Source organism: Onychomys torridus, chromosome 1, assembly GCF_903995425.1.
Source record: "Onychomys torridus chromosome 1, mOncTor1.1, whole genome shotgun sequence".
Classification (NCBI taxonomy): domain Eukaryota; kingdom Metazoa; phylum Chordata; class Mammalia; order Rodentia; family Cricetidae; genus Onychomys; species Onychomys torridus.
In genome coordinates this window covers 123,086,500-123,228,921 of record NC_050443.1, presented here as the reverse complement: position 1 = coordinate 123,228,921, position 142,422 = coordinate 123,086,500, and the positions used below count along the sequence as shown (strand labels likewise).

General features: G+C 50.2%; 3 protein-coding genes and 1 pseudogene across 5 annotated transcripts; 2 read left to right on the top strand and 2 right to left on the bottom strand.

Moving 5' to 3' along the window:
- Positions 1–30,871: 30,871 nt before the first annotated feature.
- On the top strand, positions 30,872–36,239 carry Gal (galanin and GMAP prepropeptide). The gene is made up of 6 exons (XM_036180713.1): positions 30,872–31,094; positions 31,297–31,377; positions 31,955–32,009; positions 34,528–34,617; positions 34,959–35,036; positions 35,997–36,239. The coding sequence occupies exons 2-6, from the start codon at positions 31,297–31,299 to the stop codon at positions 36,065–36,067; spliced, it is 375 nt and encodes a 124-aa protein (XP_036036606.1). The 5' UTR covers positions 30,872–31,094; the 3' UTR covers positions 36,068–36,239.
- Positions 36,240–38,432: 2,193 nt separating this feature from the next.
- Positions 38,433–53,651, bottom strand: Tesmin (testis expressed metallothionein like protein). Its single transcript, XM_036176463.1, has 9 exons — positions 53,180–53,651; positions 50,475–50,633; positions 48,782–48,902; positions 46,815–46,888; positions 45,752–45,843; positions 43,903–43,993; positions 42,388–42,525; positions 41,495–41,670; positions 38,433–38,956 (listed from the first exon to the last, which is right to left on the bottom strand). Exons 1-9 carry the CDS (start codon positions 53,561–53,563, stop codon positions 38,764–38,766), a joined length of 1,428 nt encoding a protein of 475 aa, XP_036032356.1. The 5' UTR covers positions 53,564–53,651; the 3' UTR covers positions 38,433–38,763.
- Positions 53,652–57,239: 3,588 nt separating this feature from the next.
- Positions 57,240–120,685, bottom strand: Cpt1a (carnitine palmitoyltransferase 1A). Of its 3 annotated transcripts, none has more exons than XM_036200669.1 (19): positions 120,584–120,685; positions 95,820–95,973; positions 92,270–92,409; positions 87,923–88,094; positions 86,167–86,268; positions 82,421–82,558; positions 79,775–79,852; positions 78,677–78,784; positions 78,053–78,140; positions 74,845–75,040; positions 72,727–72,915; positions 71,998–72,103; positions 67,936–68,052; positions 64,655–64,819; positions 63,499–63,633; positions 61,916–62,068; positions 60,091–60,204; positions 59,766–59,858; positions 57,240–59,269 (listed from the first exon to the last, which is right to left on the bottom strand). In XM_036200669.1, exons 2-19 carry the CDS (start codon positions 95,958–95,960, stop codon positions 59,183–59,185), a joined length of 2,322 nt encoding a protein of 773 aa, XP_036056562.1. In that variant the 5' UTR covers positions 95,961–95,973; positions 120,584–120,685; the 3' UTR covers positions 57,240–59,182. The 3 variants fall into 3 exon arrangements, with proteins under 3 accessions (XP_036056562.1, XP_036056571.1, XP_036056579.1); XM_036200678.1 differs by lacking the exon at positions 120,584–120,685 and adding an exon at positions 120,048–120,566; XM_036200686.1 differs by lacking the exon at positions 120,584–120,685 and adding an exon at positions 119,939–120,031.
- Positions 114,327–114,441, top strand: LOC118576917 (annotated as a pseudogene).
- Positions 120,686–142,422: the final 21,737 nt, after the last annotated feature.

Here is a 142,422-nt window from a genome sequence, read left to right as displayed (position 1 = left end):
TAATACCTGTGACAAGCAGGTAAGTCCTTCTGGAATCCCCCAGCTTCCACCAAGCCAAACGCTTAGAATGGCTGCCCCTCGCAGTGACCCACCCCAGCTTTGCTGGAAACCCACCAACTTGACGCGCACACTCCACGAGTTTACAAAGTGTGTTGACCTGTGACTTCCTTTGCTGCTGTCACAACTGTGGCCATGTTGGAACATGCTATTTGGGACAGCCTGGAGCTTGTCCCCAGGCATGGCTGCCTAGACAGGAGGGACAGTTATTCCCTGATCCTCAGGGCTCAGTCTGTCTGCTGTCTGTCTCTCCCTGCCTCCCTCTCCCTCTCTCCCCACCCCCATCCTGCTGTCCAAACAGAGTTCTCAGGTTTCCAGTGCTGGGTCCACCCACCGTCTTCTTCTCATTCAGAAAGTGTGCCCTTCCCTCCAGCGCACAGCTCTGGAGCTTTCCAGCCGGCCTCCCCAATTGTCCCTCTCAAAGGCTCCCGAGAGTTTCCCCGGCTTCCCCTCTAGAGAGTTTCCCCGGCTTCCCCTCTAAGTCTGTTTTACATCGTTCTCTGTGAGACTAAGGACCCTCAAAGGCAGCCCCTACGTCCCTTAGTGACATACTAGCTTTAAAAGTGACTGAGCTGTGAAGGCCTGGGACTTCAGAGCTGGTCACACTGCAGCTTGGCTTCTTCTGGAACCGGGCATGAATACAATGCCATCATAGAAGGAGTTGCTGGATGCCAGAGAGTTTTATGTAGCTTTTAAAGAGAATAATTGGAGTGTCTGCTTTGGGGGGCAGTCACACGTGTCCACCACCTCAACAGACAAGATAAACGCAGCCCATTAGACACTGTCTGGGGGAGCGAGCTGTAGGACAGACAAGGAGAAGGACATTTGGAACAGCCAGAACCTTCTGAGAGACAGAAGGAGGGCGGGGTCTCAGCAGAGGCAAAGGCAGCAACCCGGTTCTTGGTGCTGTCCAATCCTTAACAGAGTTACATGTGGGGAGGGGGGCGGGGAGAGGTGATCTGGGATGCTTATTAGCTTAGGAGATGATCCCCCAAAGGGAGGCTGACCCTTGCTTTGCTCATATCTACAGAGGAATGGAGACCAGGCCCTAACCTGGACCATCATGCCTCAAGCTTGCTGATTGCATCTCTAACATTCTCAAACTCCTCAGTGCAGACACAAAGTGTCAATATGGAAGATAGTTTAAACAGTGTCAAAGATTCAGGGTTGACATGAACCCTCCACCCCTTGCTTGGCATCGTGGCATACACCGGAAGACCCAGCACTTGGGAGGCAGAGGCAGGAGGATCCAGAATTCCAGGCCAGTCTGATGCTTATCCAGATCTTGTCACAAAAACAAAAACACAAAAAACAAAAACAAGCCAGTCGGGGAGGCACATGTTGGCAGGCAAATGACGAGGGGCAGAGACAGGGAAGCACAATTCTGAGGCCAGCTGGAGTCACACCTTCAGGCTGAGACTGTAGCTCAGTTTGCAGAAAGCTGACAGATCATGTACAAAGCTCTGGGTTCGAGTCTCAACAGGCAGAGGACCACCCTGGAAGACAGTCAGGACCTGACCTCCCTCCTTAAGGAGCTCTTGCAGACTGAAAAGGACAGAGATTATGGGGTGAGGGGTGGGGTGGGGTGGGGTGGGGTGGGGTGCAGTGTGGAGTATGCCTTTAATCCCAGAATTCTGGAGCAGGTGGATCTCTGAGTTCTAGGACAGCCAGGGTTGTTCACACAGAGAAACCCTATCTGAAAAAAAAAAACAAAACCAAGAACAGAGATCACCCAGCTTTGACTTCACATGGTCTATCCAGAAGCTGCTGCTGTCCCCAGGGTCCTCTGCTCTCAGATGGAGAAAGAGCCCCTTCCTCTAAGGAGGTGTCCACTATTATATTTTCAAAGATTTGCTTTATTGTTTTTTCGATAGAAATCATACAACCCAGGCTGGCCTCAAACTTACCATGTAACAGAGGACCTTGAATTTCTGATTCTCCTGCCTCCACCTCTTGGAGTGTGCCACATCCAGTTTATGCAGAGCTGGGGATTGAAGTTGGCGTTTCTTCCATACTGGGCGACATTCTCCCCACTGAACCATGGCTACAGCTTCCTCTTTTTACAAACATAATGTTTGCTTCTTCTGTCCTGTTCAAAACGTATAGCGAGTCAGGTGTGGGGACACCCTGTGATCCCAACACTCAGGGTCTGAGGCCAGCTGAGATAGAGAGACCTGCCTCAACAAAGGGGGCGGGGCATAGCTCAGGGATAGGACAGTTGCCCACCATATCCAAGGCCCTAGGTTCCACCCCCAGAATCAGGGGTAAAGCACACTGGGGAACTGGGGGACTGGAGATTTGACCCACTTTCTCCAGCGTGATGTTTCCCTGGGTGAATCTCTCCTCTGATGGGGTCAGGGCTGGATTGAGATAGGTCCTGACCTGGGCTAACGGCACAGGAGCCAATATTCCTGTCCCACAGTCTACTGGCTTGCTTAGTGTATGGGCAGTCTGTGAGGCTAACTGATTGCTAATCCATGTAGAGGGTTCCAGCCCACGGTAGGTGGGCCTTCGGCCTTATAAGAAAGGACATGTTAGCACACACCTTTAATCCCAGCAGAGGAGGCAGAGGCAGATGGATCTCTGTGACTTCTAAGCCAGGGCTGTATAGAGAGGCCCCTATCTCAAAATAAAGTTAAATTACATTAAATTAAAAATGCAGCTGAATATGAGCCTGGGAGCGTTTCTCCGGTGCGTCTGCTTCAGGTCTTGCCTTTAGGTCTCTGCCATGGCTTCCCTGGATCCTGGATGCTCCACTCTAACCCTGAGCCAAATAAACCCTTAACTCCCCAAGTCGCTTTTGGCCAGAGTTCTGTCACAGCCACAGAAAGCAGACGAGGGCACACAGGACATGGTCACCATTGTCAGCTCTGTGAAGAGACCCTGACTGCTGAGCCCCAGAGAAGAGTTCAGGGGGCCCTGTCCTGAGGGCCAGTAACCACAGCTGCAAACAGATGTGACACCCCTCCCCCAGGAAACCAAAGGAGCCTGGGGGCCTTCCAGGCTGTGACTAACCGCTAATGCTGCCGTTGTCAGTCAGCCTCATTAGCAGAGCAATTTGAACAGAGGATGGCATTACGCTAATTACTCAGCAGCTTGTTAGAGCCGAGCCCGAAAGGTTCCGCTATCCGGAAATTAATCAGGACCCTGGCGCATTGTTGGGACTCGTGAAAGCAGGCGGATACAAATTAAAGGTGAGCAAAGTTGCACAATAATTTCTGTTATTTTTCTTCTATTTTATCCCCTCTGCTGAAGAGGATGAGAGCTATTGTTCACCCTTTTTTTTTTCTCTTCTTCCTCAAAGCTGTGCGTGGGAAGCAAAATGACTGGCCTCGGAGCTCCGGTGACATTAAGCCCATTAAGAGGACCTCACAGATGCAGCTGCACTTTTCTTCAACACGCTCCAGGGAGGGGGTAGCCTCCAGTGACAGCCGGCCTGGAGTGACAGCCCTTCCCCCCTCCAAGCAAGGGTCCCTCCCGAGCCCCCTGCCATTCATGTTGCAGCCTGAGAGCCCTATGGGAGAGCTAGCTGCATGCCGCACTCTGGGCCCCTGTGACATCCTGGCTCTTGTCACACAGTTCCACACCTCTGAGCGCTCAGTTCAGTGCAGTGACCTGTGGGTGCCCAATGGCACCTCATACCTCCAACCCACCATAGACTCTCAGGGTCCTGTAAGACCTGGTTCCTGGCCTTGTCATCTAGATTCGGTTTTTGCTGGCAACTCTGCTCTTGGGGGTGGCTTCACTCCACACTCCAGGACAGGCCTGGTGGGTGCACCTTAAACCCACATCCATTCAAACTGCAGTTGGATCCTCTCCCTGCGTGGGAGGACCTCAGTGACCAGCCACAAAGTGGATGCTTCGTGGATGGAGGTGACATCCTCAACACACAAGGGGAAAAGGAAGAGTGTGATATTCTCTGTCTTCGGTCCTGGAACAGTAGCTGTCGGAGCGTGGTGGCACATACCTGCAATACCAGCCCTTGGGAGGTGGAGGCAAGTGGATTGGCAGTGTAAGGCCAGTCTGGCTACATAGTAAGCTCAAGACCAGTGTACTCCGGAAACCCTGTCACAAACAGGCAAACAAGCTGGAGCTGGAGCTGGGTTGATAGATCACCTGCCTCCCACATGCAAAGCCCTGGGTTCAGTCCTCAGCACCTTAGAATCCAGGGGTGGTGATGTGAGCTGTAAGCCTACCATTCTGGAAATGGAGGCAGGAGAATTAGTCGTCCTTGGCTACATAGGGAGTTCGTGAGATACCCTGGGGTTACAGGTGACAGTGTCACTTTCTCTATCTCTGTGATATTCCATTAGACGCCATTGTGGTGGAGACAGGTATTGAGTTGAGATGAAAAACATGTTTTCATCAAACAGACTTTCAGTACAGCAGCCTAATACCAGGGCCTGGGATTCACACCTTCACCAGGCCATCTTCTCCTGCGCCCTCCTGGGCTCCCCAGAACCCCAGGACAGCAGGGCACAGGGGCCAAATCATCCACATATGTCATGGCCACCCTTGTGGGCTACTCATGCTGCTGAGGGAGAGCATTCCAGAACATTAGGATGGGGACCCCAGCTCCTCCTGCCATTTGAGGTGGGCAATCCAGAGCCCTAGTCTGGCCAAATTCTGTTCCAAGAAATTCTGAAGAGCCATGGCTGCTGAAGCCAGTTCCAGAACCCACAGGGGCAAAGGGCAATTTAACATCAGTTTGGGGAACTAGGGGACGGAGGTGACAAGGAAAAACCTTGCACTTTGAGGACCCACTGCCCATGTTGCACCAGCTGCATGCCACCTCTGCCAGCCTGGGTCCCCCTGCCTTGCCAGGCCAAGGTACAAGTCACTCGGGACCTGCCTAGGCTGCCAGGAAGGAGGAAAAGAAGTCTCTCAGGGACAGGTGGGCTCTTCACTGAAACCACCTGGCAGTGGCATTCAGGTGCAGACACGTTTTATCAGGCTAGGGTCTCACAGTCCCCTGTCGCCTCTCCCTCTGGGGACAAGGAGTCCCTAGACAACATGCTTTGTTCTTGTAGCTTTTCTTGTCTGGTAAACAGGTCTCGGGGAAGCTGTTAAAAAAAAAAAAAAAAAAACAACAACAAAAAACAGACTCCTCCAAATCCAGGGGGAGGGGCTGTGTGGTGCCAGTGACTTCGCTGTGTCTCCATGACGAGGACTCTGCTAGACCAGGAGCTGAGAGAACAGCCAAGGATTCAGGAGTCTAGGTCCCCTCTCTACTGTGCACTCGGACCTGACCTAAGATGCATTTTCCCCAAAGCAGGGAATGGCAGCTGACTTCTCCAGGGGGACAGTCCCCAGGCTCTGAGGTGCTATGAGCCATGGATAGGAAGGGGAGCCACCGGTACCCTCTGGGACACCCTAGCTTTTGGTGATATGAGAGGTTGAGGCACAACTGTGTAGGAGACACCCTTAGCTCCATGTCAACTGTCCACAGTCAGGTCCTCACTACTTGGTCTAGAGTTAGATTCTGCACCTGGGGACATGCAGCAATTTGCCTGGTGACATTTTTGGGTGTCTTGTGTTGGCAACAGGGCACGCCACAGGTGAGGACCGTGGAGGCTGGGGAGTACTATAGTCACGTAGTGACAAGTCCCAAATGTCAGCCCAGAGATGCAGCTTCCAGTGGGAGGGAGCCACAGGGAACAAGACTGAGGACCAGAGACACCAGTGTTCAAAGTGCTTACAGTCCCACAGCAGCAGTCGCCTGACTGCCACAAACCTTCACCCTGCTTTCCACAGCATGCCCCTGGTCCCCTCTACTGTGGCAGCCAGCATGTGACTCTCATCCTTCAGACAGAACAGAAGGATACCACCACCTCCCTCTCACATGGCAAAGCCAATGGCCCAAACACTTCCAGGCCTGGTGACGCCGTGGGCAGTTTTAGGGGAAATTGCCCTGTTTTCCTCCCTTGAGGAAGGGAGCAGCTGTCAGGGGTCTGGCCCTGCACAGCGTTGCAGCTCATTCAGCCCCACTAGAAAAAAAGAGTGGTGGGTTTGGCAGGGTGGATACCACGTTGAGTGATGATGGGTGAGCAGGTGCCTGGGAAGAAAGCCTTTCTGATTCTGATAACACAGCTCAGGAGTAAAGTATTTGCCTAGCTGGTGTGAAACCCCACATTCAACCCCTAGACCAACAGAAGGGGGTGGGGCTAGCAGATGGTAAGGTGTCTGTGGCACAGTGCAAAGACCTCAGTTGGATCCCCAGAACCGGTGCTAAAAAAACAGGGAATGTAATCCCAGCACGGGGAGGCTTGGGAGGCAGGAGGATCCCTGGAGTCCATCGGCTGACATCCTAGGGAACTGCTAAAGTCAGGTCCAGTGAGAGACCCTGTGTGAAATAACCTCCAATGTCCAGTGTCAACCTCAGGGACATGAACACATACATGCATGTTCGTGCCCACACATGAACAGGTTCTCTCTCTCTCTCTCCCCACCCCACCTCTCTCCACCACCAAACAAAGAAAAGGAGAAGGAGGAGAGGGATTCTGATTCTGTGTGAGGCACACAGAATCCCTCACTAGCTGATCTTGGGAGACATGGATCTCACCCCATTTCTGCTGGGTGCTACAGGTAATCACGTCACACACAGCTTCTACCCTGTGGTGAGCCAGGGCATCAGTGTGATGGCCTGGACAGGGTCCTTTCTGCTTGGGGACAGCCAACTGGAAACCATACCCAGAAGTAACCTCAAACCTTATTCCAAGCCCCATGGTGTATGGGGGCTCAATGGCAGGCCCCCAAAGACAGGTTCAAGTACTATCATACTGTGGAACTGAATTCAGCAGATACCTGGACATGCATAGAGATTTGCCCCGGCCTCTCGGTGGGGCATAGCCCCTCACACCCCAGGTTCAGCAGAGTCTCTGTGCACCCACAGTGCCAACCTCTGCACCCACAGTGCTGACCTACTGATGTAGCAAGGTATGAAGAGGTTTAAGGTTTAAGATGGCTCTGCCATTCAAATTCTAACTTTGATCTCAGAAACCAGGATGGTGTTCACGGCTTCTCTCAGGACAAGCAGCTACAGAGGGAGACACTTACTTGGCTCATGGTTTGAGGGCACAGTCTGTCATGGAAGGGTCAGCACCACAGCAGAGCATGAGGCAGCCAGTCACATCACGGCCATGGTGAGAAGCAGAGAGGAATGCCGGGGCTCAGCTCATCTTCTGCTTTTATTCAGTCTGGAATCCTAACCTGTGGGATGCTGTCACCCATATCCAAGATGGGTCTTCACTCCTTAGTTAAAGCTTCTGGAATCGCACTCACAGATATGTGTAGTGGATAGGCATCCCAGCATTGGCCTGGAAGTTCCAACCCCCACTGAGGCTTCGGTAATGGTCACACCCACAAGGCGGGGCAGAGGAGGAAGAGAAGACGAAGGATCGGGAAGAACTCACTCTCTTGGTTCCGGGACGCCGGACGCGAGAGGTGGACCGAGCAGAGTTCTCCAGAGAACGCCGCCGCCGGACTACCCTCTACCTTGCCAGACTCTGCGACCTACCCCTTCATTTGTAAGTTACCCCACAAAATAAACTTCCCTTTTAACTACGTGGAGTGGCCTTAATAATTCAACCAATAGATATGCCCAGAGGTGTGTCTTCTAGGTGACTCCAAATCAAATTAAGTTGAAAATCAGAATTCACTATCTCAGGGCCCTGATACGGAAACAATGTCTTCATGGAGGGGGTTAGTCAAGTTGGGGTCCGCTTGGTTGGAGTGGTTAGGTTGTCCTAATATAATGACTGGTATTCTTCTCTGGAAGGAAGTCCCTTTGTGACGACACAGGGACAGTCACAGGAAGGACAGGCAGGGACTAGAAAGTAGCCAAAAGCAGCCGGTGGTGGTGCACGCCTTTAATTCCAGCACTCAGGAGGAGAGGCAGGAGGGTCTCTGAGTTCAAGGCCAGTCTGGTCTACAAAGTGAGATCCAGGCCAGGCCAGGCGTCCCCATGGAGGCTAGGAGAGGCAGGACAAGCCCCCTAGGCCAGCTTCAGCGGAGGCCACACCTGACACCTGGACATTTGGAACTTCTGAGAGAATAAGCGTCTGCTGTCCATGGTGTCACCACAGCAGCCACAGGAGATGAACCTATAAACCCAACTCCCTCACTCCTTGCCAGACCTGGCAAAGGACTGCAGGCTCCAGCGTGGCTGGTGGGAGCGGTGTAGCTGAAGTGCTCTGAGCTGACTCTGCATCTGGTCACACTGAAAACAGCTAAACTTGGCTCTGTTCACACATGGCGTGAACACACCTCCTTAAGACTCCCCAATTTGGGGGCTCAGCTTGGGCCCCCCTCCCACCTAGGACCCCTGCTTTTTTCCTCAGGCTTCATATTGGCCTAGCACCGAGGCCTGCAGGATCTAGAGCCAGCCAACTAAAGGATTGGGTTAGGCTGCGGGGAGGCAGCCACAGCTGGCCACATACAGCCATGGGCCCAGACACTATTTGCTAGAAGTCCCCAAAAGGCTGTTCTAACAGGCTGAGCATTTGAATCCCCTAGAGCCCATCAGGAGATCCAAACCCCACTGTGCCAGGAACAGTGAGTGTTGCCATGGAAACCCTCCCCAGAGGAAGGCTGGATCCCAGGAGTGGGCCAGAGGACCCTCAGTAGTCTGGAATTTGTGACTTTGGAATAAAGACTGGGCACCCCTACCAGCACCAACTGCTGACCCTGAGCAGGCACTGTGCCGTGGCTGCTGTGTGCGGGTGGGATGTTAATAGCAGAAGACATCTGGGTCCAGGTATGCAATGGGGTCGCACAGCCAGACCTCACTCCACCTCCACTGGCTGTCAGGTAAAGGTGACTCCAAACCACTTGTCTGGTCTCACCTCTACCCAGGAGGCACTCGGGAACATGTTATGGACAGGTCAGGGGAATCACATGGTCTTTATATAAAATTTGGACACAAGAGGCTGGAAGTAGAAAAGTCAGGAGCAAGAGGGTGTGAACATGTGGGTGAGTGAGGGTGTGAACAGGAATAGAGAGAAGAGCCGCCTAAGCAGGGAAGGAAAGGCAGGGGAGATAGCACAAGGGGAAACCAAGGCAGGGCCCAAGGGGATGCTGGGAGAAAGCTGAGGCCATCCTTTCTAGCAGCGAAGAGGCAGGGGAACCACGAGAGACAGGAACTCTGTTGTGAGCCAACTCAGGCCCACAGGCTGCCTTTCATCTATGAAGTCTTACTGGCACACAGCCTTACTTGTTCAAGCCTGTGCTGCCGGTGGCTGTGTGCACGCTAGTGGGACACAGAAGTCGTGACCGTGACGTCTTCATGGCTGGCAACATGCCGTTGTCCTTGGCGGAAAACATTTGCTGGCTTTGGAGTTAGAGGTATCCAAGGGTTGTTTCCCACTCTGCCCACCAGCAGACATGAGGAGAATCTCGAACCAAGTCAGGAGACGGTTATGCAAGGCTCAAGGGTGGGCCGAGCCGGTGGCCTGAGGCCCCACCACACCCTTCGCCCTTCGCCGGTGTGGAATAAACCAAGGCCTATGGCACTCCCCATGGCTGTCTGGCTGGCTCTCAGTAGGGTCACTTCTCTGGAACGTTCTCAGCTTGAGTTGATAATTCTGGAAAATGGTCTTGAAATGTGTTTTTAATAGTTTCAAGTGAGGCTCAAATCTTGTTAGGTGACGCCAATGTGAATTTAAATATAAATCTCCGCTTGCCTGGAACACTTTCAGTTATTAAAATTATCCACGGAGAGGTGAATAAAGTCATAGAAACGCAAATGAGCAAAGCCCTTCCCCGGGCACTGGGGTCCTGGCCTGACCTCTGCCAGGGTCCCACCTATCAGCATGACCCCCAGCAAAAAGAAGAGCCTGGGCTATGGCGGAGGAAGAGGCTCATGTCTCAGAGACAACATATAGGAAGAAACAAAAGCAAAATCCCAAATGCGACAGCGGCCACAGTGCCTGGTACGTCGTGGTCCTCAGTGCTCAGAAACCCAGTCAGCACTCAGTCTTAATGGCCCAAATTACCGATAATTTCAGCACAAATCAGACCATTACTCGCTACTGCGAGGACGTTTCTGTCCTTTGTTGAAGAGCGAGAGGTGAGACTGTTCTCTGCAGACAGAAGAGGTGTGGGGTGGCCGCGTGCCTGGCTTGTCCCTCATCCCCTTTTCCTGGAAGATCCGGGGCTGCCAATGGGCTCGCCACACTCATGATGAGGCTGTGAGCTCCAACCTGCCCTCTAGCAGGCCCACATGTGACCCCAGAGTGATTCCAGGAGACTGACACCCTGCATAGACCCACTGTGAATCACATTATAGTCACAGAGCTCAGGCTGTGAGGCAGGGGGACCAGAGCTGGGGGAAGTACGGGATGCATTGCCCTGAGCCTCCGTGCTGACATTAGTGGTGAGGCCTTGGGCTAGATGAGGCCATGAGGGCGGGGCCCTGGGTTGGTGGGATGAGTGCCCTTCCGAGAGGAGACAGCAAAACTGTCTCCCTGCCACCTCTCTTGGTTTCTCTGTCTCCCTGCTCCTCAACTCCCACAGACAAGAGGCCAGGTCAGCGAGCATGCAGACACTGCTCACAGGCCGGGAGAACAGACCTCGAAATAAAGGCAAGTCTCAGTCTTCAGTCTTCGGGCTCCAGGGGCGTGAGAAAGATGAAATTTCTGTTGCTTAAGCTGTTTGGTTTCTGGCATTTTGTTGCAGACTAAACTGACCCTAAACTGGGGTCACCAGGCTGAAGGCTGGCCTCCGGAAGGGCATCACAGAGAGGAAACAGGATGCTCAGAGGCCTAGGATAGGGCCAGAAGGACATTTTCGTGGGGCTTCAGAAGGCCCTGAAGGCTGGAACAGAGGGCTCTGATTACCTCACACTCCTTGGCTGTGGGGAGTCACAGTTTTTAGAAGAAAAATACAGAGCAAGCATCAGAGACTACAATGAGGCCTGTCTGTGGTCACTCCTCTAGATCCAGCATGCCCAGGCCCCTGCAGGAGGCTCTTGGCCACTGATTGACAAGTGCAGCTGAGGTTTTTGGGGGGGGGTGGTGGGGAGGCAGTGATCTGCACACTGATGAATGGCCTACCCTCCTTCAGTAAAGCTGTGACAACCAATAGGCTTCCGGCATGGCTGCAGGCCTGGGACGCCACACTGGGCGGGCCCTCTACCTGTAGGGTGAGGAGCAAGCACGCTGATAGTATTCTGAGATCTCTGGTGGTTTTTTCAAGGTTGCCAGGGTTCACCCCAATTCGGCACTGAAACTCAGAAGAACAAAGAACATGGCCCTGAAACTCAGGGACTAGCCTGGGCTGGGGGCTGCCCCTTAAGTCACATTGCAGCAGCTTCTGTTGCTGTGCCCCCCACCTTGTTTATCAAGACAGGGTTTCTCTGTGTATCCCTGGCTCTCCTGGCTCTCACTTGGTAGCCCAGGCTGGCCTTGAACTCACAGAGATCCATCTGCCTCTGCCTCCCCAGTGCTGGGATTAAAGGCGTGTGCCACCACTGCCCAGCTGCTGTTGCTTTTTATGAGCAGAGAATTCCTTAAGTTTTTTTCTTCCACAAAGTAGCAGGATTAGCTGGAGGGAGTCTTGCTCTGATTGCTCTGACCTGTCCAACCCCATTCCAGTGCAGCCCAGACCTCTCCTCACTCCTGTCCTCTCAGCCCAGCCTTCGTGCCATCGTTCCTTTCCCTGACGCTCCTTTTCTCTCTAAACTGGACAGTCTGTCTCTTCCTGCCCCACTTGCTCTTTTCCACTGCAGACCAGCACAAGAGGGATCACTAGTACCCCACGGTAGTGTCACTATCCGGTCACAAGAGGGATCACTAGTACCGCACGGTAGCGTCACTATCTGGTCACAAGAGGGATCACTAGTACCGCACGGTAGCGTCACTATCTGGTCACAAGAGGGATCACTAATACCACACGGTAGCGTCACTACCATCAGGCTGTCTTGAGCCCTTCTCTGACAAGGAAATTAATCCAATTTCTTTCCAATTTAGCCTCGGGCAGATTCTTAGGAGAAGGGCAGAAGCTAGACCCATTCTTGGCCAAAATGTCACAGGTATGGGCCCTAGCTCAGTTGCTGTTCTTAACACTGTTCCCCTCTGGCACCGCTTGAGCTGGGCCTCCTGTCCACACTGCTCAAAGCATTCCTGTCTCCCAAGTTCCCACGAGGGTGGTCCACTAAGCCCCACTTACAACATTCAACCGCTTCCCTAGTCTCAAATCTCCCAGTTTCCACATTCCTCCAAACAACGTCCTGGTCAGGCCTGTCACAGCAACAGCCCACCCCACATACCGGCTCTTCTGTTCTAGCTCCCTTCCCTTTTTTTTTTTTTTTTTGAGACAGGGTTTCTCTGTGTAGTTTTGGTGCCTGACCTGGATCTATAGCCCAGGCTGGCCTCAAAGTCACAAAGATCCACCTGCCTCTGCCTCCCGAGTGCCGGGATTAAAGGCATGTGCCACCAGCGCCCGGCCCTAGCTCCCTCTCTAATGCTGTGACAAAGCAATTTACAAAAGATGGCCTCACAGTCTCTGAGGTTAGCGTCCATGACAGCAGAAGGACGGCTGAGCTCTCACGTCTGGATCCACAGTGGAAAGCAGAGCTCACCTGGGAATGGCTTAAGTCTTTTGAAACCTCAAAGCCAGCACCAGTGGCACATTTACTCCAACAAGGCCACACCTCTTAATCTTTTCCTAAACGACCCACCAACTGGGGACAAAGTATTCAAACATATGAACCTAATGGGAGCTGTTTGAATATGGCGGCGTGAATAAAAATGGCCTCCTAGGCTCATAGACTCGACCGCTTAGGCACCAGGGAGCAGAACTATTTGAAAGGATTAGAAGGATGTGGAGGTGTGGCCTTGTTGGAGGAAGTGTGTCACTGGGGGTGGGATTTGAGGTTTCAAAAGCTCCTGTGAGGCCCAGGTGCTCACACTCTCTGCTTGCAGATTAGAATGTATCTCTCAGCTACTTCTCCAGCATCACACCTGCCTCCTTGCCATGCTCCCTGGGGGATGATAATGGACTAACCTTTTAAAACTGCAAGCAAGCCCCAGTTAAATGCTTTTTTTTGCTATGGCCATGGCATCTCTTCACCGCAGTAGAACTGTGACTAAGACAGTGGCCGTTCTTATTCAAGCCACCACAACCCCTTTCTTGTGCTATGTTGATGGGGCGAGGCTCTGCAAGCCACCTCAGAGCCTAGAGGACCCCCCATCCCGAGTGGCTCTCTTCCCAGTGCCACTGGATCTCTGCAGGCTGTTCGCAGACCCTCAGTATCCCCATCCATTAGAACCCACCCCGGCAACTGACCCTGAGGACTGGCAGGCTCAGGAACTCGGTGCTCAGCTCTCCAGAGACCCAGCTCTCTGACAGGGGAATGGGAACTGCCCAGAGGAGCCAGGGCCCCGGGGGCCACGGCTCTTCTTTGTTGTGTTCTGAGCCCAAGGGACCTACCTCGTTTCGCCATGCGCGACCAAGTGAGCAGCCTGCACCAAGAGAAGCAGCATGGCCTGTGGGTGGGGCAGCATTCTCTGGTGAGCAGGAGCAGGCCTAGGCTCTGGAGGCCACACTGTCACCTCCCTGGGGGCTGTGGGGCTTTTACTTTAAGAAAAGTTCATTTCTGGTGGGTCATTCAATCAAGAAGGCTGCCAGGCACGGTGATGTTCTCTGTAAAGGGCAGAAATAACCTAATAAATCAAATCTGATTTGCAGGCAGTGTCTGTACAGCGGCTGGGGTCACCCGGCTGCCAGTGTGACTGAAATGGGAGAGGAGGATGGGGCATGGATGGAGTCTGAGTCAAGGGCCAGGACACTGCAAGGTGGCGAGTGCCCAGGGCCACAGATGGGACAGTGAGCAGAGTGCCACCACCAGGAGAAACAGAGAGGACAGCCACTCTTAACCCGAGTGACAACACCCAGGCCCACATCGGGCGTCCTCCCAGGGCTCTGTCTTCCCTTGGTGGAGTCCTTATTGCCTCTGAAAGGCTGGCGGGGGTCAGGGGGAGTGACTTGAGGGGAGGGTGTTAGAGCCACCCAGGCAGGTGCCCACAGCCACACTGCGTGCAGTGACGTTACAGGAGCACCCACAGACTACCACTTTACACACAGAACCACTCGCTCAGGCACGCACACACACACCAGCCAAGACCATATCCAAATGCCACTGCTGTCCTGCGGCCTGTCTCTGATGGCGCAAGGGACCTTCCTGTTGAGTTGTACAGCTTTCTCCCTGTGAGCCAATTTTGCCTTATTTCCCTTTCATTTTAATTTTATACTTTGAGACAAGGTCTCATGTAACCAAGGCCGTGGATTCACTCTGCTGCTGAGGCTGGCTTTGGATCCCCCCTTCTGCCTCTGCTTCCTCACTGTTAAGATTACCAGAGTGAGCCAGCACGTGTGTGTGTGTGTGTGTGTGTGTGTGTGTGTGTGTGTGTGTCTGTGTGTCTGTGTGTCCTGCTCTGTCTCTCTCCACCTTCTTCCTTTGAGTCAGGGTCTCTCACTGAACTTGGCTGGCAGCCAGCAAGCCCCAGCAACCCTCCTGTCTCCAATCCCCATGCCACTGGGGTTAAAGGCTTGTACATAGCTGGGTCCAGCTTTTTTCCTTTTTAATGTGCATGGATGTTTTGACTGCATGTATATAATATGTGTACATGCATGCCTGGTGTCCCTGGAGGTCAGTCCTTGGACTGGAGCTAGAGATGGCTGTCAGCCACCTTGTGGGTTCTGGGAATTGAACCCAGGTCCTCTGCAAGAACAAGTGTTCTTACCCACTGAGCCATCTCTCCAGCTCCTATGCCCGGCTCTCTCTGTGACTGTTGAGGATTTGAACTTAGACCCTCATGATGGCACAGCAAACCCTCTTACCCTCTGAGACATCTCTTTCCAACCTCCATTCCTGACACAGAGGCTCCATATGTAGCTTAGGCTGGCCTTGAACTGGCAAGCCTCCTAAGTGTCAGGGTTACAGGCATGTACTACCATACATAATTCAACATTTTTATTTTGCTTAATTAAGTTTGAGACGAGGAGGGACTGGAGTGATGGCTCAGTGGGTAAGAACATCGGCTGCTCTTCCAGAGGTCCTGAGTTCAAGTCCCAGCACCCACATGGCAGCTCACAATTGTCTGTAATTCCAGTTCCAGGAGATCTGTTGCGCTTTGGGCTTCCAAGGGCATCAGTCATGCACATGGTGCACATACATGCATGTGAAAAGCCAATACACATAAAATAAAATGAATCTTGAAAAAAAGCTTGAGATGGCATCTCTCTATATAGCCTAGGCTGGCTTTGAACTCACAAAATTCTTGCCTCCCCTTCCCAAGCACTGGGCAGAGAGGCCTGTGGTGGCACCCCAGGTTGTGTACACAGCTTTAGAGAGACTGTGGAGAGAAATCTGGCTTGAAGGGGAGCCTGAGTCCTAAGACATTGGCAGTCAGGAAATTATCTTTATTTAAAATCTCCTGAGGCTTGGTTAGCAGTAAATACCACAAAATCAAACCATGCTTCCTTATTAGCTCAAATTCGGTTTCCAGAGCAATCAGTAGGTGAGCACTGCTGTCCTCAGCTTGGGTTCTGCTATAGGGTTGAGCACCCCATGACTCCCCAGTGTCTAGTCCCCACTCAGTTTTGTCATCATCACCGGGGGTCTACCAAGGACTCTTAGATTTTAGATTATTTTATTTTCATTTTGTGTGTGTGTGTGTGTGTGTGTGTGTGTGTGTGTGTGTGTGTGTGTTTGGTGTGTGTGTATGTGTGTTTGGTGTGTGTGTGTATGTGTTTGGTGTGTGTGTATATGTGTGTTTGGTGTGTGTGTGTATATGTGTGTTTGGTGTGTGTGTATGTGTGTGTTTGGTGTGTGTGTGTGTGCTCTTGCATGTGTGTTTGGGTGTTCTCAGAGGTCAGAGGAGGCTGTTGGATGCCCTAGGGCTGGAGTCCAGTCCTCTGCAAGCAGAACTCAGGTAAACTCACCTCCGGAGCTGCAGCCCTCACCTCTTGCCATTTTCTTCCTGGTGTGAGACCAAGACAGGAACAATAAACGTTGCAGGTTAAGGTTTCTGTTTGTAGTTAAAGAATAAGTTCCTGTTTGTCCTGTCTTAAGTCCTCATAAGTTAAGGTTTCTATTTGTAATTAAGAATAAGTTCCTTTTTCTTAGATCTGAGGTAAACTGCAAAACAAGTTTCTCAACCTACACTAAACTTGTGCCCCCATTCACATGATGTCTATCCTTGGCCTTTGTTCCTTTCCTTTTGTTTATCTTTCTAACAGTCTATAACAGCTAACTCCCTAGCCCCTGTAAACACTTTATCTCTCTGTAAAAAGGACTTCAAGGGGCTGTCAGAGGCTGCTCTCTCAAATCCTGACTTAGGGAGAGTCTACTGGCTGGCCAGTCCCGGGCGTACCCCAAAATACAACTTGCTTTAATTGGACAATCGTGGATTTGGTTATTTCTTCCTGCGATTCTTAGAGTTAACATCTTTCTCTCCTTTCAATACAAATTTGAATATATTTTTATTTATTTACTGAAAGACCCCCTACAATAGCTTTAGCTTGACTGCTGTAACGCCATTTTGCAAGGCTTAAACATAAAGAACAGGATATCTGCGGTTCAGGGGAAGAAGGCCAAACAGGAGTTCATAACTATGGTCGGCCACCCGGCCTTGGGAGAGAAACCATTGAGTCAAAACAGGATATCTATGGTGGGCCACCTGGCCTTGGGGAATAGACAGTTGGGCTAGGAAAACACCACTGTGCCCTAGACAAGGCCAGGTCAGCCATACACATCCAAATTCCGAGATGTCCCCAAGTTCACCCTGGCCTTATTTGAATCAACCAATGGGAACCCTGTAACTATGCTTCTCGCTTCTGTAACCGTGCTTCTGCCCCTGGGATCCTATAAAAAGTCTCCCTTCCCCTAGGAAGGCGCGCAAGTCCTCCGAGAGACTTGTCGCCCCAGGTACCTGTGTATTCAAATAAACCCTCTTGCTGTTTGCATCTGATCCGTGGTTTCGGCGTGTTCCTTGGGTTCGGGGTCTCTCCTGAGGGAAGATCTCCACTGGGGGTCTTTCATTACTTGGAGGGAATGCAGGCACACGCCATGGCATGTGTGGGAGTGGTTCTCTTCTTCCACCAGGTGGGTTATGGGATTGAACTCAGGTCATCAGGCTTGGTGGTTGGTGTTGTCGGAGGGACCACTGTTTGAAACAAAACACCATGGGGGCAGAGGGAATGGTCGGTGAGAAGAAAAGAAAGACTTGCTTTGTTGGAGGAACCGAATTTGTTCAGTTAAAAAAAAAGATGACTTACGCCGGGCGGTGGTGGCGCACGCCTTTAATCCCAGCACTCGGGAGGCAGAGGCAGGCGGATCTCTGTAAATTCCAGGAAAGGCACAAAGAAACCCTGTCTCAAAAAAACAAAACCAAACCAAAACAAAACAAAACAAAAAACCCAAAAACCCCACAAATGACTTATACTTAGAAACTTATTGCTATTAAGTATTTCTCAAGTCCCTGGGCTGTGAGGGCCAGCCATTCTTAGCTACAGAGCAAGCTGGAGGCCAGCCTGAGCTACAGAGCAAGCTGGAGGCCAGCCTGAGCTACAGGAAACTCTGACAAGAGAGTTAGTGGGGGATATTCATCCTCAAAATACCGGTTCTTCATAAATCCCTCCAAAGTAGTTTGACCAAAAAAAAAAAAAAAAAAATCCTTTTACAAATTTCAAAGTTCAGTTTCCAAAATCTCTGTGATGCTGACAGGGCTGGTGAGGCTCTGTAAGGCGCCAGAGTTATTCACAGTGGCCAGCGAGGGCAGCTGCGTCACTTAATATCGAAAATGGGCTTTGATGGTTAATACGTCTGTGGCTGTCAGGAGAAGCAGGAGGACGCTGCGACCCTCTGATGGCACTCTCCAGCTCCTCAGAGGCGCGTCTATTTCTAGTCACTGTGACGGCTGGGCGTTCAGATGACAGCCGTGGTGCAGATGTGAGGATCGTGGCTAATGCTGCCAGCTCAGCTCCTGTCAGGACAGGTCAGGCTGCCTGGTCGCTCACAGGCCCTGGTGTGGGGTTGCTCTGTCTCTCTCTTACCTGCTATGGGCTGTCCTGGGTACCCGCAGAGCCGAGGTGTGGGGGCATTCTCTGCTTCCTTATGGTGGTGCATCCTAAGAGTCTCAGTGGGTGAGAACAGTTGCACCGAGGGTGATGACTTGACTTTAGTCCCCAGAACCCACATGTGGTGAGGAGAACTGACCCCCACAAGTTGTCTCTTCACTTCAGCATGTCCTTGGCAGCACAGGCATGCACAAATTGGTAAATAGTCTAGAGAGGCAACTGAGTGGTCAAGAGCACTGGCAGCTCTTCCAAAGAACCCGAGTTCAATTCACACTGCTGCCCATAACCATCTGTAACTCCAGTTCTGGGGGAACTGAAACCCTCTGCCGACTCCATGCAGTGCACAGATACACACACGCAGGCAGAACACCCCTACACATAACAGAAAATAAATAAACACAAAACAAACTAAAAGTTAAAAAATCTTTAAAATAAGAAAATAAATATAATTTAAAAAATTAAAAACAATGGAGGGAGGGAGGGAGGGAGGGAGGGAGAGAGAGAGAGAGAGAGAGAGAGAGAGAGAGAGAGAGAGAGAGAACACCGGTTCACCTGCTGGTGTCACGCAAAGTCAATTCCCAAGCCACCTCCAACTACGGCAGGCATTTAGCCCGGATGACCTGGCCACACACATGACTGCAGTTCCCCTAATTCTCATCCCCATTTCTAAGAGCAGAACCAGAGACCAGAGAAAAATGAGCCTTCCCTTCTGTCCAGGGGACCCCAGACCTGCAGCGTCCTCCAGCCTGCAGCTCCACACACGTGGCTCTGCTGTCTCTCATCAGAGCTGTCCTTAATTTCCTCGTAAGTAAGTCCAGTTAGGGTAGAGCATACATGAGCTGGGCCCAGGAGGGTGGGCAGGGTGAGAGCAGGCCCTGCCTCAGATGGGCATCAGCAGCCAGTGAGGGTTCAGGGACCATGCAGCATGGCACCCCGCATCCCTATGGAACTGTGGTCTCCTAACTAGCAACTCTGATGTTACTAGGCCAAATGACCAAGTGCCTATGCTTGCATGTGTGTAGTATAAAGAGGGTGCACATGCAGGTGTGTGTCTGCTGGTACTGAGTGTGCATAAACACATAACATGTGTGTGAAAGAGTAATGACATGGGTAGACATATGTGTGTACTGTGTATGTGTGTGCACATGCCATGGAACATGTGTGGAGGTCAGAGCTGAGTCTCTCCTTCCACCATGTGGTCCTGGGGGATCAAACTCGGGTCGTCAGGCTTGGTACCAGGCACCTTTACCCCACTCAGACATCTCTCCTGCTCTGGAAGCTTTGTAGATACACTTCCTTAGACGACTCCATCTTTCCTCCCAGAGACAGACTGGCCTCTGCCACCGCATCTGTTAACAGACTGTAGGCTTTGGGGCCAGCACTGCCCACCGGGTCCGGCTGACTCAGTTACAGCTCTGCCTGTGAGCAACTGTTGCTTGTCCCTGAGCAGGCAGAGCCCACCTGCCCTGGGGCTCTATGGACTTGACCTCCTGTGCTCTTCTTGGGCACCTACTATGAGTGGGTGGGCCACACTGTGCCCTTTGGCAGTCTGCTCTTCACCAGTGGCCAAGGTGGCTTCGGGGCTTCTCCACTTCAGCCAGCCCAGCCTGTGGGACGTCATGGCCTGTGGGAGTGAACCTCCAGGGTTCCCACAGCCCACAGGGCTCCACAGCTGGTACCTGTCTCTCATCCTTCTGCTTCGCTGGGGCATCCCACTCTATTTTTAAAGAACACTGTGTCTTGGGAAAGGAGATTTCTGAAGGTAATTCGAAATCTCTTCTTGGTTAATAGGACAAAAATGCCAGCAGCCGCCGTCTTCACTGCTGAACTCTTAGAGATGGGTGCTAAATGCTACTTAATTCTCTCCTTGTCACAGTCAAGGGTTTAAGTGTAGATCTGCATTCTGCAGGTTGTCTTGTGATGGGCTGAGATGGGGTGTGGCCACTCATCAGGTGACAGACAGTTTCTCAGCTCCAGGGGACATCAAGCTCACCCATTTGGAAGACAATGAGTCCAAAGGAACAAAAGATACTGTTTTTTTTTGTTGTTGTTGTTGTTGTTTTGGGGGGGGGAGGATGGCGGGAGGGGGGGGGATGGCGGGAGGGGGGGGGATGGCGGGAGGGGCTGCAGAGATGAAGAACACGGCCGCTCTTGTAGGGGAATCCCTGCACCAACATGGTGGCTCCCACCCATCTGTAATACAGTCCCAGGAGATCTGATGTCCTCTTCTGGCCTCCATGGGCACCAGGCACACAGACATGAGAGATGTTCTTAATGTCCCTATCTCAGGGGACTTCACTCAGGGTAGACTTGGATCTGTGATTTTGGGGACCTGACTTAGAGCCAGTTTCTCTGTCGGCCGGGATGGTGGCGCCCCCACTCCTGGGCAGGGGCGGTATAAACACTTCTGAAGTTGGCAAGGGGATGGAATCTTAGTAATTATCACTGCAGGGAGACTATGACAACATGCCTGGCGGAAACACCTTGAGGGAAGAAGGGCTTATTTGGCTCAGGGCTCCATGGGTTCCGGCGGTGGGCAGCAGGCTGTGTGTGGACTGTTCACAGCTCAGTGGACCACAGAGCAGAAATCAAAGCCCGAAGCAGGGCCAGGTGTTTCCCTAAAAGCCTGGCCCTGCTGACCTAGTTCCTCCCAGCTGGGACCCACCTCTCAGAGTTTCTAGAACCTTCTAAAGTAGCACTAGCAGCCAAGGAACAAGCGCCCAGTGTACAAGTCTGTGAGGACATTCCAGACTGAAGCCATGGCATCCCCACACTGGGGTTTGTGTGTGTTGAGGGCTTCGGCCCGCAGACTGCTCTCTCCCATGGAGAACAACAGGAGGGCCTAGGGGGTTGTCCTCCCAAGACACACACACACCTCTAACCTGTGGGTAGCATCTTTTAGATTGTCTGCATTCACTCAGCTAAACTAGCCCATGTCTGGTTCCCACCTGGGATCAAGCCTGTCTTCTGTACAGAAACCAGGCAAGCTCATTGTCCCTTCTGAAAATGCCAATCAACCCCTAGCCCCTCCCCTCCCAGTGCAGCTTCCTTTGATCTACACTACCAGGGTGAGGATGGGTCAGGGAGGGACCTCAGCCCGGCCCAGGCCTTCCTCTTGTCCATGGGTCTCAAGTTAACTTTTCCCCAGTAGGGCCAAGCCTTCTCCTTGTCCAGGGTGTGGCTTTGGGATGGCTGGTACCTCCATGAGTCCCACTTTCTAGTCTGAAACTAGGATGAGGAGAAAGGCAGGTTGGGTGACCCATAGAGTGTGTTACAGGGGGTATAAAGGCCCCTAGGCCCCTAGGAGTGTCCTGGCTAGTACACGATCTTTCCTCCTGAGGCCCCATGAACCACAAAGGCCAGTTAAGGGCAGTTGCCTGATCTGGAAGGTTCCAAAGAACCAGGCAGCATGCGGTGAGGAAAGACATTAGAGTCACCCAAGGGTGAGTGAGAAGCATCTGTAATCCCTCCTCCAAAGATGCTCAGAAGGGACAGAGGCCATGCCTGACAGCCAGAGCCTCCCAGGGCTCTGTGGACTGAGCCTGTATAGACAACCAGTCAGCCACTTAGGCCCATTGTGAGCAGCTCCCCAGATTAAAGAGGACATGACATGAAAGCCACTCTCCTGGAGTCTGGCAGGCTGGACAGCCCAGGCTGGCCTTTCATCTTTGGAGAAACGCCTCATTAGAGCTCAGAGCACCACTGAGGCTCCTGCCTTGCTCTGGCTGTCAGGCCCTGAAACATGCACCCTGGTTCTCTGAGCCAGACTAGATGTGGCTTACCTTCATGTACCCTGTGAGCACTGGTGATGCTAGCACCAGCCAGCCTGTCTCTGAGGGCCACTGGGGACCCAGGTTTGTGCTACCACATCTACAGGCTCCTCTTGCTGTTCTACAGATTCACAGAGCATGGAGCCAAAGGCTCTGGTCCCCCAGCCCATCTCTCCACTCACCTCCACTTCCCTCCTAGACACTGTAGTCTGGGGCACGCAGCTTCCTTCCAGAAACATACCATTGTGGCATGGATGGGACTGACCCAGACTGACCCTAGTGCTGAGCCTAGCCATCAATATATACCATTTTCTTGGTCAGGTGACTAGTTTAAAGAAAAGCAATTCGAATCAATATGGTACCATTAGTTCCATTCCCAGTGGCGAGAAAGACAGATGTTTCTAGAATAAGAGCAAGTATACCATTGGCATCTCAGGGGTGCAGACCAAAGGCTGAGGAGTGAGAAGTTCAAAGCATCCAGTGATGTAGGAAGATGGGTTCAAGTCAGACCTGGGGAGCCTTGGATGCTGGAAGATGTTTGAACTTGATCAGTGTGGATCACAGCTCCTGAGGTCTCCAGGCAAAATAAGGGTGGGGTCAGATATGTGTTTCAGAAGTTTAAAGGGACCTGAGTGTTGCTGTGAGAAGGGCTAGTCCTCACCACACAGGCCCCTACATCCAGGCTGAGCCTATGGCTGCTTTCCCAGTACAACAGAAGAGAGGTGATTCCTAATCAGGCCTGGCCTGTGGAGGGCCGTCTTGCACTTCCTCTGACTTGGCACCCAGCTGCCATCTGTGGGGAAGCCCAAACAACAACCACAAGGAGGAAGATCAAAAAGCTGGCCCTGAAGATACAACCACTGTCCCCTGCTGGTGTTCCAGCACCAAGTCACACCAACCATTTGAGTCCAAAAGCTAAAGGGACCCCCCCCCCCCCGGCGTGGTGCTGCATTGGGTGGTGGGCACGGGCTCCTGGCACTTGTCCCACAGTTTGGGGACAATCTTTTATACAAAACATGGGAGTCTGGGAAGGAGAACGTGGCCTGGTTCATTCATGGGCGCTGAGCAGGGACCAGAGCCGTGGCCCAGGGTATCTGGGCAGGTCTGACAGCTGTCCCTGAGTGTCATTTCCAAGAAAAGTCCCTGCAGCCTCTTCCCCACTCATGCCCATATCCAGCAAAGTGAGTTTCCCTGGAGGTGGCATGGGCCAAGGCCAGCTGTCGGGCACGGAGTGCCATCCGGGCAGCTTGCAGGACATTGGCCTCCCCGGAAAAGCTGTCCCTGGAGACAGTAATTGGCCATGTCCTTTCCTTTTGAGTTCAGTCCGACTCTTCAAATAGAATAACCAAGTTTGGGAATCTAATTCCCCCCACCCAGGTCACAATGCATGCTGTTGTTTGTGTATCACAGGGAGATGTCCCTAGGCACCAAGGGTCCATCTACTGGACTTCCTCTTAATTAATGCTTATGTCCATTTTTTTTTTCTGCCAGGTTTATGTTAAAAAAAAAAAATACCCCAATAGGACACATCATTTTCTATGGCTCCTACTAACCCATGAACATGGCTTAGTTGGTCACGTTCATTAGTTGGTTGGTTTGCTTTTTCTTACGGGTCTCACTAAGCAGCCCTGACTGGACTCAAACATGCCATGTAAATCAGACTGGCCTTAAGTGCACAGAGCTCTGTCTACTTCCTCCTCTTGGAAAGTGTCGAAGATGTTAGGCAGTGGTGGTGCACGCCTTTAATCCCAGCTCTTAATAGGCAGAGACGGGCAGATCTCTGTGAGTTTGAGGCCAGGTGTACAGAGTGAGTTCCAGGACAGTCACAGAGAAACCCTGTCTTGAAAAACAAAGAAACAAACAAAAAGGAATTAAAGGTGTGTACCATCATGGCTGGGCCATCATACCTGGCTTGAAAGCTCAGGGATTTTTTTGTTTTTAATAAACTAATTTATTTGTTTGCATGTATGGGTATTTTGTCTGCACTTAATCTGTGCACCACATGCATACAGGGCCCACAGAGGCCAGAAGAGAGCTTTGAATTCCCTGGAGCTGGAGTCGCAGACAGTTGTAAGCTGCCATGTAGATGCTGGGAATCAATCCTGGGTCCTCTGCAAAAGCAGCCAGTGTTCTTAACCTCTGAGCCGTCTCCCCAGCCCTGGAGTTCAGGTTTTGGACACCCACCTTCCACTTGTTCTGACACCTGGGGACAGGCAGAATGTGCGGCATCCAGTTACATTTAGACTTCAGACCATTAGAACCAACTCTTTTGGATGATATGTCCTGAGTATTGCATGGAGCGCATGCTCAAAAACACTCTTTGTTGAGCTGCTGAGATGGCTCGGCAGGGAGAGGCACCTGTGGCTAAGTCTGGTGACCCGAGTTCAATTCCTGGGTAGAAGGAGAGAACCAACTCTTGAAAATTGTCCTCTGACCTTTTTTACACAGGTGTTTTGTGAACTTAAAGAAGTGTAAGGAGATTTTTTAGGGGCTGGAGACAGGGCTGCTCTTCTGGAGGACCTGGATTCAATTCCCATTACCCACGTGGTGGCTCACAACTGTTTGTAATTCCAGTTCCAGGGGATCCTGTGCCCTTTTTTGGCCTCCATGGACACTGCAAACATGTGATGTATATACATACACTCAAGCACAACACCTTGCACATAAAAAGAAAATAAATAAATCTTTTAAAAAAATAAGAAAAAGATTAAAATTGTCTATCTGAATTTCCAGTTTAGCTACACCTTTTACATTTATATGTGCCTGACCAGGCCTGGGCCATGCAGGGATCAGCAACGTGAGCAGTGTTACAGGAAAGACTCAGAGAAAGAGAGGCTTGGGGTGCCCAGGACGGGAGCAGTGGGGTGCGGAGGGAGAGTCAAAACACAGATGAACCCTGTGGGGAGACTTGGGCAAGGCAGATTTCCCAAGCTGAGGGGAGGAGTGGCTGGTGTAGACGTGGAGGGTGAAGGGTACCCACTAGAGTCTTGGATTGCCTTGGATTTGACACTGGAAACTCTGTGTCCCATAACCCCCTCTACCCTAGGAAATTGGCATGATTGCTTATGGAACAGGAAGGATTGTAGACAGGACGAGGGTAAGAGCATGGAGCTGTGAGGGTGTGTCTGCTGCCTGGAGACGGTGTGAGCAGATGGGGGTCCCCTGAGGGGGACTGGATAGATGAGCATGGGGACTGCTCAGTAGGGCTCTCTTATCCCAGTCACACAAACCCACAGTGGCCCCTGTGACGCTAGTGAGCATGTCTGTTCACAAAGCTCAGCTGGGAGGAGGCTGGCAGATGCTGCTGTCCCCAGAGAAAGCTGCTACTCGGCCCTTGAAGTTCTGGACATGCAGGGACATGAAGAGACGAGGTGGAAAGCCCAGAATCCATTGGGAGAAAATAAAGTAGGTGCTGAGAAGAAAAGCAGCCAGTGGGGGGCTTTAGAAGCTGCCCTGAACACTGGCACCTCTGGGCAGCAGTGGCAGAAGAGATGGGTGCTTGAGGAAATGGGTGTCACGCTCTGAATGAGGGCTGGTGACACGGGCTTTTGAAGTCCTTTGAAGTGGGTCCCTTAGAAGGATACAGAAGCAAGACTGTGATGATTCTTTTGCAAAGCTCAGGCAGAGGTGGAATGCCCTCCACAGCCAATTGGTCCTCCCGAGATTCCACATCCTGAAAGCCAGATGGGCCCCGTCTGGTCTGGACAGTGCTCTGCGTCTGTCTGAGTCAGGGCCAGGAAACAGGTGCAGCTGGCCAGGGCTGGTTCTGAGTCACAGGCTCCCTCAGCCCTCACCGTGGGCTGCTCAGCAGCAGCTCTTTCCTCCGGGCTGAGCTGGGTGAGTCACCTCAGGGTACAGGTGGAATCTCAGCCTGCCAGGAGTGTGCCTGACCATCTCTACTCTTCCCAGGGAGGGCAGGGCAGCTCAACCCTCCCCATGCAGGGAGGCCAGTGGACAAAGTTACGGTGTGAGGTAACCATGCTGGGCGGGGTTTCACAAGAAATTCGAGTTGCCCTGGCCCAAGAAACATACCTGGAAACCCCACCTGAAGCAGACCACAGTGCTCACCAGGTCCTTCTGTGTCCTATGTCTCTGTCCTCTCAACTTCAGAGCCATGTGGCCATCCAGCACCTCACAGGCCACACAAAGGACATCACCACTTGTCCCTGCCGTGACTGGGTGCCCCTAGGCCTTTAAAATTTAAAAGTGGGCATGCCATCTTCCAGAAGCTTCTTAAGGACAGAATTCTCTAATGGGAGGCAAATACAATCAAGATACATTACATGCACATATGAACATATCATAATGAAACCCATTATTATGTATAATTAATGTATGCTAATAGGGCCTGGAGAGAGAATGCAGTCAGTAAAGCGGTTGCCATGTGACCTGCACTCCATCCCCAACAGCTGTGTGAAAACCCTGGGTATAAGTGATGCACACTTGTAGTCCATTGCTGGGGAGGCAGTCGGGCGAATCCCTGGGGCTCATTTGCAAGCTCCAGACACCACTGAGGGACCAAGTCTCAAGACAAAATAAAATTAAGCAACGGTGGACAGCTCCTAGGGAGCACCACAGGCCCCCCCCCCACTCACCTGTACACATAAGCACTTGTACACACACACACACACACACACACACACACACACACACACACACACCATTAATGGTAAATTAAATAAAAATTAAATGAACACTCCAGAATTAAGATAGATAACAACTTGGGGCTGGAGAGATGTTCAGCAGTGAAGAGCACAGTCTGTCCCCGGGTTTGATTCCCAGCATCCCTGTGGCTGCTCACTATCACCCGTAAACCCCGTTCCAGGGGATCTGACTTCACCTTCTGGCCTCTGTAGGTACTGCATGCACCTGGCGCCCATATACTCAGGCAAAAAAACCTTATACACATAAAAATATAAACACTTTAGAAAACATAGAACTTGTTAACTGAACATCCTCAAATGTTCCCAAGCTTCCCTCCTCCTCAACTTGCATGCTGGCCCTCCAGCCCTCCTAACCCGAGGAAAGTGCCCACTGTTTATATGAAGGATGTTAAACTTTCACGTGTGTTTTGAAACCCTGTCACAGAGTTAGGACAGCTGAATACAGGGGCTCATTCACAGGATGACACACTTCTGTCTGTTGACATGTCACTTTATTTAAATCTTTCCCAAGGTGATGTTTTGTTTTAATGTTTTATTCATGTGGCTTATGAGTGCCTGATGGGGACTCTACCACTGATCCGCACTCCCAGGCCCTCACTGGAAGATTCTAAATGTGTGGTCTGCTCCTGAACCACAACCCTAGCCCCACCCACTGTTTTTCCCCCAGAGCATTAAGTCTGAGGATTTTTTTCCCCAATGACCATAATGTTACCAGGTCAGGTGGAAGGAATGGGGCCAGTAGAAACCACAGGAAGAGAGTCGAGGGCAAAGGCATCTTCAGGGTGAAGGTCAGCCAGTGTTAGTTGCTTTTCCAGTCACACTGAGATCACAGTGGGGTGTGAGGGTGCTTCTCAGTCTGGCGGCTCTTCCCAGACTCTCCTTTCATGAATGCATTTCCCAGCACGGCCAGAAACGACGACGATGGTGACGACTTGCCCTTCCATTTGTCTGTGTGCTCATTTATCCATCAGACTTCTGGTGAGTGTTTTGTGGGGGATGCTGATACAGGAGCTCCAAATGCACCCACTGCCAAACTCCAAATGACATAGGCCTGAGTAAAAGGTGGACTTGGTTCTGAAACATGCCTGCAGGTGGGCAGCGCGGGACCCAGTTTCCGGTACCCACAACCACAGCTCCCTCAGCCTGGCTGAGATCCATCCCTTGGGCTCCAGAATGGTTTCTTCCCTCCAGCCCTCACGCTCATGTTCCAGGCAGAAGGAAGAAAAGGAAGACTGAAAAGAGGTGTACCCACGTGCTGTCCTCCACTTGGAATGTGCGGTGCCCTGGTTCTTCAGCCAGCCAGACCTGCCTGCCAGTTAGATCTGAATTCACAGACCTTCTCATGAACATTTAGGTCTGCACCGGATTGGAATCCCCCTGGAGGCAGGCCCCTCTGTGGATGGTTTCAGGGGCACAGCTGTAGTACCAGGGTACTGTTGACACATTCCCATGGGGGAGCACTGTCCTTGAGCCCTCAGCTCTCTTTGGTGTTCAGGTTTGGGTGGCTTTTCTTGGTGGCAGTGACAAGCAGAGCTTCTGAGAAAGTCTGGACTTCCAGGAGGGTAAATGGACTTTGTATTTCGTGTCCATTACTCTAATGGTGATCCATTTTGCTACCCACACGCTGGGCCGCCTTGAAGATGACAAGTTGACAATGACTCCATTGGGTCATCGCTGAGTGAAGAGCCCATTAGAATATGGCCGTGGGTTCCAGCACAGCGTGTACCAGGAAGCAGGGACCTGTTACCCTGCACCCTGTGCTCATGTATAGGAGCAAGTCTGTCAGTGATGTGGGAAGCCACAGCCCTGTCCTGTTCCCACCTCCCAGTGTTTCCCCCGAAGGCGCCAGCCACATTCTACGAGTTGGACAGAAACCCTGTCACCCCACCAAAATGGGGACAGTGACTGCAGGGGCCACCCCAGTGTTGGAAGCACCCTGGAGGAGTGGTGTTGAAGGGTGAGCTTTGAGTCCGGCCCAAGTTTTCCACATAGTGTCCGTCCTTCCTCCCTCCCTCCCTCCCTCCCTCCCTCCCTTCCTTTCCTCTGTTTTTTGTTTGTTTGTTTGTTTGTTTTTGACATGGCCTAATTTATTCCAAGCCTCGAGCTCACTGTATAGTGGAGAATGACCTTCAAACGCCTGCCTCTCGGCCTTCCCAATGCTGAGGTCACAGGTGCATACCACTGCACCCAGCTCGCTGTAACCTCCTCAAATGAGTTCATAACACTCAAGTATTTGTTTAGGGCCATGTGGTTTCCCTGTAAGACACACAGGGGAGATGGTCAGCGGGTTGTCTTGGCTGCTCTTGGTCCCCCCCCCCCCCCCCGCTTTTTTTTTTGAGATAGGATCTGACCCCATTGCTCAGGCTGCCCTTGAACTTCTAGGCTTGAGACACCATCCTGTCTTAGCCCAGGCAGCTGATTTGCAGGCTGATGCTACTGTGCCTGGCTTCTGATGCTACTGTGCCTGGCTTCTGGTCTTTTAAGATGTTCTCATTGGTTTGGGGGCAGACACTCGCTTGGTCTGCTCCTCCTCTCCCTTGGCTGCTTCTGATCAGGGGGACACACTGGGGCTCTATCTTCTGTTCAGCTGGCAGAGATCTCAGCCAGAAGCCAACATGAGAGGCACATCTCTCTCTCTTTGTTGAGACTTCAGCAGGGCCTGACGGCTAGGTGTTCAGACCCTAGCCTGCCTGAGGTTGCATTTTCCTGGAGACCTTGGGAGATGTGGGCAGAGGGGTGTAGTGGGTAGCTGTTCCAGCTTTGATCGGGAAGTACCACCCCCATTGAGGCTTTGGTAACTGTCACGCCTACAAGGCAGAGCCGAGGGAGGACCCCTGAAGACCCAAGATCCAGATGGGATGGCTCCCTTGGTTCCTGGACCCTGGGAGGTAGACGGAGCAGAGCAGAGTTCTCTAAAGACCACCACTGGATTGTGCTACACTTTTCCCAGACTCTGTAACCTATCCCTTCAGTTGTAAATTACACCACAAAATAAACCTCCCTTTTAACTACATGGAGTGGCCTTAATATTTTAACCAATAAAGGGGTGTTGTTTACCTGTTGGTTTTGAACATTTGCAAGACAAGGGGTGACTGAAGACAAAAGTATCATTTTGTTAAAAGGAGAGCCAGCAAGGCGGCTTAGTGGGTAAAGGCACTTAGCATAAACCTGGAGATCCAGAACCATGTAAATATGAGAGAACTAACTTTACAAACTTGTCCCTTGACTCCCACATGTGTGCCATGCCACACACACCCAGGCATACTGATCCAGAGTGTTCCAGCACTTTACAGCCTTGTCCATGTGAGTCAGTGGACACCTTCAGGGGTGGCCCAAGTCTGCACAGCTTTCTTAGTGTGGCCACACCTGGAATGTGGAATTGACAAACACCATTTGCCCCATAGTCCGCTCAGTACAGGGTCCCAGGTGGGGTTATAGGGAGAGGGGAATTCTTCTGCCCAGGGTCAGGCCAGGGTTCACCAGGACAGGCCTCACATCTGGGTTATCTCGAGTGACCCTGTTTCATGTGAACACTCTGCTGGTTGCTCCAGCAAAGGATCCCTGTTTAGCAGACAGCAGAACTCTTCTCTTGAGCTTACAGGTGTCTCAGGAATGGCAATACCAGTGGGGTCCACTGCTGAGCCAGATGACCTCAAGGGCACTGCCATTCATCATGGGGCTGCACCTGCTTGAAATACCTTACACTTGGGGAGTCCAGAGTTGCTACCCCTCTGTCTGTCCTGAGATTGCAGGGTGTGTGGCCAGGCCCCTGTGCTTCTCAGCGCAGGTGGCTGAACTCCCGGGGTGAGGGCAGCTCTGCCCCCTGCCTGCCTTTTGGCAAGAACGTGGTCCTGGGCTCTGCAGGACTCAACTGCAGCTCCAACAGAGTCCACTCACAGGGTGCTCAGGATAGGGGCTCCAAGGAGCGTGCTGGGGTGCAGTAGGAAGAGTGCGCATGGGCCAGCCACCCTCCACTCTGCCCGCAGCCCTGAATGGCCTCCTGCTTCAGCAACACAGGAGTGGAGGTCGCTGGGCCCAGGGTGGTGAAGCTGCAGTCCCTGACTGTGACTGGCCTCCCTTGGGCTGTGTGTGCTCCTTCCAGTGCCAGCCCCGCGAGAGAGTGAGACTCCTCACCCGCCTCAGGATGGGGGTGGCAGAGCCACTCTTGTTTGAGCACCGGGGTGGAACAGTGGGGAGGGGCTCTTTGATGCAGGGATGGCCCGGGTGACGGTCTGGGTTGGGGGTGGTCCTGTCCTGCTCCCTGGGAGCGGATTCCGGTCACTGCGGCCCTTGGGACTCGTGGGAGGCGGCGCTGAGCGGGTGACGCGGCAGCTCCCGCGGGGCATAAATAGCGGTGGCAGCGCCGCTCCTGCTGCGGACACGTCGAGGGATCCTCGCGCGCTTCCTCACGCCGCTGCGCTGCGCCATGCGGTGAGCGACCCGCCCATCCGCCACGCCACGCCCGGACCCGAGACACCCCCGATCTGCGCCGACCAGCCACGCCCGGTTCCCACCGCTGCTCAAGGTACCCGCGCCCCACGGAGGTGCGCCAGACCCGAGTCCTCGGGTGGCTGCCGCCCCGTCCCTGCCCCACTCACAGCTCTGTCCCTGTCTCCCCGCTTCTCCTCTCACCCCGACGACATTCCTGTCCGCAGCCCGAGTGGCCCCCAGACATGTGCGTGTGCGGGGCTGCTCAGATGGTGTCAACTCGTCCTCTTCTCTTCCAGATGGCCAGAGGCAGCATCCTCCTGCTAGCTTGGCTCCTGTTGGCTGTGACCCTGTCAGCCACTCTGGGGCTTGGGATGCCAGTAAGTGCTGAGGACGACCACCACCAAAGAGGACTGAGGGGGTCAGCTGCTGGAGGGTGGGGAGGGTCCCAGGAGAAGGGGTGAAGACCAACTGGACACTGACAGGCTCAAAATGGCTCCATTCTTAGCTAGGTGTAGGGCCCAGGCTTGTAATCCCAGCACTCAGGAGGGAGGTACAGAGGCAGGAGGATCAAAAGTTCAAGGCCGGCCTCCCCCTACATAGCGAATTTTAGGACAACCTGGGCTACACACGGTGCTTTCAACAAGACAGCAAGGAAAAGGCTCCCATTTGTTGGCCAGCCTGAGGTAAATAGACTAACCTCTCCTGGAGACTGGGAGTGCTGGAGGCACAGCCCTCAGCCCTGAGGCTGCTCCGGAGTACGTCTGTCACCTGATACTAGGTGTTATCAGCTGAGCCCTGCTCTGGTTTGAACATTAGTGGACCCCAAATTAGTGCACGCAACAGTGTGTTCAGGTCAAATGCTGTCACTCTGGGCAGCCTGGATGCCCAGGCACAAGCTGCTCTGCTCCTCAGCCCAGGGACCTAGGCTGTCTGACTTGTGCCATTCTATTTTAGGTAAAGGAGAAGAGAGGCTGGACCCTGAACAGCGCTGGCTACCTTCTGGGCCCACGTGAGTGATGTAGGGCTGGGTGCAGAGCTGCGTGTGGGTCCTGATGTGACTATGGGAGCCAGGCACTGTTCTCATAGCCAATTTACACTCAGATGAAAAGCAGGGGGCATTCTCATGTGGCTGTGGGAACTGTGGGTTTCCATTAGCCTAACCCGCTGAGACTTAAAACACCTGCTGTGTCGCGGAGGGAGGGCGCTCCCATTTCCAGAAAGGCCTTACTCTTCCAGGCTTCCACTCTTAGTCACAGCAGATGAGCTCATTCCTGGGGTCTCCTGATAGCATCCACACCAGCCTCCTGGGAACCTCAGTGCCTAGCCTCCTTGCTTCATCTGGGCAGAGCCTCTGAGCCTGCTCTGGACTGAACCTCCTCTCCCTTCCACTTCTGAAAGCCACCCTGGCCACTCAGCCCTCCCCAGCACCTGGGCAAACCCGGGGCCGTCCATCACTACTGCTCTGCACGGTTAACCCCGGCACCTGTTCCTCCTAATAGTTTCTTCTGACTTGCCCCTCCATGGGGCTTTGTTCAGACTTTCTGGGCGCGTCTTCCAGGTCTCCTTGGAGTTCTGACTGGGCCTCTCCCCGAGTCCCTGGGTCTCACTCTTCCACTTCCTGGCATCCTGAAGCTTCCCTCTGAGCTCCAGTAGGGGACTCTGACAAAATAAGGTAGCCGGATAGCCCACCTCGAGACCCACCTGAGCTGGTTTCTTTCTTGCTCAAACCTGTCCCCCAGCCCCAGCCGCACTGGCACCCCCACCTGACAGTAACGCTCGCCTTGTCCCTTCCACACAGGTCCCACAGGTCACTAGTACTTTCTCTGCATTCATGGCTGGGAGGGTTCGAATCTGAGGACTTTGCACAGAGTGGGGTGGGGCAGATCACCCAAGTTGTGTCGATGGCACATCAATCACATCTCAATGACGTGACTGACGATTGGCCTTCTTTGAGTTCATGGTTCTGTGTGGTGTGAATGCTTTGTTACCTGTGACCACCCGAGACAGGGATTTTGATTGGGGCTGCAGAGTCACCAGGGGCAAAGACAGTTCTGTAGTGACAGGCAACCACAGAGGGGAAAGGCTTCCAGACAGCGGTGTCTTGTGTCTGTCCCCACTCCGACGACGGCCATCCGGGCCCATGGTCTGTGTCCTGGATGTCTGTAACTTGCATTTATGCCTTCAGAGGTGAATTATCCCAAAGGAGGGGACTGGGCTGGACACCGGCTCCCTCCTGAGTGCTGCCTGGTTAGTTGCTTGGCTGTTGGGGCTTCCAAACTTATATTCACAGCTGGCTCTGAGATGCCTGTCCATCTTACCCATTCACTGTTCCCTGACACATGGGTAGAGGCAAAATACCCTCCATCTACCCCCATTCTCAGTCCACCAGACTGGAAGGGACAGTGGAGTGAGGCAGGCACTTCTCAGCCTGAGTCTGCCTGAGGCCATGTGTTCACAGTGCAGATTTGTGTGCTCATCCTTTGAGAAACAAGGCACAGGGTTGACCAAACCTGCCTGGGCCCTGTGCAGGGTCCATGTAGTCACCAGATTCCTGGCAAGCTCTCCTAGCTCAGGTCTGTGGAGTGGCCTGCAGACTGGTACCCAGGGCCCTTGAAGGTATGAGTCTGGCACTGACCCTTGTTGCTTTAGATTATTGAAAATGTTATCAGGAAGACTTTGAGTCAGAGTAGAAAACTTGTTCCCACTGCCAAGTTCATGCAGCCATCCAGGTGGGTCATCAGGTGCACTGTGGACTAGCCAGGTGTCAGGTATTTTTGATGTCACTGAGGTGTGGCAAATTTGACGGCCAGAGCTGCTGGGATGTCAACGCTTCAGGCAGGAGCTCCGAGATGAGGCGACTTACTCCACGAACTTAGCTCTGTTGAAATGAACTCACTGGCCTTTTTGTCAAGCTTGGCAAGTGGGTTAAGTGGCCAGAAGCCCCGAGCCTCACCCGCATCACCGTTTTTGTCTCCTAAGTTGCCCCTCCAGCCTCTGCTCCATTTCTCAACACTAATCAGCTGGCATTCCTTTCCTGGATTCTGACCTTCTCTCTTAGGGATCTCTGTCACAGCCACAGTCAGCTCTCTGCACCCCCACTCCTCACTCCCGCCTTACCTAGCTCTAATCCTCCTGCATGGGAGTGGTCCTTGGCCTGTTTTAGACATCTCCAGTGTCCCTAGTCTCCAGGGATGCAGAGACCCAGATTCTGTTATCTTTGTTGGGGGTATTGTCCTGGGAGCCAGCTCCTGTCTCTGGGGCCAGCCAGCTCCTCTGGTGTTCCCAGCTGCACCCGGCAGATGTTTGGAGACCCCTGCCTCCGTGTCCACCCCTCCCTTTCCCCACTGGAGTCCCAGTTCCCCGTGATCACCACCCTCACCCAGGGACCCTCGAGACAATGCTTCCCTCCTCTGGGGCTTCCACGTTGGCTTTATGCTGGTGGTCCAGCTGTGTGTGGTCCTCCCCTGGGGGTGGAAATGGGATAAGACACACTGACAGCAGGCTCTCCCTCTCTGGTCTGCAAACAGATGCCATTGACAACCACAGATCATTTAGCGACAAGCATGGCCTCACAGGCAAGCGGGAGCTACAACTGGAAGCAGAGGAAGGGAGACCAGGTAAGGCCCAAGTCCCTGATGTACATCCCATCATTCCTGGAACTCTTAGGTGCATGTAGGGGATAGTGACCTGAGACTGTCCTGGCTAGGCAGGACCTGAGAACCTGTGGCCTCACATACCTCTCAAGTGCCAGGACCGGGGAACAAAGTCATGGAGCAGCTACAAGGGTGCTGGCCATGAGGTCCCGGAAGAGCTGGCCCAGGGCCCCCCCACTTCTCTAGAGAGGCCCTGGATGGCCTAGGATGCCCCCAGGCTCTCAGCCAGCTGCTCTGGCCTCTGATGGGTGATAGAAGGGTGATGAGAAGACAGGCCATGAACACTGTTCTTTTCCAATGTCTAGGAAGCATTGATGGGACCCTGCCTGAGAGCAACATTGTGCACACCATAATGGAGTTCCTGAGTTTCCTGCACCTTAAAGGTATGGGAGTATTTTCCACCTAAAATGGCATCTTGGCTGCAGGGCATCCCCAGCACTGGCAGGAAAGAGTGAAAATGGGTTTCATGGAATGCCACAGGGAGACATCCATCACCCTACTCTGCCCTGTGTTAGGACTGAGGCACAGCACACTCAAACGTCCTGTGCTGGGGCTGACAATGTCAACAGGCTGATGTCACTACTAAGAAGGGAGAGGAGCTTTGGGGGTCCTATATTGTTGGCATAGTGCTTTTTAGGACATGGTATGCCTCAAGCCAGGTTCTGAGGGGCCATGAGAAGTCATATTCTGTTAGCACAGGACCTGACAGGTTGACTCTGGGAGCTGTTTCCTCACTCAGCTTTCTGCCACACCACTGCCCTTCCAAGAGGAGCTGAAGGGCAGGGGATTAAAACCTATAGGGGTACAGTGGCGGCGGCGGGGGGGGGGGGTGTGTGACACCTAGAGACACAGCCAGTACTTGAGAGCATTTGCTGCTCTTCCAAAGGACCCAGTTCAGTTCCAAGAACCTCTGTCAGGTGGCTCACAACCACTTGTAACTCCAGCTTCAGAAGATCTGAACACACACACAGCCTTTAAAAAAGTAAAACCAACCATCTGAGCAGGGAGAGCTGATAGTGTTAGCACCTAGACCCCAGATCCCCAGGCCTCTAGGGAGCTTCTAGGGCTTTCTGCAGATCTCTGTGTGATTGCTGCAGAGGGTGCATTTGCTCTGCCAGGGGGTTCCATTTGGTTTTGATCTTGAGACACAGTAAATATTCTTAGACACTAGCTTCACAACTCTAATGGCCTACTCTCTTTGAAGAGCGGACAGTCCTTCAGGTTAGACACACCGATGCTGTCTCCAATTCAGGGTCCCCACAGTGAGAACTCGCCCCTCACATGGTAGTGCCATGTGACTTTCTCTGAAGCTAACTACCCGACTGCTATTCTTCCTTATTCAGAGGCCGGGGCCCTCGACAGCCTGCCTGGCCTCCCTTTGGCCCCCTCCTCAGAAGACCTAGAGCAGTCCTGAGACCATGCCCACAGGCCGCCTGTGTCGCGTGCTGTAACTGAAAGTCACCCTGGGAAGAATCTTCTGCCGACTCCTCAAGTAAACCTCTGTTCTCCCCTTGGATCCTGTTATAATAAAGATGTTTGCATTGGAGCAATTATTTTGTGTGACACAATAAAGATTAGCAAGTATCTGGGACTGTCTGCTTCTTCTAGGCTGCAGCCCATCACCTCCAGTGTGGTTACTTATCCTGTGTATTTGTGTGCACATGCTCACGTGCACCTTGGGGACTGAACTCAGATCATCAGGTCAACAGGCTTGGCAGTAGGTCTTTACCTGCTGCTAAGCCATCTCTCTGGCTCCCCACCAGTGTCTTTTGAAGGGTAATGGTAGACATCCACCCACGCCTTAGGTGAAATTTAAACCTGAATTCCGCATGGACTGAAGAACACCCGTCAGCAAGTGCTGTGCCCAGAACAGTTATCTCTCAGCTCAGTCTAGCGTGCTGCTGGCATGAACAAAGGCACAAATGGGTACCTGGCCACGCTGGAGCAGCGGCTGTGGACACAGATGAGAACTGGCTCTAAGCCGAAAGCAGACAATAGCAGGTCAGAGATGAACATGGGTGACAGAGAGCCAGGTACCCCTGTGCTGGACTGAGCTGACCCTGACCTTCTGCCTCTCCCTGGCTGTAGGACAGGCTGTCAGCCAGGTCTCACCCAACAGGGGTGCTAGGACCCAAACTCATGTCCTCTGGAAGAGCAGCCCGTGTTCTTAAGCACCGAGCCATCTCTCCAGCCCCTCTTCCTCTTCACTCTTAGCCGACTTGAGCAGGCATCTGGACCTGAGACTTACAGCAGACAGACCACCAGGCCCTGCCCAGTGTCAGGGGCTCTGTGGCCACATTGTGCTGCCGAAGAGTCCCTGGAAGGCTGATGCCAGGGCTGGTCCTCAGCGTCCCAGCCTGAAGCCTGCCCTTGTGGCATCCGTCTAGCCTTGCTCCCTCCTGTCCAGGGCCATGACATCACGTGCCCCACCCCCAATTCCAGGCCAGCAGCTGCGGCTATGCCAGCCTCGCCTCACTTCAGCCCTCCCACCTCAGCCTTCCCACATCAGCCCTCCCACATCCCTCCTAGTGCCTGGCAACCTTGGCACATGGTCCAGGAGTCTGGCAGGGCCATCTTGTCACACAGCAGCCTTCTTTTCTGGCTCCAGTGGTGGGGGCACCCTAATAAAAAGCTGTTGCTCTAGTTGTGAGGAGCTGAGCAGCTCATCAGAGCCTCCTGAGCTCTGTTCCTGCAGGGCCATTGGTACCAGGCCTCTAGGAGTGTTCCTGTAGCCCTGGCTGCCCAGCGTCTGGGTCAGCAGTGCACAGTTGTCTACGCCCTCCTGCTCCCCACACATCTTCTGACTTCTCTAGATCTTTCCTTCATGGTGTTTGTGCATATATGTCTGTACAAGGACATATGCATATGGGCATCAATCCCCAGGAGCTGCCTTTTTAGCTAGGGTCTCTTCTGCCCGGAATTTGCCAATTAGGCCATGCTGGCTGACCAGTGAGCCCCAGGGAGCTCCTGTCTCTGCTTCCCCAGTGCTGGGATTATAAGTCTGTGCATGTTTTTGTTGTTGTTGTTTTTTATATGGTGGGGGGATGTGTGTTTGTTTGGTTTTTTTTTTGTTTGTTTGTTTTTTGTTTTTCAAGACAGGGTTTCTCTGTAGCTTTGGAGCCTGTCCTGGACTAGCTCTGTAGACCAGGCTGGCCTGGAACTCAGAGATCCACCTGCCTCTGCCTCCCAAGTGCTGGGATTACAGGTGTGTGCCACCAACGCCTGGCTGGGATGTTTGTTTTTAACCCGGATTCTGGGATTTGAACTCGGGTCCTCATGCTTGTTTAGCAAGCACTTTACTGGCTGAGCCTTCTCCAGTCCTTTCCTTCCTGTCAGTGAACTCCTGGCTTCCCCCAGCCAGCCTCCTGCCACTCCCCTGTCTGTGCCCGGGTTTCCTAACACTCTCAAAGTGATGAGTACAGTGCTGCTAAGGAACACAGACTCATGAGAAGACAAGGTCTCACTGGAGTCCAGAGTGGCTATTGAGACAAATGTATTTTCAGCTACTAACCTAGGTCCAACTGGGAACCTAGAAGGTTCACTCTCACAACAGAAGGCAAATCATGGGCACAATAAGCTCCCTCACTTGCTAGTGTCGGCAAGCTGGTTACTGGACTGTTTTGCAGGCCATAGTGTAACAGTAATTAAGGAGTGAGGCGTACAGGAGAACATTTTCTCAATTCAAGTAGAAATTCAGAAGAAACTAGCTCCCACCCGACTCCCTCCCGCACCCTGCTGTCATAGGCCTGGCCTGGAAGACCCCCCTGGCCACCTGACCTGCAGAGCCTTGTTCTCTGGAGACTTGAAGCGGGCTCATAACAACTTGAATGGGGAAACCACTAAGCGACTTGAAAAGTGAACACGCAGTAACAATCAGAAAGCCACCCGCGTCTTATGCAGGGCAGGGGGGCCCAGAGGGCCTCCCCAGGGACAGGAGGGCCAGTGTCCACCCCCAGGGCAGTTCTGCCTGCCTGCACGTCAGGGTGCCTTGAGCAGAGGGATGGCTCAGCCCTCATGGCTGGTCTGGCCGTGCTGCAGGGCTTCCTGCTTGTCCCTTGGCACCACCTTCCTAGGTGCAGACTCCCCAAAGCTGCACATAGATCTTGCACTCTACTCAATTTTCAGCCCTTTGGACTTGAACTCGATGTGGAGAATCTGTGACAGGCACCTTCCGAATTCCTCCAGGACCATCTGCTCGGCCAAACTTGGAGAGCAGCGCTCCTGCTCTGCCTCCTCGCCCTGCGCCAGCAGGCAGGCACATGTGGCCTCCACTACTTCCCAGGAGATACAGGAGAAGGTTTGCCTGATGAGAGACACAGCCACTCAGTGCCTTCCCCATTCAGCAGGGCAGTGCCCGATCACTCTAGTTCAAGGATCAATGGCCTCTAGAAGGGACACCTATATCACCTCCCCTTCAAGGCCCAGGAAACATCTCAGAAGATCCTGCATAGGACTGGGCCTCACAATATCCTAGCATGGGTGGGGGAGGGGCTCATGAGGCCCCAGCCCTCTCTGAGGAGTGATTGGCAGTTAGTAGCTGGTGGAGGAAAAGGGATGTTTTCTTCTGGGATGTAGCCACTGGTAAATAGTCCATGTCCCAGTAAATAACCACACCCCCTTCACAGGTGAGAAGCCCTAATTAAACACAAAAAGTAAGTCATACACACACATACATACACATACACACACACACACACACACACACACACACACACACACGTACATACATACACATACACACACATATACATACGTACACACACACATACACACATACACATATATACACATATACAAACATACATACACACACACATACACATACACACACACACATACACACACACACACACATACACACTCACACAGGAAGAGGACTAGTTTGGAAGAAGGGGGTCAGCAGGGATGGGGTTTGGGAAAAGGGAGCAAGAGGGGACTATCATAACACAGTCTACACATACATGAAATCCCCAAAGCACAATTTTTAAAAAGGAACATGTCCTTTTCTGCTAATAAAAGGCCTTTGTTTGTGCCAAGCCCACTGGCCCAGGCCTGTGTCCCAGCTTGGGCTAGAGGGAGAGATGCCGTCTTCACACACCAGAAATAAATAACTAAACAGAAGAAGGTGTGAAGGCCGGCCTTGGGAGAGCAGCACAGGGACCCTGCTCAGTGTCACAGCTACTGACAGACATAGAGGCTCATGTGCTTCAGTGGCAAAGCCCCAGGACACACAGGGCTCGGCCATGTAGACTTCCAGACAGTATGCAGCTGCTCTTGGCTCCCCACATAAGTCAGCAGAGGAGAGCTGGCAGTGTGGCAGCCAGCCTGGGGGTCTGCATGACCTACCTTCTTGCAGTGCATTAAGAGCTGCAAAGTGCTGTGTGGCTGAGACTCCACTGTCACACCTGTGGGCATACCATGAGGTCACCTCACCCTGGACACCCTGAAGAGTCCCTGGCCTGGTCTGTTGTTTAGGGTTGGCCATTTCTTCTCTGAGCTCTGGAGCAGGGAGACTTACCCAGGCACCTATGAGTGGGGCTCACAGTGACACCCTCGGACAACCTCAGAGGAGGCTGGCCCCAGGATGAGGAGAGCGTCACAGAGGATGCAGGCTTGGTGAGAGTACATCTTCATCTTTAACCAAATAAGCCTGAGTTTGGCTTTGCAGAATGAACAGCTCATTTGTGACACCTGGGTGTGACTAACTGCATGGCATTTAAAGGAATGTTCTTCCTTTGGTTGGTTAGGTTTTGTGGTATGTGTGCATGTGTGCACATGTGTGGTGTATGGTGCATGTGTATGAATGTGTGTAACTTCATGCACATGTGGAGGCCAGAGGTTGACACTGGGTGTCTTCCTTGATCTTTCTTACATTTTATACTTTGAGACAAACATACATCATTGAGTCAGGAGCCCCTGTCCTTGCCTCCCACACATTGGGATTATAGGCACCTGCCACAGCTACCCAGACTTCACAGTTAGCACAGCAAGGCTTGACCACTGAGTGGCCCCCAGAAGGTCCACCCTATTTTTCAGGATAGTCTCTCTCATTGGTTGACCTAGAGCTCACTGACTGGCTTGCCTGGCTAGCCAATGAGCCCCAGGGATCTTGTCTCCACCCCCAGTACTGGGATTACCAGCACAGGCCATCAAGTCTGACTTTTTATATGGGAGCTGGGATTTGAACTCATGTTCTCATGATTGCATAGCAGCACTTTACCTATAGAGCCACCTTTCCCAACCCCTGGAAAGAATATTTTTAAAGAGGTAAATCAAGTCTAATATATGATCAATGATATCTCGACCTCTGGGAGACTAAGATTAGTGTGGCTTCAGAACTACTCCATGGAAGACATCCAACCACAGTCCCTTCAGCTAAGAGTTCCACATCTGTGCTGCTGTCCACAGTAAAGAAAGGCGTGAGAAAGTGCTTGCCTAGCAAGAGGGAGGTCCTGGGTTCCATCCTTAGCTTAGAAAATGGGCAGGGAAGAGGAAAGAGAAGAAGAGGAAGGGAGGGAAGCTGGAAGGGAGGGGTAGGACCCAGCATCTGTTGCCAGATCAAGCAAGACTCTGACCTCATTCAGAGACATCAGAATACACCAGTCCTGCTAACAGTGCGGCCAGAGCCTGTAAGTACAAACAGGGACACACACAGACAGGGCAAAGTGAAAGAAAGAGCAAGCTAAGAAGGTGTGTGTGTGTGTGTGTGTGTGTGTGTGTGTGTGTGTGTGTGTGTGTATGTGCATGCCCAGCAAAGTGGGCTTCCATCTTCCTGCCATGCACACTCCAGCTAACACACCTCCTTCAGAATCACCCCAGTCTAATTGTTCAGAGCACCTACCTAGTTTTTCTCAGTTTTGGAGGTCCTGAGAACATGGCTGGGGACAGATGGTGGTTGCCCTCAAAGTCGCCAGCCTCCATATAGTGGGGTGTGTTCATCAGCATTTTTCGCTCTGGGCTTTCTTCATAGTTTTTGCAAGCAATGCATTTGCAAATCGAAGAACACATGATTTTGGCCTGATGATAGAAAAAATCTTTGTTGAAATCAGGGTTCCCCCACAAGCCACCCAGCACTCACATCTGCCTTTGCCCATCTGCTTGACCAGATTGGTCAGATGAATCCTAGAGGCTTCACCAGGGAGAGCATCAGGCATGGCAGTATTAGTGAGTGCTCTAGAGGTGGAAGCTCTAGGATCAGAAAGTCAAGGTTACCATCCTTGGTCTGGATTGTGTTCCAGGCCAGCCTGAACTATATGAGACCTGCCCATAAAAACCGAATAGTGTCTTAGTTTTGTTTCCTGTTGCTGTGATAAAAATACCCTGAACAAAAGCAACCAGAAGGAGAAAGGGCTTCCTTTCTCCAGCATGGACGGTTGGTCAAGACGACAGGAGCTGGTCAGATGGGATCCACAATCAGGAAGCAAAGAGTGATGAATGCTGCCGCCACTGCTGCTCAGCTCCCTCTCTCCACCTACACAATCCAGGACCCGAGCCAGGGAGTGGTGCCACCCACAGTAGGCAGGTCTTTCCTCCCACCTCAAGATAATCAAGATAATCCCCACAGGCACACTCAGAGGCCTGTTTCCCAGGTGACTCTAGACTCTGTCAAATTGACAGCACCTGCCATCACACTCGGAAGGAAGGTCAGGGATTGCGAATCTCTTTACATCACAGTAAACATCTAACCGCAAAGCTATTTGGATGTCTCCACTGTTCCGGGGAGCTGCCACTTGCCTCGTAGCACTCACAGTAGTTCTTCAGGCAGCCCGAGCGCTTACAGTTGCACCCTTTGCTGTGTCTCAGCTTCGAAACACCCAGCCGGCCTTTCCCCATTTTTGGTTGGAAAGCCTCAGGATTTCTATCAAGACATGCCTAAGAGAGAATATGGGAACATCAGGAAATGCGTGGGAGCCAGAAGCAAGGCTCCATGCAAGAGAAGGCCACACAGGTAGCTGGGGCCTCAGGACACGCTGGAGGCCTCAAGGCTTCTGTGATAAAGCACTGAGCCCTTTCTCTGCATTTGATAGCTAGGCATATGAACTGTAGAAAACCAGGGAACTCTCCCAGCATGCCTCGCATCTTTGCTTGAGGCAGGTGAGGCCATGGCGTAGAACAGCTCACACCAACAGCCGGCCATGTTTCTCTGTGCTGCATGTCGTCTCTCATTTCATCCTGTTGGCAAACTTGGGAGCTTAAAGCTGTAGGGTCATCAGGCAGACGGTGTGTACACAGCTCAGAACAAGGGTGAGGCCAACATGACTCCTTCACTGGAGGGAACCACTGGTTTTTCCCTCTGATGAGTGGCATTCTGTTCGCCCACTGGCAGTTGCTCTATCCCTCCACTGATGGGCTGTGGGCTTATGGCAGGTTTTGTCTATTATGAATGAAGCTGCTAGGAACTTGCTTGGCAAGTCTCTGTGAGTGTTTCCTCCTGCTGTTTGTTAGGGTTGGGTGACATCTAGGCAAACATGCAGCCGTTAGAGAGTCTGCTAATCATTTCTCAGAGCAGCTGTATCAAGCCATGTTTCCATTTCTGGCACATGAGAACCCTAAACTCACAGTAACAGATTACACTCACTGCTAAATAAAAAGTGACCATCAACTGCCATAAAGTTGGGGGCATGAAGCTGGGGGATTGGCCATTTTCTTTCTCCTCTGGGTCTGGCCATATCAGAATTGCTAATAGTTCTAAATGATGTACCTGCAACTCAAGAGGAGGAATGTAGTTGTTCTGGGGAAAACCAAACCAGACAGATTCAAGGCTCAGGGTCATTTTGTTCCATTGAACAGAATACCCTTGGGACTCAGCTGATGGCCCCTGATTCCCCTGGAAGTATTTCCCTGGAGAAGTTGCCAGGCCCAGCCTAGCGACCCCTCCCATTTCCTGGTCCTTGGCCCCACAGGAAGGCATATATGCAGCAGGATCTTGCAGTCAGCTTGCAGCTTCACTGACCCTTGAGAAAGCCTACATCCCCTTGCACCTGAAGCTAAGGGAATGACAGTTTAACCAAGTGCTTCCCACCCACAGGTGAGACACTGTGCCTCCCTGCACAGCGCTACCCAGAGTTATGAACCCCGAGCCAAGACAGACTCTGTGCTCTTGAGTCAGAGCCTCCCAGACTCGGCTGCAGCACTGAAGCGCCCCTGGCTGCTGGGTATCACTGTAGCCCGGGTCACTGCATCTGTCTGTGCTTCTGCCTGAATCGGACTCTGGAGACCGTTTGCTGGTAAAGCTGTCAAGTGCATTACCTTAATGGCTTTGAAGCGCTCGAGCTCATGGCGGAGGTTGGTGCAGCTGCAGCTGGTGCAGAAGTCTCCGCTGGTGAAGCAGTCGCAGTATCTGTGAAGGAAAGGCTCACTGAGTCCTCAGGCACAGGCAGCCTGAGGTAAGAACAGGCACACAGGGACAGGTGACCCAGTTTAGGGGCTTCCTCCAGACTTTTCATATGAAAATCAGAATTGGAGGTGGGGGTGTGATGTCTTATGACTAACACAGGAGAAAGACAAACTGGTAAAGCCATTGGTTATAACACAGCAGTCTGCAAATCAGCACCATTTCCTGGAAGACATGCTGTCTGTCATCTCACTGCCTGCCCTCTGCTCTCCTCCAATCTCCCTGGCACAGCAGTGAGGGGACGACCAAGCTGCCACCCCTTCTTCCCAGAGTGTGGCTTCTCCTTTTGGGCAGCACTGCTCCCCTTTGCCACCAGCCCTGACCTGTCACGTCACGTCAAGTTGGCATAGCACCATCAGTGGCAGCAAGGAGAAGCTGGGCATGGCGCTCTCCCTGGTCTCAGGTTCCTACATCACGATCATCTAGGGATTCTTGTACAAGGGACTGGTATCATCTGCCATCAGTCTACTCCCATTGTTACCTGGGAAATCCCATGGAAGCCACCACTTGAATGTGGTGTCCCTTTGTGTCAGTGAAGCCCCTGCTATCTCTGGTACATGCCAGCAGCCACTCTATATCTACATTGCTCCAGGGTGGCTGAGGGCAATGCTCTCTGGGTCACCCTGCTCTGGTGCTTATGAAGAGGTAAAAGAGTGTTCAAGGACATGCCAGGATGTCCTGTTCCATGTTCCCTCTATAGGCAGAAGACCCTGGATCTGGAGAGTACAATTTGGGAGCCACAGTTCCGGGGAGAAGTAAAGACACTCTCTGGGGAACCTCATTCACACCAAACTGCAAAGAATTCCTTCACCTAAACTCCCCACTGATGGAATCCACAGGAAAAAGCAGCCACAGAACACAAGGTGACCAGGTGAGCAGAAACTCAAGAAAGCAAGGGACTCAGATAAGTTGGCACCTCAGATACCAGTGCTGTGAGCTCCAGTCTCCAAATGACCCAGTGTCCTAACATGGGAAAGAAGAGGAGTACAGGCCTGTCACCCCAACTCTCAGGAGAGGGAGGCAGGAGGATCAGGAGTTCAAGGCCAGTCTTTGCTTCATAGCAAGTTTGAAGTCAGTTTGAGCTGCATGAGACCAGGCCCGTCACTCCAAGCACTTGGAGGCAGAAGCAGGTGGATCTCTGTGAGTTCCAGGCCAGCATAATCTACATAGTAAGTTCCAGCACAGCCAGGGATATAGAGAGACCCTGTCTCAAAACAAAGAAACTCCCTAAAACAAACAAACAAAAAAAACCCTGCTCTGTAAACTATATACACTCATTTACAAACCAGCCTCCATTTCAGAGTGTGCCCCAAAGAAGAAGAGGCCCTCAGCCCAGTGAGAGGCCCCTTCTTGCTCTGTAAAATGATGGGGCAAAGATCATCCACATAAGCAGCTGCCCCTATGAGACCTGTATCAATGACTGCCAAGAAGAAACAGTGAGGCACTACCCGAGTACAGGAAAAACCATGCCAGAGCTACAAGCAGCCAGGGGACCCTGGAACATGCACGGGACAGCAGAGAGTAGAGGAGAAGCCAGGGGCCATCATTGATATACCCATAGGAAGGTCAGTGGTCTTGCTAGGGAGGGAGATGACTACTGATCTTCCAGCAAAGCTAATTCTACAGTGCAGCAGGAAGTGCATCTTATACACAGCATCTTGGGTCCTTGCATTAAAGGCAGTGGCTTCCAATTTTAATCCTTACCCAGCCAGAGCTATTTTGGGTGGTCCTTGCATAGCGGGTCCTGAGGGGAAGGCAGCTCCATTAACAGTTGATGGAAGAGCTCCATTATCAACCTGCATGGAGGCAAAAGCAACAATGGTCTCTTCAGAGTGTGTGTAAAGGCCAGCAGCAGCAGCCCCTACGGTGGAGGGAGGTCACAGTCCCACAGCCAGGTCTCATAAGCACAGCAAGCTCACCAACTTTGAGCCTATAGGCTGGGACCATCTTACAGCTTTTTCCAGGCCCAGCCCCGAGTTCGAAGTCTCTGACCGTGGGGCTGATGAGAACAGTCAGGGTCGGGTGGGGCCCAGGGTCAAGGACAAGATAGGGAGCGGTGTGGACAGCTGTCACTTGGAGGCTGCTGACACTGTCACTGGAGCACTTTGTGTCCACAAACAAGTAGTTGAAAACACAATTAGTTACAAATGTCCACAGACTAGAAGTGTTCCCAAAGTTTTAGGTTCTCAGAATAACAAAGAGACCCGAAGTCTCAGTTGGCACACACTGTTTATTCAGACTTTGTAGCAGGACTCCATCCCTATACCTTGCCTACCTGACCAAAAACATCCCTGGCTGTCAACACTCAGATGGCACCCTCTATCCCTCCCCACACCTTTGCTAGCACATCGCTCCGATCTTGCATTTGTTCAGGTGGAGGGCCAGCCACGGGAACCTAAGGGACTCCTGGCTAATGCTGTGACTATTGCCCTTTTCCACGGTCTCCAGACCCTCACGGCCCTGTTGCTGGTCTTCTGTCTGGGGTCTGACACAGGTGTGAAGGGACAAATGCATAGTAACTATTTCACTATTGATTTTGATGTTGTTTTTTAAGACAAGGTTCTATGTAACCCTGGCTGGTCTTGAACTTGCTAGATAGATGAGGATGACCTTGAACTCTTGATCCTCACATCTCCACTCCCCAGCTTCTGAGATTCCAGGCACGTGTCATGAGGCCTGGCTCTCACTAACCTGTAGAACCTGAGAAGTACATGCAGCAACCACACTGTCAGGAGACGACATCAGCGTTTGGAACTAAGTGACTCACCTGTGTGATGAGATTTAATTTTGCTGGCACTGGCAGAAGTCTTCCCACTAAAGTTGTCACTGGCTTAGGGAGGTCTGCAGGAAAACAACTGACGTGAGCTGACAGCAAGCGTGCTATTTAACTTACCCTGATTTAGTCAGTGTGTTTAACTTTTTATTTATGCATCTGTGGGTATGTGTGAGTACATGTTGTGTGTGTGCGTGCGCAGATGTCCACGAAGGTCAGAAGAGGGTATCCGATCCCTGAGTGCAGGGTTACAGGCAGTTTGTGAGCCACGTGAAGTGGGTGTGAGCTGGGGCCTCTTGATGAGCAGCAAGTACTCTTGACTGCTAAGCCATCTCTCCTACCCCTTGCTTTCAGACAGGGTCTCAGAGAGCTGTACTCAACTCACCATGTGTGTGGTCCTTGAGCTCCTGGTCCTCCTGTTTCCACCTTCCAGTGCTGGATCACCCCTGGGTTTGTGACTTTTCTATAGACCCTTTGGGGTCATTTTTTTTTTTTTTTTTTTTTTGTTTTTGTTGTTGTTGTTTTTTGGTTTTTGGTTTTTGGTTTTTTTCGAGACAGGGTTTCTCTGTGTAGTTTTGTGCCTGTCCTGGAACTCACTCTGTAGACCAGGCTGGCCTCAAACTCACAGAGATCCGCCTGTCTCTGCCTCCCAAGTGCTGGGATTAAAGATGTGTGCCACCACCGCCGCCGCCACCGCTGGCACCACTACCCAGCTGGGCTATTTAAATTTTTAAACTTTTACAGACTTAGCTGTTTTTTTGTTTGTTTGTTTGTTTTTAATCATAAAGCTGCTGGCCTGAGCATTGCAGAGGTCTACTATACTGAAAAAATGTTAACACCCAGCTTATAACACCATGTGCCAAGGTGCCCTTAATGACACAGTGAATTTACTGGGCACCTTGAGTCATTTTACACTTTCAATGGAAGCCTAGTGATCTGGATCCATTTTGGATCCAAACTGTTGGATTCATGACTTTCAACTGATGCATCTCCTTTTCTTTGCACTATCCTAACTTGTTAGGATATCAGGGCTTTCCAAGCTCTCTGGATGAAACCACTTGTACTTTGGTCCAAAGGCTCCATGGGTACAGCCCCACAGAGCTAGTGTATCCTCCTCCCCCTCCCTGCAGCCCTCCAGCCTACATCTATTTCCGGCCCTGGGCCTCTGTATCCTTCCAGTGAGAGAGACTGGAGGCTGCAGGTGTGCTACAAGCAGCAGGGGAGGGCCTTTGGGGTCATTTGTTGATTATGGTGTCATGGGAGGAGTTGCTGGGTGACTCTCAGGTCACTCCTGGTGATGAAAGCAGAGGGATTAGCCTTACTGATCACACGCTGTTTCCATTAAAGCACCAGTAATTTAGAGCACATGTGAGCCGCCCGGCCTCCAGTCATCAGGTAGGCTGATGTTTCAGGTAAGCCACCTCTGCCCTGACGGAGGAATGAGCAGGACCATCCTGATGAGAGCTGTCACTTGCCAGAAGGCAGTGGAAGAAGCCAGACAAGAAGTCTGCTCACTGTGACCTGGACAGACTAGGCTGTGGTGGTTGATTTTGTTCCATTCTCAGACTGCTACTGTCCAGGTTTGTCCAAGCACCCATTTAATACACTAATGGCCTGTTTTACTCTGTGTGTGTGTGTGTGTGTGTGTGTGTGTGTGTGTGTGTGTGTGTGTGTGTGTGTGTGTCTGTGGGGCTATGGTACAAGTGTGTGCACTTGTATGTGGAGGCTAGAGGACAACCTCAGATGCCGTTCTTCAGTAACCATCCACCATTTTTTCTTTCTTTGAGGCAGGTCTCTCACTGGGCTGGGACTCTTGGTGAGTAGCCTAGGTTGGCCTGCCAGCTACTGACAACCTCCTCCCAGCCCCTCACATTCTTTGACACAAAGCCTAACAGATTCCTTTGCTGCCTGATCCCTCACCACCTCCAGTGTGAGCCAGGGCAGCGTTTATGCTGTGGTACCTGACTGTGGGAAACTGTTCTGGTCATCATACTGAGGAAGCAGATGGAGCGCTTTGAGCTCCCGTGTGCCACAGTTGTCTATGCAGAGCATCTGGGCACCTCCTTTCAGCTGACAGATCACCTGAAATGACAAGGTGAAGAGGGTAAGTGACTCCAGTTTGGTGCAGGAACAGAGGAAATCTGAGGACTTTCCCCCTGGGGTTTAAGTGGGAGGAGGGAGAAGGTAGGTGTGTTCTCTGTCTTCCTCTACAATAACTGCTGTCCCTAACCCCCACCCCATGCATTCCTGTGATGTTTCCACACACTCAAGTTGCTCCTGGATCCTCTGGAGGACTACGTGCCTGTGGACAGGGATTCCCTCCTGATGGCCTTCAATCCACAGCCTTGTGAACAGGGATTGGGCTGTTTCCTGAACCCCAATTTCCCACCTCTGAGACCTTTGGGGGCTGAGCACATCTGTAGAATTAGCTTTAATCTACTGTGTGTTCTCCTACCACGGAGCCAGGCTGCTAACTGGTGGTTTTATGCCCATTGACTTTATTTCCCATCAATCCAGTTAGAAAGGTAAAGTCAGTTGACTGGAAACTCCTGAGAAACCGTGCTGAGCTTATGGGGTCTGACAAATGCTGCCAGACCCCATCTGGGTTCTGACTGCCGAACTTCAGCAAGCCACGGACAGCTGCACATCAGGACCGCCAATCCAGATGCTGGGGGATGGAGCGCCCTGCACACCCAGCTGCTCTAGGGTGTGGTGAGGATACTAGGGCAGGAGTACTCTGGCACAAAGGACCCAGGTCATCTGAACAGTGCCCATTAACCTGCTAGAAGAAGGAAATCAGGTTCCAGGGCAAACGCTCATGTCACCCTGACACTGGAGAGGCCAGCACCCTGCACAGCTGTATTCAGAGGGCGATGCAGCTATGTCCCAGCACTCAGCTGGGAAAGGCTCCACACCCCAGGAAGAAATTTCAAGTGCCACCCTACAGTGTAGAGGGAGTCAGAGTCCTTTGTCCTATGGCTTCTCAAGGTCGTGGGAAAGCTCTGCCACCAGAACCTGGGGTTTCAAATAAGTCTTGGACACAGGGTATCAGTGTTTGCACCCCAAAGACAGGTTTCACAAGGACATTATCTCCAGTATTTCTGGCCTCATCTGGAGCTGCTGAAGGCTCTGAGGGCGCACCGCGTGGGTGACGCAAGCTCGGCTGAATCACTGGTGACTCCCTGACATCCCTGAGCAGTTCTAGAAGCACACCACACAACACCTAGGGCTCAGACAGGCAGAGAAGGGCTGCCTGCAGAGCTGGGGGAGAAGGAGATGGCATCGCACAGGTACACTCCCGTACCCTACACACTAGTGTCTCGCTGGTAACCTGAAGGCAGCTCGGGCCCACCAACACTGCAAAGCCAGGCTGTCCCTAGTCTCCACCTCAGTTCCCAACTCTGGACTCTGCATGGACAGTGTGACTTACGGCGACTCCCCATGGGACAGAGCAGTGTCCCGATCATTGTTTGATTTTCTGAGGTGGGGTGGAGATGAGAATCTCGGGGGTGAAAGGTGAAAGGTGGAGGGCTCACGTTTACTCTCCCCCTTTCTAGACGGACAAGCAAAGAACGCTGACTTAGCAGGTGAGTGACAGTGGACAGGGGTCTTTGACAGGCTGAATGATGTCTTCCCCCCCCCCCCCACAGTTACCATGGGGCTGGAGTCTCTCTTCCGGGGGCAGCTGGAAGCTTCCTCTGCCTCTTGGGATGACGGGAACTTGCAGCAGGATTCCTGAGCCAGAGGGGTCTGGAAGGCTGCATCTTCGGGGCTGCTGCCTGGCACACTGCCACCTGCTTCCTTGATTTCAACCTGGAAAAGCAGTGGCCGTGACAGAGTGCACAGGGCCGTGTGCTGCAGTGTTAGCACACAGAACACTCAAGTCAGAGCAAAGTGCTGGCCCTCTACCGCAATCATTTTTCCCCTGTGAGAAAGAAAGGGAATACGCCATCTGAGCAGCCCCAGGACAGAGCCCTCTGAGGACAGGCATCAGTCCCAGGGTGTGGAGAGGACTAGAGTTAGGAACATACTGAGAGCCTGCATCAGAAATAAATAAATAGGACCAGTAAGATGGCTTAGTACAGAAGAGTAGCCTCACAACTTGATTTTGATCCCCAGGACACACGTGGTAGAGAAAATCAATTCCTGTAAATTGCCCTTTCACTACCTCATGTGTGCTGTGGCACTTGCAGCCACACACAGATGAATAAATCTAATTATAAAATCAACAAGACAAAATTACATTTACTAAGAAACAATGGGATTTAAGAGCGGAAAGGTCCCAACGATCACAAAATTCACGTTGAACTTGAGTGGTCCCAACCTTAGAAGATGAAGTGCAGATTTTGAGTGACAGCCTTACCCAGACATCTCAAATTTTATGGAAATGCAGAAACCTTGCTTTGTTGTGTGTACTTGCTGCCTTGGGAACTTGCCAGAATTATTTCACTGGAGTCTCACTGACATGACTTCCCCGGACCCACAAACACACAATTGCTGGCCTCTCCATCAGCACCAAATATCAGAACCATTTGTCCCACTTTCCTGTGAGACTGTATGGACTTGTAGGGGAGGGGTTCCCACAGACAGCCAAGTGGGCTGACCTACACCTGGAATCCTAGCCCCTTTGAGCTGGAGGTACGGAGGAGCAGGAGTCTAAGATCATACACAGAGCTCAGGGCCAGTCTGGGCTGCATGAAACTCTGCCTCAAAAAGCCAAAGCAAACAAAAGGTCTACGAAAGAGATGACTCTTGTCATCACAGTACTCTCTGAGTGGTTACTAGAGACAGAACGATCCCACCTGTTTAAAGGATAAATGCACCTCCCATGTCTTTTTTTCTTTTAAATAATGAGTTAGGACATAGTCTCCAACAGTTCAAAGAAAGGCCTGAGAGATGGCTCATTGGTTAAGAGTACTTGTTGCTCTTGATTTTTTTTTCTTTTCTTGGAGCTGGGGATCGAACCCAGGGCCTTGCGCTTGCTAGGCAACTGCTCTACCACTGAGCCAAATCCCCAACCCCATACTTGTTGCTCTTGTAGAGGACCTGCATTCAGTTCCTGGCACCCACATGGCGGCTCACAACTGTGGTAACTCCACTTTCAGGGCACGTGGCACCATCTTCTGGCCTCCATGGGCACTGCATGCACACAGTGTGCCTACACGTAGACAAACACATAGTTTTAAAAATATTTGAAAATTTTCAAAAAGCTGAGTGTCTGTTTTGTCTTCACTGAAAGAGGACTTGTCTCCCATGCTGGCTCACTGCCTTCCTCTTCCACTCTTAGAGGAGGGAGCAGGGCTCAGGACCATCAGACACAAGGTGCCAGTGAGCTTCCACTAACGGTAAATGGTGCTGCTGGCATCTGGAACCACTGGACACTCAGGGGCAGGCCTCTGCCTCAGGGTAAGGCTGGGCTAAAGTTCCTGTGGGGAACTTTAAGCAGGGAACAGGATTTTTGGACCCTGAGCTCAGGCAGCTGTGACTTACACTCAAAGCCAGGCTCCTGTCATCTCCACAGCGATTCAAAAACAATCCTGTGAGATCTTACTCTGGACCTGACATACATCCCATTTTCTTTTCCAAGCTGGATTTTATTGGGAGTTAACACATGTGCTGGGCTTCCTTTAAAGAGCTGATCCCTTCATTTTGGCAAGAAAGCAGAAGGGCTGGGGATGTGGCTCAGTTGGGAGTGCTTGACTAGCATGAACTGGGTCCTGGGTTTGAATCTCAGCACTGTATAAATGTGGGTGTAAGCCCAGCACTCAGGAGGTAGAGGCAGGAGAATCAGAGGTTCAAGGTCATTCTCAGCTACATAGCAATTTCAAGGAATAGTATAGCTGACTGAGAAGTAGCATCCATTCAGACTCCATTACAGAGGTTTGAAGAACCGTCCTTATTTTACAGAGGAGGAAAAAAAAAATCAATTAATCAACTCCTCAATAAATTACCGTCTTTGGTGTGAACAAGTATGTATGAATAAACCCAAACCTACAGGACTAGGCTGAAGACAATCTGCAGAGTACACAAAAGGGCCCTGGGCTCCATCCCTCGCACCGCCCGGGCGGGGTGGGAACACCCAAGTCCAACAGACCAGAAATGAATGATTCCCTGGCTATGTGATGCTAAGCCGGTGTCCCATACAAACACCTCCTGTGCTGGCAACAGTTATAAACTCTTCTAGTGGGGCACAGTCACCTGCAGGGGAAAAGGCCGGACAGGGAGGCTGCGGGGGTGCTCGAGACGCACCCTCGCGGGCGGTGCATCGCCCGGACTCGCTGTGAGCACGCGGGCTGGGACAAGACCCCGGGGTTTGCACGCGGAGACACGGCGCGACGGCGCCCCCTGCCGGCGCTTACTGGGATCACGCGCACGCCTGCGCTCAGCGGCAGCAGCGCGGGCCCGCGCGCACCGGGGAGTAACGAGGACAGCACGTGCACGCTGTAGGCGGACGGCGGCGCGGCGTCGTCCGGGTTGCGGAGCTCAGGCAGCCCAGGGAAGTCGCCGAGCAGGGCGGCCGGTACCTCGGCGCCCGGCGAGGGGCTGAGCGCGCGCAGCAGCTGTTCCCCCGGCTCGGTGGCGCCCAGGTAGGCGTCGGCCAGCACAGGCAGCTCATCCCGCTCGGCCGCACCCGTCGCGGGGCTCAGCGCCAGCCCGTCGGCAAACCCGCGCTCAGGCCCGAACAGCTCGGCGCCCAGCTCGTCTTCGGGGCCCGTCATGGCTCCGAGCAGAGCGTCCTCCATGGTCGTGGGGACCCGAGAACAGCGACCCGACTCGGTCGCCCGGCTGGCCCCGACCCTGAGAGGTTGTGCGGACCGTTGACCGTTAGGGACGGGGCGGGGCCAGGCCTGTGGTGGGTGGGGCCTCGGCCAAGCTGACGGCAGCCTGGGTCGTGGTAGGTGGGGCCTGTGGTGGGCGGGGCCTTGCCGTGGAGGGTGGGCGGGCTCTGGACCGTGGTGGGCGGGGCCTGAGCATGATGGGCGAGGCCTAGGCTGTGGCTGGTGGGCAGGGCCCGCAGTGCCGCCTTTCTGTGTGCTTGGATGGAGGCTGGAGAGACCCACTCTCCAGGGACCAACCACTACTCCTGCCCCCAGTGGGGAAACTGAGGCTCCCAAGGTGGTGGTTCTTTTCTTTTCTTTTTTTTTAACTCTTGAAAATTTCATAAGTGAGTACTGGATTTACATCATTTCCATCGGCTTTTGTTTAAAGTCAGGATCTCACTAGGTAGCGCAGGCTGCCTGGAACTCACAGAGATTCACCTGACTCTGCCTCCCAAGAATTGAGGTTAAAAGAGTAACTGATTCCAAGGGATTTGAAGCAGTGCTAAGTGGGCCTCCTAGCTTGGCATCTGATCTCTGTCTCTCCAAGATTATTTTTAGTGTGTGTGTATGTGTGTGTAATGCCTGAGGAACCCAGAAAGGGGTGTTTGATCCCCTGGAACTGGAGTTATAGGTGGTTGTAAGCCACCATATACGTGCTGGATAGTGAGTTTGGTTCTCTGCAAGAACAGCAAGTGCTCTTAACCTCGGAGTCATCTTCCAGCCTATTTATCTAATTATTATCTATTTATGTATGTAGTATGGGAGACTGAATTTAGGGTCTCCTGCATGCTAGGCAAACACTCTACCTTTGAACTTGTTACTTGTCTCAGCCTCCACAGCAATTGGGATTAAAGTCCTGCACCATGAGTCTTTGCTTTCAGGTTTTTTGTTTATTTACAGTTATTGTGTATGTGTGTGCACACGTGTAGACACATCATGGCATGAGTCTGAAGGAGAGGACAACTTTCCAGAGTAGAGAGTTGATTCTCACCTTCCACTGTGGATTCTGGGATTGTATTGGCTGGGTTTGTTTGTTTTGTTTTGGTTTTTTGTTGTTGTTGTTGTTGTTGTTTTGTTTTTGTTTTTTGAGACAGAGTTTCTCTATGTAGTTTTGGTGCCTGTCCTAGATCTCACTCTGTAGACCAGGCTGTTCTGGGACTCATAGAGATCTGCTTGGCTCTGCCTCCTGAGTGCTGGGATTAAAGGCGTGCGCCACCACCACCCGGCCTTGGCTGGTTTTGTGTGTCAACTTGACACCAGGTAGAGTCATCAGAGGAAGGAGCCTCAGCTGAGGAAATGCCTTGATGAGATCCAGCGGTAAGGCATTTTCTCAATTAGTGATCAATGGGGGAGGGCCCAGCCCAGGTGGATGGTGTCATTCCTAGGTCCTGGGTTCTATAAGAAGGTAGGCTGAGCAAGCTATGGGAAGCCAGCCAGTAAGCAGCACTCCTCCACGGCCTCTGCACCGGCTCCTGCTTCCAGGATCCTGCCCTCTTTGAGTTCCTGTCCTGACTTCCTTCAGTGATGAGTACCAATGCTGACGTGTGAGCCTAATAAACTCTTTTCTCTGCTTTTTTGGTCATGGTGTTTCATCGTAGCAATAGAAACCCTAAGACAGGGATCAAACTCAGGTTGTCAGGCTTGGCAGCAAGCACCTTTACCCACCGAGCGGTCTCATCAGCCATTTTAATTTTACCGAGACAGGGTCTTGTGTGGCTCTGGTTGGCCTGCTACTATTTAGTCCAGGTTGCTTTCCAACTTGAAGTAGTCCTCCTGCCTCAGCCTTCCTGAGTGCTGGGATTACAACTGTACACTACTGATCTCAATTAAATTCTTTCTTTCTTCTTCCTTCCTTTCCTTCCTTCCTTCCCAGGCTTGAACTTACTATGTAGTCCAAGTTTGATCTTGAACTTATTTTCCTACCTTCACCTACTGAGTGTTAGGATCATAGGTGTGCACCCCCAGCTTATTTGGTATGGGAATTGAACTCAGGACTTCTTGCATGCTAGGCAAGTACTCTGTAGACTGAGCCATATCCTCATTTTAGCAGCAAGAATTTCTTTGCAACTTCTCCATTCCCACATCCATGGGAAGCACTCTACACAATGTTGTGGCAGCTTCCTTCAGTTAAAATGAGGAGAGCCCCCTACTCAGTTGCATACTACACAAGATGTTTGAATGGGAGACAAGGCTGACATCCTCTTGTGCACTAGACTGTCCTGTCATGATGCTTCATATCTCCAACCTTCTCCTACTGTCTATGTACACATGTTCCACAGCTGGAATAAGCACAGCACATTGAGGGACAGGCCAGGGAATCTTGCTGCATTAAGCTAAAAACCACCTGGAGAGCATGGTAAGGAGTCTTAGACACCTACCCACCAGATACACACAGAGGCTGGTGTGTCACCAAGCTGGTCAGACCACGCCGGGTATTTCTGTGCCTGATGCTGTCTCTAGTGGGTTGGTCAAAGCTGGCTCTGTCTTGTTATTCTTGTTGGTCTCAGCTCCAATCCACTCCCAGCTGGGTACTTCCTTGTACCAGCTTCCACTCTCCACAATTGCCTCTTGGAGCTCTTATTTTTTTTAAAATAATATTCTAAGATTTAATTTAATTTCTTATGTGCATGAGTGTTTTGCCAGCATGTATATCTGTGTATTATGTGCATGCCTTGTGCTGGTGGAGGTCAGAAGAGGCTATCAGATCCCCTGGAACTGGAGCTATGGGTGGTTGTATGTTACCATGTGAGTGCTGAGCATTGACCCAGGTCCCCTGCAAGAGCAGCAAGTGCTCTTAACTGCTGATCCATGTCCAGCTCCATGTTGTTTAATTTTATGAGACCAGGCTAGTCTGGAACTCACTATGTAGCCTAGGTTGGCCTCAAATCCATGATCTTCCTGCCCTTCCCCTTCCTAGTCCTGGGATTCAAGGTCCGTGCCATCATACCCAGCCTTCACTCGAGTTAAGATACTTAACATCCTTCAGTTGGCTGTCTTGGACTGGAGCGGGGACATCCAGAACTGGAGGTGGTGAGTCGGGTCTGCATTTTCAGTACCTACAGCAGATGTTCAGGAAGGCCTGCTGAAGAAACTCAGTGCTGGACTGAGAGATGGCTCAGGAGGCAAGACACAGACAACATGAAGACCAGGTGTGCTGGCCTGTAACCCCATCACTGAGGCGGGGCAGAGTCAGGACTGCTGGGGCTTTGCTGGATGCTAGCATAGCCAAGAACTGCAAGCCCGGGTTCCCTGTCTCAACGGAAGGAGGCAGAGAGTGATGGAGGAGGACGCCTTTGGCCTCTGAATTGCCTACACAGCTGTACACACATGAGCATATGCCACACAGGCACACAATTACACGTTCCAAGAAAAGGAAACAAATCCATCATTCATTAAATGTGCATTGACTAAGCACCTGCTGTGCCAGGCGCTCCCAAAGGAGTTGTAGGAGAATGTGACAGCAGGTGGGCTCCACTGCACGCTGCTCCTCAGTCAAGTACATGGACAGTGCTGTCCCCCACGCTGCCAGCTCAGAAGCCAGGACTTGTCATATAACCCCCAATGATTAGTATGACAAAGGAGACAGGGACAAACGCTGTAGTAGATGGGATTAATGTTTTATTAATGGTCAGCTACTTTCATTCACACATGCATTTCTAAGATTTGTATCCAGACAGCATGTGGTATTTACAGGCAATGGACAGATTAGGATACCGAATTCAAACCAGCTACAGTAAGACTACGTTTTGTTCAACATTAAATTAAATACAGAATAGTCTTACCTCCTCCTTTCGACACACACAGTGAAAGCCCACCCTTCCGCCTTGTAAGGAATATGGAATTGCATTGGTAACTGCTCAGGAGCAGCAAGGACACTGGAAACCCGAGGGAGGAATGTGACGCTTGGGCACTAGCAGGGCTCCTCGGGGGTAACCCAGGTTGGTCAGTGGTCATGAACAGCGACCCTTAGGTGGCTCTGACTTCGGTTTGTTTCTGCTCTTGCGTTTATGGTGCCTTTTGTTTTCTTGTTTTTAAGAGGAAAAAAAATCTTTGGCCCTTTTAGGTGTGATTATTTTAGCTTACAAAATTTATACATGTATATTCATAAGACATGCGTAAGCTGCTCAGCCAGCACCTCTGGACACTCTGGTCATCCTGCCCTCACTCTTGTGCTAGTGTGAGCACAGGGGCAGGGACTGAGCCAGGCCAGAGGGCACACTGAAGTGGTCAGAAAAATAAATACATGATTGAAAACACCGATAGCTAAGCCTGCCGGGACAGGATGGCGACGTGGGGAGGGATCCATTATGCTTAAGTTTACATAATTCCACACGGACTTGGTGTGGGATTGCCTTGCGGTCAGTCCATCAGGCGCTTTCAAGAAAGGCACTCCCATTGAGGGATGGCATTTAGGTACAAAGCACCCATCACTTGAGACCCCTGAGTCTGTCACCAAAATGACCTCGTCTTCTATGGAACTGGGAGCAGGTCTCCTCTGGGACTGGGTGGGATTAGACAGTAACTCCGTTGATGTCCAGGGTGTTTGTATCCTGCTGCCTGTGAGGCTGTCTGTCTCAGTTATGTCCCAACTCAGTGACCAGGGTCCTACCCCGCTTGCCACCAGCTGCCAAGTATAGCAAGCCACACTCTCCAGCTAATCTCCAGCTACGGAGCCTTTGACTACCAAGTCCCTCCCCTCTGCTGACACATGCCTGTTTTGTTGCTTAATGGAACTGGCAAGGAGACTCCAGCATCATTGCCTTCACCAGGGACCTGGCCTCCTGGGGGACGGGGAAGTGCTTACTTCCCTATGTAGGGGCGTCCCTATGTAGGAAACCGCGAGGGGAAGCAACATCCTCACATATCCACCCGAAGACTTGACAGAGAAGTCTTCCTAATGCCCCTCTTCCCAAGGGGCTTCCGTCTTTAAGGCACTGGGTTCTGGAGACCTATGAGGATGGTGACACACAGGAGGTGGAGCTCTGCTTCCTGGAAATGTGGAGATTCAAATGCGGACTCCCAAAGGAATGACTCCTGGCACCCACAGCAAAACCTTAATCCCTAGCCCAGGCATTCCATTAGTGCATTATGTGTGTTAGCTACAGCTGTTAACTCCGCTGGCTCCGAAAGACACTCTTTGCACAAGGTGATGTTTGCACTGCCTGGGTGGAGTCAGGCACCCTCCAGTCCCAGGTACTTATAGGTTACCCCAAGGAAGTCTTGTCACCTCCAACACGTGTGAAGCTACAACCCCAATAATCCAGGAATTCACCAGCATTCATCCAGTAGGAGCTGATTCAAAAGACTTCAGGGGACTGTGCCTAATATTCCCAGAGCCAGGGCATCTCTGGATGTTGCAGGGTCGCACTTCACACGATGGAGCCTACTGTTGTTCTAGGGAGACAGACGGTAAACCCTCTGGAAGGAAAACTGAGTTTGAGAAGAGCAATTTTCTGCCTGCCCTATAATCAGGAGCGACGCCTATTCTTCATTTGGTTTGTATCACAAGAGTCCGTTTTCCTTCCACGTGCCTCAGCAGGGTTACTTTTTAGAATTGATGGAGAGGCCAAACAAGGTGATAATGTCCATCATGGCTTGTTTCAGATGCTTCCCAAAGCGGTGTGAGTCCTGAAAGAAAGAGCAGAACACCACCACATCAGCAGCTGGGCAAATCCCAGCAACTGAGAGGATGAGGCAGGAGCATGGACTGCATCAAGTTCAAGCCCATCCTGGGATATATAGCAAGACGATCTTCAAAAGCCAAATGAAAGGAGCTGGCGAGATGGTTCCATGGACAAAATGCTTGTGCAAACCTGAGGACGTGAGTTTGAATCCCCAGCATCTACATAAAAACCAGGCATGGCCTTACCTACCTCTAACCCAGCTGGGGATGGGGGCAAAGGCAGCAAGATTTCCGAAAATCTGCTAATCAAAAAGCCCAGGCCCAAACTGAGTTCCAAGTCCAGAGGGACCCTGTCTCCAGGGAATAAAGAGACTGATAGGTAGATACTCAGTGCTAAATACCTAAGCCAATAAACCTGAATTAATGTTTCTGTTAAAGATGTGCTCCCTCCACAAAGGAAATTACCCCATTTCTGGAAAAAGGAGTTCCCAATATACTCACTGTCTGAGGGCTAGAGAACTTGGAAGAAATGTGGAAGTGGATGAAATTCTCTCCCACAATAATGTATGAAACACCATAGCCATCATCAGCAACCTGCAGAGAGAGCAGTCATTTTCATCACTAGGAAATGAGGTCATGTGTATGAGGACTTCCTGTTCTCAATATAAAACTGGGCAGCAGTGGGGCCTCACCACTGGAATCCCAGCACTGGAAGGGCTGAAACAGTGGGATCAAGGCAAGCCTGGACTATGTAGTGAGGGGTTCAAGGCCAGCCTGAGGACAATGGGATGGGCTTGAAGTTAGCAGGGGGCCTGGCTGTACTTACTGGGCCAAAGCCACCTCCACAGGACACGTAGTCAGGGTGTTTCTCAAAGTCAAACAGCTCCACCTGCTGCTGAGGAGTCTGGCTTGTGGATAACCTCCATGGTTCAGACAAAACCTGTGACAAAGCAAGAAATGTCCAATCGATACTTTCCAACCCCCTTCTTCCAGTGAGCACTGCCTATCAACTTGATAGGCAGCCGAGAATCACCTGGCTGGGGTGTGGGGAGGGGCACCGCACATAAAATATTCTCAACTGAGTAATTGTGTCAGCTTGGCTTGTGAACATGTCTGTGGAAGATTGTCCTAATTGATGCAGGAAGGTCCAGCTCACCGAAGGTGGCTCTGTTCCCTGGACAGGGTATCCTGTATAAGGAAGCTAGCTGGATAGAGCTGGAGAGATGGCTCAGTGGTTAAGAGCACTTGTTCCTGCAGAGGACCCAGGTTTGATTGCTAGCACCCACATGGTGGTTTACAACCATCTATTACTCCAGACATCCCTCTGGGCACTGCACACACGTGATGCACATACATGTATACATATAGGCAAAACACTAATACATGTATAACAAAATATTTTTAAAGAAAGTTAACCAAGCCAGGTGATGGTGGCACACGCCTTTAATCCCAGCACTCGGGAGGCAGAGGCAGGCGGATCTTTGTGAGTTCGAGGCCAGTCTGGTCTCCAAAGTGAGTTCCAGGAAAGGCGCAAAGCTACACAGAGAAACCCTGCCTTGAAAAACCAAAAAAATAAAAAATAAAAAAATAAAAATAAAAATAATAAAGTTAACCAAGTGTGAGCCTGTGCACAGCCAGCAAGGAGCATTCTTCCATGGTTTCTGCTTTGAGTTCCTGCCCAGACTTCCCTCAGTGATGCTGTGACCTGCAAGTGTAAGCCAGGTAACTCCATCCCTCTCCAAGTGGCAAGTGGTCTGAGTATTTTGTGACAGCAGCCTGAGGACCCCTAACAGGGAGACAAGGAAAAGACCCCAAAAGCCGAATAAAGATTAATGTGTGTGAGCAGGGGGCTCCTCCCCTTGACCAAACCACTTAGGAGGAGGAGGACAGTCAGTGGTATCTGGGACGGTCTCTAAGAGCCCCCTCTAGATTTTCATGGATTTTTAAAAGCTGGTTACTGTATTTGGCCACCGTTAAAAGCCAGTATGGTGATGTGTAACTATATTCCCAGCATTCAGAGGCAGAGGCAAGAAGATTGCTAGTTAAGGCCTAGACTACAAAGTGAGATCCTGTCTCAAGGAAACAGGAAAGCCAGGCTGAACACGTTGGAGGTGGAGGCAGGCTGCAGCTCAAGGCTACCTTGGCTACATATGTGTTTGAGGCCATAGAGAGCACCCACGGGAGAAACAGCAACAAAATGGGGCAGTACCAATGCCAGCAACCCCAGTGCTGGGTGTGGGTGGAAACAGTACTATAGGGCATTGCTGACTGCCAGTCTTGCCAAAAAATTGGTGAGCTGACCCTGGAGGTTCAGTTCTCGGGACTAAGGTGGAGGGTGACAACAGAAGATATCTGATGTCCTCTTGTGGCTTCCACATGTGTGCATATACTTGCTCACGGGAGTGCACACAGGTTCACATACACGGAGAACAAAGGTGACAGATACTCGGTGCTCATCTCTTCCTAATTCTTTCCCATATTGTACTGGCACGACAGCCTTTCCGAGCCGCTGAGGAAGCATGGTACCAAAGCTGCCGCTCGCACCCCCCCAGGCCTACTGCCTTCTCACCCATGCTGCTGTGCAAGGCTGGAGCGCTAAGGTGTGTTCCCGACAAGCAGGCTGAGTGTGCAGCCTGGGGCAGGCGGCTTACCTCCTTCAGGAAAGGGGAGTCAACTGCGAGATACTTGGACACCACATAGAGGCAGAAGAGGTGGCGGTCGATGCCGGCGCCTGTCATGGCGAGGCGGTATAGGTGCTGGTGCTTCTCACAAGCTGTCTTGAACAGCTTGAGCCTCTGCTCCGCCTAAGGGTCAACAGGACAAGGGCATGCTTTGCACGGTTCTGTTGTGCACCGGGCCACTTTCTCTTCAGTGGTCTGCAAAAGGCTGTGGGGATGTGCCAGGGTTTCGTGACCATGATGTCTTAACAGAGCCCCACCGGCCCACTATCCCTTCCCAGATTCTTGCCTCAGAAGGGGCTGCTGGGGCAGGCTGGTTGTTGGAGAGGCATCCTGTGTGGGGGTGTCTGCTGTGAACATACCCCGTGAACTAGCCAAATGTGGACCTCTCAAGCTGTGAGAGTTCTTGTCAAACCTGAAGCTCTACCCCAGCTGTCCCTCAGTTGATTTTGTCACAGAAGATGAGTACTAACCCTCCTTGGCAATTCTGCTAAAGCAGTACTGTGAGGGCTTCAGTGTGACCCGAATGGAATGCTTCGGGAACTTGCTGTACAGAAGCATGAGGACCCAAGCTCATCCCTCGGGGCTTGCTAACGGGTCGGTTTAGCCAAAAGAGCAAGTTCCAGATTCAGTGAGAGACCTTTTCTCAAAATACAAGGTGCAGAATAAGGAGGAAGACACCAACATTGACTTCTGGCCTCCATTCACACTCCTATATACACACCACACACACACATATACACATGCATGCACTCACACCCACACCCACACACCACAAACACATACACACAGGCTGCTATGGGTTCTTCTGGACATTAGAACATCATCTGAGCACCAGGTGCCCTTTATATGGAGATATGTTGAGGCACTGACCCTCCTATGACAGACCCAGCCTCGCAAGAGCATATTGAGGATTCTAGGGACAGATCGAGTCACTTGCCATTTTTTTTTCCTTAGAGGAAAGAGAGCCCTAGTCAGGACTCTCTTGCAGCCTATTGTCTGTTGGTGGTAAGCACCTATCCAGGGGCTTGGGGACCTGGGCACAGATCTGAATGTGGCCGTGTGCAAGCTGGGGCCAACAGTGAACTGAATTCACCTGAGCCTACTTCTTCACCTTCATAAGGTACTACAGGGCTCCTACGAGGCAGAGCACAGGAAGTCCCTGCTTTGTCTGGTAGAGCGAGCAACAGGCTCAGAAGACCCCAGGGCCAAAGTCCACTGACACCAGTGATGGTGTCCTGCTTCTTGTTCCTACGCTATACCCACCCTCATGTGAACGTTCTCAGTAGACATAATCTCATTCCCAAAAGCTCACTGGACAACACGCTCTTTGTATGTGTCCCTCCTGAACTTCTTCATGCTTTCTCTTCCTTTGCAAAGGAAAAAGCATGAGGAGCAGGGGAGAGGAGCAGGGGGAGGAGGTGTGAGTGGAGGGCTAGAGGGAGGAGGGATGGAAGGGTTGGGGGAGGAAGGTGCATATGGAAGGGCTAGAGAGCCTCAGGACCAGCGTTCTAGGGTCTTCCAGGAAAGCATGCTCCGTGCCACCACGGCCTTACCGTTTTCATGGGGTCCATCATGGCCAGCACAAAGTTGCAGGACTCTGTAGTGCAGGAGCGCACGGTCTCTGTTCTACCCTCTCGGAAGAGCCGAGTCATGGAGGCTTCATACGTGAGGCAGAACTTTCCCATGTCCTGGGAAGGAAGGAAACATAGTTCAAGGCTGACAGGCTGGAGTGACCATCTACATCTACAGGGAGAAGTGGCCTGGAATGGGGCTGGAGGGAGCTGGGAGTCTGCCCCCCTTTATTTAAAATTTAACTCTATGCATATGGGTGTTTTGCCTGCATGTACATTCGAGCAACATGTATGTACCTGGCGTCCAGAGGCCAGAAAAGAACATTAGATCCCTGAGGACTGGCATTACAGATGATAGTGAGTGCTAGAAATTGAACCCAAGTCCTCTGGAAGGGCAGCTAGTGCTCTAAACTGCTGAGCCATCTCTCCAGCCCTGGATGGGTCCTGGTTTCGGTTCCTAGACATGACTAAGGCCATCCACGCCCCGACGAAAGCCCTCCAAGCTGATGTGAATACTTATGAATACACTTAGGAAGGGCAAGGCACACAGCAAGGTCATGGCCACAAGAAGGTCTGAGAGACACAGGGGAGGATGGGCAGGAGGGCAGGACCAGGGGGATGAAGAGGAGTTCAATCAGTGTGGCCATGGACGAGACGGTAGCCCTGGGAGCTGGCAGATGCAGAAAGAAGTCCCTAAGAGAAGAGCCTGTTTTCAGGATGGGACAGAAGGGCCACCTGGGGCCACCTGTGGAAGGCGGGATGGGAAGTACCAACAGCTATTGAAGCAACAGGAGTCTGCATGCAGGGCTGCCAACAACTGAATAGATCCTCTGCAAAGGCTGGCCCATCTCTCCAGCCCCCATTTGAACAGGTTTAACTGTTCATTTGTGTATGTCTCAAACTCTCTCTTGTCTACGATAGAAGCTACTACCTGAGAGGGATGTAAACCAAGGGTGATCTTCAGTACCTCAGAGACCTACTGGGCTGATGTTTGGTATCAGCTGCCCTCCATGCTAGGCTTTATACCCTCTCTGCCCACTAGGGAAACAGCTCAGATGTGTGTGTGTGTGTGTGTGTGTGTGTGTGTGTGTAGGACCCCAAAGTGCCTACGGTGAGGTGAGCCCAGCTCCCCTCTTACCTTGTAATGTGCCAGCTGCAGCGCCAGCTGGATGAAGGCGTCGGGGCTCGTCCGGCACTTCTTGATCAAGCCTTTGCCAAAGGTGTCAAATGGGAAGGAATGCAGGTCCACATCATTTGCCAGGAGACTGGCACTGCTCAGGGAGGCCTCTATGACCTCCTGACACTGTGGAGAAGGAAGGAGGCTCTGCTCAGCGGGGAAGCATGACAGAACCAAGTTTGGAGATGTGCATTTCACCTTCTCTGGGATTTTTTTGGAAAGGCGACCTGGAAGGCCCAGTGAGGCAAAAGCATGGCATCTCTACCTCACCCGTGAGGAGACCCAGTCAGGAACTCCAACTCCTGCTGCCCTTGAGACTGTCCTAGAGTGCAGCAGAACAGTCCTTCAAACGTGACAGGCAACAGCATCACAGCAGCTAGGATTATGAGGAAGAAACTTCTAAGGCAGCCAGCCCCTCTCCACGCCCAGGTCCTAGTTTGGAGGGTCTAGAGAGGGTAGCTACTCCATGCCTCTGATGGGAGGGTGGCCCTGCTCTATAAGGAGAAGGTTTTCTTTGATGAGGTGGGCAGCTCCAGGAGGGACTAACAAGGTAATGAAGGAAGGGGACCCCTGCCTCGCCAGCCAGGTCAGGTGAATTAACGCTGGAGATCACTTGGGTGACAAATGTCATAGCCAGTGTGCCCTCACATTTCTTGTAGCCATTTGTATGCGATTATTCTGCCCCAACCATAAGTGGCCTTTGTCACTTTGGAAGATGCTAGACTATGTGGGTGACGGAAGGGTACCAGAAAGTAGAACTCCATCTATGGGGCAATGGGGGAGCCATCATCCACGTTAGTCAGACCTTCTGGCACAGCTGCTCTTGGGGCACATGTTCCTGGAAGCAACCTTCACCCAGGCTCCATGAGCAAGCCCAATAAACTCCCACTTCGGTGGAACCATACTTTGATTTGCCATTGGGGTCTTTGAGGGGTGGACTCTGTGTCTCTCCAGGGACAGACTTCTCACAACAGACACTCAAGGTACCTCCTGCTGTGGGTCTGTTGCACAAAGCAAGCTCATTTTGAGGAAGATATTCCATAAAAGGGGGACATGAAAGCATCTTCTGGACTCGACAGGACTGCTATGCTCGTGAACTCACAGCAGCTGTGGCTGCCTGCACACAAGCAAGCCAGTTGACACTCTAGCATGGACGGGGAGGGGCTCATAAGACCCCACCTCGAGCTGAGGACTTCTTGGCTGCTGGGAGTGGAGCTGTCCTTTTTCTTTAGGGGTGAGGCCAACGGGAGGTTCCCTGCTCTGGTGGCCAGCCCATACCCATGAGTACATGGGGAGCGCTTGTGGACTCAGTGGGCTGTTGTTATTTTATAGAGAATCTGGAGAGGTGGCTCAGCAGTTAGAGAGTGTGTACTGCTCTTGCAGAGGACCCGAGTTCAGTTCCCAGCATCCATATCAGGTGACTCACAGCTACTTGTAACTCCAGCTCCTGAGGATCTGACTCTTCTGGCTTCCAAGGGCACCTCACACACACACACATACCCACAAGAGCAGAGATCCATAGAATTAAAAGTAAAATTTTAAAAGAGGTCATGAAGTTAGGAGGAAGATGTGTCAGGGAGGACCCGGGGGGAGTTGGAGGGAGGAGGGAGGATTGGATATAATCAAAATATACTGTTTACATGCGTGAAATTCTAGAAGCATAAATAATATTACTTTTTAAAGGGATCAGTGTTTGCTAGGGGCCAGGAGGGGGTGTCGTCAGGGGGAGGCCACGGGGTGTTTAAAGCAGTGACCGCTGTCTGGTGTTGTGACAGCAGACACAAGGCACACATGACTGTCCACGCCTACACAACCTATGCCACCCAGATGACCCGATGTGAACAGGAATCTGGTGATTAGCCAGGCCGATTCACAGGCAGACCACTCTGCTAGGGATGCTGAGCAGGGCAGGCTGTGTGGCACCCAGGAAATACCCGTGTCACCCTCTCAGTTCTGCCGAGAACCCAACACTGCTGTAACGTAAGGTGTGTTGGGGAGACCCAGTGATTGGTCAGCCCCGGCCCCAAGGTCAGGTTTCTCCATGGACCCCATACTGCCCTGGGACCTGAGAACACTGAGTCTAGAACTTTACCACATGAGAAAGTACTTCTCAGGCTCCAGAAATTCCTACAGGCTGGGATGTTCCGACCCTAACGCCCCTTCTTCCCATCCTATAAAAATTCTCTTTATTGTCCTTTAAAAATAATATTATTTATGCTTCCAAAATCTCACACATGTAAGTTGCAGTTCCAAATCTTCTGTTGCTTTTTGAGACAAGGTGATAGTGGCTCTCCTGCCTCAGCCACAGGGGCTGGGATGACAGAAGCAAGCCATCCTAACATAGCCCCAAAATATCTATGGGGAGCAAATAATGTTTTAAGGGTTTTTTTGTTTTTGTTTGTTTTATTGGTTTTTCGAGATAGGGTTTCTCTGTGTAGCTTTGCACCTTTCCTGGAACTCGCTTTGGAGACCAGGCTGGCCTCGAACTCACAGAGATCCGCCTGCCTCTGCCTCCCAAGTGCTGGGATTAAAGGCATGTGCCACCACCGCCCGGCTTAAGTTTTAAATATTATAAATTACCAATCTGGGAGCTGGAGGATGTAGCTCATTAGGGAGAGAACTTGCCTAGCTTGCATGAAGCCCTGGGTGCCATCACCAGAACCAGAAAACCCAGGGTGTGGTGAATACCTGTCATCCCAGTAGAGGATCAAGGCTGCCCTCAGGTACAGAGCAAGCTACAGTCTAGCCTGGGCTACATGAGATTCTGTTTCAAAAAAGTAAAAATTTAAAAAAACACTTAGATTTCAAGTCAACATGACTTAGGCTTTTTTGTTTGTTTTTAAACAGGGTTTCTCTGTGTAACTCTGGCTGTCCTGGAACTCGATTACTAGACCAGGCTGCCCTCGAACTCTCGGAGATCTACATGCCTCTGCCTCTGCCTCCTGAGTGCCAGGATTAAAGGTGTACACCACCACTACCCAGCTATGATTTATGTTTTTATCCTCATTTGCAGGGAATTTACAGAAGCTCAGTGATTTCACAGCTAAAATCTCAACCGAGATCTGAAAACTGAAGCCCCATTTCCCTCAGCAGCCCAGGCCCCTTCTCCAGCTCTGGGCAAACAGCTTTCCCTCTGTTTGGAAGAGCGCTTGCCTGTCAACAGAGCTCAGGACCACTTCAGGAACACCATGGGAAAACAGCCTTCCAACCCAGGTGAGGATGCTCTGGATCAGCAGGCTTACCTCTCCTGGAATATCCCATTGGAGCCTGGTGGGTTTGGGAATACTGGAATTGGTGTCTCCTCGGCAATGTCCATCCTCTGTGTAGCCCAGCTGGAAGACGTCGGTGGCCATGACGTACTGAGGAGAAAGAAGCAGAGAATGGAAACTCTAGAGAGCACAGTGTCTCCTCCGTGCTCAGCACAAGAGCACACCTGGGACCAGTTTTGGGAGTGAGGGCAGCACCTTCCCCAGTGCCCACCAGCTGGGTGGTGGGTGCCATTTCAGTTCAACACACACACACACACACACACACACACACACACACACACACACAGAGAGAGAGAGAGAGAGAGAGAGAGAGAGAGAGAGAGAGAGAGAGAGAGAAACACACACACACAAAAGGGCAGAGACTGGGAAGCTCTCTCATAGCTGATGTGTGGTTTCTAGAGGTCAGGGAGGCTAAAACGGCTCCAACCTCACTGCAGGTCACGTCCCCTGCATCTCCAGTGTCCACCTGCACAGCCTTTCTGTGTCCTCTGTAATACCAGAGAAGTACAGGCTTTTCCCAGGATGCTACCTCAGCTGTGTCTGCCTCTACCAGGCTTCGCATCTCAGAATCAGCCCCGTGGCATCGTAGCACGGAGCCTCCGGGATGCAAGCCAGGTCCCCAACACTCTCCCAGGCACCTGGGCTCCATTTGAGAGGCCCCATCATTCCATCCGGTGGACAGAAAACTAAACACTGATTCTACTTGTATCCTTGGCCTAAGGCTTTACCTCCTTAACCTTATCTTGATCAGACTTACTTTAAAATATTAGCCGAGGGGCTGGAGATGACTCAGGGGTAAGAGTGCCCGCTGCTCTGACAGGAGTTTGGGGACTGGTTCCCAGCTCCAAGGGATCTGCCCTTTTGATTGCTGCATGTACCCTACTCATATGCACACAATAAACCTTAGACTCAGCCAGCCTGGGTGGATATCTTAACTGACTTCTCTTTCTTCTTTTTCCATGCTTTTGGATTTTTGTGTTGTCTGTGTTACTATGTGGCCCTGATTACCCAAGCTTTCAGTCATCCTCCTGTCTCAGCCTCGTAGGCGCTGGAATTACAGGCACGTGCCTCCATTTGTCCTCCTCTGTTTACCGATAACTGTGCTCTGGGTGCTGCAAGCTGCCTGGGCCCCACAGACCTTTGACACCAGCGACAGCTCTGTGCAAGTGTTAGCTGCAAAGTCCCTGGGATGTCCTGGCCTGTACTGTTGGGCTGTGCAGAGCTTCCCAGGGGTATGTGTGTGAGCGGCAGTGTCTGGGGGCTAATGGAAGTGAGGCATCTGTACAGCTGTACATCTGGGCTGACGGAGTCCACACTTCTGCTGGCATCAGCTCAGGGCCTGGCAGGGACATAAGCCCTTGCATGTCGCCATTTGGAGTCTCTGTGTTAGAAGTTCACTGGTGTCTTAAAGCTCCCAGTGCCTGATTCTCCCTGTCCAGGCTTTTCCATGTGGGAAACCTTCCTTTGCTGAGTCAGCAGCAGCTGGGACTTTGCCAAGACTCCAAGCAGAGGTCAGAGCACCTGAGAGATGAGAAGGTGAGGCAGGGGCCGCTAACCTCGTGGGGGGGGGGGTAATGCTTTGGGGGAGTAGGGGAAAGGGAGTAGGGTCAGCTAGACCTAAAGAAGGCCTCCCCCCTCCAGCAAGAGGGCAGAGCTTGTGCACGAGCAGGAAAACACAGCATGTACTCTGCTGTTGACTCTGCACCACAAGAAAAGAAATCCCAGGCGCAGCACTTTTGGGAGTGGCAGCGTACAACTGTGATCCCAGGAGCACTCTGGAGGCTGAGGCAGGAGGATTGCCATGAATTAGAATTTGACCTGGGTTAAATGGTGAGACTCTGGAGAGAGGAAGGAAGAGAGCATCCTGAGTCTGAAATCTAAAATCTTCCAAAACTTTAAACTTTGTTGAGAGTTGTGTCAGCATTTAAAGTGTTTCCGATTTCTGGAGCACCGAGCCTGACGGAGAAGCAGAAATACCAGCTCTGCGTCTTGGTCTCAAGGACGTTCTCCTTTGTTTTCTCTTTGCCTCTCTGTTTTGCAAAGGATTTTGTTTTGTAGTTCAAGCTGTCCTCAAGCTCCTGGTCCTCCTGCCTCAGCCTCCTGGGTACTAGGGTGACAGTCACATGTCACCACACTCAACTCTATTTCTGAAAGCTGGGTTGGGAGAAAGGAGGGGCAGAGATCTGGTGGTCTTTAAGTAACCTTAAAGTAATTTTAGGTTATTTTAGTAATTAAATGTTTTCAGTTGGGGCTGGAGGGATGGCTCAAAGGTTAAGAGCTCTGGCTGCATGGGTTCAATTCCTAGCAACCACATGCAGCTCACAATTGCCTGTAACTCTCGTTCCGGGAGACCTGGTACCCTCACACAGACAAAACACATTTAGGCAAAACACCAATGAACATAAAATAACCATAAATAAATCATTAAAAAGTGTTTTAAAAGGCTGGCACATACTTTTTCCCCCCTTGAGACAGGATTTCTTTGTGTAGCCTTGGCTGTCCTGGAACTCACTCTGTAGATCAGGCTGGCTTCAAACTCACAGAGATCCACCTGAAGGTCCAAGCCATATTTTCCCTCTTTCATTTTTTTTTTAAGATTTTTAAAAATTATGTATAAAGTGTTCCACCTGCATCCATGCAGGCCAGAAGAAGAGGGCACCATTATAGATGGTTGTGAGCCACCATGTGGTTGCTGGGAATTGAACTCATGACCCCTGGAAGAGGAGCCAGTGCTCTTAACCTCTGAGCCATCTCTCCAGCTCAGTGCACACTTTTAATCCCAGCACTTGGGAGGCAGAAGCAGGAGGATCTCTGTGAGTTTGAGGCCAGCCTGGGCTACACAGTGAGTTCCAGGACAGTTAGGACTGTTGATATACATAGAAACCCCGTCTAACCCTGCCCCCCGACACACACATACACACACACACACACACACACACACACACACACACGTTTTTCAGTAAGTTACATCACCTTAAAGTTTTTAACTTAACTATTAATCTTATTATTCTGATGTGTGTGAGTGCACACACGAGTGACCCCCCTTCTACCTTCATGTGGCTTCGGGGATTGAACTCAGATCATCAGGCCCTTCATGGCACGTGCTTTGCCCCGCTAGCATCTCTCTGGTCACTGGTACACCACCATTTTACAAGCTAAGACTTTAAGCCAGACCTGGTGGTAATGCCTATAATCTCTGATACTGAACAGGTTGAGGCAGGAGGATTCCAGGTCTGAGGCCAACCTGGCAACAGAGTGAGTTCAAGTCTAACATGTTTAATTTAGTGAGACCTGGTCTCTAAAATAATGGCTGGGATTATTGCCTTGGTGTGGAGTGCACCTGCCCAGCATGTGTGAGGTCCTGGGTTTGATCCCGGGCAACCCCCCCCCCCACACACACACTCACACAGTCAGATTTTAATATGCATCTGTTTGCCCTCAAACTAGGGTAAGTGGGAAAATCAGGAAGTCTAGCTGTAAGTTTATTATTTCAGATCAAGCTGCGTGAGCTGAGAACCACTGTGTGACTTCAGCTGCATCAAGAGACATCACATGTGCTGATACTCAAGGAACGTAAGTTACAGGAAACCAAGGCTCAAATGCCTTTAACTCCCTGTGTGGTACCAGCCCCAGTGAAGAACACCGTGCTGTGGTCTGAATGTGAGAAGTCCCCCTCAGGCTCTTGTGTTTTCACACCTGGTTCCCAGCTGGGGGTGCTATTTTGGGTGTTAGGATCTTCTGTAGGAGGACTGCGTCACTGGGAGCAGGCCTTGAGGTCTACAGCCAAGGCCCTGCTTCCTGTCAGCTCTCTGCTTCCTGGTGCACTGGGAAGTGAGCAAGCAGCCCCCACACACCACTGCCACACCAGCTATGCCCTCTCAAAGCCTAGGCTAAAAGAAATCTCTCCTTCCTTCCTATCAGGTATTTGGTCATGGACCAGAGGATTAGACAAATACATCCAAGTTCAAGTGGGTCTGGGTGGGTTTCCCAAAGCACCTTCTGCATCCAGCAATAGGTAAGAATGGTGTGGCTCACCTCCCACAGATGGCCCACAATGGGCGCGTCTGCCCAGGAGTGCTCTGCGTTCATTCCTATCTTGCTGTTTTTGAAGACAACAAATGTGAGGGACTTGTCAAACCACCTACAGAAGAAAACGTGAACATGGGCTTCCAGAGTTGCATCAACACCAAAACCCAAAACTGTGTGCTTCTTTCTGAATCGACCAATGGCTTCTCCCCACCCCTGACAGTTCTCCAGGTTTCTATACCCAGCAAGGCGATAATAAAGGTACACACAGAGCATGGAGTCATTCATATCTTCTTATACCAGAGATAAAACGCAACATGTGTGTCCTGGGACCAGAGCAGTGCAGACTACTGTAACACTGGGACTAGCACATGGCCTCTCTGGCCAGGCCTGGAGGCACCTCCTCACTTTACCACTCTGGAAAGGGGATCCAGGAGGGCAGGGCCACAGCAGCTCCTGGGACTGACCCCCTCTGCCCTGTGTGCCACCTTCTGTTGGGAGCCCAGTGACCCACAGTTAAGAAAGGTGTTGGACAGGCAAAGGAAGGCATCTCAAATCCATCGGGCCTGGGCTGTGTGTGGGAGTGTGGGGGGAGGGAAGCAGAGTTGTGATTTGATGCTCATCCCTTCACAGTACAACCCTTGGGGTGGGGTTAGACTCCAGGAGGCTTCTCCAAAGCACACCCAGGAACATCTCCCACAACCCCCATCAACCTTGGAGATTAAAGGGAGGAGGTACCTGTCAAAACATCTGCCGTGCAGCAGAGATTTGGCGTAGCTGTCTACAGATGCCTCCGGGTCCTCCTTCCTGTAACCCTGCTCCGATTCGTCCAAAGTCACAAAGAATGCTGCCTTTTCCACTGCATCCAGGGACTGCTTATTTTTCCCACGTGCAAAATAGGTCTGCCGACACTTTGCCCAGGGCACTCTGCAGCAAGAAGGAAATGCATCTAAAGACGGCTGCCCTGGGTGGGCAGATGGCCCAGTGGACAACAGCGCTTGCTTGTTGGCATGAGAACCTGAATTTCACCCCCGAGTCCTCATAAAAGAGCTAGGTGTGGTGGCACATGCTCCCAACCCCAGGTCTGAGGAGAAAGTCAGGCTCCTCAGGGCTCACTGGCTAGCCAGGCCACCCAAACTGGCATGCTCCATGCTGATGAGAGACCCTGTCTCCAAAATCAATGTGGACGGCTAGTGCCTGAGGAACAATGCCCTAATTGTGTGTGCGAGAGTACGTACACACACACACACACACACACACACACACACACACACACTGGGACTGGGCATGGGATTTGGATTAAATCAATAAATGCTCAGAATGCAGTCCAGCCTGTTTCTGCCGCTACCAGGGAGAGGCACCCTTCCCTGCCCCAGACACCCCCTAGCAGAAACCAAAACAAATGCCCAAGGACCTGGCCCTGGAACCAGGCCCTGCCCAGAGCCTCTCTCAAGCATGAATCCACTCATCTCTTCAGCACCTTAGACCCATCTTTCAGATGAGGAAAACAGAGGCACAGAGAACAGGCCACAACTACTTTGGAGCAGGAAGGAGTGAAACCTGGCCCCTGAACATAGGTCACATGATACTCCTAAGATGATCATCCTATGCCTATCACCCTGTTGAATTCGGTGTGAGGTCCATGGCTTCCTCCCATTGCTCCTGGGTCCCTCACTCAGTCCTCAGCCTCCAGGCCCTCTATGACACCTCCACTGCCCACCTCCACCCAACTCTCTGGCAACCTTTGGTGTCAACACCCACAAATGCCACAGGTCCCCAGAGCACCCAGCCCTCAAGAAAGGAGACAAACTGGTTTTCCTTCTCAGGCCCAGGCTCCAAATGTCAAACAGCACACAGCCTGTTTCTCCTGAGTGCCTGGAGCAACTGCTTCTTAAAGCATCTGGCCCCTGTGGGGCCTTGGCTCCTGTGGCAGTTTTGAGAGCAGCTCTGGGGAAGACGTCCTTTGTGAAATGTCGGTACTTTGGACCTCACAGAGCAAAATCTCCTCCCCACTCTCTTGTTCCACCTGCTCCTTACTCTGCTCGAGCAGGGCACAGGGCAGTTTCTCTTTCCCACAGTGAGTCAGGGACTCTTACCTGACCCCCTGCTCTCTTGGAGCTGGCCTTAGAGACAGGCTCACTAGGGGGTGGGGAGAGGGACTGCTCAGTGGTATGAGGCTCTGTGGCCATTCACCTAACACCTGAACTGAGGAGGTAGAGCCAAGAGGATCCCTAGAGTTCATTGGTTTGCCAGAATAGCCAATCAGTGAGCTCCAGGTTCTGGGCACAACCTTGTCTTCAAAAACAAAGACAAGACGCAGAGCAATAGATGAAGATACCCAGCATTGACATACATGCACGATACGCACGCGCGCGCGTACACACACACACACACACACACACACACACACACACACACACACACAAAGCAAGTCTCCCTGGCTGGGGGCTAGCTCAGTGGCAGAGCACTTGCCTCGGATAAAGAAATCAGGAAACAAGTTAGCTGGCTGTAGTGGTACAGGACTTTAGTCCAAGCATGTAGGAGGTGGAGGCAGGAGGACCCTGTGTTTAAGAACAGCCTCAGCCACACAGCAAGTCTGAGGCCATTACAAGTGTGTCCACAGCCACATGAAAAGGCTTAGACACGTGCCCTTGTGTGGCCTTCCCTGCCCACACACACCTGCTGCCATGTGCTGAATTCAGCTGCCCTTGTGACCCACTGTCTAGGAGCGAGACTTGACATCCTGAAGCAACGCCAGGTGCTACTGCTGGCATCGGTGGGGATGGACCTCAGGAGGAAGAGCTCCCCAGGGCACCATGAAGTCCAGACCCAGGAGGGGTTTGCAAGGCCACACACCTGTCTGCAGCAGTGAGGGCGGCCAGCTTGGTTTCCCCGGGCTGAGGCTCTGAGGGGTCATCCAGGATATGCTGCATCTGTTGCTCCAGCTCTCGGGGCCTCAGCAGCCTCCCATCATGGTAGAGCCAGACCTTGAAGTAGCGCCCCCTGTGGTACACAACAATGTGCCGGCTGTCCTTGATGTGCTGGATGGTGTCTGAGGTAGTGAGGACAGAATGGGGAGAGAAGTTAGAAGGCCTTGGTAGGAGCCTCAGGTCTGAGAGTTCATTTGGCTTTTTGAGAGAGAGGATCTCATGTAGCCCAGGCTGGACTCCAACTCCCTATAGAAAACCAAGGATGGCCTTGAACGATCCTCCGACCTCTACCTCCTGAGTGCTAGGATCACAGGTGTGTGGCCCTTCATTCTAGACTGAGTCACTCCTTTGGCTTAACCAGCCCTTCTAAGGCTCAGATTCCTCGTCTGTGAAACATGGTTGGCACACGTGATGGTCTGAATGATATGTCTCCCATAAGTCACGGGCATTTGAATACTTGGTCCCTATGGTGGCTACTGGGGAAGGATTAGGACTGTCCTTTGGGGTGGGCTTAAGGCCTTCTACCATCCCCAGTGCTCTTTCCTGCTTCCTGTGGGTGGATCAGGATGTGAGCTCTCAGCTGCTGCTCCAGCACCGTGCCTGCCTGCTGTCATGCTCCCCTGGTTGATGGGGATGAGCTCTATCCCTCAGGAACTGCCAGCCCCAGATAAACCCTTCCTTCTAGAAGTTGCTTTGGACAGGTGTTTTATCCCAACAGAAAATAAGATAGCATTCTTCTCATGACTGAACACCCAGTGCCCACAGAGCTTACGAGTTATAAGCACCCAAGCTACATAGTTACATAAGAGGGTACCCTGGAAAATGTTCTGATGAAGGAAGTGGAAAACTCCAACATAAAAACTGTTTTGGGGGCTGGAGGGATGGCTCAGTGGTTAAGAGCCTTTGCTGCTCTTCCAGAGGACCTGAGTTCAGTTCACAGCACCCACATCAGGTGGTTCACAACCGCCTGCAAGTCCAGCTCCAGGGCATCTGGTGCCCTCTTCTGGCCACCTCATACTCATATTTAGAGAGACACAGACATACATAAAAATAAAAAGCAAAAATAAATCTTAAAAATATGAAGTCCTTCAGCCAGACATTATGATGGTGCACCACCTGGGAGGATCAGTAGTTCAAGGCCGGCCTCAGCTACATACAAGTTAGAGGCTAGCCTGGGATACATAAGACCCTGTCTCAAAAACAAAAATAAAAACAAAACAAAACAAAAACAACAAACAAACAAAACCAGGAGAACAGGGAGATGACCTGTTGGTAAAATCCCTTGCAGCACAAGCCTAGTGATGTGAGTCTGATCCCCAGAACCCGCATAAAGGCAAGAGCAGTGAGCCAGCCCCACAGGGCTGTCATCTGAACTGCACAGGAGTGCTACAGTGTGGCTTTGTCCCTCCCTCAATCATACACACATAAACACAACGAAAAACTTCAAAAGAATTAACAACAAACAGCTGGTTATGGCAGTGCATGCCTTTAATCCCTGTACTTGGGAGCCAGAGGCAGGAGGATCTCTGTGAGTTCAAGGCCAGCCTGGTCTACATAGGGGGTTCTCAAACATGAGACTCTGTCTCAAAAGAAGAAAGCAAACAGATTGGACAACTAAGCACCATGGCCCTGAGCACTAGCAAGTGGTGTATATGACCCCACCAGGCACACTACATTTTATTAAGTTATCTGTTGTTTTTGTTCGAGATGGGGTTTCACTAAGTAGCCTTAGCTGACCTAGAACTTGCTCTGTAGACCAGGTTGGGCTCAAATTCACAGAGATCCACCTGCCTCTACCTCCTGAGTGCTGTGATCAAAGGCATGTGTTCCACCACACCCGGCAATACCCAGCTTTTAATACCATTAAAATACCATTAAAGACCATGACAGAGCCGGTGAGACGCTCAGCTGGTAAAGGCATTTGCTGCCTAGCCTGACCACACAGGGTGAAGAAAAGAACCAACTCCCTCAGGATGTCCTCTGTGGTGTGCATCTTTGAAGGGCCTTTCAAAATTTTAAAAATTACATGTATTCACTTATCTTGTGTGGGTGTTCAAGCATGTGAGGACAGTCATGCCACAGTACGTATGCACAGGGCAGAGGACAACTTGTGGGAGTCGGTTCTCTACTTCTACCACAAGGGTCCCTGGGATCAAACACAAGTACCAGGCTTGGGGACAGGCACAGTGGCTTGCTGAGCCATTTTGCCAGCCCTGAAGGGTATCCATGACTCCGGTCCCCTTCTTGAGCCCCGTGTCCTGGCTGACAGAAGTAAGCACTCTGCTCCCTCATGTGCCCCTGCATCCCATGATGCTTTGCCTTCCCCAGCCCAGAAACAATGGACCTGGGAACATGAGGCAGACAAATCATTCCTCTCCTAAGGGGTTTTGCTCGGGTATTTTGTCACAGTGCTAAAAAGTGACCGATACTGTGCACTTGAACTCTGCAGGCCTGCAGGGTATCAGCTGGTATCCATTCTCCTCCCTATCTTTGCCAAGGAGGTATTAGGTTGGAAGGCAAATTATATGACCACGTTGCCCAGGCCAGGAGGCCAACAGCAAGAAGCTGGGCCATGATCCATCTCCTTGGGCAGGGGTATTTTATAGCAAACCCTGCATGTGGACTAAAGTAAGATGTCCAAGGGAATATTTCAGCAGGTCTGGGGAAAATGTCCAGTGAACAAAACTCTGAACTGAAGCAATATTAAAATCTGGAACTGACCCATTGTCTAGACCTAGTAAAGATAAAGGGAATCCAGGCCAGAGCTGGGGTTCAGTTGGTAGTACACTTGTCCAGTGTATATAAAGCCCAGGGTTCCATTCCCACACCAAATACTCCCAACACAGTGACACATGCCTGTAATCCCAGTGGGAGGCAAGAGGATCAGAAACTCAAGGTCATCCTCAATTATATACTGCTTTAGGCCATCCTGGAACACATGAGATCCTGTTCCCAAACCATTATCAATGACAGAAAACAAAAGGATTCCGAGAGGAGGAACATTCAGACATGGAAGCTCTCGGGAAAGACCCTGCAGATCATCCTGCCCTCAATGTCCTCCAATGTTTCCTGGTTCTGAACAGCAGAGTGCCAAACGCTGGGTCCCAGGGGAGCCCCTGGTGAGCACCACCCACCTGTCTCCTCCCCGGGTATGCGGGAGGTATTAAAGAGTCGCTCCCACTGGGCAGAGCAGAGTGGAATTGTGGATCCCAGAAGACGAATCTGTAATAAAAATGTGTTTTAAACCAACAGGCAAAAATCCCCCAGGAAAACTTTAAACAGAGTTGATTAAAATGCTATTTCCTGTGCATACTGCCCAGTCTGACTTCATCATCTCCAGTTGTCCCCTGGGGTAGTACCTGAGGGACTTGCTGAGCTGTGCCAGGGTACTGAAGTTCCTTCCAGATAAACACTTAAGCCACCCGAGGTTATGAAAGAAACGGTTCTCTTGAGCAGTTCACCAGTGTGTCACATACACGAGCAGGAGTTGGTTCTCTCTTCCCCCAGGAATTGAACACATGTGCTCAGCCCTCACAAGGTCTCTCACTGAACCTGGGGCTCCCGGGTTAGGCCCATTATCGAGTCCCAGCTATTTGCCTATCTCTGGTCCCCAGGGCTGGGATTCCAACCACGCACCAATGCATCTGGCTGGGTGTCACTCTGCTAGTTCCTCATGCTCTTCGCAAAGCCAGCACCATATCGCCTGAGCCCATCTCTCTAGCCTCCCAAAAGAACGTTTTAAAGGGAAGTTTACATACGGGTTTGAGTTCCTCACGGTCCAGCTTGCGACGATACAGAAGCATGGCGTGGATAGTGTTGCCGGCTCTTGCAGCCTGAATGTGGGTGGGGGTGATGTACAGCATCTCCTGTGGGGGAGGTGACAGCAGAGAGTGTTTGTGGGGATGGCATGGTGATTGGTACCCATGGTGGAGACCCTCCCTCCATGACACCAAGGTGTTCCTACAGCTATGCTCAGTTACAACCACTTTCTGTATTTGTTTTAGGTTCTGGTGTTTTGAGACCAGGTTATATTATGCTCTCAGGTTCTTGAGAGCTAGGATTAAAGGCATGTGTCACTCTACCTGACTTTACAACTTAACTAATTGTTATATGATTTTCCCGTATTTGGACACTTTTGTTGTTGCTTTAGGCCCATCTGTGGGTTTTGGCAGATTGGATTTGTTCTTTCTTTATGTGTCTACGTGCGTCTGTGTTTGTGTGTGCAGGTGCCCATCGAGACCAGAAGAGGGTACCAGATCCCCGGCAACCGGAGTAACAGATGGTTCTGAACCACCTGACATAAATGCGGGGGTCCTTTGGAAGAGCGGCTCTTAAACTGCTATCTCTTAAGCCCCAAGGAGGGCCTTGAACTCCATGTGTAGCCAAGGATGACCCTGAACTCCTGATCCCCCGTCTCCAACTCCCCAGTGCTGGCCTGACAGGCATGAGCCACCACCACAGGCTCTAACTTTGTTGTTTGCTCTATTATAACCCCAGCCTCCATCTGTTCCTGGGTTATAAATGCCAGCGGGGTTTTGCTGGGCATGGTGGTGTACACCTTTTCTACCACAGGTTCAAGGCCAGCCTGGGCTTACTAAGCAAGTGCTGTTTACCATGAAGGTGCACTTTGCGATACAAAGGTGTTTGTACTGTTGGGTGCAGGGCAGAGGCCCCACAGGCACAGGGGATCTAACACACAGGCCCCAGGTCGGAGCTTCACAGCAACATGAAGTTGTGGACAATAGAAGCAGGAGCAAGAGGAAAGGAATCCACCCCAAGCTTCCCCAGGTGGCCAGCAGGGCTGTCCAGCACAGCGCACACACCTTGGCTGCAGCAGTCATGGAAGAGCAACTCACCATGGCATAGTAGTTGCTGTTGACCATGAGCGGCCCTCGGCCTCGCAGGTAGATATATTCTTCCCACCAGTCACTCACCTACGGTGCAAACACAAACAAGACAGAGCACTGAGCAGCAGCCATGCAGCTGCCCTCCCAGGACCAGCCTGCTCGACATGTGCACAGAACTTTCTGGAAGATTCCTGCAAAATGACAGGCTCCAAAACAAAGCTGTCTTAGGCAAACAGGACACAAGGAGTTGAGAAACACATTGGTCTTAAGGGGAGACCTGGCTAGACAGTAGAATATCATTTAGCACTCACTTAAAAAAAAAAAAAGTATCAGGGCTGGGGATATAGCTCAGCTGCTAGAATGCTTCATCCCTAGCATGGCATAGAACTGGGCACAAAACTGTACAGTGGTACACACACAGGCAGGGGGATCAGGAGTTCCAGGTTGTAGCAAATTCAAGACTACTGTGCAGCAAGTTTGAGGCTAGCCTGGGAGCCACATGAGACGTGTCTCCAAACAAGAGTAACTGCCCAAGTGCCCTGGCTGAGAGTGGGGTACAATGTTACATGCTTGCCTGATATTTACCAGGCCTTGGGTCCCATCCCCAGCATCGCAGAAACACACACACACACACACACACACACACACACACACACACAGATGAGCCCCAGCATTGCAGAAACACACACACACACACACACACACAGATGAGCCCCAGCATTGCAGAAACACACACACACACACACACACACACACACAGATGAGCCCCAGCATTGCAGAAACACACACACACACACACACACACACACACACACACACGAGCCCACATCTCCCCAATGATCGATCTTCCGCTTCCTGACGCCTGGGTCTGTCCCAGAGCTACAGCAATACGCTAGAGGTCAGTATGTGTTGTCTTTACTCTCCAGAGTGACGGTCACAATGCCACCCTGAGCTGCCCTAGCCACCTAGAGGCTGCCCATTCATAACCCGTGCTGATTTGAGCACTGCGCTGAGGTACACACCTGGGAAAGGGTATGCACGAGAGTCTAGGTACACAGAAGTCCAGCTGGCCTATGATTAAAACCAGAACATGACGGCCACTCAGAGCCTGGGAGTCTTGCAGAGTCCTGCTCTCCTAGGCACAGTGCCTGTGTCTGGAACCCTCTGCTGGTTCTGTCTGATCCTTTTCTCTGTTTCTTTTGGCCTACTTGCTCTGTTTGCTTTTGTCTATTTATTATTTGTGGTTTTCCAAACTTTTTATTTTCTTTTTTGAGACAGGGTTTCTCTGTGCAGCCCTGGCTGTCCTGGAACTCACTCTGTAGACCAGGCTGGCCTCAACTCAGAAATCTATCTGCCTCTGCCTCCCAAGTGCTGGGACTAAAGGCGTGTGCCACCACCTGGCTAAGATTTCTTTTCATTACGTGTTTTGCCTGCATGTGTGTGTGCACCATGCATATGCCTGGTTCCTATTGAGGTCAGAAGAGGATGTTGGATCCCCTGGCACTGGAGTTACAGATGATTGTGAGTCACCAAGTGGGTGCTGGGAATCAAACCCAGGTCCTCTGCAAGAATGACAGGCACTCTTCACCACAGAGCCATCTCTGTGGCCCCTTGTTTTGTTTCGGTTTTTGAAGCAGGGTCTGATGCATTCCAGGCCCATCCTGAACTCTATATAACCACAGATGACCTCGAACTTTGATCTTCCTTGCCGCTATTTCCCAAGCCCTCGGAATGCATGTGTGGGCCACCAAACCAGGTGCAATGCTGGGCGTTGAACCCAGGGCATTGTACACCATAGGCAAGGACTCCATCAGCTGAGCTTCCTTATCAGCCCTTATGAGGCTTTTTTTTTTTTTTTTTTGAGGGACTAGAGAGATGACTCAGGAGTTAAGAGTGTGTCCTGCTCTTGCAGAGGACCCAAGTTGGGTTGCTCATAACCACCCGAAACTCCATTTCCAGGGGATCCAGTGCCCTCTGGTTCCCACTGGCATCTACATGCATGTAATACATATGAACTCACCTAGGCACATACACATAAATAAAAAGGCTCTTTTAAATTTAAGAGCTTTTTCTTGAGATAAGGTCTCACTGTGCAGTCCTGATTAGTCTTGAGCCCACAATCCTCCTGCCTCTGCCTTCTGAGTGCTGGGAGTATAGGCATGTACCACTGTGTCTGGCTAATAGGTTATTTTCAAACCTTTACCTTCCACAAACGTTATTCCTTACATCTGACTCCCCATCTTGATGTCACACCCCCAACATGCCCTCCTGCTCTGCCCAACACCACATGTAGCTTAACCGTTCCCATAGTTACCCCTGTCAGCATCATCTGAACCCTGACCAGGAACTCAGAGGGGATACTCTTGGATGCAAAAGGTACCAGAGAAGGAGGTGAGGTGGCTGGGCCACCACAGGAGGAACAGCCTTTAGTGGCCTGCCAGGTGAGGACTGGAGGCTCATGTGCAAAGCAGCTCCCTGTCCTGAGTGGGATGCAAAGGCTACTAAGGACCCTCTGCATGAGAGAAAGGAGGCCAGCAGCTCTGTGCACAGTTCTCAGGGATGAGTATGGCTGCCCTCAACTACAGTTAGAACTCCGGGAAAGCTTCCACACCAAAATATCTCACTGAGAAAATATTCATGTGCAGAAATACTTACATAATTTGTGGCCCACCAGGATTTTAGCTTCAAATACCACTGCAATTTGGGCCCAAGATTGACAGCAAAATCCTGGGCCAGCGCAGTCATGCGTTGGAATTCTCCTTCCTTCATCAATGGCCTCACAGATTCCAAGTACTGGAGTGAGAAAACACGGGCTGAGTTAGATACCCACCCCCGAGCCATGGACCACTTCACACACCTCAGAAAAGTCAGACCATGTAGAAAAGGTTGGGAAAGCTTCCCTAGGCTGGCCTGCCCTCTCTACAAACAAGACAACCCCCTGCAGGGCAGGTGAGCGACAATCAAGGTCACTGCTTCCTCGTGGAGGAGGTATCGAGACATCTCTCAACCACTATTTGGCCATTACTTCAATGATGACCTGAGAGGGTGTCCTGAGATGGGTGGGACAGCCCTGACATCCCAGTGAGGGTCAGGCAGGTGCCCAGGCAGAGCAGGACAAGACCATGGTGGTTCCAGGGTCTAGATGCTCGGTTTAGACAGACTGACAGGTGCACACCTTGAACATGTTTGGAGGTAAAACACACAGGGATATCTCACACAGCATCTTCTCTTTTCTCTTTTTTTGTTTTTTTTTTTGAGACAGGGTCTCATGTAGCCTAATTTGGACTCAAACTCACTATGTAGCTGAGGGTGGCCTTGAACTCCTGATCCTCCTCCTCCCTCTATCTCCCAAGTGCTAGGATGACAGGCATGTGCCCTCATGCCTGGCTAAGCACAACTTTTTCTAAGAACCCCAAAAGCTCCCCCAAAGAACCTGTACCTGAGTGAGTTCCAGGAAGCAGAAATGCCAGCAAATCTGATTAATCAGGAAACAAAACCAGGTTTGGAGCTGAGTGTGACGTACAATACCTATAATTCCAGCACTTAGAGGAGTTAGAGGTGGGGGTAATCTCTGAGAGTTCAAGGCCAGACTGGTCTACATGGAAAGTTCTAGGCCAACCAAGGCCTGTCTCAAAACAAAAAACCAAATAAAAAAAACTCCAGCTTGGGGACAGCAGTGTTCTCTAGGACCTGTTTTGCACAGTGAGAGGCGGGGCCGTTCCTAGCAGGGCCAGCTACTGCGGTCTGAGGCTTACTCCAAGTGCAACACTGATGAAACAGAAATGTTGCACTCTCCCGGGCTCTGTTGGCAGATCACCTGCCAAGCACACACAGAGTCCTGGATTCAGGCCCCAGCACTGCATAAAACTGAGTACAGTAGGATTAGCCTGCAATCCCAGCACTCTGGTGATAGAGGCAGAAGAATCACAAGTTCAGGGCCATCCTCAGCTACACAGGAAAGTCTAGGGAGTTCAAGACCAGTCGGAGCAATGTGAGATCCTGTCTCAAAAGGGGGACGGGGCTCTGGACACTCTGGTGTGAGTACCGCACCACAGCAGCCAGGTGGCTGGGATGCAAAGTCTCATTCTTCCCGTTTTGGGGAAACAGAGATGGAAAGAAACCTGCCAAGGTCAACAGGGACTAAATCACTAAGCCAGCATCCAAATCCTGAAGCCAAGATTCTTTCAATTTACAGTTCTGAAAATCGGGCAGGAAGCACGAAAACATGGGTGTCCTCTCGAATTGCAGGCCGGAACACACCAAGGTGCGGCCATTTTACAGCAGGTCAGGCTTAACACAGAACCACTCTCTGCTTCTCTGTGACACAAAATCCTACCCGTGGACACCTGCCATCAAGAAGCAGCAACAGACAGCCAGATGAAAACATCTGCATGGACATCCCCAGCTTCCCTGCTTACAACACAGCCCACAGGATCCACCCACACATTGAGCATTATCAGCCACAAGAAGGGAAGAAGCACAGACATGCTGGGACAGAGAGGAGTCTTAAAATCAACCCGCTTACACGTCTGAAGCTAGCCTGAGCTACACAGTAAGGTTCTGCCTCAAAGAAAAATAAATGCTAGTGTGTGTGGGGAAACCCCACAAGAGTCACACATTACATAACCCAGGCGGGTAATATTCCCCGACTCGGCAAAACTAGAAACGGAAAGTGGAACAGAGGTTGGCAGACCCGGGCAGGGAGCACGGGAGCTATTGCTTAATGGCTCCAGTTTCTGCTTGAGGCCATATAAAGGCTCGACAATCTTCGGTGGTCACAATTGCACAATGTCCTAGATATAATTAGTGCTAATGAACTTACACTTGAAACAGTTAAAATGCTTCCGTGTGTGTGTGTGTGTGTGTGTGTGTGTGTGTGTGTGTGTATGCACACATGTATGGAGGAATTTGGAAGACACAGGCGCTCAGTGCCATCCTGACAAACACCATCCCCCCCTTTGGAAGTGGGTCTTTCAGCAGCCTGGAGTTTAGTAATCAGGCTAGTCACAGTGGGCAGCGAGTCACAGGGATCCTCCTGTCTCTACTCCCCAGTACTGGGATTACAAATGTGTGCCACAAACCTGGTATTTTTATATTGGTTCTGATTAATCAAATTCAGGATTTTGTGCTTACAAGACAAGCATTTTACTGACTGAACCATCCCCTCCACCCATTTTCCTCCTCCATTTTTTTTTTTTTTTTTTTTTTTTTTTTTGGAGATAGGGTTTCACTGTGTAGCCCAGGCTGGTCTAGAACTAATTATGTAGGGCAGGTTGGCCTCAAACTCACAGAGATCTGACCATCTCTGCCTCCTGAGTGCTAGGATTAATGGGATATACCACCATGCCCAGCCTTTAAAAAAATAATAAATGTGGGTTTTGTATGTATTTGCCACAGTTAAAAATAATGGATGCGCTCAAACTACTGAGCCATGCACAAGGGAATCCTATGGTGTTAAACTGCATCTCAATAAGCCATTAAAAAGTAAACACCCAGGGCTGGAGAGATGGCTCAGAGGTTGAGAGCACTGACTGCTCTTCCAGAGGTCCTGAGTTCAATTCCCAGCAACCACATGGTGGCTTACAACCATCTGTAATGAGATCTGGCGCCCTCTTCTGGTCTGCAGTCATACATGCTGTATGCATAATAAATAAATAAACCTTTAGGGCTGGAGAGATGGCTTAAGAAGTTAAGAGCACTGACTGCTCTTCTATATAATAAGTAAGTAAGTAAGTAAATAAATAAATAAATCTTTTAAGAAAATAAATCTTAAAAAAAAAAGTAAACACTCCCCAACAGGTGGCACTTTTAAACACTGAAGATGTGATTAATGTGCCAGAGAAAAACAACATCAAGCCATGTATGGTAAAGCATGTCTACCATCCCAGGTCATGGGGCTGGAGGGATGGCTTGGCAGTTCTGAGCACTGGCTGCTCTTGCAGAGGACCTGGGTTCTATTGCCAGCACCCACTTAGTGGCTCACAATTGTTTGTAACTCCAGCTCCAAGGGATCCAGCACCCTCTTCTGGCCTCTGAGCACTGCATACATGTATATATATACAGCGTATGCATTCAGTGTACATGTCTACACAAAGTCAAACACTCATACACATAAAGCAAAAAAAAATTCTTAAAAACTAATTTAAGAGTTCAAGGTGGGTGTGTGTTACCTAGCAAGTCCTTGTATGCAGAAACTATGTATCCAAGGCTGCAGACTTGGCTCATCGGCCTTGTCTAGCCAATGCCAGGACTCTGAGATGGGGTGGCATTATTACACCAACCCTACAGGAGAGACTGCTGAGCACTAATCCAGAGTAAGGACTGTGATTTACAGTAACAATTAGACAGACATATCAATCTAAAAGACTCGGCATCTCAGCACCAGGGTGAGTCATACCTACCCTGCTCACAGTGTCTTTGACGGCTGGGACAGGCAGGCGCGGCAGAGAGGTCTGGAAGCTGTACAGCATGGGCTTTCGGCCTGAGAAGACCTTGACCATAGCCTGAAGATACAAGTTACATTTCAAAGATGAGGCTGTGTTAAAGAGTCAAAGCCAGGTTCACCTGCATGTGACTTGCTGAGTGTCTATGGGGTCCTACAACATCAGGTTAAAAACTGGACTGAACAAAACCCAGGTCCGAAAGCGGCTTCAGGTGTGGCTGCCGACTGTCACCCCTGGCCAGGAGCCCTGGAGCTGACAGCACTCTGCAGGCAGCTGTCAGTCTTCTCCTAGAAGGTTCTTGGTTTGAAGCTGGTGCAGGCTCTGGATAGAGGAAGCCCTCAAGCCATCCCCAGGAGTGGCAGTGTGTCCCTGCCCATCAGGCCAAGCAACATGGAGAGTGAGCCACCTCCCACAGCCTCTACAAAGGCTGATACAGGCCAGGTATATGGAAGGCAGCTGTCTCTAAGGGTTCAAGGTGTAGACAGTGATGATTCTTAGAGCTCAGGAGTGCTGGGACTCAGCTCAACACCAGCCACGAGGGCCATTTAAGCCCGTGGGAAACTGTCTATCCAGGTATTAAGATCTGTTACTCTAGACATTAGAAAACTCACAGACAAGGTGGAAGCTGGTTTGGGAAAGAGTGGAGTGTGTGGTAGATAGCAAGGGGACCCTGGAGGAGAGGATCACAAATGAGGAGAGTGTGCTGCTGGCCTGTAGGTCAAGGTCAAACTGACCCATTCCTCCAACGCTCCAAGAAGGGGCCCCAGAGAGAAGCAATTCAAAAGACAATTTCACTAGAACCAAATTCATTAAAATCATTTACAAACCTTGGGAACAGAAAATTAGTTTCTTTATAAAAAACAGAACTCAAGACCAGAAGTGGAGAGTGGTGACCGTATGTGGGTGAAGGCACATGTGACAGCCACACAGTGGAGGGGGGTGTTGGATGCCAAAGAGGAGGCCCCAGGAGTGCTCTCCACTTTGGACAGCCACCCCTCACCCCCACGCCAGGAAGCTGAGCTTATAAAAACAACTAGCTGGGGCTTTGGATATGGCTCAGTGGGTAGACAGCTCACCAAAGTTAAACCACCATGAAACTCTGGGTTTGATCATCAGCATCTCATAAAAAACCAGACATGGTGCTTCATGCCTGAGCTGGAGTCAGGAGAACCAGAAACTCAAGGTCATCCTTGGCTACATAATAAATTCAAGGCCAGCCAGGGTGACCTGAGACCTTGTCTCAAAAAACAAAAACAATAAGCAAACAAACAAAAACCCTGTATAACTAGTTAAAACTTGACAACTCTCGTGCATATGGCATAACCCTCTCCTTAAATCAAGGTGCTTGGCCTTAGGGTCAGGGTAAAATGGAGAGCATTGAAAGGTGAGGGTAAATCAGGTGATCTGGCCAGCAAAAGCATCTGACTGCAAAGTGGCCCCAAGGCTACAAAGACCTGGCGGGTGGCATGTAGGCTCAGTGTCCAGCCTGAACTACAAGCTGAACAGAGGTGAGCAGAGAGATGGCAGAACTCCCAGAAACCATTAGCAAGCAGCCCTCAGCTCCATGTGAGCGTCAAGGTGAGCTGTAGCTCTCCCACAGCCAGAGTCTGGGGACAGGTCACACACCAAGGAGCAAAGGAGGAGAGGTCTAGCAAGGCAAGGGTCCTCCTCTAGCGACATCAGCACAGCAGGTCCCCTAGTGGCAGGTAGTTACCATCCAGATCCTGGTGCTCCTGCTCATTTTGCCGTGTTCTGCAAACATCCAGCCATGGTAGGAGAGCAGCACCTTCAGTGAGTAGCGCATAGTCATGATGACTGCTACCCAGAGCCCCGTGCCGAAGAGGATGCCACTCACGATGTTCTTCGTCTGGCTTGACATGTGGCCACTGTGGGGACGGACCAGACAAGTATCTAAGGCGTCAGTGTGGGAAGGTGGCCCCGGCAACTACCTCCAGCAGTGAGACCAAGCACCTTTCCAGGGACAGGAGAGAGTAGCTGCGGCACCCCAAAGCAGAACTGGGTTCATTAGAGAAGGAAGCCCGAGGGCCCCACCAACTCTCCCAGTGCTTATGGTGTTCTCTAACCCACTCAAAACGGGCCAGACTTGGCTGGGCGCAGCGGAGTGGCCTCTTGTCCTGGAGCTCTGGAGGCAGAGGCTGCAGACCAGCCTGGGCAATACAGTGAGCCTTCCATCCCCCAGGAAGAGGCCGCAGACCTGCTCGTGACCTGAACAATCCTGAACAACACACTTCCCTCCACTCTCAGTCTCAGGGGAACAGTGGAGAGCCCACCCCCACCCCCACCCCCGGGAGGGGGGGAGGGCGGAGACCTGCTCCAATGGCAACTGCTTCCCGTGGGTGGGGACTGCCACCTGATGCTCACAGAGATCCTGTTTTCTTCCCCCACCATCGATTGGTGTTTTGCTATGCCCACAACTGAACTCAGGGCTTCATGTATGCTAAGCAGGGTCTCAAACCCTGAACCACATCCCCAGTCCTCAAATATACTTAGATGTTATTTGTCTCAGCACCCTGGAGGCAAAGGCAGGTGGATCTCTGTGAATTCAAGATCAGCCTGGTCTACAGAGTGAGACCTTGCCTCAAAAACAAAACCAAAAAAATACAGGTAAGTAAAAATAAATAAAGCTAATTAAAAAAAAAAAGATTTTAAGTATTTAAAAAAAAAAGGTCACTGATTATGAAAGAAAAACCAGGACAAAAATGCAGCTATTTTTGTGGGGTTATTTTAGTTGTTTTGAAAACTGAAAAACAGTGGCAAAAATGCAAACTAGCCCCCTCCTCTTTAAGGCTCAAGAGACATTGAGGAAGAAGGGGTGAAATAATGCAAAGCAGGAGGGTGGGGAGGAGAGCTGAGAAACGCTGTCTTCTGGATATGATACCGCTGCACACAAGGGCTCACTGAGGCCGTGGACCAAGGTCAAGGCAACTGGATCAGTGGACACTCCAGCAGGGGCACTATTTAGACTCAATAGATTGAAAAAAAAGAGTAGGTGTGGAGAGTTGGAATGGGTATGATCAAGATACACTGTTGACATGTATGGAACTGCTAAGGAATGAATAAAAGATATTCTATTTAAACAAACTAAGAGTCCCCAAACAATCAAAAACAATTGCATACAGAACCATAAAAGTTCTGATATTAGAAAACATTAACTTAATATCATGTAAGTAACAGAGACAAGTTTCTTCTGAGGTTAATGTATTTTCCCACAGTTGGTCAAACCTAGCATTCAAGGAGCTGGAGAGATGGCTCAGCAGTTAAGAGCACTGGCTGCTCTTCCAGAGGACCTGGGTTCAATTTTCAACACCCACATAGAGGTTCACAACCACATGGAACTCTAGTTCCAGGGGATCTGATACCCTCTTCTAACCTCCGAAGGCACCAGGTACATATATGGTACACAGACATACATGTAGGCCAAACACGCATACACATAGAATAAGATTTTTAAAATAATCCAAGATAGGCATAGTGTCGCATGCAGAGGCAGACAGAGCTCTCTAAGTTTGCAAGGCTAGCCTGGTCTACACAGCAAGTTTCAGGATATCCAGGGCTACATAGAGAGATCCTGTCTTAAAAACCAAAGTAGAAAAAAATAAATAAAGAAGTAATTCAAAGTTCAGCTATGTCTCTAACCTCTTTCATCTTCTTTTCAGATCTAATCAAACAAAATCACAGCCTAGGGACACGGGAACTCTATCCTCAATGGGAAGATGGTTCCAGAAGAGCCTTCCAGGCTGCAGGACTCTGACCCTTCACCTGGCCTTTCTAAATTTGGGTCAGAGATGACCCAGTTGATGAAAATAGATCCTGAGGGACAAAGAAACAAATCTTATAAAGACTGAGATTAAACAAGGTTTTAGTAGCTGGCATGGCTGTGTGCAATCCGGCTTTGAGGCACAGGCCATGTTAAGAGCAAAGCACAACTCTTGGCCCTGCGGCTACCTTCAACCAGGCAGCCAGCTCAGCACACAGGACAGCACGCCCAGCTGCTGGCAGGGCTTCCCTCACCTCTCAGGACCTGGAGGAGGACAGACAGCACAGGTCCAGTCTGCAGTGACCAGCTGCTTCCGATAACCTAGCCCCCCCCATGGATGCTCCAGGCTCCAGGCCGACAAGGCGCTTGGCAGAATGCCTGAACAGGCATTTTTATCTGGTCTCCTGCGGTTGCTTACAAAGGCATGACCAATGCTGCCTGGAGGGCTGGAGGCTGAGGAGTTGGCTGGCTTCTCTGTAACTCCTGGGTGTCTCAATCAGAGGGCAGGGCATGGAGGCCCAGGATTCCGGAGCACCTACCCAAGCTGTCCTAAATACACCCACACTATTGGGTTAAATCTGTGCATGGCTTTGAGTCAGCAGAAACCAACTCCTCCAGCTGTGAGCGTCCCCTGGGGTCACTCTTTTGTCAGTTTGCTTTTACAATCCTTTCTAGTATACAGTCTCTACATCGGAACAACCAGGAAAGCAAGATCAGAAAGGTCCGGAGCTGGGAGCTGGGCTGGAGAGATGGCTCAGTGGTTAGAGGACTTGCTGGTCTTCCAGAGGACCTGAGATCAAGGTCTGTTCCCAGCATACATAGTCAAGTGGCTCATAACAACCTGTAACCCCAGCTCCAGGGGGCCCAACACCCTCAACTGCCTCCAAAGGCACTGAACTTACACTCTCAGCCCTGGCCCTCAACATTGTACTTAGCCTTCACAACTCCTGGCCAGAAAACGAAGCCAAGTGCATAGTAAGGACCTTGTGGCTATTTCTCCTCAGTTAAACACCCACTGACAGACATGTTGTGAAGGACACATGGCACGGGGCAACTCTGAAACAACCTGTTTGAACCCAGTGTGGTAGTAAATGCCTGCAGTCCCAGGAGAGGCAGGAGGGTTAAGGTCATTAAGAGTTCAAGGTCATCCTATGCTAGTCTGGGATACTTAAGACTTTCTGTCTCAGAAAATACAAAAGGAAAAAAATGTGTCTAAATGCAGGAGTCATAATGCATAAGGTAACCAAGGCATGGCGTCCTGTGTCCGGCCATTACACACTGAGAGGGTCTAACATCCTTCATCCTGGGTGGTGTCAGGGACCTGTCGGAAGCTGCCTAGAATAACTGCCACCAGAGGTGACCTGAGACTGAGGCGTGGTTCAGTGGTAAGTTAGCTGGCATGCATGAGGCCCAGGCCTGTATGCCATTCCAGAAAAGGAGAAAAGTGCATAGAATGTTCCCTAGCTACCTTCTAGAGCAGGCCCAGCACCCAGCAGGAGACCCCAGATACAAAGGACCCCTTTTTATCTGGTTCAATAGTTAAGAGCACTTGTTACTCTTGCAGAGGACCTGAGTTCAGTTCCCAACACCCATATCAGGCTGCTACAACTGCCTGTAACTCCTGTTTCAGGAGATCCAACAGCTTCCTCTGGCCTCTGAGGGCACCAGGCACACATGGTACACATACATACATACATACATGCAGGCAAAATACTCGTATGTGAGTTCGAGGCCAGCCTGGTCTACGGAGTCAGGCCAGCTGGAGCTATACAGTGAGACCCTATCTTTAGAAAAAAAATTTTAAAAAGGAAAGAAAAGCCCGAAGCTGGCCAGGCCTTGCCTCTAAACAGGATGATAACTACTTTCAAGCTCCCAGAATATACTAAAACTCAAAGTCAAGGCATAATGGACCCCCCGGGGGAATCTAAGCCACTCTAAAGGGGAAGTGTCCCTAAGCAACCAATGACAGTCAGTTCAGGGGACCAGATCACTGGATAGACTAATTCCAGTGGAGCAGCCACATTGGAAGCCACTTTCTGGGGCAGAGATGCCCTCTGAGGCCACCAGAGCTCGACCTTAGGGAGAGAGACACCTGGGGAAGGCAGGTACCCCAGGCCTCTGCCATTCTTAGCCTAATCTCCAGGGCAGCTGTGTCTAGAGACGTCCAAGGGACTTCAACACTGGGTCAGAAAAGTAAAGAGGACCCATGTGGAGATCCCAAAGCAAGGATAGTCAACAGGGTACTGTCATCTTCCAACCAAGACTAGGAGGGGGGTTACTCACGTGGTGTCCAGGGTCCGATTGATCTTTGCGATCATGCCCAGGGAGGGGTCCACTTTGGCATGCATGGATGATATCACACCCACCACCACGATAAGCCAGCTGGAGGGACTCGCCGGGAACACACCAGTGATGATGCCGTTCTGGAAAGACACACCAGCTGTAAGCAGCACCCTCTCGAGGCCACCGTCACTGCCCTGCAGCAGCCCTGGGGCAACAGGCAGCTGGGAGAGCAGGCAGCAGGGAGAAGATGTGACATACAGGCCACCAAGGACCAAGTACCCAGTAGCTGAGACTCTTCCTGGAGCCACAATGGCTTCACCTTTATGCAGTTTCTTCTTTCCCAACTTCTGAGCCCCAGTGTACCCTGGGAGATTCCCCAGAGGGACCCCTGGTCAGCAGGATCACTAGGCCTGACTTACCACACAGGTCCCATATCATGACTAACAGCCTGGGCACCATAAGGTCCCACTCCCAGTCTGCCACTGTCTGGCAGTCAGGGAGCCCAGTTCCCAAATTCCCTTTGCCCTGTCCAAATCAAGATGTGTTTACAGGAGCCTTCACACCATTGGGATATGATGTAAAATAACCCTTACCTAGCAGAATTAAGTTTAAATTAAAGTTTTTGGTTACATGCATTTATTGTACATGAGTGGATAAAAGGACACCATGGTGCACATGTAGGGGTCAGAGGACAACTTGTGAGGGTCAGTTCTCTCCTTCTTTCTTGGGAACTTTGGGTCGAACTCAGGTCGTCGGGCTGGGCTGCATACTCACCCACCCAACTCAAAAATCTAACAAAAAGAGGTTAGCCGGGTGGTGGTGGTGCACACCTTTAATCCCAGCACTTGGGAGGCAGGACAGGCAGATCTCCAGCCTGGTGTACAGAGTGAGTTCCAGGACAGCCAAGGCTACAGAGAAACACAAAGAGGTTGGTGGGAGAAGGCTTGTGTTAATCAGAGCTGGCCAGACTTTGCTGGCTCTGGAAACCGGCAGAAAAGCAATGCTTGCTGTCTTCTCTCTGCTCTGTTGGCTGTTTGAAACTTACAGTAAATTAATCTATTTTGTTGCTGTTTTTATGTTTTATTCTTTGAGACAGGGTCTCCCTATATAGCTCTGGCTGTACTGGAACTCACTATGTAGACCAGGCTGGTCTCTGCTTCCTGAATGCTGGGATTAGAGGGGTGGACCACCATGCCCAGCATAATAAATTAATTCTTAATAGATACACACATTTAGCCCCAGCACTTGGGAAGCAGAGGCAGACGGAGGTCTGAGTTTGAGGCTAGCCTGGTCTCCACAGTGAGCTTCCGGGTAGCCAGAGCTACATAGTGAGACCCTAACTCAACAATAATAATAACAACAACAAGAACAACAATTCTCTGAGCAAGGTGTGGGGTCTCACATGTCTTCCCAGCACTTGAGAGACGAACAGGAAAACTGCCTTAAGTTACAGACCAGCCTGGGTTACAGGGTCAGATTCGATCTCAAAAAAGTAAAACAAGGCTGGGAGAGAGCTCCGTGGGTGAAGTGCTCGCCACACAAGCTGGAGGAAGGACCAGCATTTGGATCTCTAGAATCAATGTAAAAGCTAGACAGGAACAGTGCCCACGTGTAACCCCAGCACTCCAGAGGCAAGCTGGCTAGCTAGACCAGCCAGGCTCTAGACCAGCCAGGATCAGTAAGTTCAGGCTTCAGTGAGACTGTCTGAATATATGAAGTAGAGCGCTATAGATGAAGACACGAAATGTAAAGGTCCGGCCTTCAAGTGTGCATGCACACACACGCACACGCACACACACACACACACACACACCATATACACAGGCAAACAAAACAAAACAAAGAAGAAAAATCTTTCAATTAAAACCACATTCTTGGAGCTAGCGATTGCTAGGTAGTTAACAGCACTTGTTCTTTCAGAGGACCTGAGTTTGATTCCCAACATCCATGTCAGGTAACTAGTAACAACCAGTAACTCCAGCTCCAGGGGATCCAATGCCTCTGGTCTCTGCAGGTACCTGCAACTAACATACACCCACCCTTACACAGATGCACAGTGATACACACAATTAAAAAATAAAACATCTTTTTTCTTTAAAGAAAAATAAAATCCTATACCTGTGATCACCACACTCAGAAGGCAGGGGCAGGAAGAGCAAGAATTCAAAACTATCTCTCACTACTCTGTTGGAGGCCACCCTGGATTACATGAGATCCTGTGTCACAAAAACCAAAAGGTTCTCAGAGGCCAGTATGATGTTACCCCTGTCAGGCCAGCACTTTGGAGGCTGACAGGATGACTGTCTTAAATTCAAGGCCAGCTTGGGCTAGAATGAGACCCTATCTCAAAAATACAAGGATAAATAAGTAACTAAGTAAGTAAGTAATTCATTAGAGTTAAAAATAAGTAAATAAGCCAGTCATTGTGACACATGCCTTTAATCCCAGCACTGGGAAGGCAGAAGCAGGAAGATCTGTGAGTTCAAGACCAGCCTAGTCTACAGAGCGAGTTCTAGGACAGCCGAAGCCACACAGACAAACGCTGTCTCAAAAAACAAAGAAAAACCATACATAAAAGTGAGGGTGGGATCTTGCCCATTGAACCTCCTGGTTCTGAATCCACATGGGAGCCAAGGTCCTTGCAGCAGTGGAGGCCCTGGCCAGCCCTCTTCCTCAGAGTGAAGGCACTGCCTTCCACGAAAAGGTTTTGGGGTTCAGCCACATGCCACCTACCCTGCACTGCTCACCCTGTGTAAGTTTGGCCAGCTCTCAGGCTTGGGTTTTCCTGTAGGTGGCACCTTCACGACTCTGGTTCACAGAACACTGATCACCAAGTTCCGGAAGCTGCCACTGAGACCCAGGGACGCCTGTGCTGTGCCACAAGCTCCTGGAGACACATCTGCCACAGCCCCAGCTTCTGCTGGTGGCACTGTGGTACCCAGCAGGCTGGAGGAGCAGGCCCTGGTGATGGGGGACTGTTTGCAATTGCTCCAAACCTGCATTTATTCTTTCTGAGATTTTAAAAGAAAGTACAATTGGACTGGGGTTATAACTCAGCAATTCATCACTTGCCCATCAAGGGATTCTAGCTCTGGTCCCACACAGAGGACCCAAGTTCATTTCCCAGCATCCACTTGATGGCTCACAGCCATCTGTAACTCCAGTTCCAGGGGATCCAACACCCTCTTCTGACCTCCTTGGGCACCAGACACACACATGCTGCGCGTGTGCTCACACCTGTCTGTAACTCCAGTCCCAGGGTTTTTGATACCCTCCCACAGGCAGGCAAAACACCAAAGAACATTAAATAAAAATAAACTGAAAAACCTCTAAAAACCCAACAATAAGGAGCTATGAGCCCACTCTATATAAGTGTCTCCCACAAGCCTGAGCCAGCATAGAGACCTCTGCTCTCTCAGAGACCCACTGAAGACACAATTTCCTCCTCAGTGGGACCCAAGGAGATACACTAGACATCCCAGTCAGCACTGCAGAGACCAGCCAACCAACCTTGAATCCCAGCCAGCACTGCAGAGACCAGCCAACCAACCTTGAATCGGATGAACTTCTTCTTCCAGGAATGCAGTCCTGACAAGCATATCTGTTTGAGGGCTTCATGGCTCAGGCGGAGGTCGATGCCATCGGGGGTGACAGTGAACTGGAAGGCCACAGCTTGATGAGCCTCTGCCATCTTGAATAGGCACCTGGAGCAGGGACAGAGATGGCTTAGAGAAGCCTGACACCAGAAACCAGGGACATGCCTCCAGTAGAAGGAGGTCCTCCAAATTTAACCCTGTGCCTTAACAGACCTACACGCGTCTCCAACAGATACAGTGCTGTCCCTCACTCCACACTTCTCACCTGTCCAGCTCCATACAGGCCTAGGGCGATGGTGTGGGCCCAAGTCACCACCATCCCACGCCCTTTGCCCATCCCACAGAACCATATCACCAAAGGCATCCTCAGCCCAGCATGACAAAGGACACTGGCGGCCTTGTATTGACCTGCATGGCAGAGATGAATATTCTTACAGCCCATCCCATCCCCAGAACTGTCAAGAAAACACCGGAAATAGCAACAAACGAGTTCCAGCAGCCCTGAACCCTGACCTTCAGGCAGGGCTACTGCCCCTCTAACTTCAGAGAGTGCTGGAAGACTCCACGATGGCGGCGAGATGGCTAGGCTGGAAAAGCCCTTCCCTCCAAAGACTGACAATGTGAATTCAATCCCAGAACCCAAGTAAAGGTGGAAGGAGAAGACCAATCCCACAAAGCTGTCCTCTGGCTTTCACATACACACTGTGGTGTGCACGCTCTGCCCCCCCCGCCCAGAATAAATAAAAATACTTTTTACACTGGGCTGTGGTGGTGGCACGTGCCTTTAATCCCAGCACTCAAGAGGCAGAGGCAGGAGGATCTCTGAGTTCAAGGCCAGTCTGGTCTACAGAGTGAGTTCCAGGACAGCCAGGGCTACACACAGAGAAACACTGTCTCAAACAAAAACAAAACAAAACACACAAAAAACATAGGGGGAAAAAAAAGACTCTACTAACATCCCACAAACTGCACAGACCCTAACTGGTCCTGATCCTCTGAGGCCATTCCTAAAGTCAAACTGGCCTAAGGCATCCATGCATCGGGCCTTAGTTGTTCCTGCACAAAACATGGCCTTTTCTGCACTAGTTTGCCCCGTCCCACTCACTACAGGAAATGTTAGAAATCTCCAGAATCTGTCTCAGTGACTAGCCACACACATACACACAAAGAGGAGCTGGGCTGGAGGGATGGCCAGGAAGAGTTTCCTGCTCTTGCAGAGGCCTGGGGTTCTATTCCCAGAACCCAAGTCAAGCAGCTCGTTACTGCCTGTAACTCCAGCTCCAAGAGATCTGATGCCCTCATCTGACCTCTGTGGGTACTGCACTCACATGCACATACACATAGAACAACTAATACGCATACATAATAAAACAAGAGGGATCTATAATGTGCTCTTCCCCTTTCTTTTTCACTCACTCCTGTGGTCTGTCTAAGACAACAGCTTTCAACCCAATCTCACACTCAACAGAAATGTCACCTTCTCCCTCCTTGGTTCCCTCATTCCCCCAGCAGCTGCCTTAGGTGTCCCCTCTAAAGCACTACATACATATATACATACATACACACATATATATAAATTAAAAGGTAAGAGGTAAAAATAAGATCTAATTTATGGGTGTGTTCTCATCACATAACTTTCCCACTGAGGCTCACAAGGTCTCAGAAACCTGTCAAAACTAGAGAGATGGTTCAGCGGTTAAGAGCACTTACTGCTCTTACAGAGGACCTGTGTTTGGTTCCTCGCATTTAAATGGTGACTCACAACCATCTGTAACTCCAGTTCTAGAGGATCCTACACCCTCTTTTGGCTTCCCTAGGCACTGCATGCACATGGTACACATGCATGCAGGCAAAACACTCAGACAAAACCCCCAAATTTTAAATGTGTACTTTTAAAATTATTTATTTATTCTTATTTCATGTACATTGGTTTGCCTGAATGAAAGTGTTGGATCTCCTGGAACTAGGGTTACAGACAACTGTGAGCTGCCACGTGGGTGCTGGGAATTGAACCTGGGTCCTTTGGAAGAGCAGCCAGTGCTTTTAACCACTGAGCTATCTCTCCAGCCCAATTATGTGTATTAAAAAAACAAAAAACAAAAAACAAAATGGGGGGTTGGAGATTTAGCTCAGTGGTAGAGTGCTTGCCTAGCAAGCACAAGGCCCTGGGTTTGGTCCTTAGCTCCAGAAAAAAACAAAAAACAAAAAACAAAAAACAACAACAACAACAAAAACAGCAAACCGGGTTCTGGGGCTGTAGCTCAGGGAGAGAGTGCCCACTGAGCTTGCACAAGCCCTGGGTACGATGCCCAGTACTGTGTGTGGTGGTGCATGCCTATAATCCCAGCACTCAGGAGGTAGAGGCAAGAAGATCAGGAATTCAAAGTTATCCTTGGCTATACTGAAAGCTAGAGGCTAGCCTGGGCTACATGACATTAACAAGTAGAATTGGGGATGTAGGTCAATGGTAGAACATTTGTCTAACATCTGTGAGGCCCTGGGTTCCATCCCCAGCAATGCAAAAACAATTTAAATCAATACATATCCATATAGTTCAAAGATAATAACCAAAGCTAGGTGTGGTGGCATGGACCTCAGGAGGATGAGGCAGAAGGATGCCACAAGCTGGAGGCCAGATCAATCTATCAGCCTGAGTTGCAGAATGAAACCCTGTCAACTGGCAATCACTTGTTCATTCAACAAATATTTGCTGGCTGCTTCTCATGTACCAGTGAGGTGAGAACCTAGACCCTGGTAGAAAGGGCCCCTCTGCCCTCCTGTGGCACAGGGAGGAGGCAGAGAGCTAACAATGCTTCCGTGGCAGTTAGGGTACAGGAAACGGAGGTGCCGGACAGGAGACCCTCAGCTCAGCACAGGAGAGGGGAGCAGACAACCCTGGCCCAGTGCGGTGCCATCAGGGATGAAGATAACAACCAACTCAACAGGTCTGAGTCCCACGGGCTGGCCATGCTGATAAAAGGGGCCCTCCAGCCTTGAACTATGTGCTCTGCAGAGCCACTTCCCAAGGCAGGTGGGGGCGGGGGGAGCAGGCAGCTGACAATTCCCCTGTGGACCTGCTGCGTTGGAAATGTCAGTGTCACAGGGGACACCTGGGTGGAGCAGCCAGGGACAGGCGGATGTGGGAAGAACAAGGACCGTGCTGGTGGGCAACACAACTGGAAACTGGCCTTTGGGCTCTGTGCTGACCTCCAAAAGGTTGAGGGGACAACACGACCTGGTACTGAAGATAACTTAGAGCCCAAGCGACGCCCCAGGGTCTTTACGTCCTGGAAAACCGTGACAGGGCCTGGCCGTGATGAAGGCACAGACCCCACCTGAGAAAGCAACACTACCGACCTGTGCTTGGGCAGACACATATACACAGCCTGAAGGGGGCACAGAACGCAGCTCTGGTCGAGGTGAGGAGGCTGGAATCTGGAATTCCCTTGAACTTCAGATCCTCCTCTATCTACTTCTGAAGTGCTGGGATTACAGATAGGAGCCCTGTACTTACGTTATCCATTGCCGGGGATGAAGGCAGGGCATGCTAGGCAGGCACCCTATCTACTGCAGAGCCAGCCCCAGGTTAAGCTTCCTGTATCTGCAGCACTCATGAGGCTGGTAGTACAGACATGAACCCTGCACCACAGGCATCAATCTGGGTGAACAGGATTCCATGACTGGCCACCCTGCCAATCGTTTACATGACCTCAAAGGTGAACCAGCAGTATTGTTTCAAGTTTAAAACCAGCCTGGGACTAAACACTAAATTCCAGGCTGGGCTACAGACAGACCTTGTTGCAAAAACAAAAACAAACTCAATAAATACATTAATGAAATTTAAAACACAAGGGGACTATTTTGATGTAAACTTTTCTGCTGTGCGTATGTGTGTGCACACATCTTCCCAGGTGTTTGTATCTGTCTGTGCATCAAGGCCTGAGTTCAACACCAGCTAGCTTCCTCTATCACCTTGAACTTTATTGTTTGGAGGCGGGGTGTCTCACCGGACCTGGAGAGTGCTGACTGGCTAGACGGAGCGATCCCTGAGTCTGTGTATCTTGTTCCCACTGTTTGCCAACCCCAGAGCTGGAATTACTGGCCCAAAGGTGTTATACTCAGCATTTTACATGGCTGCTGGGGCTCAAACTCAGGTCCTCAAGCTGCTCAGCAAGCACTTCACCCACTGAGTCATCTCCACAGCCCACGAGGAGCTGTTAACAGCAGATTAAACATCGTGTTGCAGTCAATTCTATCCAAAGGCATGAACCCCAGGTTTGCCCAGAAACCAAACCTAGACTCAGAACAATCATGAGGCTGGGGGATACTTACAGTGTTCTTTCCAGGGTGAAATGTCCCTGCCACGTGACCTGAGTTTAATGTTTAGAACCACCTGAACCTGCCAGGTGTGGTGGCACAAGCCTAGAAACCCAGCAGCAGGGAGGTAGAGGCAAGAGGGTCAGTTCAAAGTTACCCTTGGTTACACAGTGAGTTACCAGCCTGGTCTCCATGACACAAAGAGACAAAAAGACTGCCTAAACCTGATGAAGGCCTGGTTTGTTCTGACAGGTTCACCACAGCAGGCACTCAGGCTGCTTTGTGGGCTTGCAATGCGGTTCACAACTCAGGCTCACTGCTTTAAACCACTGAGCAGGAACTGGAGCCAGATGAGTCAGCCTCAGCCTCCATGTTGGCCTCACAGGCTACTTCAGATGGTCAGAGTGTTCCCAGAAGCCACCAGGAAGTACAGATCAAATCACAGCACGTGCCACCCCCAGGAACAGCTGGAATGCCAACTGTGAGTGACAGGCACTGGAGAGTCACTCCAGGAACAGCTAGAATGCAAACCGTGAGTGACAAGTGTAGAGGACACTGAGAAATCAGGAGCCTCACCCACTGCTGCCATAGAAATGTGATGGGGTCAGGTCATTCCAGAAGACAGGCTAAGCATAAATCTCCTTCGAGGCGGTGTGTTCAAGGCCAGCCTGGGCTACACAGAAAGACCGTATCTCAACAAGACAAAGCAAAAATGTAAAAGCCATGGAACCCAGCAACTCCTTTCCTTGGCCAGGATAACTCAAACTAGTCTACACTAAAACCTATACAGGCATGTCCACAGCAGCCTCGTTCATGACAAAAGGTGTTCCATGGCAGGAGAGGAGACTACAGCCAGGGCCCTCCACAGGAGGAGGAGCGTAGGCCAACTGTGACATACTCACGCACCAGACCATGGCTTGGCCCCAAGAAGCAAAATGGCACCAACACACGTAGCGACATGGATGAATCCATGACATCAGGGTCTGGGGAAATGGCTCAGTGTGCAGAGGGTTCACCTCGAATACACAAGGCCCAGGGTTCCAAGCCCAGTACCACATAAACCAGGCATGGTGGCACATGCCTATCATCACAGCACTTGAGACAGGAAAGCAGGGGGATCAGATAGATGTTGAAATCATCCTTGGTTTGATAGCAAGCTAGAAGCCAGCCTGAGCTACATGAGATCCTGTCTCATTTAAAAAAAAAAAAAAAAAAAAAAAAAAAAAGCCAAGAACACAACACGAAGCCCGAGAAGCCAAATGTCCTCTCACTCCATTTACACAAAATCCCCAGAACAGAAAAATCTATAGAAATAGAAAGATCGGAGCTGCCAGGGACTAAGAGAGCTTGGAAAGGGGATGAAGGCTAAGAAGGAGTGTTTCTTTGGGGGTTGATAAAAATGTTCCCAAACTGAGTAGAATGACAGTGGCACATTGTTGTGAATAAATTAAAAATCTCCAAAATACCAGATAGGTGAATTGCTTATGTGAATTATACATTGTCCTACTCAGGGTCACTATTGCTGTGATGAAACGCCACAATCAAACAAGCTGGGGAAGAAAGGGTTTACTTGGCTTACACTTCCATATCACAGTCCATCATCAAAAGAAGTCCTGGCAGGAACTCAAAGCAGGGCAGGAACCTGGAGGCAGCAGCTGATGCAGAGGCCATGGAGAAGTGCTGATGACTGGCTTTTTCCTCATGGCTTGCTCAGCCTGCTTTCTTATAGAATCAAGGACCGCCGGGTGTAGTGGCACATGCCTGTAATCCCAGCACTCGGGAGGCAGAGGCAGGCGGATCTCTGTGAGTTCGAGGTCAACCTGGTCTACAGAGCTAGTCCAGGACAGGCTCCAAAGCTACAGAGAAACCCTGTCTCAGGAAAAACAAAACAAAAAAGAATCCAGGACCACCAGCCCAGGGATGGCACCACCAACCTTGGGCTGGGCCCTCCCCCATTAATCACTAATTAAGAAAATGCCTTACAACTGGACCTTATGGAGGCATTTCCTCAATTGAGGCTCCTTCCTTTCAGATGACTCTAATCTGTGTCAAGCTGACATAAAACTAGTTAGGACACACCTCAATGAAGCTGTTATTCAAAAATACTATCTCAAAGGCCAGAGAGATGGCTTGGTGAGCAATATTGCTTGCTGCTCTTCCAGAAGATCCAAGTTCAGTTCCCAGCACTCACATTAAGCAGCTCAGAACCACCTGTGACTCTAGTTCCAGGAGATCTGATACCCTCTTCTGGCCTCTGTGGGTACTGCACTCCTGTGGTGTATACACACACATAAATACACACATCCTAAACATTTTTTTTAATTAAAGAAAAAAAAGGTGAAAGGAAAGAACTGACTTCCAAAAGCTGTCCTCTGCCCACCACATACTCACTGTAGTGTGCATGCAAACCCCATTCACTCACAAACACACACACACACACACACACACACACACACACACACACACACAGAGTAATAATAAACTAAATTTTGTTTTGTTTTGTTTTTCAAGACAGGATTTCTCTGTGTAGCTTTGTGCCTTTCCTGGATCTCGTTCTGTAGCCCAGGCTGGCCTCGAACTCACAGAGATCTGCCTGCCTCTGCTTCCCAAGTGCTGGGATTAAAGGCGTGCGCCTCCACCGCCCAGCTAATAAACTAAAATTTTTAAGTGAAAAAAGTAGACAGCTGCTAAGAAATAATGCTTGCAGTTAACCTCTGACCTCCATAAGCACATACACACACATGTATGCACACACACATGCATACTATGAGCATAAAAGCATATTCACAAAGAAAAAAACTGAAGAAAAGAAAATGTCCTCTCACAAAGCACAAATGTTGTCTAGTTAACACTTAAGCATCTAATCCTTCCCTGGCCAAACACACAACTGGAGGCATCAGGGTGGGATCTAGAAGCCCATCCCATCACTGCTCCCTAAGAGGACGGACCGAGCAGATGCCATAACAGGCTGCTCAGTCTTCTCTCAAGAGATCAGGCCTCAATTTCAGTTTCCTGAGACTGAACAAGCAGTTTCTGAGAGAGCTTCAAACAAAGGACAATCAGTCTCCAACACCCCTGACAGCAAGGACAAGGAGGCATGGGACATGCAATGGTCTTTGTGGGACTTCTTCAGGACCCTAACATACCCACCAAGGTTCCATTCAGAACGAACACCACCCTCCAGCACTAAGGAAATTTTTTTTTTTTCAGAGATCATCTAACAGAGTAGGGTAGATACCAAATATCTGCAGACAGCTCAGTCAAAGTGCCCACTGCACCAATATGAAAACCTAAATTCAATCTACATAAAAAGCCAGGCATGGTGGAGCACACTTGTAATCCCAGACTGGGGAGGCAAAGACAGGAAGATCTCTCCCAAGGCATCTGCCCAGGCCAAAGAGAGACCATGCCCCCAAAACAGTAAGGTGAGTGGTACAAGGAATGACAACCAAGGCTGACTCTTGTTTACATGCACACACACACACACACACACACACACACACACACTATAAATCACACACACACAACACACACACTATAAATAACACACACCACACACACACACACACACACACACACACACACACACACACACACACGATTGCGGATTTCATAGCACCTAGGACTGGGATGGGGAGGGGTGAGCGAAGGCTTCTTGAGAGCCAGGGAAAGTAGACAGTGACTACACGCAGGTCATTTCTGTTGGGTTCTTTTTCTGCACACATCTGAGATCTCCCCACAACTCTTAATGTATCGAATGCAGCTGTCCCTTCCATGTCCCAGAGCTCTCATGGGTGCTAAGTAAGTCCTGAGTACCCTTGCCTCCTGGGAAGGGAAGCACCTGCTCCATCTAGGTACTACTGCACAGCAGACTCCTGTAGGAGATGAAGTGGAGACAGGAAGATGAAGCAGGCAGCCAAGGAGAATGGGAGACAGCTGCTGCAACCACAGCCCCACCTCCATCACATGCCCACTTGTGTAACAGTTTCCTCCAAAATATTCCATCCTGCAGGGAAGCTCCTTAAGTGAAGGCCAACAACTCACAATACCTTCAGGAAGTCCATGAAACTGACCAGATGCACTAGGCTCCTCCTCCCTGCCAGAGTAAGCAATAAAGGCTCAGAGTCCTTCTGAGACTGCTACCACAACAGAGCTGCTGGGAAGACTCAGACGAGCAAGGAACACTCTGAGACCAGACTAGCTGCCTGAAAGAAGCAGAAACCACCCAAGCTGACCGGAAGAAGTTAAGCCAACTGAGGCACCTAGAAAGGGCATTCTCTAACCTATTGAGGCGCCTGCAGGCTGTGCAGGAAACTCCAGGTTCCCAGCTTTTGTGGACTGTCACCATGCTGGGTATTGGTGATGCAGCTGTCTTTGAGTCATTTCTGCTCCCCAATAAAGTCACTGGTCCACCAAGTTGGATTTTGGTGGTCTGCTGTGGGATCCCTCTCTGGAAGTGAGTACACCCGTGTGTTGTGTCTCTCCAGGGCAAGTTTTGTTATACACACCACCCTCTGAGACCTGACAAGACTGAACTACACCTTTTGGTCAGGCTGAAGGGACTCTGGCCAGCTCGGCCGTGGCAAACATGGCTCTGGCAGGCCTTGTCCTTCTCCCCGTTCCCTCTGCCTTGTTAAAGATGACACTCCTAAAGTAGCCACCAAGGTCTGTTCCCTTAGTTGGCCACGTCCTCCTCCTGAGCCTGACTACCAAGGTCCAGCTATCCAAGTATTGAAGTCCAGCAATCAAAAGCCCCCTTGTGCCCCCCCTAATTAACATGCCCAATCAAAATTAAACACCTCATCCTAACACGGGGGTTTCTCCTTCTACCTTTATAAACTGCCATTTGCCTATGGGCCCTTTGTGTACCCTGCCCCCTTGGGACAAATACCCCTCTCCTCCTCTTGCCCCTTCTCCCTCGTCCTCTGTCTCCTGTCTTCATCTCTGATTCCCTGCCCTTTGTCCCTCGGGAGCAAATAAAACCCCTTAGTGCTGAGAGCTTGATCTTGAACTGATACTAGTCCTTCATGGGCTGCATGCTGGTCCTGCCGCCGTCCTCTTCCTGGGCAGGAGACCACACCCCACACCTGGCTGAGATGGCCACCTACAGCTCCCTACTTTTCAGTAGGCTTTGTCACCGCAGAAACAGCAGTCTCAGTGAGTCCCAACCCAGTCACTATAGCTCTACTTAGTCAACCTGACCCCAGGCTAGAGAGGGGGGAGGTCCTCCTCGCCCCTGACTAAGTCAGTATTCCAGGTGCCCCTGGAAGCAGGGCCTTTCTCCTCAGGGTGTCTCACATTTTGACCTTCTTTTTTCTTCAAGATTTATTTATTATTAATACAATGTTCTGCCTGCAAGTCAGAAGAGGGCACCAGATCTCATTACAGAGGGTTGTGAGCCACCATGTGGTTGCTGGGAATTGAACTCAGGACCTCTGGAAGAGCAGCCAGTGCTCTTAACCTCTGACCCATCTCTCCAGCCACATTTTGACTTTCAACAGGACATTACTATCTACAAAAATCAAGTTACAAAAAATAGAAAGTAAAACAGAAAAAAAAATTCTGGGCCAAGATGCTCAATGGGCAAAGGTGTTTGCTGCAAGCCTGTCTGTTCAAGCCCCAGGACCCACAGGGTAGAAAACGAGAACCAACTCCTGAAGGTTGTCCTCTGACCTCTACTCATGTGCTGTGACACACGTGTAATTTTACAATTGATGTTGGGCTATTTTCATATTCCCCACTGCATGTGCCCCACAGACTGTGGGTTGGACACCCTTGTGTCCCTCCTCACCTCCCTTTTGAAGCCACTGTGGGAGAATAAATAGCTCTCTGTAAAACACCCAAAGCAAGTCCACCCTCAACAGTGGCTTCAAGGGGACCTGTCTGTGGGACTGGGAGTCCTGGGAGCACCTGGCAGAGCCATCCACCATGCAGACAGCCCAAAGCGGCTGTCCAGGGGTGACCAGAGAAGCTGAGATGAAAAACCAACCGATGCTTAAGGAGGAGGGGCGGGGGTATACAGAGTCCCATGGAGGAGAGCAAAACATTCATAAATCCAAGGACCTTGGAAGTGCCCCCAAAGCCTCCATGATCTCGGCCATAACCTCACAGCCCCTCAAATGTTCAAAGTCATAAAACACAACACTTACAGCTGAGTACAGAACCTCGTCTATGTACCCGCCCCTGCAATGAAATGACTGGTTGGTGACACAGACTTACGGCTATCTGGCCCTTTTAATTAAGAATACAGCATGGGGGGGGGGGGGCTGGAGAGGTGGCTCAGTGCTCTTGCAGAGGACCAGAGTTCTATTCCCAGCACCCACATCAAGCGGCTCAGAACCTGTCTGTAACTCTGGCTCCAGGGAGACTGGACAGCTCTGGACTCGGGGACACCTTCATTCACACGCACATAACCACACGTAGATACACAATCTAAAATGATAAAAAAAAATACTTAAAAATAAGAATACAACATCAAAGGAGTGGAGAGATGGCGCAGCAGTTAAGGGTGCACACTGTTCTTGCAGAAGACCCCAGTTGTGTGGCTCATTCCAACTCCAGGGGATCCGGTGCCGCCTTCTAGGTTCCAAGGGCACTGCACACACATGAGGCACATGATGCAGACATTCATACAAATAGGACACTGTTGTCACACCACATCTCCCCTGCAACTCTGGGCTTCTGTTTCACATTCATGTCTGAGCAGCCACAGGCCACCTAACGTGTGTGTGTGTGTGTGTGTGTGTGTGTGTGTGTGTGTGTGTTTGTACATGCAAGACTTAGTGTACAAGTGATACGGCCGTATTGATCCTTGTGTCCCCACCTAAGTTCCCTGGAGCCTGACTGCCCCCACTCACCTCACCTTGGCTTCCTCATAAGGAAGTGTGTTCAAGGTCTCTGCCCATCAGGAGCCCTTCTTCGTTCTCTAGAAATGTGTTCCTCCTGTCTCAGATGCAAGGCTTGGGGACAGGCCTCTCCTGGACTGACCCGCTCACAGGTCCCCTCATCTTTCACCAGGTGTATTCAGCTTTGGTGTCCCCCTGCCCACAGAAAGCCAGTCTGCTCCCAAGGTGGCTCTCTGCAAAGCACCTGAGCCTGGACACTGAGGACTCCCACTGCCCTGGCTTCAGCTCTCCCTTCCCAGGAGCCCTTCCGGCCATCACGCCCTGCTAACCCGGGCACTAAGGCTATGTCCTTGTGTCTGTGCAGCTGGGAACCCTGACGTACTAGAATGGCCCTCAGGGCCAGCTGGCCCAGCCATTCTATCTGGCAGGCCAGCTGTGCCTGGACACAGGCCACTGACACTGGGCAGCCTCCTCCTCCATTCCAAAGGCTTTTGCAAAGACAGTATGGCAGGCCTCCATGGTGGCTGGAGGCCTCTGCCATGTCGCCATAGAGTGTGCACTAAAACACTGGTTTCCCAGTACTAGCCCACACTTCCAGTTCCTCCTTCTTCCTACGTCAGGTCACCAGTGGCTCAAGCCTGGCCTACCAAATCATCTGCTATGGTCTCCAACCCCTGTCCTCTGTCTGCACTGATGGAAGGTTCTTCTTGGCTCTCTGGATCTTGGGAGCCAGGCAGCCTTGTCCCTGATCAGACCTCTACAACCCGTGCACATGACCAGGTGTTACAAGCCCACCTTCAAGGCCAAAACTGCGGACTGGACATCAGCCCACCTTCTCTCGGGCTGCATGCACCCTATCTGCCTCTCTCCAACTAGGCCTGCCTCAGTGGGGCATGCACGGACCACACCTTCCCCACCTGTGTTTCATCCACCCAGGCAACACAACCCACAGAAGATGTCAGCCCACCAGCACCCCCTCAAGCCACACCTTCCCTTGCCTGGGCACAGACCCAGCCTTTCACGGCACCTCCCAATTCTCCAGGTTCTACTGCCACCCTCAAGGATGTCCCAAGTGCCCTGCGAAGCTCTGCTTTGTATGTTTCCTCCGGGGGCTGGCCCATGTGGGGCTCCTGGGATCCATCACAGCCCAGGGTGGAGAGATAGTGTCCTTGGACACAAGGTCTGCACACAGGACCACAGGGAAGTAACTGCACCGCAGGGCATGCACCTGTGTCCCAAGTTCAAAGGCAGCCACAAGAACATACACTGGAAAGGAAAGGGTAAAAGCGAAAAACATATAGATGGGAGGAAAGAGGACTTGGACTCCCCCTCTGCCATTCCCTGGTCCTCCCAAGTTGTTCAGCAAGAACAACTTGTCTCTAGACCAGGCTGGCCTTGAACTCGTGGCTATCCTCATACTGGGGTTACAGGATACGAAACCACACCTACCTACTGTTAGCCTTTGGACTAGAATTCTAAACCAGGGACAAAAACTTACCCAGGACACACCCTCTAGGTAAACACACTGACTGCCCCACCCCAGAAGCAGGCCTGGCCAGGCACCAAGGAAAGGCCCCTCCAGGATTGTTCCTAGCACAAGGTGGCTTCTTGCCCTGTGTCCTCAAACTGGCTCAGGGCAAAACTGCAGGTGGCTGCTGCTGCGGCAGGAACCTCCCAGGTGCCAGGAAGATGTCCAGAGATGCATGCACCATGCCAGAGGCAAAAAATCCTGACGGTGTAGGGCTGGGTTGTGGTATCTGGTGTCAGAGAGAGGACAAAGTATTTCTGAGAAGTGGGTGTGGAGCCTGGCTCTTGCCCCTGCCCCAAGTGACAGTGTTAGTGTGTGGTGACTGCCCACTCCCACATGCCAACCTCCTTGCCTGGGGACATGCAGGTGCCCCCACACTCAGGCCCTACATCATTTATATACCAGCCCCACTGCTGGGGAGGGACTCCCAACAAGAGCTGCAGCAGAGCACTAAGCCCCTTACTGTAATCCGCTCCTGACACTCCAAAATGCAGAACAGGATGCCTGCACTGAAAACCACCAACCTCACATGTCAGGTCTGGTGTGTATCTGCCCCCAAGCCTGTAATTCTGTACCTCCACCTGCACTAGACTCAATGGTTCCAACCTTTACCTGCTGCTGATTGCTCTTGGTGTGTGTGATAGATCGACTTTGGGTGTTTTGTGTGTGTGTGTGTGTGTGTGTGTGTGTGTGTGTGTATGCATGTGTGTATGTATGTGTTTGTGTGTGTGTATATGTATGTGTATGTGTGTATGTATGTGTGTGTGTGTGTATGTGTGTGCACGCTCGTGCACGCGCGAACACTGACCATGTGTGGAGGCCAGAGGACAACTTTGTGGATCTGCTTCTCTACTCCTACGTGTATATGGGATCTGGGGCTGGTCTCAGAGGCATGCATAGAAAACACTCTACCCACTGAGGCATCTTGCTGACTTAAGACTGTCTTCATTTTAATAACGTGGCTTGGTGTCGAGCCCCAGTCCTTCACTAAATAAATGGCTCTGTGCTTTGTTGATGGGATGTGCCCACTGGGCTTGCTTTCTCCATAGCCAACCCTTCTACATCAAAAGCATTTCACCTCTGAGGTCAGCCTATGAGCCCTAACACTGGCCATGCTACCAAGCTGCCACCCCTGAGAGCCAACCAACTTCCCTTCCCAGACCAGGCCCTCTTAGCAACCCCGCTCTCTCTGCAGTTCCCTGCGGCTGCCGAGTTTAGGCAGTCAGCCAGCTAGGAAAGGAGGGGAAAGTTCAAGAGGCCCAGCACACCGCCAGAAACTGGTACATGCCAGAGAAACTGCAATGTGGAAATCGTGTCCATCATATAAATCAAACAGTCAGACTTGCCCAGGGATGATAGGCTTCCGAGCAACTGAATTATGCAAATAGGTTCTGTGTTCCAGGGAGTATTTCAACACGCTTCACAGTACACAGATGGGGAGTCAGATAGGTTGGTAGACAGGAAGGATAACAGGCAGAGCGGTGACTCAAAGTACACCAGCAGAGATGGCAGGCAGGCTCATTTCATCTTTTCCATGGCAAAGAAAATGCAGGATACCCATTCGCCCACCTACCTGGCACACACCAAACAATGCCTATTTTGTGTGTGTGTTCATGTGTGTGAATACATATGTCCAAATTGGTGTCCATCACTCTCTACCTCATTGTTTGAGACAGGGTCTCTCACTGAACCCAGAGATCACCAATTTGGCTAGGCTGGCTAGCCAGTGGGCCCTAGGGATCTTCCTGTCTCTGCCTCTCAAGTGTTGGGATTACAGTTGTGTACCACTGCTCCCGGATTTTGATGTGGATGCTGGGGATCCAGACTTAGGTCTTCATGCTTGCACAGCAAGTGCTTACTGACTGAGCCATATCCTCAGCCCCCGCCTTTTTCTTTTTTTTTTTTGACAGGGTCTGTGTAGCCCTGCCTGGCCTGGAACTCACAAAGATCAACTTTCCTCTGCCTACCAAAGGAGGATCAAAGGCATGGGCCATTACACTAGGCCCCCTGCCATAATTTTTTGTTTTTGTTTTTGTTTTTTGAGACAGGGTTTCTCTGTGTAATTTTGCGCTTTTCCCGGAACTCGCTTTGTAGACCAGGCTGGCCTTGAACTCACAGAGATCCGCTTGGCTCTGCCTCCTGAGTGCTGGGATTAAAGGTGTGCGCCACCACCACCCAGCCATAATTTCTCATTAATTTGTTTTACCTCTATCCACTCATTAAATTCTCACTACAACTCTAAAAAATGAACCCAAGACTGTCCCCATTCACTACCAAGGAAAACAAAACTTAGACATCTGAAGCTTGCTTAAGGTCACAGCCAGCCAACAGCAGAACAGGAATCAAGTCTAGGCCCAGCGCCAACGGGCATGTCCTTACTTACCAAAGTGTAGTGGTGGCTGTGACAGCAAAGGCCAGCTTAAGATTCCTGCAGTTGCAACACACGTTGGCTTAGGTCATTGCTGTACCCAAAATAATAAGTGGCAGCCAGGAGGGAAAGTCAATTATTACAAATGGGCCAGGGCTAACTCTATCAGTATGGCCTAGCTGCCCACCAGAATTGCATAATTCACAGTGCACAAGGGTAAGCTCTGCCTCCAGCTCTAATCCCTCACCAGCTGTCCATCTCACCTCGCAGTAAACAACTGCTGGAAATCCTTAGAGAAAGCATTACCCACAGGAAGAGGAAGCTTAGCAAGATTCCAGGTAGGGCATCTAGGAACATGGCAAGCATCCCTCACCAGGGACAGCACCAGGCTGATGAGTGCTGGGCCCTGCCTCTGGACAGACCCCAAAGATGCTGTCAGTGGGGTCTCTTATCACCCATAACTCCTAGGAATGCTTTGCTCTCTAAACAGAAATGGCTCCAACTTGGAGAGGCTGAGCTTGGTGGCGCATGCCTTTAATCCCAGCACTTGGGAGGCAGTGGCAGGCGGATCTCTGTGAGTTTGAGGCCAGTCTGATCGACAGAGCAAGTTCTAGGCCAGCCAGAGCTACACAGAGAAATTCTGTCTCAAAAAGGTTGGAGAATAATTGAAGACCACACTGGCTGTGGGCCTCTGGACTACATGCACATGTCAAATGCACACACGTCAAAAAGAAAAAAGAGATTTATAAACCTCAGTATGACTGATGTGTCCAGTGGAAGTGACTTAGAACAGGACATGCGTACCTTGTGCTTTTGGTGGGTTTGGGGTACAAAGGGACATCTTAGCACATTTCAGTTGTTGTAACAGAACAACCAAGGGTGGGCACTTTATAAAAGGCTTATATGCCTCACAGTTCCAGAGGCTGGGGAGTTCAGGGTCATTCCCTCCTGGTGAGGGCATTATGCTATGTCCTTTGACAGGAGAAGCCACTGGACTGGTGGGAGCCTGGACAAGAGTGGAAGTGAACATGTGGAGAGAGAAGGCAGGCCCCACGCACAGACTTAGGGCGTCTTATGAGAATGGATTCCATCTCCAGACCAAGACACTAACCTCTGTCCCCTTCAAAGACTCCACCTTGGAAATTCTGTCATTTTGGCTCCAGATTTCAACAGCTTTTTTCACTGGGGGCGTGTGTGATCATAGATTAAGCACAGCAAGGGACCTTCACTGAAAAGCTGTACCTCGAATTCATGGCTGAACATTCCCTAGCATTATATAAGTCGGCCACAGGTGACTTCCCACAGTAAGGCACATCACCATATGCCACCCACATTGATGGGCTAGACACAACCAGTTCTGGTCAGGTTAGAAAACAAATTTTGGTTTATGGCCATGCCATTTGATCTCAAAATCTAAGCAGTGTCAGGCCTGCTTAGTATTTCGATGGTAAAAAATAAATTTTCAGTCATCATTCAACCTACACCCTAAAAATAACAGAACTCCCACTATCACATGCTATAAAAATTCAAGCTGGACATGATGGTGAACTTCTAACTCTGGCACTTGGAAGGCGAAACCAAGAGGATCATAAAGTCAAAGGCATCCTTGGCTACACAGCCAGCCTAGGCTACATAAGACCCTATCTCAATTAAATAAACAAACAAACAAACAAACAAACAAATAAATAAATAAATAAAAGCTTAATGTAGTGGTGCTCACCTGTAATCCCAGGAGGCAGAGGCAGGAGAATCTCTGTATATCTGGGGCCAGCCTCGTCTATATCTCCAGTTCCAGGCTGGCCAGAGCTACATAGTGAGCCCCTGTCTCAAAAAGAAAGGCAATGTAAAAGTAAAGGAAACTCAAATTTAGGCTTTATGTCATTAAGAATTGTGGCTTTGGCAAAATGGGATTTAGGGAAAGCACCAAGGACCCTCTTTTATAAAGAAAATAACCAGGGCTGGGGTGTGGTTCAGCTGGCAGAGTACTTGCCTAGCCTGCCAGAAGTCCTGATGATTGCACATCTCCAGCACCACTAATGCAGGGTTGGTGGCACACCCCTGGAATCCCAACACTCAAGAGGTGGTGGCAGAATGATCAGAGGTTCAAGACTGCCCTCAGCTACACAGTGAGTTTGAGGACAGCATGTATATACAAGACTCTGTCTCAAAAACTAAAAAACAAAACAGTAATAAAAATAATAAAGGAGACCAATGAGATGGTTCAGCAGAAGCCTCTTGCTACCAAGCCAGACAACATGAGTTCAGTCCTCAAGAGACCCACACAGGACAGGGAGAGAACCAATTCCCCCAAACTGTTCTCTGACCTCCTCACAGGTGGCACTGAAGTGCATGCACTTGTGCGAATGTGTGCATGCACACGCACACACATACATATACACATGTGCACACACATGTACACAACTGCTCCACCACAAAAAATACATGCAAAATTTGTTTAATAACAAGGGAAACACATGTTAACAAGGCTAACAGTACAGTCCTTCCATTCTGAAACACAGCACCTAGATCCAATGTGGCCAGAAGAGAATGCCAGCCTGTGAGCTCTGACTGCCAGGAAGGGGCATGCATCTATCAGCTCAAGAAAATCAAACTTCTCCTCATACCAAGACACTGTTCCCACAAATGTCCCATAACCACTGGGGCTGCCCTGCACATCCTGTGCATGTTTGTTCCCTCAGCAACCTGACATCTGCAATATGAGCAATGCAGAACACAGCGACAACCGGAAAACCTGTCCAGCTGCAATCCTGACATCTAGAAACTCTATCTACAAATGTCCCGATTTACAGGAGCAGGGGTCACATGCCACAGAACCCCTCCAGGTTAAAAAAAAAAAATGCTGTTGAATTGGTCTGGAGACATGGCTTAGGGGTTAAGAATGTGTGCTGCTTGCAGAAGACTGGAGTTCAGTTTCCAGCACCCACGTGGAGTAGCTCACACACCTCTAACTCCAGCTCTAGTGTCTTCAACTTTCTCTTCTAGACTCAGAGGTCACTGCACTCAAGTGGTTCACACACACGCACACACACACACACACACACACACACACACACATAGATATATAACTAAAATAAATCTTTTTTTTTAAAGACAAGTTCTCACAATGTATCCCTGGTTGGCCTGGAACTAACTGTATATACCAAGTTGGCTTCAAACTCACAGACAGCTGCCTTCCTTTGCCTATAGAGTCCTGGGATTACAGCATGGGTCACCATCTCCAGCAAAGTAAGTCTCAAAAAAAAAAAAAAAGTGTTAGATGAAAACAGGGCTCCAGCAACCCTCCATGCTCTGATGTGTCTTGTCTCACTTTCTACTGAGTGCCTCTCCTCCTGGCTCTTGTGCTTAAGCCTATCCTTAAACACCTTTCCTGACTCCAACTCTACTTCATTAAGAATGGCGGGGCTGTCACGAAATGGCTGCAAGCAGCAGTCCTCCTCCTGGTAGCTAAAGAAGCTTGTCAAGTGTACATGTTGCCCTAAGAGACCCTGGAGACAGGTTTCTGGTGGATACTCATGCCTCTGATGTCCCCAACCTCAGCTCCAGGTAGGTATGTGGGGTGCCTTTGAGAAGTCCCCAGGCCCAGTGGTCAGGGTTCACATTGACTAGGTCAGCATGTCCATGTTCATCAAGCCAGAGTAAGGGAGGGGTGAATGAGGTCCTTCGAGGGGCTGAGTTCCCTGGACGCCAGAGGACCCACAACTCAAAGAGGTGGGGCTTCAACTTTAATGCAGATGGATTTGAAGACATGGAAGCTGAGATTGACTCATCCCTGATGACTCGGGGTACAAACTGTGGTCCCCTGTACCTGCACTCCTGAGGGCTTCCCCTGTGCTGGATCTCACACCCCACCAAACGACCCTGCAGCCAGTCTCAAAATAAACAAACAAACAAATAAATAAATAAATAAAATGGAAGGAAAAATAAAACATGTTGACTCAATCCAATCTACTGAATGTTGTACCTTAGCAATATAATGTCCTGTGAAGGGCCTGGGGTCACACTGAAATCACCAGAGTCACAGAGAAGATGGTATTTCACTCCATCAGCCCCTCCTACATTCACTTTCTATGGGACGTATAGTGTTTTCACTTATCAGGGACAAGGCTGAAGGAGGCTCAGAGTGCTTGCTGCTCTTCAGAGGATCGAGCTTTGCTTCTAGCCCCCACATCAGGCAGCTTACAACCACCTGTCTCCTGCTCCAGGGCAGCTGATGTCTCCAAAGGCACCTGCATTCATGTGCACATATGCAGACACACACACATAAATTTAAAGTTAAAAAAAAAAATCATGTGTGGTGGCACACTTTAATCCCAGCACTGGGGAAGCAGAGGCAGGTAGATCTCTGTGAGTTCAAGACCATCATGGCCTACATAGCAAATTCCAGGCCAGCTAGAACTACAAAGTGTGACCCTGTCTCAAAACAAAACAGAATAAATCTTTTTTTTCTTTTTTAAGCATCATGAAGTTCAAGACTGGGCATAGGTCACACTTTCAGAAGACAAGGCCAGCCTCAAACTTAGAGATCTGCCTGCCTCTGCTGTCTGAGTGCTGAGACTGAGTTCTAACTCCTTAGTGGAGTCTCATGGGAGTTGAGGGACACAGGAGAGGAGGCATCAAAGCTGCCTTCCTACAGAGGAAGAAATAACACCCAGGCATGCTCACATCAGAGGCAGTCTCAGTCTGCTTGAATGGGGGAGGGGGTCATCACCAAGAGCCCTGCTCTGTGACACAGGTGACTTGGATCCAGCTCAGAAAGTGGCTACAACACAGATATGGGTTCACTTCCAGCGCTATCTGTCACTCTTATACTGTCTATGTATCACTATTATACACTGTTTATTAGCACAAAGCACTACATAACACCCCAGCTCCCACTACCTGAAGGACACCAGAGTGGGCAGCCTGCGCCTGCTCTTTAATTCAAGACCACACTCTGCCATTCCAGCAGGAGCCTGTGCTCCAGAAAGCGGGTTGTCTGTCCTTGCTCTTCCTCCACACCCCACCTACATCAATGCCTCAATGTCAGCACAGGGTACCCAACCTCTCTTCTGACTAACCTGGACAGTTCACTCATTTCTTCTCAGAATGCCTTCACTGACCCACTGGACACAATGAATGGGCTGTGCTCAACAAATCTCTGCAGGTAGACCTTCCTCAGAGCACGGGCAGGGGCAGCTGCTGGGAAACTAAGGATGAATGCTTTAATAAACCAATCCGTTTCATAAAGGGTTGAGGTCGAGGCAAGAGGATCAGAAGTTCCAGGTCAGCCAGATAGCAAGTTCTACACAGTGAGTTTCAGGCTAGCCAGGACTACATAGTGAGACTCTTGTTTCAAGGTGGGTAGAGGTGTAGGGAGTCACTCACTGTTCCTGTCTTTACATGCCTATGAATGTCCCTTCAGGGCATCATAACAAGGCATGCTGAGTTCTCTACTCATGGTTTAACCCAAAGCCAAGGGAACCCCAAAGGAAGCCATATAGGTGGGTGTGGATGAGGTCACTGCAGCTAATGGACAGGATGGGGGTAGGATGCTTGTATCAGGTACAGAGCATAGGGGAAGAGGCACTGAGGCAGAGGCCCAACCACTTACTTCCTCTGATCTCTGCCTCCCAGGCATGAACTTCTAGGGTACAACCAGTGAAGCTCCCAAAGGACCCCCACCCTCTTAATTTAATATCAGTAGGCTGGATCAGTCCAGTGGAGAAAGGGTGCCCCAACTTCTGTCCTTCCTTCAACAAGTACATGCATGCCTGCACAGGGTCAGGGAGACAGAGAGGAAGCTGGATTCTGGAGGGACTTCAGGAACAGAAGTAACAGATTCAGCTCCGACCATACTTGGACAAGGGGACAGAGAGTCCAGATGACCCCGTATTCCTAAGTGCCACAAGCCACCAACACCATTGTATAACATAGTATTTTTTATTTCCTTGTTTTGTTATATAGTCCAGGCTAGCCCCAAACTGGTATGTCCCTGAGGCTCTTGAACTCTTAAATTTCTGTCTCCGCCTCCCAAGAGCTGGGATTATAGGCATGGATAGCTAAGCCTGGCTTTGCTGTATTTTGTTTGTTTGTTTGTTTAATTTTATTTTTTGAGAGAAGGTCCTGCTGTATAGCCCTGGAATTCATGGCATCTTCCTGCCTTAGCACACACACACACACACACACACCCAAAAAAAACCCCACTGGGAGTAAAGATGTTTTCAACCCTATCAAACTTCCCTCTTATCTAAATGGGTCTGTGTGCAACATGGGTTTGACACTTCTCAGAGGTAAGGTCAGCAGCCACCGTGTTTCCCAACCTTCCAAGTGGCAGTTACCCAGGTGTTGGGCCCCTCAACGGGCAGCATGCCCTCTGTTATTAACTTCAGAAAAACATTCCTGAAGGTCAGAACAACTCACACAAAAAGGGCAAAGGTGGGCATTTCTCGGAACCTGGCTGCCACGTTACCTAAACAGGGCAAAGCTGGCCTTAGCCCAGGGCCTAAAGGGACCCAATGTCCGCCTCAATATTTGCATGGGGTTCAAGGTGAAGGGTACAAAAGGTAACAGATATTTGAAATCAACAAGCAGAACTTACTCCTTGTGTTAGGTAAAACAAAACCCAAATTCTGCATAGCCTAGGTTTGGTTTAGAAGCAAGTTCTTGTGTATCCCACTTTGAAACCGAAGCCCTGCTAGTGCAGCTGGCCTTAACCCTGCTCTCCTTACCCACCTCCCAAGCGCTGTATGGTGCACAGGCAAACACCATCACAGTCCTAAAGAAACTGCTTACACCTGTGGCCTCTGCACCAGCTACCAAGTAGGAAACCCATCACATGGCACCCCCATTTTCGCCTTTTCAGCTTCGCACAATATGATGGTATTGCTTTTTACTTAAACAAAAACGTGTATCACATTCATTTATGGTAGTGGAACATACACACACTATACACTACAGCACGTGTGCGGAAGTCGGGATAATTTTCACTCTGTGAGTTCGGGGATTGAATCCCTCTCAGGTCGTCAGGTTTGGCAGCAGGCTTATTTTCCTAACAACAAAAATTCTTGCAATAAAAGCTTAAATTGGCCTAATTCAAGTGTGCAATAATTCCTTTTTTTTTTTTTTCAGCCTGCTAGGCGCGCCTCCGGCTTAGCAGCCCCTCCCCCCTTCCCTTCTTTCTGGGGATGGATCTTTGCATGTTCCCAAACCGTCCCTCAACTCCCGGATTCAAGCGATCCTCCCTCCTCAGGGGACTGGACATCTGCTAAACACACTTTTTAAAACGATTCACCTTGGGGCTACCATCTATTCTAACGTAATCCAAGTGCAGGCTTCCACCAGCCATAAAACTCTGGCCTAGCCGTAAATATCTATGCAGAGTGACTAAACATATTTTCCGACAAAACAAAACCTGCGAACGGTCAAAGTACAGGGGCGTCCCCGGCCTCTAGGCGCCTGGAGACCGAGACTGCAAGTTCAAGGCGCTCGAGAAGGGAAGGGCACCAGCAACCGCGGCTTCCCGCCCCGCCCCTTCCCCCTCCGCGGCGCGGGTCACGTGGCGGCTGAGAAAAGTAGGGGAAAGGTTACGGGAGCCCCGCCCCCGTGCTGGCGCGTCCGGGGCGCTCGGATCCTGTTCCACCGGCCGAGCCCACGCAGGCCTTCCGGAGCTAGTGCGCGCGTCTCCGCTGCCACCCCAGAGCGCCGCCCCGGGCCACCGACCGCTTTGTCCGACAACAGATGTCGCTTGCAACAAAACAGCCTGCGGGCACTCTGCCTCAAAGGGTTTCACTGAGAATCCCAAGCCAAAAAAAAAAAAAAGTAAAAATTACAGCGCTTTTATGAATGGGCAAAATGGGCAAGAGCAATCAGGGTTGGGTAAACTCCGGCCAGCGCCCCCAAATCCCGGGAGAACCAGGCCTGCCCGCTCGGTGGCCACTGGGTCCCGGCCAAGCGCAGCGGCGCCGTTTCTCTCCCTCATCTGCAGTCAGGTGGCTTCCTAGCTCAAACTCGAAAGGGTTTTGTCTTGTGCAAGAAGCCGCTTGGGCCAATTTTGATACAAAACCTGACCCGGGTTTGTCCGTGAATGGTAGTTACACGCCTGAAATCACAGCACTTGGGGATGGGGGGGAAGGCAGGAAGGAGATCACGGAGTTCGAGGCCAGCCTGTGCTACATGAGACCCAATCTCAGAAGAAAAAAAAAAAGGAATAGATAAAAGAGAAAATTCAAGTGTAAGGTTAAATCTAACGAGGCGACATAGTTAAGATAACAGTAATTTACATGACAAAAGAGCTTTGGTGCTGCAGCAAGGACAGTCCAGCGCGACACTGAATGCGACGGGTGCTCAGTCCTACCTACTGCCCTGCACTGTCCCCCGCTCTCAAGTCCTCAGGTTTATGTCCTCACTTAGCCCAGAGTCGACGGACTAGAAACGGGGTGGGGAAAATGTATGCTTGCTGGCACAAATAAAAGGCCAAAGCTGTATTTTACTCATTTGGCTTGTGGTTTTGACAGAGATAAACATGCTTGAATATCAGGAATGACCAGAAACCAGACGCCTGTGCGGGAAAATGCTGTAACTAAATACGCGTTCCCAAAGGCTTCTAGACTCACTTTCATTTTATTTCCCAACTTTCAAAGTTAGCAGTTTCCGACTAAAATTTGTTCTTGGAAAACTATTTGAATGCACGGAACAGAAAGGAGCTGAGAGTCCGCCGGAGTTGAGAGTACTGGTCTTGATCTATGTCTAGCCTGGTTCACCCTAGGAACTTTTTAACTCCTTCGAAAAGTGAGCATTCATCTGTTTTCTGTGGCATTAACGAAAGCCTGGCCCGGATTCACAATATGAAGATGAACAAAAACCGGCTGTTAGAACACAGCCAAGCGGATCTCGGGGCTGCCCAGACCGCGCCGTCGGGCTGTCCCTGGCCAAGTTCGCTCGGGCCGGATCACGTGACACCCCCACCCTCCCGGGCTCCAGTCCCTGCGCGACCTTGGGCAGTCTCTGGACACCCACCTGCCCTTGAACCCCGCGCAAAACAGAGTGAGGGGTGCTTGAGTCTCTGCGCCAAGGGCGTGTCCCGACGGCTGCACTGCAGGGACCCGCGCGGGGAGGGGGCGCCCACCTGCCAAGTCCCGAGGCCGAGCATCCTTCCTGCTGCCGCGCCCGACCCTAGCGGATCCCCGGGCCCAATCCACCTGCAGAGTGACGAGTGGGATGGGCCTGGAAAAGGGTTCGGCGTTTACACTGGCCCCAAGCCACCCGCGGAGTGGGGAGTGGGATGGGACGGGAAAGGGAGTTGACGTCCCTACTGGACAGGGACCAAGGAGTCATGCCTAATCCTGAGCATCCGTCATGGTGCACTGAGGACCCCAAACCCACGCGCAGAGAACTCTAACGTGGGGAGGGGCACCAGGAGCCAAGGCCCCACGCGTCCCTGGCGAAGGTATCTTGCCCAGTCCCGGGATCAAGCATCCTTCCTCCCACCCGGGGATCCCCAGACCGGTCACTTCGCGGGGGAGGGGGTGCCCTCAGCCTCTCCAACGCGCAGCTCCCGCGAACCCTGTGGGCACAGTCTGCGTCCCCCTCCGCGCTCCCATAGGTGACACCCGCGCGCCCGGCCCAGGGCGGTGCCGCAGCGCTACTCAAGCGCTGCCTTACCGAGTCTGAGGACGCCGGCGGCGGAATGAGCTAGCCGAGTCCGAGTCGGGGCGGGCGAGGCCAAGCGTACGGACGCGCGCCGCGGGTGATTGGCTGAGCTGGGCCTGGCTGCGGCGCGGGCGGGACGGGGCGGAGCCTGGACGGGGCGGGGCCTGGACGGGGCGGGGCCTGGACGGGGCGGGGCTACGGGGAGGAGTCTCGTGAGGAAACTGAGGCTAGCACCCGAGCTTGCCAACAGCCGTCCTAGGACAACATTCCTCACCTTGCAAGCCTGTTTCTTCTTCTGAAAAAGGGGCTAACTCATTAGGTAGGGCTGTGCCCACAAAGCTCCTTGCACCATGCCTGGCTTACACTCGCGATATATACGCACAGGCATATAAACTTCTCTGCATCCCCGAGGTTCATGCTCCGGACTGGTTTTGTTTTGTTTTTGTTTTTAAACCCACCCACCAACTAACCAACCAAACAAAAACAAGACAGGAGCTTGGCGGAAAAAGGAATGGAATGGCTTGCCTAACATCACGGAGTGAAGAAGCCCAAGTCCCAAGCCTGAGTGACATGCTTGTCATCCTAGGGCAGGTTGGTTCCAGAGGCCAACACACTCATAGGCTCCCTGGTATAAAATCATCTGGGTTTTTTTTTTTTTTTTTAAGGTCTCATTTGCATGACAGTTAGGGTCTGGGGTGTAGCTCATGGTGTGGTGCATGCCTGTCCTGTGTAAAATCATAGATTTTCAGCACCAAAAAGCAATATAATCAAATTACTCTTTGGACGCCTAGAACTAATAGGTGCCGGGAGAGAAGAGATTGGAACCTGGTGCAGAGTGGCCCTCTGCAGAGGGACCGCTTGGCCACACTCAGGGGGAGAAGGCTGCAGGTGCTCTGCGGGTACGAAGAAGCCGGGCCAGAGCAAGCAGGGCGCTCTACCCGCCAGGTGGGGCGCCCTCCAGGCTGCAGATCCAGACCCTGCCTATAGCAACCGCTCCATAAATGCACCGAAGAAGGAAGATTGAAGTCAAGCACTCGTGGTCATGGGAGAGCCTTGTTTGCCTCCATCTTCCCTGTGGTGCTACGGAAGGGTTCAGAAGAGAAAATGAAAGTTCCCCTTGGATCCCGCCCCCGACTACGGTTAACCGTTGCTGTGTCTCACCGCGCCCCTAACTCCCTATTGTTTTAAAAGACCAGGCGATTGTTGGGTGTAACTTTGCCGGTTTTACTTAGTTTATGTGAAGTGACTCGGAGATGATTGGGGTCTTTCACTTGGCTGCACAGTTCTGCTGTGACTTAACTAAGCCGACCTCCAAAGGACATTTAGGGACATCCACACGCACATGCCATGGGCCTTCTTAAGCACCCTTCTCTGAGCACCTGTTTCTGGGAGTGGAAGCATATGACAAGTGTGACATGTGGGTGGCACCAACCAGGGTGCTATCTGGAAACATTTTTTTTCCGTCCACCCGGCCTAAAGTGGTGAAGGGGAAGAACTTCTTAATTTCATTGGCACTATTATTATTATTATTATTATTATTATTATTACTATTGAGGCTTGCCTGGAGAAGGCCGCTTTTCTCCGACCTGGAAGGCAGGAGTCTAGGCCCTGCACTGCTACCTGTTGCATCTGCCCTGGTGGCTCCAGCGTCACCTCCTGCCGCTCCCTACTTAAAGCTCCTTTACAGTGTGGATTGTCACGCTCACCTTAAATGCCCTTCCTCCTCTCCCTAGAACCCCAGCGCTAACCAGTCCCCTCCCCAAGGACACTTCCTCCCTTGCGTCGGTCTGGATTGGCCCTGTGCCCTGTCTGTCCGGGAGGCTCTGCGGCCTTGACCGTGGGCCCTCCCTGCCGCCGCCTCGGTGCCACCTGCAGGCCAGGCGGGGCAGGAGCAGGGCGGGGACTTCGTCAATGGGAGCGCCCAGGCGCCTTTTACTTCGTGTACCTGTGCCCTGGGGAGGTACTGTAATGAGTCAGAACGGCCTGCAACTGGGAACCTCATTTTCCTTCCTTTGCCCCCACTATGACTCTGCTCCCAGGGACTGTAGCTCCCGAGGTGGCTATTAATAAAAACTTAAAGAACACCGCTCCGAACTGACCCTCCCCCCAGCTGCCAGCGAGCATGCACGCGAGCCCCTGGGGAGAGCTGGGTGGGGGGGGGAGCTAACCTAAACTCCCTGAGCGCTGAAAATATCTGGCCCCAAAGCTAGAATAACTTTTCTCAAGCTCTTCTGTTTATTATTAATTTTTTTTTTACATTCTTCCTCAGTTTTAATCACATAGACTGTGCCAGCTGCTCACGATAGACACATTTGCCCTCTGTGGTGGCTCACTTTCATAATCCCAGCACTTGGGAGACTGAGGCAGGAGGATCGAATATGAATTGGAGGCCAGCCTGACTACAGCATGAACGTGTCTCAAAAACAAAAATAAATAAATAAAATAAAATAAAAATAAAACCGGGCGGTGGTGGTGGTGCACGCCTTTAATCCCAGCATTTGGGAGGCAGAGGCAGGAGGATCTCTGTGAGATCGAGGCCAGCCTGGTCTACAAGGTGAGTTCCAGGACATTCAGGACTGCTACACAGACAAAACTTGTCTCAAAAAAATCCAAACAAACAACAACAACAAAAACAGAGTTGGAGAAAATGACTCAACAGCTAAGAGGGAGCACTACTCTGCCTAGGACCGAAGTTTGATTCCCAGCACCCATATCAAAAGAGGGGGATCACAATCATCTATAACTCCAGTTTCTGGAGATCTGAGGCCCTCTTCTGGCCCTCCTCAGGCACCTGCATTCATGTGTTCATACCCTCCCACACATATTTTTTAAAATAAAAAAATCTGAAGAAACAAACCGGGGCTGGGGATGGAGCTCAGTGTTGGAGTGCTTGTCTAGCATGCTTGAAGTCCTGGGTTCCATCCCCTGCACCACATAAAGCAGATGTGGTGATGCACACTTGTGATCCCAGCATGAAGTTCAAGGTGGTCATTGGCCACATATCAAGTTTGAGGACAATAAAAAGAATAAGTTAAGTAGACTAATGCATGCTAGGCAGGTACTCTATCAATGAGCTACCATGGCCCTCATATTTTGTTATTTTTTGCAGTACTAGTGCTGACAGACAAGGTCTTACACATAGTAGGCCAAGCCACATCCTAACCCTAATTATCCACTTACATATAGATAGACAACAGGGAATTCTCAACACTCCTACTGTCTTGCCAAGCACACACGGCTGCTACATGGTCGGTTTCCCCAGCCTCCTTTCCCATTGGCAGCTTCCAACAGGTTTCCATCCAAGTGCATACGATTGGATTTTTGGAAACCTGGCTAGGGGACACAACTTTGAGGGAACTCTACCCCATAATAAAGAATGTTGTAATCCCAGAACTCACTCGGTGCTATCCCCTCCCCCTCAAAGCCTCGGGCCCCCTGGACTTGAACTTTGAGCCCCTGTACACGTTTTGAGTCAATAGCGGAGGTAGTATTTGTTCAGCCAGCATTACCAGGTTCCATGAGGACAGCGTAGATGTCACAAGGACAACAAAACCAAGGCTGCCCATGGACGTGGGGAAAAGAACTCGGAATCCACGGGGCTCTTCCTGTTCCCTGGGGCTCCCACCAGAGAGTGCCCTTCCCTGCCGGCCACCTTCAGGTCAATGACTGCACTCTGGTTTCCTCTGTCCCTTCCTCCCAGTACCCAGGGAAGGGAAGGTTGGCCTCGGTTGCTGTCCCAGAGAAACTTGTGAAGACATCAGAGCAGAGGCTAGGAGTGTCAGCATGCTGTCCCTTGTCAGGCTCAGTTTCACCACTTCAGGAAATGAAGACAAGGCCAGTGAGATGGCTCAGAGGGAAAAGATCTCTCTCTCTCTCTCTCTCTCACACACACACACACACACACACACACACACACACACACACGCACACACACACCATAGACTGTACTCTATATATGTTTCTACTCTTGTTTAAGATATTTTTGTATATTGATACAAATTTAAGGTTATTTTGGCATACTATACATATGTTTCTACTCTTGTTTAAGGTATTGTACCTATGCAGCTCATTTAAAAATGTAACGTGTAATTAAGAAATACAGGTTGGCAGTTAGTCATCTGCAGTAATCAGACTTGCAGTCATGTTATGTATGTTTTCAAGGTTAAACAGAGACATATATTTATATAGGTGGTCTTTAAACACTTCAGAGGCCTATATAATATGACATTTAAGATGTCTTAATAACCTAAGGCTTTTCATGACAATGAGGCACATCTGCTCCTGGCAGCATTAATTTAGTTTAAAAGAGGATGATGGGCATGGAAGAAACTTCATAAGGAGTTTGCTTTTATTGTGACAAAGCTAGTCATTTGGGCAAGAAACTGCCCTTGCTCGGACTACTGACAGTATGCTGTTCAAACTGAATGAGCAGGGGACACACACACACACACACACACACACACACAAATACACAAGACAACTGCAGAACTTTGCCAAGACAAGGTAGGACAGTCCTTCAAAATTCTTGATTCACAGAAAAGTCTGTCAGATATTGTAGGTTTGTAGGCCAAAGATGGCTGTCCCAACGTTGCAGAGGAACCTTGGATGACTGTCCAGTCAGCAAGCTGTTTTTGCCATTTCTATAGTTTTAAAAGTAGTATATGCTACACTTCCTGTTTATTCAGGTAATATTATATCCTTCTTGAGTCTATGATGGAGTTGAGGATGAGATAGTTATAGTTTTCTTTGTTACCAGATTCAGAAAAGAAACTCGCAAAAGAGGTATAAAATGTATAAGGTTGAGAGACATAAAAGCTTAAATTGTTTAGAGGTCTAAAAAGATAGTTTTGGGTTTCCAATACAAGTTAGAATAAAAAGTGAATTATATACCAAACTTTGGACTCACCAAGATAGGAGAGATAACAGAATAGTTTCTCTGAATTTTCCAAACCAAATAGACTGGACGTGGTGAATGTAATCCCTACTTGATAATTGTTCTTTGTTTTGTTTTTTTAACACACCTTTAATCCCATAATTCAGGAGGTAGAGGGAGTCCAAGGTAAACTCCGTCTCTAGTTCCAGGCTGGCTCAGGGCTACGGGAGACTCTGTCTCTAAATACACAAGCAAATCTTTCTGCAGTCTTCATTTAATTATGGAACCATCCTACATTCATTTGAAAATATTCACTGATGGCTTCATATTTGCTACAAGTAGTGGTGTGTGAAAGTGGGTGTCCATTGTTCAAGCTAGATCCCTCTACTTCATGTCCCCCCCCCTTGGGTTTTTTCACCTTTTAAAACAAACATTTATAATAATTATTTTATACAGCCTTAGATATGTAAATACAATATTGAGTTCAGTAGTTCTTCAGCATTTTCCACTTAAATGTTTTTTAACATAAAAACAGGTTATAATTCCAAAGTCCAGAGTTATTTGAAACTGGAAAATATTTTCTCTGTAGAAAATAGTAAAAATTATAACATTTCCCAATAAGCCCTTTTAAGCCAAATAATAGCTGAATTATACATATAAACATTGATTAGATTCTGGGATACAGAAGAAACCTGTCTTCATCTGTTCAGAGAGCTATGTTTTACTTAAGTTGAGGAAGTGAGCTTCCTATTCATCTTCCCCTTCACTGTTTGATTTACTGCAGACATTTTTCTATGGGTCCATAATAATCTAAAAAGATTTTAGCCTCCCCTCCTGAAATTACAGCCAGCATAGCCTTTCATCAGCTTGATACAGTACAAATTCTTTAAAAAAAAGTTTATTTATGTATTTTGTATACAGCATGTATGACCAGAAGAGGGCACCAGATCTCATTACAGATGGTTGTGAGCCACCATGTGGTTGCTGGGAATTGAACTCAGGATCTCTGAAAGAGCAGTCAGTGCTCTTAACCTCTGAGCCATCTCTCCAGCCCATAAATTCTTATCTTAATAGTGAAATGTTTCACTAAAGCTAGCCCACTGATTGGGTAAAACCAAAACTTATTATAAGCTACAGTCATCCTAGGGTCCTCCATGCTATGTAGCCTCCCTGGATCTGTGAGTTGCAGTCTAATTGTCCTTTGCTTTACATCTAGTATCCACTTAGGAGTGAGTACACACCATGTTTGTCTTTCTGACTCTGGGTTACCTCATTCAGGATGATATTTTCTAGTTCCATCCATTTGCCTGCAAATTTCATGCTGTCATTGTTTTTCTCTGCTGAGTAGTACTCCATTGTGTGTATGTACCATATTTTCTTAATCCATTCTTCAGTTGATGGGCATCTAGGCTGTTTCCAGGTTCTGGCTATTATAAATAACGCTGCTATGAACATAGCTGAGCATGTGTCCCTGTGGTATGATTGAGCATTCCTTGAGTATATGCCCAACCGTGGTATGGCTGGGTCTTGAGGCAGATTGATTCCCAATTTTATGAGGAACTGTCATATTGATTTCCACAGCGGTTGTACAAGTTTGCACTCCTACCGATAATTGTTCTTATTGTATATAGTTTTACTGTGTTAAAGTTAAAACCTTTTCTTTTTATTTAGACAAAAGGGGAAATGTTGTGGGATATTTGTACACAGTGTGAAGATGTATGTGCTGTGTTTGGTGTAATAAAAAGCTGAATGACCTAGGCTGGAGAAATGGCTCAGAGGTTACGAGCAATGGCTGCCCTTCCAGAGGTCCTGAGTTCAATTCCCAGCAACCACATGATGGCTCACAACCATTTACAATAAGATCTGGCGCCTTCTTCTGGTACGCGGGCAGAACACTATATACATAATAAATAAATAAATAAATAAATAAATAAATAAATAAATAAATAAATTTTGAAGAAAAAAAAGCTGAATGACCAATAGCTAGGTAGGAGGTATAGGTGGGATTTGTGGGAAGAGATAGGAAGAGGAGAATCTAGGTGCAGAGGAGATGCCAGGAGACATGGAGAGGAAAGAGGAGGTACAAGATGGAAGAGAGGTAACACCATGTGATAGAATGTAGATTAATATAAATGGGTTAATTTAAGTCATAAGAGCTAGTTAGGAACAAACCCAAGGTATAGGCCGAGCTTTCATAATTAATAAGAAGTTTCCGTGTCATTATTTAGGAGCTGGCTGACAGGACAGAAAAAAAATATTGTTACACATACACTCATGGATGCACACAAGAATAAATAAATACACCGGGCACAGATGGTTGCGAGCTACCATGTGGATGCTAGGAATAACTGAACTTGGATCCTCTGCAAGAACAGCAAATGAGTGCTCCAGCCCCTCCCTTCCAGCCTCTCCGCTCCAGCCTCTCCATGCCACCTTTTTTGAGACAGTCTCTAGTAGTCCAGGTTGGCCTGGAACTCGATATGTAGCCAAGAATGACCTTGAACTCCTGACCCTTTTGCCACGACCTCCCAGTGCCTGGTTTGTGTGGCCCAGGAGACAAAGGCCAGAACTTTGTGTGTGCCAGGAGAATAGTCTACCACTGAGCTACTCCCACAGACATGCCACAGGCCACTGATTGAGACAACCCCTCAGACAAGACCCCCTCAGGTAAGAAGTCTGGGCTGTGTCCAGTAGACAGCTCAAGCTGAGCAGGTGACAGAGCCTTCTGTGTCAGGATGCCTGTGGGGGCAGAGGAAATAGGTGACAGAAGGAAGCTCTGTCCTCAGAACTTTTGGTTTTAAAATATCTATGTGTTTATTCTTAAAGATTTTTAAACTTTTTATCTGTGTGTGTTCACAAAAGTGTAAGTGCCCTCAGGTCAGAAGCGGGGCATTGGGTCCCCTGGAGTTAGAGTTACAGGTAGCTGTGAGCTACCCTGTGAAGATGCTGGGAGCTGTGCTCTGGTCCTCTGCTGAGATTTACAGCTCACCTGGCCTGAGGCTTTCCTTTTCAATCCTAACAAAATTGTGCTTGAGTTTTCCTTTGGATGAAAAGAAATAAATGGGCCAGAGAGAGGGCTAACGGGTAGAGAACACTGGCTGCTCTTGCTGAGGACCAGGACCTGGACTCTGTTCCAGGACCCACATGGTAGCTCACAACCCTCTGTGACTCTAGTTCTGGGGTACCTTACATTGTCTTCTGGTCTCTGAGGGTACTAGGCACACAAGTGGTACACAGACACATATGCAGGCAAAACAGGTATACATATAATAATTAAAAAACAATAACAATTATTATATAAATAAAATTAAATTAAAAAGAGCTGGATGTGGTGGAGTACTTCGTTAATCCCTGTATGAAGCGGCAGATCTGTGTGAGTTCTAGGCCAACCAAGCCTACATTGTGAGATCCAAGATACAGGCTTGGGGGGACCAAGCACAGACCCACCACCACACAGCTTAAACAAAAATAAATGAATAAATATTTTAGAGTAAATAAACAAATCTCTAGACATAATATTTTAATTTAAAAATAAACATTTTTAACTTTTATTCTTCTCTTATACATTACATCCCAACCACAATGTCCCCTCCCTCCACTCTTCCCAGTCCCTCACCCCAGTTTCCCTCTCCCCCAGATCAACTCTTCCTCTGCTTTCCTTAAAAAACAAAAGACAGGGGTTGGGGATTTAGCTCAGTGGTAGAGTGCTTGCCTAGCAAGCGCAAGGCCCTAGGTTCAGTCCTCAGCTCCAGATTAAAAAAACAAAACAAAACAGCAGGCCTCCCAGGGCTAGTTACCAAATGTGGCCTAGTAAGATATAATAAGACTAGGCACAAACTCTCATATCATGGCTGAACATGGCAACCCAGTAGGAGGAAAAGGGTCCCAAGGGAAGGCAAAAGAGCCAGAGACTCCTCCCACTCCCATTGTTAGGAGTCCCACAAGACCACCAAGCTACACAACCGTAAGGTACATGCAGAGGACCTATGCAGGGTCTGTGTTTGTTGCTTCAGTCTCTGTGAGCCCCTGTGAGCCCTGCTTAGTTGAATCTGTGGACCGTGTTCTTGGTTTTCAGAGACAGGGCTTCTCTGTGTAGCCCTGGCTGTCTCGCAACTCATTATGTAGATCAAGCTCGAAATGATCAATAGCTATTTGGTCACTATGGAGAGTCAGCAGGACTTCTGGGCAGAGAGAGAGAAACTGGGAGGAGGAGGAATCTAGGCTCAGGATTTTACCAGCAGACTCAGAGCGAGTCAGAAGTGGAGTACTAGAAGAAGTAACCAAGCCATGTGCAGATGTGGAGTAAAAGATATGGGTTAATTAAGTTATAAGAGATAGTTGGGGAAAAGCATAACTAAAAAGTCTAGTTTCATAATTAATAATAAATCTCCAGGTCATTATTTGCAGGCTGGTAGTCCAAAGATAGCCCAACCAGAAATCTTGCTATGCTACCACCCATCCAATAATTTTTTTAAAAAAGAAAAAAATATACAGTATGTCTTAGTTAGGGTTTCTATTGCGGTGAAGAGACACCATAACCACAGCAACTCTTATAAAGGAAAACGTTTAATTGGGGTGGCTCACCTACCAAAGTTCAGAGGTTTAGTCCATTATTGTTATGGTGGGAAGCAAGGCAGCATGCAGACAGACATGGTGTTGGAGAAGGAGCTGAGATTTTTTACATTTTGACCACAGGCAGCAGGAAGTGGTCTGAGACACTGGGTGGTATCTTGAGCATATATGAGACCTCAGAGCCCCCCTCACAGTGACACACTTCACCAAAGTCAGACCTACTCCAACAAAGCCACGCCTCCCATAGTGCCACTCCTTAAGATTATGGGGCCAATGACATTCAGACTCCCACATTCCACTCCCTGGCTCCTGTAAGCTTGTAACAATATCATAATGCAATTTAGTTCAACTTCAAAAGTCCTCATAGTCTATCACAATCTCAACAATGTTTAAAAGTCCAAAGTTGAAAGTCTCTTCTGAAAGTCATATAATCTCTTAACTATAATCCCCTATAAAATAAAATTAAAAAAAACAAAACAGATTGCATACTTCCAACATATAATGCCACAGTATATACATTAACATTCCAAAATATAGGAAAGAGAGCACAGTAAGGGAATATTGGACCAAAGCAAGGCTGAAAACAAGCTGGGCAAACTCCAAACTTTGCATCTCCGTGTCTGATGTCAAAATGCTCTTCAAATCTCCAACACCTTTCAGCTTTGTTGACTGCAACATACTTCTTTGTTTTGAGCTGGTTCCACTCCCTGTTAGCAGCTCTCCTTGGCATCTCCAATTTCTTGGGGTCTCCAAGGCAATCCAGGCTTCATCTTCACAGCTTCACACAATGGCCCCGCTAGGCCCCCATTCAGGGACACCCTGACACAAGCCTGTCTTCAGCTGATTTCCCTAGTCAAGGAGGCAAATTCCAGGGCTCCTTTCTTCTATCTTTACCTCCAGAACCACACGGCTGAAGCTGCTAAGTTCTATTGTTTACTGGGACTGGAACATGGCCCCCTTATTCAATTATATCTTCACCAACTTTGTTTTTGATGGTTTCCTTCACTGCCTAATCTCGGCTGTCTTGAAACTGGATCTGTAGACCAGGCTGCCCTCAAACTCAGAGATCCACCATCCTCTGCCTATGGGAGTGCTGGGATTAAAGGTGTGCACCACCATACCTGGATCTAAGCTTTTCTTTAATTCCTTTTCACAAGTTGGAAACTTAGTTGAGTGGGATCTTGCCCTGAAGTCACCTTTATTCCATTTCTTATTCTGTTTATCTCCTTGAACATAGGACTTAGAAGACACAACAGAGTCTCTATTAGACTGTTTTGAGATTTCCTCTGCCAACAGAATTAATCTGAGAAGCTTCACTTTAGCTCAGGCAGACTCTTCAGACAAGGGCAAAAGCAGCCAGTCTTCACCAGAATATCACAAGAACAATCTCTAGGCAACATACTAAAATTTTTCTCCTCTGAAACCTCTTGAGCCAGTCCCCACAGTTCAAATAATCTTAGCACCACTGTCTTCCATGCTTCTACTAATATGGCCCAGAAACAGTGCTTAAAACATTCCACTGCTTTCCTAACTCAAACTCTGAAAGTCCATATTACTCCAAGCAAAAACATGGTCAGGCTTATCACAGCAGTACCCTAGTCCCTGGTACCAACTTTTGTCTTAGGGTTTCTATTGCTGTGAAGAGACACCATGACTATGGCAACTCTTATAAAGGAAAACATTTAATTGAGGTGACTAATCTCTTACAGTTCAGAGATTCAGTCCATTATTGTTATGGCAGGAAGCAAGGCAGCATGCAGGCAGACATGGGTTTGGAGAAGGAGCTGAGATTTCTCACATCTTGATCCACAGCCAACAGGAAGTGGTCTGCAACACTGGGTGGTATCTTGAGCATGTATGAGACCTCAAAACCCACCCCCACAGTGACATACTTCCTTTAACAAGGCCATACCCACTCCAACAAAGCCACATCTCCTAATAGTGCCACTTCCTATGAGCTTATGGGAGGAAATTGCATTCAAATTACCACACAGGAAGAATAAAAAGGCTCACACCTTTGACTCAGCACTTGGAAGGCAGAGGTAGTCCAATCTCTGTGAGTTTGAGGCCAGCCTTGTCTACAGAGCAAGTTCCAGGACAGTCAAAGCTACACAGAGAAACCCTGTTTTGAAAACAAATGGACAAACCCACAAAAACCTAGACTCTTCTAAAATTGTTTGTTTTTGTTTTTGAGACAGGAGCTTACTATGCAGCCCAACCATTAATTTTTTGTTTTGTTTTTTGAGATAGGGTTTCTCTGTGTAGCTTTGTGCCTTTCCTGGATCTTGCTCTGTAGACCAGGCTGGCCTCAAACTCACAAAGATCTGCCTGCCTCTGCCTCCCGAGTGCTGGGATTAAAGGCGTGTGCCACCACAATTTTTAATAAAAAAAAAATTTTGGAGGGGTTCTTTAAAGTGAGTCTTATGAGCCAGGCATGGTGGTGCATGCCTTTAATCCCAGCATTCAGGAGGTAGAGACAGGCTGATCTCTGAGAGTTCAAGTTTGAGGCCAGTCTGATCTACACAGAGTACTCCAGGCCAGACAGGGATACATAGAGAAACTCTGTCTCAAAAACAGCAAACCAAAAGAAGAACAGCAGAAAATGAGTCTTTCGTAGCCCAGGTTGGCCTCAATACTGCTATGTAAACAAATCCCCAGAACCCACAGAAAGCCGGGCACAGTAGCACATTTCTAATTCCAGTGCTCCTACAGAGAGAGATGAGAATCACAGATGGGATAATCCCTCTGACAGTTCAGTGAGAACAACAAGAGAACCTGTCTTGAACAAGGGCAAGGATCAGCACCCGAGATTGTCTTCACATAAACATGCACCAGAGATATGCACACACACAAAAGAAAGAGATGATTTTTCTATTTTTTTCAAGACAGGGTTTCTTTGTGTAGCCCTGGCTGTCCTGAAACTCACTCTGTAGACCAGGCTGGCCTCTAACTCAGATATCCACTTGTCTCTGCCTCCCAAGTGCTGGTAAACTGGGTTCAGTGAGAGACCTTGTTTCAAAATATTAAGTGGAGAGTGATTAAGGAGGACATCTGATTCAATCTTTGGCCTCCATACACACATTCCCACCCACACCCACCCACACCCACACCCACACATATACACACATACATACATACACATGCATACACACACATATACACATACATACACAGATACACACACATACACACAAATGTAATTTAAAGTTAATTTCAATCTGGGGGTGATGGCACACAGCTGTAACCTTAGTTCTTGGTAGGGAGAGGCAGGAGGGTTGCCACAAGTCCAAAGTTAGCCTGGTCTATATAATGAGTTCCAGGTCAGCTATGGCTATACACCAAGACTGTATCTCTAAATGATATCTCTCTCACACACACACACACAGAATTTTTTTCTTTTCTTTTCTCTTCTTTTCTTTTCATTATTTCTTTCTTTCTTTGGTTTTTATTTGTTTTCTTTTTGTTGTTGTTGTTTTTCAAGACAGGGTTTCTCTCTGTATTCCTGGATGTTCTGGAACTCACTTGGTAGCCCAGGCTGGCCTCGAACTCACAGAGATCCGCCTGCTTCTGCTTCCCGAGTGCTGGGATTAAAGGCTCCCAGAACAACTTCAAGAGTGACAGCAGTGCCCTGGTCCTGCTTGAGGGCCTGGGCCTCTTTCTAGCCTGTGTTCTCACATCTGCTGAGCTCTGCTATGCCTGCACTCAGGGTCGCACTCCTCCTCCTGCCTCTGAGCATCCATTCCTTCTGTTCCCTCTACAAGTGTCTTCTGATCTTCTCTTCCTGTCTCTGTGTACAGCTATGCACCGGAGACCTGAAAGGAAGGCAGGAACCAACCAGTCCTGGCTCTCTAGGGAAGATGTACTCAGAGAGGGGCAGGCTCTGGTCACCTGCCATGCTGGACCAGCAGGGCCACATAGAGACTCCAGTGTCAGCAAGGAAAATGGGGTGAGCTGAGACCTACCATGCAGTGGCTGCATCTAGCTCTTCTTAGCTCTTTGTGTTCAGCCAATGACCTCATCTTTGATGTATGTCGGTATTTCTTAAGTCTACAATGGTATGACTCATGTTTCATGAAAGTCATTTAGAGACACAATCTGGTGGGTTTGGCTCTACAAACAGGGTGCTACAATCCTTGCTGAAATCCAGTTCCAGAAAGTTTTCTCTAAACCCTTTCCATTAAAAAAGCCACTGGTCTCCAGCTCTCAATCCTGGGCAGTCACTAATCTGTTTCCTGTCAAATTAAAAAATAAGGATTTGGCGGCTGGAGAGATGGCTCAGAGGTTAAGAGCACTGGCTGTTCTTCCAGAGTTCTGGAGTTCAATTCCCAGCTCACAACCACCTATAGCGGGATCTGGTGCCCTCTTCTGGCCTGCAGGTATACATGCAGGCAGAACACTATACATAATATATAAATGATAAATAAATACATATACATAATAAATAAATCTTTAAAATCTTTTTCTAGACATTTCATATAAATGGGACCCTATAACATAATCATTTGTGTCTGGCCTCTTTGAGCATGGCCTTCTCAGGGGTCACCTGGGTGTGTTGTTGTACATGTCCTTAATTCCTTCTTATGGCTGAGTAATATTCCATCTGTATGGGCATACCACACTTCGTTTTTCCATTCATCAGTTGAGGGGTGACCATGGCTCCTAAACAGGTGTGCTGTTGGTAGGAGTCCCTCTCATTAATGACCTTGAACTATGAGTGGATTGCTTCCCATCTGGGAAATAAACAGACTCTAAGGTCCAGCCTTGAGGTCACCTGCTTCATCTCTTAGACACCCCCCACCCCCCAAAAGAGACTGATAACCCTGTCTTCCTGGCTTCAGAGCAGCCTTCTGTGGGGCAAGCAGTATCTCTCTGGAACTTTACTGAGGCCTCAGGCCCTTTCAACCCTACAGAACTTGTACAGTGGAAGAGGGAGATGGCCAGGTGCTAACAGGTCTCCAGATAACTGTCTCCGTCCTCCCCCACACCCCCCCCCCATGGGACCAGCCCTAGAACTACAGAGATGGGAGGAGCTGGAGTGACTGTTCCTTGTGGCCTGTGGAGATGAGTATGGCTAGGAGCTACCGAGACCACACCACACCCAGGGTAAGTTAGAGACACCTGTTTGCCCGGCTCCCTTAAATGTATTTCCCTTGCAAGCCACTTAAGGGGAATCCAGAGGACCTGTGCTGGGGGAGGGGGAGGGAAGATGGCCAGGTAGATGGCGTCTGAGCGTGGGGTGGGGTGGGGTAGGGAGTGTCGGTCGCCCACCGGTGATTCCTTCAAGGTCGAGGTCAGCCAGACTGCTGGAGGAACGGACCACCTGAGTATTTACCCCACAGAGAGTGAGAGGGCACCCTCACCCTGTGTGGAACTCAGGGGGTTTGCTGGGGACTGCCCTCTGCTTAGAGCTCCTGGCAAGGCTGTGCACTCCCGGATTCCTGCTCTGGGTTGGAGCCTGGGCAGCAGTAATGGCCAGAGCAGTGCCTCGAGCTTATGCTGTTGTTAAAGACAAAGTCTTTCTATTTATGTAGCCCAGGCTGGCCTTCAGTTCTCCTGCCTTGCCTCTCCAAATTCTTGAATCACAGGCATGGGCCACCAAGCTTCTTTATCCTAACTTTACATTGTAAAATGAGTAAGTACTCATTGTGGGGGGAGGGGAGAAAGCTGAAATTGGAAACGGACCTAGATAGATAGATAGATAGATAGATAGATAGACAGACAGATAGACAGACAGATAGACAGATGAACAAATGAATGAATAAGTAAGTAAATGGCTGTATTTCATTGTCTTTAATTTTATTTTTAATTTATTTTTGAGGCAGGGTCTTGCAACTCTCTGTGTGGACCAGGCTGGCCTTGAACTCACAGAGATTAGCCTGCCTCTGCCGAGTGTTAGGATTAAAGGTGTACATGTACCATCATACCTAGTCAAAAATAATAGCATTTTAAAATTGTTTTTTGTCCTGTGGCCGGCTCCCACTTCCGTCTTGAATTTTCTTGCAGATCTTGAGGCCACTTCCCTTTAGCAAACACAGCTCCCCTGTTGTTCAGCTTGACTCACTGGTTGCCAAGAGTGTCTCCTCCTATGGCTTTATTTTACCACAACTAACTTGTTCCCCGAGACAGGAGGGGTCTCCAAGCTTTTCCTGCCATGTCTATGGTGGCCACAAATAACTGTTCTAAGGTCATCTGCTCTACCTCAGGCCCGTGGGTATCGTGGACTCTCAGAGCTGATTGCTGGGTGGAGACCACGCGCAGAACAACGTGTCAGTGTCCTTTAATGTCCTCTACCAAGTTGTCCTCTCCATTAGGCTGTCGGAAGAGGCTGGCCTGAAAGGAGACACAGACGCACTGTGTGCTGACATGCGCATGCTTGCACATAGGTACATAGGCCTGTGTGTGGGTTCATGTGGGTGTGCAGCCTGTGCATGCCTGTGACTCACCGAGGCTGCCAAACACCCAGACGCCCTCTGAAGACCAACAAGCTTGAGAGCCAGGCAGGGAGATGTCGCCGTGTGAGTTCAAAGACAAGGACAGTGGTTCCCCAAGGTCAAGGCAAGAGGAGGCTCCTCTCATTTGAAGAAAGACCAGTGTCTGTGTTCCATGTAGGCCTCCGACTTACTGAATGACGCCTACCCCTTAGTGACAGCCATCTGGAGGCTGGGGCAATGCTTCATCTGGAAAGCATATGCTGTGCCAGTGTGAGAGCCTCAGCACCAAGGTAAAGAGCCAGATGTGGTAGTGTGCATATATAACCCAGCACTGGGGAGAAGGGAGAGGATCCCCGGGCTTGCTGGCCAGACAGCTTAGCCTCATGGGTGAGCCCTCGGCCATTGAGAGAAGAAGGTGGCCGGCTCCTGAGGTTGACCTCTGACCTCTACATGCACGTAAGTGGGGAGGAAGAGAGAGCAAGCCCTCTGCCCCACGTGTTCTGCTAACTTGTGTGCCAATCTTAGCTGCAGCCTTACGGATGGTGTTTGACCCTCTTTGTATGCACTCTGTGATGTATGCAGGATGTCAGCCATTGACTCTGTGGTGACTGGCCCTTTTTGTGACTCCTTAAAACCAGATATGGGAGTGCCATTTCACAGTCTCAGCAAGGGTGTGTGCCAAGGAGTGGGGTGGCTCGGTGATGGAATGTTGGGGAAGCATGTACAAAGCAATTGGTTCCGTTCCCAGCATTCCAAGCAAAATATAGCAGGTGCCCAAATGTGAGATCTCCCTGTTCTGAGAAACGAGTAAGGGACCTTGGGGTCTTTTTGTTTTGAGACTGTGTCCTGCTCATAAGCCCAGGCTAGCCTTAAACTCACTATCCTCCCATTTCAGCTTCCCAGGTGCTAGAACTAGGGCATGCTCATAAAAGACTCTATGGGCAGTTTTAATTTGCGTTCCAAACAGTTATTCATTCATATGTTCACAGTACTGGGGATGAACCCAGAGTCCTGTGCGTGCTGAGCAAGTGGTCTACCTCTGAGCCACGCCCAGGCCTGTAGTTCACATTTTCTTTTCCATTATGAAAAATGCTGAGGGTTTTGCCTCTCCTTTTCCACTCACTACCCAGTCGCTCTGCCTGGTCTTCTGTTAGGCATTTTTTTTTTTTTTTTTTTGGAGCTGAGGATCGAACTCAGGGCCTTGCGCTTGCTAGGCAAGTGTTCTACCACTGAGCTAAATCCCCAACCCGTTAGGCTGTTAGTCTTTTTCTACATTAAGTTTAAGAAAATTTACCAGTACCATCTTCCAAACAAAATAGTTAGGCAGGTGAGATGGTTCAGTGGAGAAAGGTGCTTGTGGCCAAGCCCGACAACCTGAGTTTGATCCCTGGGACTCACGGGGTGGAAGAAGAGGATGCCTCCTGCAGGTTGCCCTCTGACCTCCTCAGGCACGCTGTGGCACTCTCTCGAACACAAACACACAAATACATAGACGTAATCAAACAAATGTAGGGCTTGGTGTGGCATGCTTGCAATCCCAAAAGGCATGAGGCAGAGGCAGGAAGATTGTAGCAAGTTCCATGCCAGTCGGGCCCACACAGTAAGTTCGAGGCCAGCCACAAAACAAAACGAATAAACAGGAACAAAACCAAGCAAAGAAGCAACTGGCCTTGGCGACACATGACCGTCACCTGATACAACCCAGGCCTTGACAGCTGGGGCTTACTGTATTTCATGAGCCCTGCAACCATCAGCTCCATCCATTTCAGAAACATTCACTACCGGACAGGAAACGCCTGCCATCAGCAGCTACTCCCACATTCTGCCCTCTGTCGGCCCCAGGGGACCATTGGTCTGTTTTCTGTCCCCGTGGACTGGCCTGTTCTGGACATTTCATAGAATGGACTTCATAGAAGTGAAGTCCCACAATGTGTGGCATTTGTGCCTGGACTCTGCTCCTCAGCACGATTTCTGTATTGCAACAGCGACGGTGAGCCAGTCCTAGCCAGTCCTATGGTGTCTCTTTCCCAGGTGCCGACATTACAGCCATGTGGGGCTACCACGGCCTGCTGAAGCGCGTTTGGGTGTGTGCATGCTTACATGTAGGAGTAGATGCACGTGTGTGTGTGTGTGTGTGTGTGTGTGTGTGTGTGTGTGTGTGCATGTGGAGGCAGAGGACTACCTTCTTAGGAGCTGTCCACTTTGCTTTTGTGAGACAGGGTCTCTCAAGCCCCCTGGAACTTCCTGTGGGCCTGAGACCTCCACCCTGGTGCCACCTGACACAGAAACCAGCTGGATATGGGTGAACTCATTAGCATCCAAGCCCATGTTGGTCCTGACCACAGGGACAGGGCAACCCATGGAGTTCCCTTTGAGGGACAATCACCTCTTTAGCCACCGGTGTCTCCTCCCTCCCAGGGACCTTCAACAGTGAGCCTTTTCTACTCTGCTGCCTCGGGAGATTTCTGCCTCTTGTTTCCTCTGCCTGAGCATTTCTCCCCATCTCCTCTGGTCAAACCCCGGGTGTCAGCATCCCTGCTGTCTGCTGTGAGGTAGGAGGGCTCCCTGGCCTGCCGCTGTACTCAGGCAGGACCTCCCTGTGGTTCACGCCCTGCTCCTCCTGCACTGTTGCGACACTCCGCCATGATCTTGTTCATTAACTTGTCACTGGCTCTGCTTGAACAATAACGAAACCCACTTACAAAATTGGGGGTGCTGGGGAAACAGCTCAGTGGGCAAAGCACTTACTTGCTGGGCAAGCGTGAGGCCCTGGGTTTGGATCCCCATACCCAAGTCAAAGCTGGGCAGGGCAGTGTGGGCCTGTAGTGCCAGCACTGGGTGCTAGAGAGAGGTGGATCTGAGAGGCTCACTGGTTAGTCTAGCCTCGTGAGTGAGGGATGATCGAGGATGACATTCCCACATCAATCTCTGGCTTCTACATACACCCACCTAGATGGTGAATGCACCCTCTACACACATGGACGGGGACACACACACACACACACACACACACACACACACACACACACACACACACACCACTTTGTTATTTGAGGAAGAGGCAAGATCTCATGCAGCCCAAGTTGCCCTTAAACTCTCTGGGTAGCTGAAAACGACCTTGAACTCTGGGTCCTTCTGTTTCCACCTCTCAAATCCTGGATGACAGATGTAAGCTATCACACCCTGCTAATGCAGCACCGGTGATGGAACCCAGGCATCATGCTTTCTAGTCAAGCACTTTACAGACCAAGCTACATCCTCAGCCTGCATGAGGGAGTTTATTTTTTATTTTTATTTTTTTTTTTGGAGCTGAGGATCGAACCCAGAGCCTTGCGCTTGCTAGGCAAGTGCTCTACCATTGAGCTAAATCCCCACCCCGAGAGTTGTTTTTTGTTTGTTTGTTTGTTTGTTTGTTTCAAGACAGGGTTTCTTTGTGTAGTTTTGTGCCTTTCCTGGAACTCACTCTGTAGCCCAGGCTGGCCTCGAACACACAGAGATCCACCTGCCTCTGCCTCCAGAGTGCTGGGAGTTTTTAAAAAGTTCACTTTAAGCCTCACAGTGGTAGCACACTCCTTTAATCCCAGTGCTTGGGAGGCAGAGGCAGATGGATCTCTGAGTTTGAGGCCAGCCTGGTCTACAGAGCGAGTTCCAGGATGGCCAGGGCTACACAGAGAAACCCTGTCTTGAAAACAACAACAATAACAACAACAACCAAACAAAAAAGTTCACTTCAGATATTCTTGGGAGCCCCAGCGCTCCCAGAACCTTGGAGAATCAATCTTCTCTGAGGCAGTGTGTGCAGAGGGAGAGATGGTCAGCCACCCTCTGCTTCCTGCAGCCTTGGGCCAGCCCTCCAGGATGACATGTGCTCTTTGGTTCCATCAGAGAATTCAGACTGTCGAAATAACAGTGTTTACTCCAGACACAGGCTTGCCTCTAGCTGCCTCTCAGCCATCTCTCATGCATCTGGCATCTGCTGTGTTTATTATCTGTCTGTCTGTCTGTCTATCTACCATCTACTTATATCTATAATCTGCCCATTTACCCACAATCTATCAACCAATCTATCTTCTGACACCTGTCAATCTATTTCTATCGATCATCTACTCACCTATCTGCCCATCTATCTCTCCATCATCTATTACATCTCATCAGTTTTTCTATCCTCCCTCTACCTATCCATCTGTCTGTCCATCTGTCATCTGCCTATCTCTCCATCCTTTCATTTGTCATCTTTATGTCCACCTATCCATCTCTCCATATATCTATCATCTATCCAGCCATTAAACATTTACTTATCTATATTTGTCTACCAATCCACCCATTTATCCATTTATCATCTATTTCTCTTTTATCTGTCTACCTATCCATCCATTTATCCATTGTCTATCTACCTACCTACTTTTACCAACCAATCTGTCATATGTCTGTCTATCTGTGTCTGAAAAAAATGTTCCTAGGGATTTTCCAGCTCTCTCCTCTGCTGGGAAGTGACCTACCACTCACGTGGGAGATGGAGGCAGGAAGACCAGGAGTTCAAGGCCATTCTCAGCTATATAATAAGTGTTAGATCCGATGGGCCACATGAGATCCTGTTTCATAAAAACAAAACAAACATGGGGCTGGAGAGAAGACTCAGCAGTTAAGAACACTTGTTCTGTCAGAGGACCTGGGTTCAATTCCCAGCACTCACATGGCATTCATACCACCATAACTCCAGTCCCGGGGGATCTGACTCCCTCTTCTGACCTCCGAGGTCACCAGGCACACATGTGGTGCACAGACATAAATGGGAACAAAACACTCACTGTAAAATAAGTAAATTCTTTTAAAAAAAAAAAAAAGAAAAAGAAAATAAAAACAAAAAGGAATTATTAGTCTAGTCTGTGATTCTATCGGAAGGACGTTTCCTAGGAGGAGTACCTGAGGTTGCAGGCTTCTGTTAGGTTTTACCAGGTTCAAAGACAGCCATGGGCCCCTCCATTCACGACCTTCGCCTTCTGAGGAATCTGGCAGGAATGAGCTAAAAAGCTCCGGGTTTGTAAACATTATTAGATTTTATTTGCTGTGTGTTATGCACGTGTACCTGTTTTCATAGAACTGTGTGTGTGTTATGCACATGTGTACCTGTTTTCATAGAACTGTGTGTGTGTTATGCACATGTGTACCTGTTTTCATAGAACCGTGTGTGTGTTATGCACATGTATGCCTGTGTTTGTTTGTTTGTTCATTTATTTTGTTTTTTTGAGACAGGATTTGTGTAACAGCCTTGGCTGTCCTGGAACTCACTTTATAGACCAGACTGGCCTTGAACTCGCAGAGATCCACCTGCACTGCCTCCCAAGTGTTGGGATTAAAGGTATGTGCCACCAGTGCCCGGTGCATGCCTGTGTTTTCATAGAACGTAATCTCCAATCCTGCTCTTGTAAAAACTGGATCCCATCCTAATATCCTTGGTCCTGGACCATCCCACCCCATAAAGCCCCTCCACACCATAAACTTGGTTGTGACCAATAGTCAGTGCATATATCTACAGCTCCAACACTAGAATGGCTGAGAAAAGAGGACTGATGTGAAGCCAGCCTGGGGTATGTAGCAAGACCCCATGTCAACCAAAACCAAAACAACAGCAGGCTCATTGCAGATAGCAAGACAACCCTGTCCTTCTGGAAAGCATGGTTTTAGGGGGGTCTAGGTCATGAAACAGGAAGAGGAGCCATTGTCTAATGTCTGCCCCTGAAGACATGTGCGGTGGTCATAGTGGCTAAGGGACAGGGTTTGGAAGGGCAGACAGGGGTGAGGTGGGCTGGAGTGTCTGGTACAATCTGCCCATGTGCACTGGCAGAGGGGCAGTGCTTCAGCTCAGAGCTGGTGGGGAGTGAGTCCAGTGGACTAGCATGTTTGCTGTGTGGTCCCCAGCCTCAAACACAGACTGTGTTCTGATGAGACCAGGATCCTCAGGAGATGGAGGGAAA

Bases quoted from the DNA above. Each gene is read 5' to 3' on its own strand.
- Gal (XM_036180713.1), top strand. From the start codon at position 31,297: ATGGCCAGAGGCAGCATCCTCCTGCTAGCTTGGCTCCTGTTGGCTGTG. The intron at 32,010-34,527 runs GTGAGTGATGTA...GTCTGCAAACAG, and splicing joins TGGCTACCTTCTGGGCCCAC to ATGCCATTGACAACCACAGA. The intron at 35,037-35,996 runs GTATGGGAGTAT...TTCCTTATTCAG, and splicing joins GAGTTTCCTGCACCTTAAAG to AGGCCGGGGCCCTCGACAGC.
- Tesmin (XM_036176463.1), bottom strand. From the start codon at position 53,563: ATGGAGGACGCTCTGCTCGGAGCCATGACGGGCCCCGAAGACGAGCTG. The intron at 48,903-50,474 runs GTAACTGTGGGG...TTGTCATTTCAG, and splicing joins AGAGAGACTCCAGCCCCATG to GTGATCTGTCAGCTGAAAGG. The intron at 43,994-45,751 runs GTAAGGATTAAA...TTTCCTTCACAG, and splicing joins CCCAAAATAGCTCTGGCTGG to ATACTGCGACTGCTTCACCA.
- Cpt1a (XM_036200669.1), bottom strand. From the start codon at position 95,960: ATGGCAGAGGCTCATCAAGCTGTGGCCTTCCAGTTCACTGTCACCCCC. The intron at 59,859-60,090 runs GTAAGTACAGCC...CTCTCTCTGCAG, and splicing joins GTGGAGGTGGCTTTGGCCCA to GTTGCTGATGATGGCTATGG. The intron at 59,270-59,765 runs GTGAGTATATTG...TCTTTCTTTCAG, and splicing joins AGTTCTCTAGCCCTCAGACA to GACTCACACCGCTTTGGGAA.